General features: G+C 42.7%; 1 pseudogene; it reads right to left on the bottom strand.

Annotated features, from left to right (window-relative positions):
• Positions 1-35,700: 35,700 nt before the first annotated feature.
• On the bottom strand, positions 35,701-116,348 carry LOC127318424 (uncharacterized; annotated as a pseudogene).
• Between the last annotated feature and the right edge of the window lie 27,831 nt (positions 116,349-144,179).

The following is a 144,179-nucleotide window of genomic DNA, read 5'->3' as shown; positions in this document are numbered from 1 at the left end:
AAAGGGGTACCTCTATGCCGCCTGTACAAAGGTCTAAGGAGAAAGCTCGCATTTGGATTTCTCGCTTTTGATTATTCTCAACTTAGACATCCATACCGGGACAACATAGACAACAGATAATGGACTCCTCTTTTAATGCTTTAAGCATTCAACAACAATTAATAATTTTCTCATTTGAGATTTGAGGATTGTTGTCCAAAACTGAAACTTCCACCATGGATCATGGCTTTAGTTAGCGGCCCAATGTTCTTCTCTCACAATATGCATGCTCAAACCATTCAACTCAGTGTAGATCGCCCTTACTTCAGACAAGACGAACATGCATAGCAACTCACATGAAATTCAACCAATGAATAGTTGATGGCGTCCCCAAGAAACATGGTTATCGCACAACAAGCAACTTAATAAGAGATAAAGTGCATACTTACATATTCAATACCACAATAGTTTTTAAGCTATTTGTCCCATGAGCTATATATTGCAAAGGTGAATGATGGAATTTTAAAGGTAGCACTCAAGCAATTTACTTTGGAATGGCGGAAAATACCATGTAGTATAGGTAGGTATGGTGGACACAAATGGCATAGTGGTTGGCTCAAGTATTTTGGATGCATGAGAAGTATTCCCTCTCGATACAAGGTTTAGGCTAGCAAGGCTTATTTGAAACAAACACAAGGATGAACCGGTGCAGCAAAACTCACATAAAAGACATATTGAAAACATTATAAGACTCTACACCGTCTTCCTTGTTGTTCAAACTCAATACTAGAAATTATCTAGACCTTAGAGAACCCAAATATGCAAACCAAATTTTAGCATGCTCTATGTATTTCTTCATTAATGGGTGCAAAGCATATGATGCAAGAGCTTAATCATGAGCACAACAATTGCCAAGTATCACATTACCCAAGACATTTATAGCAATTACTACATGTATCATTTTCCAATTCCAACCATATAACAATTTAACGAAGGAGAAACTTCGCCATGAATACTATGAGTAGAAACCAAGGACATACTTGTCCATATGCTACAGCGGAGCGTGTCTCTCTCCCATAAAGTGAATGCTAGGATCCATTTTATTCAAACAAAACAAAAAACAAAAACAAACCGACGCTCCAAGAAAAAGCACATAAGATGTGATGGAATAAAAATATAGTTTCAGGGGAGGAACCTGATAATGTTGTCGATGAAGAAGGGGATGCCTTGGGCATCCCCAAGCTTAGACGCTTGAGTCTTCTTGATATATGCAGGGGTGAACCACCGGGTGCATCCCCAAGCTTAGAGCTTTCACTCTCCTTGATCATGTTGCATCATACTCCTCTCTTGATCCTTGAAAACTTCCTCCACACCAAACTCGAAACAACTCATTAGAGGGTTAGTGCACATTATAAATTGACATATTCAGAGGTGACACAATCATTCTTAACACTTCTGGACATTGCATAATGCTACTGGACATTAGTGGATCAAAGAAATTCATCCAACATAGCAAAAGAGGCAATGTGAAATAAAAGGCAGAATCTGTCAAAACAGAACAGTTCGTATTGACGAATTTTAAAATGGCACCAGACTTGCTCAAATGAAAATTCTCAAATTGAATGAAAGTTGCGTACATATCTGAGGATCATGCACGTAAATTGGCTTAATTTTCTGAGTTACCTACAGGGAGGTGGACCCAGATTCGTGACAGCAAAGAAATCTGGAACTGTGCAGTAATCCAAATCTAGTACTTACTTTTCTATCAACGGCTTAACTTGGCACAACAAAACACAAAACTAAGATAAGGAGAGGTTGCTACAGTAGTAAACAACTTCCAAGACACAAAATAAAAACAAAGTACTGTAGGTAAAAACATGGGTTGTCTCCCATAAGCGCTTTTCTTTAACGCCTTTCAGCTAGGCGCAGAAAGTGTGTATCAAGTATTATCAAGAGACGAAGTTTCAACATTACCTTGGGCTTTACCCTTACCTTTCTTATTGTTCTTCTTTCCCTTTGGTTTAGGAAATGTATGAGTTTCCCCCGGTATAGAGGTGAATTTCAGAGTGCCTTCTCCAACATCAATGACTGCTCCCAATAGTTTCAGCAGGGATCTTCCGAGTGTGAGTTTTCCTGTTTCAACAACAAGATAATCAATGGACATTGTTCTTCCAAGAATGGTTGTATGCACACCTGCGGCTATTCCTTTAGGAATTATAGTAGAGTTATCAATGAGAGTTATTTCTTCTCCTCCTTCCTCGACTCCCCAAAGTTTCAAATATTTATAAATACTTTCAGGCATAAGGCAAAATTCATACATAATATCACAGTAGGCATGGAGAGTTCGATCACCGATGACAATTTTAACGGCAGGATCCCACATTGAGAGTTTAGAGTTCACTAAAACTTGTTCAAGACGATTACGAACGTGGCAATAATTATCATTCAAGCGAGATGTACTTATCTCGAGATTATTTAATCTACTATAAATGCTAGTGAGGACTGAATCAAAGTTATTAGCTGAATCATGTGATGCAACCAATTTCTTTATGGCATTAAAAGCTTGATCCCCATTGCAATGAAGGAAATCTCCTCCCACTAAAGTATCTAAAGCATATCTATAGCGAACCATAAGACCAAAATAAAAATTACTGAGGAGCAAACTTAGAGTCATTTGAGGTTCAGTTTTACGATATGAAGTAAAAATTCTAGACCAAGCATCCTTAAAACTCTCCTCATCCCCTTGTTTAAAAGTGAAAACTAATTCTTCAGGCGAAGAAGTAACAGGTTCAGAGCTAGACATGGTAACAAAAGTAACTAATTTTTTTTTTGTATTTTAATATAGAGTGCCAGACAATAAAGCAAACTAGATAGAATAAATGCAAGTAAACTAATTTTTTTGTGTTTTTGATATAGCAAACAAGATAACAAGTAAAGTAAAACTAGCAACTAATTTTTTTGTATTTTGATTTAGTGCAGCAAACAAAGTAGTAAATAAAACTAAGCAAGACAAAAACAAAGTAAAGAGATTGAGAAGTGGAGACTCCCCTTGCAGCGTGTCTTGATCTCCCCGGCAACGGCGCCAGAAATTTGTTGCTGGCGCAAAATTGACGTGGGAGTTAGAGATCTCTGTGGTGTAACTTTTCTTCAGTTCCCCGGCAACGGCGCCAGAAATTTGCTTGATGCGTGTGGTTGGCACGTCCGTTGGGAACCCCAAGAGGAAGGTGTGATGCGCACAGCGGCAAGTTTCCTCGCAAGAAACCAAGGTTTAATCGGACCAGTAGGAGTCAAGAAGCACGTTGAAGGTTGATGGCGGCGAGATGTAGTGCGGCGCAACACCAGTGATTCCGGCGCCAACATGGAACCTGCACAACACAACCAAGATACTTTGCCCCAACGAAACAGTGAGGTTGTCAATCTCACCGGCTTGCTGTAACAAAGAGTTAACCGTATTGTGTGGAAGATGATTGTTTGCAGAAAACAGTAGAACAAAGATTGCAAGAGATTGTATTTTAGTAAAGAGAATTGGACCGGGGTCCACAGTTCACTAGAGGTGTCTCTCCCATAAGACGAACAGCATGTTGGGTGAACAAATTACAGTTGGGCAATTGACAAATAAAGAGAGCATGACCATGCACATACATATCATGATGAGTATAGTGAGATTTAATTGGGCATTACGACAAAGTACATAGACCGCCATCCAACTGCATCTATGCCTAAAAAGTCCACCTTCAGGTTATCATCCGAACCCCCTCCAGTATTAAGTTGCAAAGCAACAGACAATTGCATTAAGTATGGTGCGTAATGTAACTAGTGACTACATCCTTGAACATAGCACTAATGTTTTATCCCTAGTGGCAACAGCACAACACAACCTTAGAACTTTCTGTCACTGTCCCAGGTGTTAATGCAGGCATGAACCCACTATCGAGCATAAGTACTCCCTCTTGGAGTTACAAGCATCTACTTGGCCAGAGCATCTACTAGTAACGGAGAGCATGCAAGATCATAAACAACACATAGCATAACTTTGATAATCAACATAACAAGTATTCTCTATTCATCGGATCCCAACAAACGCAACATATAGAATTACAGATAGATGATCTTGATCATGTTAGGCAGCTCACAAGATCCGACAATGATAGCACAATGGGGAGAAGACAACCATCTAGCTACTACTATGGACCCATAGTCCAGGGGTAGACTACTCACACATCACACCGGAGGCGACCATGGCGGCGTAGAGTCCTCCGGGAGATGATTCCCCTCTCCGGCAGGGTGCCGGAGGCGATCTCCTGGATCCCCCGAGATGGGATCGGCGGCGGCGGCGTCTCTGGAAGGTTTTCCGTATCGTGGTTCTCGGTACTGGGGTTTTCGTCACGGAGACTTTTTATAGGCGAAAGGGCAGGTCAAGAGGCGGCACGGGGGCCCCACACCACAGGGCCGCGCGGCCAAGGGGGGGGCCGCGCCGCCCTATAGTGTGGCCCCTCCGTGGCCCCTCTTCGTCTCTCCTTCGGACTTCTGGAAGCTTCGTGAGAAAATAGGCCCCTGGGCTTTGATTTCGTCCAATTCCGAGAATATTTCCTTACTAGGATTTCTGAAACCAAAAACAGCAGAAAACAGCAACTGGCACTTCGGCATCTTGTTAATAGGTTAGTTCCAGAAAATGCACGAATATGACATAAAGTGTGCATAAAACATGTAGATAAAATCAATAATGTGGCATGGAACATAAGAAATTATCGATACGTCGGAGACGTATCATCCATCGAGCCAGTTGCTCTCGCGGAAGGAGAAGAGGATCCTCTCCGAGGTGGGAGGCTCCATCCTGCCCCTTAAGTCGGCAGTGATCACCCACTGCAACTCTCCTCCGGGCGTGTCGTCCAACTGAATCCCGTGGAACTCGGGGTGTGGGCGCCCAAGGAAGTCAGAGACGGCGTTGAGGTCGTGCTCGAAGATCAAGCTCCCTCCGTTCCCAAGCTGGTAAAACTTGGTCTTGATGGGTTCATTCGGCTCCATCTGAAAGAGAATTGGATGAGTAAGTTAGAGAGTGCAAAGTGTGGCAAAATTTTAAGTAGATTCAAATAAGATAGAACATGTTTCTTCAAATTTTTAGAAAAGTCTCAAAGACAAGAGTGTAAGTAAGTTTTCACAAATATGTGCTTCATTTGATTTCCAAGTTAAGTTTTTCAGAATGCCCATTCTAACTAAGGTCTTCTAAGGTCAAACAATGGCTCTGATACAACCTTGTCAACACCTGGATTTTTAAGTCCGAATGCCTATTATGTCATACATCGCAATCCCAGGAATATTGTTGTTGCGAGGCATAATAGTTAAGTATCACAGTCATCATTCATTACAAACCATAATGTCTTACAAAGTGGAATCACATGATCCATATTACACGAATAGTTGATCTATTGATCAACGAACAAACACAAATTCATAGCGGAAGCGTAAGATACAAGGACTCTCTAGTCCACAGGCCAACGCTTGACGTTGGAAGACTCCTAGTTGTCGTAGGCGTCCTGCTGGTCATCTCCTTGTTCATCTTCATACTCTGGCCATTTGAATAGCCAGGAACAAAGCCATGAGTACTTCAAGTACTCGCAAACTAATACTAGTGTAAGTGCTAGACAATTCTAGTAATGTTTGCTAAGCTCTAGTTTATTTGCATAAATCCAGTTTTAGTTCACAAGTATTTGAGAAAAGCTTATTCAAGTGCTAACTAACTCAAGTGGGAACATTAGTGTCATTCCCACCATTCAAGTGGTGATTTAAATTCAATTCACCACTTCACAAGTCATTTCACCTACATTTCAAAATTGACATCGGAAACTGTATGGCCTTTCCAACCGTCCGTAACCGTGGACGCGGCTATTCGAATAGATTGACACTCTGCAGAGGTTGCACACTTGTGCCACAACATTTGATTTCATCCGTCGGGATTACCCCGAATCATCGTAACACAGTACGCGGATCATGAACCATAACCTTTCACTTATAAATCCTAGTATGAGCACCTCTCCCCATGAGCTTGGCCTCCCAGTGAAGACCAACTGTCAACCTGGGAACTGCACAGGGCTTGTCCGTACAATTCACCTCAATTCACATCATTTCTCAACAACGGAGGCAACCTCAAGCATAACCCCTATGACGTGTGTTCAGAGGGAACCCATACTAAAATGCATAAACTTCCAGTTAAGCCCTACCCATAATCAGGTATTGTGGGGGTACTCAATATTGGAAAGGTATCGCATTCAAACCAATATCATGTTTATCAAAAATCACCATATTCTCTTTGCCATATTCACCTTCAAAAATCATTCAATGGAATGCTTCATCATTCCAAGGTTTCAAAATTCAATTCAATTCACATTGTTCCCATCTAGAGTAGTCAAGTTTTAATTCATTAGCACTAGCTCTAAATCATGAGGGGTGCTACCTTGCTTTGCTAGATTGATACTAACTTTACTACTCTAGTAACTTCTTTTCCTTTGACCAAAGTTAACTATAAAAGTAACTCTTGGAAAACAACAAGTAAAACTTGTAATGTAGAAACTTGGGATAGGCTTATGGTAAGAAAAGGTAAGACTATGGTGCCTTGCCCCAAAGGGCTTTGCACTTTGCAAGAATATTAGCTTGCCTTGGTAGTTCTCAAAGTTCTCCTCCTCCTCCTCTTGGTAGCAACCTTCCTCTTCCGGGTATTCTCCGGTGCTAGCGTCTAAATTTAAATACGAGTATAATCACTCAAATAATTCAATGGCTATTCCATACATCACATATAATCACACAAACTACTCTATGCACACAATTAATCTAATTAGGGTGCATGGGTTGTGTTGCTTGAGGAGGTTTAAATTCCTTTTATTTAATATGTAAATGATAGTTTCCATAGGGTTCTTGAGAAATAATTTCCTCTCATTGAAATCTTCTTATGATTTAATTTCTCAAACAATCATACATGAACTTATATTGACCTAAGTCAAAAATTCATCATCATCATTTGAGAAAATGATTTAAATGAGGTAGACCACCTCATACCATTTAATAATGCTACATATGATTTAAATCTCCAAGTAATTCATATAAGTGAGTTTGGCCAGGGGTCCAAACATCGCATGAATTCATTTGAGACAAGGTTTAAATGAAGTATAATACTTCATATGATTTGTATAATAGTTTTGGACAATATCACTTAGATAAACTAGCCATATTGTCCATTAATTAAAATAGGGCATGATCATGCAAAGTGACCACACCATTTTCTTACATAAACAATTAGTGTAAGTCAAATGTGAGCTATTAGAGTTGGAATTAACTTAATATCTATTTTGGTTTATTTTTAATAATTATTTGAATAGGAAAAAATCCCTGCCTTCTTCTTTTTATCAGATTAATTCTACAACTAATCTTGACATGGGGCCAGTGGCATTCTGTAGATCTTTTTACTAGCTTTCCAACAATATAAAATTCATTGAATTTGGTTAAGCCAATTTGAATCTATGGATTTTCAAAGTTGGGGCAGTATTGAAATTGATTTGGATTTGATTAAATAGAATTTGAATTAACAGGGCCGGCGGGAAAACGAAACTGGACCGATTCGAAATAAAACGGCCCACTCCAGCCCACCACGGTCCACAGACGCGTGGGCTTGCTGACAGCGTGGGGTCCACGCGTCAGCGGCTCATAACTACCGAATCGGTATGTTTTAAACTGGGGTGTTGGATTAGAAGCGCATCTAACGGTCGAGGTTCATCGTCTTCTCCGACGAGAACCCGACATGCTGGCGGCGAGGGTAGGGGGTCGGAGAGCTCACCGTGGCTCCAGCTAGGGTGGGCAGTGTGCGTGATGGCGTTGTGGACAACGGCGAAGCGTCTGGTACCGGCGGCAGCTCCTGGAACGGCTCCAATCGACGGCTGCGACCTCCGGGTACTGGCGGCTCCGATCTCCAAATTGGAGCAGCTCCGGCGACAATCGAGTGAGTGGTGAGGTGGTGGAGAGGCAGTGAAGGGTGGAGAGCAAGGTGGTGTACTTGGTTTGGTCCAGGGAGTCCTCTATTTATAGAATCGCGAGGGTGCTGCGGGTCCGTAGCGAGGTCGACACGCTCGCGGCGATTCCCGCGAGCGGTTGGGCTAGGCGAGGGTGCGGTCGTGTTCTCCTCATCCAGGCGAAGCTAGGGGTGGTGATGGCATGGTCGGGCGGCAGCTAGATTGCCCGCATTGCTTCCATGTCTGCCGCGACGTTCACGGGATCGTGTCGTCGTCTCTGGCACCGGCGGTCACGGGTCTGGGCTGCGCGCGTGTCTGGCGGCGTCGTGGTGTCACGCAGGTGCTCGATGTGCTCACAGGGGGTCCAGGGCATGCTCGAGGTGGTGGCATTGCGCGTGGCCAGTGTGCGTCTGTGGCGCGCCACGCGCGACGTCTTCGGCATGGCGTGGCCACCACTGGGCGCGCGTTGTCCGGCGGCTGTCAAGCTCCTCCTCGACCAGGGATTGCTCTAGGAGGTCCAGTAGGGTGCGGTGGCGAGCAATGGCACGGTGGCCAGGTTGGGGAAGGAAGGAGGAGAGGGGGAGGTTGTCGGGTTGGTGACATGGCCGGCATGGCCATGTCCTAGCCTTGCTCCTCCTCTCCCTAGGGTTACTATGCTTCATTGATAGTTAAAGGGGACCAGGGGACCATTTAGGCTAGGTTTGAGGTAGATTAGATGAGGTAGATCACTATTGTCAATAGTGTCAAATAGTTACATAGTTACTATTTGTGAATTTTGTTTAAATTTGATTTAATTCAAAAGGTTGTAGGTTTTGAATTGTGTGTGTTTCATTGAGTTAGAAATGACCAGAGGTGATGAAGTGTGGTGGTGGAATTGTTAAATTCAAAGTTTTGCAAATTTGGCTAAGTGTGAGATTGTTCCACCTATTAAAATGTTGCAACTTTGGATGAGCATAGCTATTGATCTAGAAAGAATTTGGCATGGTGATCTTTACAAAAAGTGTTCACCTTGATGTTGTCTTGGATGAGGTGCAAAGAGTTAGCAAGGTTTAGTTTGAAAATTTTGAATTGCAAGGGCTCAAAGTAGTGATCAGACTATAATTGGCAGATTTGACCATTATCATATGTGAGCCCATTTTGTATTTGAAATTCATTTGATTTGTGATTCTTTGATTCCAAAAGTTGTAATAAGTGTTTATAAACATTATTCAACTAATGGTGAAGACCAAATTGGTCTAGGGTCAAAATTTATAAAAATGGCATAGAGCCATATGTGAGGGTTTTAGGGTTTTTTATTTATTTGATTGATTTCTCTTTTTGATTTATTTGGTTGGTGATCTTCCTATGATCACATTAGGGTTTTAGAGTATAGCATATACACATAATAACAATCATCATGGAATATCAAACAAATGCACAAGTCCTATGCAGGGCACTATATGCAATTTAAAAAGTTTTTGTTGGTTTGAATTTTTGCTCTCTGGAATTCTTCTAACTTTCTTTTTATTGAAATTTGGGATGTTACACACCTCCAGAATGACATATGGTCCTTCCCATTTTGAGAGTAATTTCCCTGCAAAAAATCTGAGACAAGACCGATACAATAGGACTTTATCTCCAACATTAAATTCTCTTTTAATAATTCTTCCATCGTGCCATTTCTTAACTCTCTCCTTAAAAAGTTTAGCATTTTCATAAGATTCACTTCTCCACTCATCTAGAGAACTCAATTGTATCAGCCTTTTCTTACCGGCAAGTTTAAAATCTTTATTAAGTTCAATTACAGCCCAATAAGCTTTGTGCTCTAGTTCTAAAGGTAAATGACAAGCTTTTCCATAAACCATTTTATAAGGAGACATACCCATGAGATTTTTATAAGCAGTTCTATAAGCCCATAGTGCTTCCTTCAACTTACTAGCCCAATTTTTCTAGATTTATTAACAGTCTTTTGCAAGATAGATTTAATTTCTCTATTTGATAATTCTATTTGCCCACTAGTTTGAGGATGATAAGCGGAAGCAATCCTATGATTAATACCATATTTAGCAAGAGTTTTTCTAAAACCACCATGAATAAAATGAGAACCTCCATCAGTCATAAGATATCTAGGTACTCCAAACCTAGGAAAAATAACATCTAAAAGAATTCTTAAAGAGGTCTCACCATCAGCACTTTTTGTGGGTATGGCTTCCACCCATTTAGTAACATAATCAACAACAACAAGTATATGAGTATTACCTTCTGAAGAAGGGAAAGGACCCATGAAGTCAAATCCCCAACAATCAAATGGTTCAATAACAAGAGTATAATTCATAGGCATTTCATTGCGTCTAGAGATATTACCAACTCTTTGACATTCATCACAAGATAAAATAAACTTTCTTGCATCTTTAAAGAGAGTTGGCCAGTAAAAACTTGACTGTAGAACCTTTTGTGCGGTTCTATCTCCGACGTGATGTCCTCCATATACACTACCATGACACTTACTCAATATCTCTTGTTGTTCATACTCGGGGACACATCTTCGCATAACACCATCCACTCCATCTTTATATATGTGTGGGTCATCCCAAAAATATTGCCTCAAGTCATAAAAGAATTTCCTCCTTTGCTGAGCTAAAAAGGTTGGAGGCAAGTACTTGGAAACAATAAAGTTAGCATAATCAGCATACCAAGGACTATCTCGCGAGCTCACCGTTATTGCAGCCAATTTTTCATTTGGAAAACTATCATTAACAGGAACAGGATCATAAGCAATATTTTCCAATCTAGACAAATTATCAGCAACAGGATTATCAGCACCTTTCCTATCTACAGTATGTAAATCAAATTCTTGCAAAAGAAGCACCCATCTAATAAGCCTTGGCTTAGCATCTTTCTTTTCCATAAGGTACCTAATTGCACCATGATCAATATGAATTGTGACTTTTTAATCAACAATATAAGGTCTAAACTTGTCACAAGCAAAAACTACAGCTAATAATTCTTTTTCAGTTGTAGCATAATTTCTTTGAGCAGCGTCAAGAGTTTTGCTAGCATAATGAATAACATTAAATTTTTATCTACTCACTGTCCAAGAACAACACCTACAGCAAAATCACTAGCATCACACATAATTTCAAAAGGTAAATTCCAATCAGGAGGTTCAACTACAGGAGCAGTTGTTAAGGCTTTCTTTAGAGTTTCAAAAGCTTCCTTACATTCATCACCAAAAACAAAAGGTACATCTTTTTGAAGAAGATTAGTAAGAGGCTTTGAAATTTTAGAGAAATCTTTAATAAATCTCCTATAAAAACCAGCATGACCAAGAACACTACGAATACCTTTACAATCCCTAGGATAGGGCATCTTCTCAATTGCTTCAACTTTAGCTCTATCAACTTCAATACCTCTCTCAGAAATTTTATGTCCCAATAGAATTCCTTCATTAACCATAAAGTTACATTTCTCCCAATTAAGAACAAGGTTAGTTTCTTCACATCTCTGCAAAACTTTATCAAGGTTTCGCAAACAATTATCAAAAGAGTTCCTATAGAAATAATAATCATCCATTAATACCTCTACAATCTTTTCACAAAAGCCATGAAAAATAGCAGACATGCATCTTTGAAAAGTAGCAGGAGCATTACATAAACCAAAAGGCATACGCCTATAAGCATAAGTTCCATAGGGACAAGTGAAAGTGGTTTTATCTTGATCTTTAGCTCTAACAGCAATTTGTGAGAACCCAGAATAACCATCAAGTAAGCATAAATGAGTATTTTTAGATAACCTTTCTAGCATTTGATCAATAAAGGTAAAGGGTAATGATCTTTCTTACTAAATTTATTAACTTTTCGAAAATCAATGCACATTCTATATCCTACAACTACTCTTTGAGGGATGCGCTCATCATTATCATTAGGTACAACCGTTATTCCTCCTTTCTTAGGAACACAATGCACAGGACTAACCCATCTACTATCAGCAATAGGATATATAATACCAGCTTCAAGAACTTTTTAATAACTCATTCCTTACCACATCCTTCATCTTAGGAATTAGACGACGCTGATGTTCAACAACAGGCTTTGCATCATCTTCCATGTTGATGGCATGTTGGCAAATAGAGGGAGAAATCCCCTTCAAGTCATCAAGAGTGTAGCCAATAGCCCCTCGGTGTTTCTTCAATATTTTCAATAATCTTTCTTCCTCAAAATCTTAAAGCTTAGCACTAATAATAACAGGATATGTTTTCTTATCATCTATATAAGCATACTTAAGATTATCAGGTAATGGTTTCAAATCAAAAACAAGATCTTCCTTTGGTGGTGGTGCTGTACCTAGATCTTCAACCGGTAAGTCATGTTTAAAAATGGGTTGACGAAGGAAAATTTCATCAAGCTCATTCCTTTCTTCCCTAAAGACTCCACTCTCATGATCCTCCAAATGTTGCTGCAAAGGATTATTAGGAGCAAGAGCAATAGATGCAAGTTGTTCAACTCTAAAATCATCATTAGGCAATTCAGCTTCATAAGGAACTTTGGCAAATTTAGAGAAATTAAACTCATAAGATTCACCGGCAAATTTAGTCACAATTTTCTCTTTCTCGAAATCTATAATAGCTCCACAAGTATTTAGAAAGGTTTACCAAAAATGATAGGACAAGTCTTACTAGCAGCAGAACCAAGTACCAAAAAGTCAGCAGGATATTTAATCTTACCACATAGAACTTTGATGTCTACGCCCCCTCCTTTTCCTGTAGACAGTGTTGGGCCTCTAAGAGCAGAGGTTTGTAGAACAGTAGCAAGTTTCCCTTAAGTGGATCACCCAAGGTTTATCGAACTCAGGGAGGAAGAGGTCAAAGATATCCCTCTCATGCAACCCTGCAACCACAAAGCAAGAAGTCTCTTGTGTCCCCAACACACCTAATAGGTGCACTAGTTCGGCGAAGAGATAGTGAAATACAGGTGGTATGAATAAGCAGTAGCAACGGCATCAGAAAAGTGCTTTGCCCAGGACAGTAAACAAGCAGTAGTAACGCAGCAGTACTAACGCAGTAAAACAGTAAACAAGCAGCAGTAGCAGTATTTAGGGACAAGGCCTAGGGATCAGACTTTCACTAGTGGACACTCTCAACATTGATCACATAACAGAATAGATAAATGCATACTCTACACTCTCTTGTTGGATGATGAACACATTGCGTAGGATTACACGAACCCTCAATGCCGGAGTTAACAAGCTCCACAATTCAATGTTCATATTTAAATAACCTTAGAGTGCATGAAAGATCAATTCGACTAAACCAAGTACTAACATAGTATGCACACTGTCACCTTCACACTATGTAGGAGGAATAGATCATATCAATACTATCATAGCAATAGTTAACTTCATAATCTACAAGAGATCATAATCATAGCATAAACCAAGTACTAACACGGATGCACACACTGTCACCATTACACCGTGTAGGAGGAATAAAACTACTTTAATAACATCACTAGAGTAGCACATAGATAAATTGTGATACAAAATACATTGCAATCATAAAGAGATATAAATAAGCACTTCACTATGCCATTCATAACAGTGAATAAGTATTCTGTGAAATATAGCCTAAGAGACCCACACGGTGCACACACTGTCACCTTTACACACGTGGGACAAGGAGTCTCCGGAGATCACATAAGTAAAATTCACTTGACTAGCATAACGACATCTAGATTACAAGCATCATCATATGAATCTCAATCATGTAAGGCAGCTCATGAGATTATTGTATTGATGTACATGGGAGAGAGATGAACCACATAGCTACCGGTACAGCCCCGAGCCTCGATGGGGAACTACTCCCTCCTCATGGGAGCAGCAGCGGTGACGAAGATGGCGGTGGAGATGGCAGCGGTGTCGATGGAGAAGCCTTCCGGGGGCACTTCCCCGTTCCGGCAGCGTGCCGGAACAGAGACTCCTGTCCCCCAGATCCTGGCTTCGCGATGGCGGCGGCTCTGGAAGGTTTCTGTGGGTTTCGTCGAACGTGATAGGGTTTTCGCGACGGAGGCTTTAAATAGGCGGAAGGGCAGCCTCGGAGGGGGCCTGGGGCCACCACACCATAGGGTGGCGCGGCCCCCCCTCTGGCCGCGCCAGGGTGTAGTGTGGGCCCCCAGGGCTTCCCTCTGGCGGCTCTCGGGTGTTCTGGATGCTTCCGGGCAAAATAGGAACCTGGGCGTTGATTTCGTCCGATTCCGAGAATATTTCGTTACTAGGATTTCTGAAACCAAAAACAGCAGAAAACAGGAACTGGCACTTCGGCATCTTGTTAATAGGTTAGTTCCAGAAAATGCACGAATATGACATAAAGTGTGCATAAAACATGTAGATATCATCAATAATGTGGCATGGAACACAAGAAATTATTGATACGTCGGAGACGTATCAGCATCCCCAAGCTTAGTTCTGCTCGTCCCGAGCAGGTAAAACGATAACAAAGATAATTTCTGGAGTGACATGCCATCATAACCTTGATCATACTATTTGTAAAGCATATGTAGTGAATGCAGCGATCAAAACAATGTATATGACATGAGTAAACAAGTGAATCATAAAGCAAAGACTTTTCATAAATAGTACTTCAAGACAAGCATCAATAAGTCTTGCATAAGAGTTAACTCATAAAGCAATAATTCAAAGTAAAGGCATTGAAGCAACACAAAGGAAGATTAAGTTTCAGCGGTTGCTTTCAACTTGTATCATGTATATCTCATGGATATTGTCAACATAGAGTAATATAGTAAGTGCAATATGCAAGTATGTAGGAATCAATGCACAGTTCACACAAGTGTTTGCTTCTTGAGGTGGAGAGAAATAGGTGAACTGACTCAACAATAAAAGTAAAAGAATGGTCCTCCATAGAGGAAAAGCATCGATTGCTTTATTTGTGCTAGAGCTTTGATTTTGAAAACATAAAACAATTTTGTCAACGGTAGTAATAAAGCATATGTATCATGTAAATTATATCTTACAAGTTGCAAGCCTCATGCATAGTATACTAATAGTGCTCGCACCTTGTCCTAATTAGCTTGGACTACCGGATCATCGCAATGCACATGTTTTAACCAAGTGTCACAAAGGGGTACCTCTATGCCGCCTGTACAAAGGTCTAAGGAGAAAGCTCGCATTGGATTTCTCGCTATTGATTATTCTCAACTTAGACATCCATACCGGGACAACATAGACAACAGATAATGGACTCCTCTTTTATGCATAAGCATGTAACAACAATTAATAATTTTCTCATATGAGATTGAGGATATTGTCCAAAACTGAAACTTCCACCATGGATCATGGCTTTAGTTAGCGGCCCAATGTTCTTCTCTAACAATATGCATGCTTAACCATAAGGTGGTAGATCTCTCTTACTTCAGACAAGACGAACATGCATAGCAACTCACATGAAATTCAACAAAGAGTAGTTGATGGCGTCCCCAGTGAACATGGTTATCGCACAACAAGCAACTTAATAAGAGATAAAGTGCATAAGTACATATTCAATACCACAATAGTTTTTAAGCTATTTGTCCCATGAGCTATATATTTCAAAGGTGAATGATGGAATTTTAAAGGTAGCACTCAAGCAATTTACTTTGGAATGGCGGAGAAATACCATGTAGTAGGTAGGTATGGTGGACACAAATGGCATAGTGGTTGGCTCAAGGATTTTGGATGCATGAGAAGTAATCCCTCTCGATACAAGGTTTAGGCTAGCAAGGCTATTTGAAACAAACACAAGGATGAACCGGTGCAGCAAAACTCACATAAAAGACATATTGTAAACATTATAAGAATCTACACCGTCTTCCTTGTTGTTCAAACTCAATACTAGAAATTATCTACACTTTAGAGAGACCAAATATGCAAACCAAATTTTAGCATGCTCTATGTATTTCTTCATTAATAGGTGCAAAGTATATGATGCAAGAGCTTAAACATGAGCACAACAATTGCCAAGTATCACATTATCCAAGACATTTTAGCAATTACTACATGTATCATTTTCCAATTCCAACCATATAACAAATTAACGAAGAAGAAACTTCGCCATGAATACTAAAAGCTAAGAACACATGTGTTCATATGAACCAGCGGAGCGTGTCTCTCTCCCACACAAGCATTTATTCAAACAAAAACAAAAAACAAAAACACACAGACGCTCCAAGAAAAGCACATAAGATGTGATGGAATAAAAATATAGTTTCAGGGGAGGAACCTGATAATGTTGTCGATGAAGAAGGGGATGCCTTGGGCATCCCCAAGCTTAGTCGCTTGAGTCTTCTTGATATATGCAGGGGTGAACCACCGGGGCATCCCCAAGCTTAGAGCTTTCACTCTTCTTGATCATAGTATATCATCCTCCTCTCTTGACCCTTGAAAACTTCCTTCACACCAAACTTCTCATAAACTTCATTAGAGGGGTTAGTACATAATCAAAAACTCACATGTTCAGAGGTGACACAATCATTCTTAACACTTCTGGACGTTGCTCAAAGCTACTGGAAGGTAATGGAACAAAGAAATCCACCCAACACAGCGAAAGAAGCAATGCGAAATAAAAGGCAGAATCTGTCAAAACAGAACAGTCCGTAAAGACGAATTTTTAATAAGTACTTCCGTTGCTCAGATCAGAAAACTCAAAACTAATGAAAGTTACGTACATATCTGAGGAACACGCACGTAAATTGGCATATTTTTCTGATTTTTCTACAGAGAAAACAGCCCAGATTCGTGACAGATAGAAATCTGTTTCTGCGCAGAAATCCAAATCTAGTATCAACCTTCGATTAGAGACTTTACTTGGCACAACAAAATACAAAACTAAGATAAGGAGAGGTTGCTACAGTAGTAAACAACTTCCAAGACACAAATATAAGACAAAGTACTGTAGCAAAATAACACATGGGTTATCTCCCAAGAAGTTCTTTCTTTATGGCCATTAAGATGGGCTCAGCAGTTTTAATGATGCACTCGCAAGAAATAGTATTTGAAGCAAAAGAGAGCATCAAGAGGCAAATTCAAAACACATTTAAGTCTAACATGCTTCCTATGAAAAGGAATCTTGTAAATAAACAAGTTCATGAAGAGCAAAGTAACTAGCATAGGAAGATAAAACAAGTGTAGCTTCAAAAATTTCAGAACATAGAGAGGTGTTTTAGTAGCATGAAAATTTCTACAACCATATTTTCCTCTCTCATAATAACTTTCAGTAGCATCATGAGCAAACTCAACAATATAACTATCACATAAAGAATTCTTATCATGAGTCTCATGCATAAAATTATTACTCTCCACATAAGCATAATCAATTTTATTAGTTGTAGTGGGAGCAAATTCAACAAAGTAGCTATCATTATTATTCTCATCAAGTGTAGGAGGCATAGTATAATCACAACAAAATTTACTCTCCATAGTAGGCGGCACCAAAAGACCACTATCATTATAATCATCATAAATAGGAGGTAAAGTATCATCAAAGAAAATTTTCTCCTCAATGCTTGGGGGACTAAAAAGATCATGAAAACCAGCTTCCCCAAGCTTAGAACTTTCTATATCATTATCAACAATGGTGTTCAAAGCGTTCATACTAATATTACTACCAGCATGCAAATAAGATTCCATAGGTTTTTTAATTTTCGCATCAAACAATCCATGTTTTAAATCAGGAAATAGCATAAGAAGCTCATTCTTGTCCATTATGCCAAACTAGTGTAAACAAGAAACAAAAAGATGCAATTGCAGGATCTAAAGAAAATAGCTTTGAGTACTTACGGCGCCGGAAAATAGCTTAGTAGCCGAGATCCGGAGTGTGAGTACCTTTTACCTTTCCTCCCCGGCAACGGCGCCAGAAAATAGCTTGATGTCTACGCCCCCTCCTTTTCCTGTAGACAGTGTTGGGCCTCCAAGAGCAGAGGTTTGTAGAACAGCAGCAAGTTTCCCTTAAGTGGATCACCCAAGGTTTATCGAACTCAGGGAGGAAGAGGTCAAAGATATCCCTCTCATGCAACCCTGCAACCACAAAGCAAGAAGTCTCTTGTGTCCCCAACACACCTAATAGGTGCACTAGTTCGGCGAAGAGATAGTGAAATACAGGTGGTATGAATAAGCAGTAGCAACGACACCAGAAAAGTGCTTTGCCCAGGACAGTAAACAAGCAGTAGTAACGCAGTAAAACAGTAAACAAGCAGCAATAGCAGTATTTAGGGACAAGGCCTAGGGATCAGACTTTCACTAGTGGACACTCTCAACATTGATCACATAACAGAATAGATAAATGCATACTCTACACTCTCTTGTTGGATGATGAACACATTGCGTAGGATTACACGAACCCTCAATGCCGGAGTTAACAAGCTCCACAATTCAATGTTCATATTTAAATAACCTTAGAGTGCATGAAAGATCAATTCGACTAAACCAAGTACTAACATAGTATGCACACTGTCACCTTCACACTATGTAGGAGGAATAGATCATATCAATACTATCATAGCAATAGTTAACTTCATAATCTACAAGAGATCATAATCATAGCATAAACCAAGTACTAACACGGATGCACACACTGTCACCATTACACCGTGTAGGAGGAATAAAACTACTTTAATAACATCACTAGAGTAGCACATAGATAAATTGTGATACAAAATACATTGCAATCATAAAGAAATATAAATAAGTACTTCACTATGCCATTCATAACAGTGAATAAGTATTCTGTGAAATATAGCCTAAGAGACCCACACGGTGCACACACTGTCACCTTTACACACGTGGGACAAGGAGTCTCCGGAGATCACATAAGTAAAATTCACTTGACTAGCATAACGACATCTAGATTACAAGCATCATCATATGAATCTCAATCATGTAAGGCAGCTCATGAGATTATTGTATTGAAGTACATGGGAGAGAGATGAACCACATAGCTACCGGTACAGCCCCGAGCCTCGATGGGGAACTACTCCCTCCTCATGGGAGCAGCAGCGGTGATGAAGATGGCGGTGGAGATGGCAGCGGTGTCGATGGAGAAGCCTTCCGGGGGCACTTCCCCGTTCCGGCAGCGTGCCGGAACAGAGACTCCTGTCCCCCAGATCTTGGCTTCGCGATGGCGGCGGCTCTGGAAGGTTTCTGTGGGTTTCGTCGAACGTGATAGGGTTTTCGCGACGGGGGCTTTAAATAGGCGGAAGGGCAGCCTCGGAGGGGGCCTGGGGCCACCACACCATAGGGCGGCGCGGCCCCCCCTCTGGCCGCGCCAGGGTGTAGTGTGGGGCCCCCAGGGCTTCCCTCTGGCGGCTCTCGAGTGTTCTGGATGCTTCCGGGCAAAATAGGAACCTGGGCGTTGATTTCGTCCGATTCCTAGAATATTTCGTTACTAGGATTTCTGAAACCAAAAACAGCAGAAAACAGGAACTAGCACTTCGGCATCTTGTTAATAGGTTAGTTCCAGAAAATGCACGAATATGACATAAAGTGTGCATAAAACATGTAGATATCATCAATAATGTGGCATGGAACACAAGAAATTATTGATACGTCGGAGACGTATCAAACTTCCACATCTCGAACAATACAAATAGGAGAGATAGTTTCTCTATTAGCTAGCCGAATAACCACATCAATATCTTCAAGTTCACAAGAACCAATTTCATGCATGATTTCCCTGTAAAGCTCATAAGGAATGGCACTAGTACTTGCACCAATATCGCATAAACCATAATAACAATGATCACCAATTCTAACAGAGAGCATAGGAACACTGGCTTTCCTAGACTTACTAGGATGTGAAACAATATTAGAAGCATCTTCACAGAAAATGATGTGACCATCTTCTACATTTTCAGTCACAAGGTCTTAAACTATTGCAATAGCAGGTTCAACATTTATTTGTTCCTCAGGTTCTATAGGTTTCTTTGCACTTTTATTAACCACACTAGTTATAACAGAATACTCCTTTATTTTAGCAGGAAAAGGAATTTTTTCAATATAAGCTTCAGGAAGAATGTGATCAACAGTTTTAACTTCAATACATTTACCTATAGGTGAATCAGTTTTATCTTTGTAAGGTTCATGATACTTATTAAAACTCTTCCTAGGCAATTCAAAATGAGAGGCAAAAGCTTTATAAAAATTTGCAACAACTTGAGAGTCAAGACCATAAGTAGCACTCATATTTCAAAATTTATCAGTTGACGAGGCGGTTCCTCGGCAATGCCCACCATGAGGGGCTTGGGTTTTAGAGAAATGCGACGACGGAAGTTCCGGGAGCGAGGCGGTACACGACGTACCCAGGTTCACGTCCCTGCGGTGGAGGATCGCTACGTCCTGCTAGCAATCCAGTATATGAATATATGTGTACAGGGGGCCACCATAGGCGGAGTAGTTGTATCTAGTCTAGTTCTAGTTCGTGGGTTGCGATGTCTAGGCGTGTCGCCTCTATGATCTATGTTTCTGATTATGCATGTCCTAAGGGGTGCCCCTGCCTGGCTTTATATATCAGCCAAACTAGGGTTTATAGGAGTCCTAGTAGGATTCGTATTGGAGTCTTCTTTCCTTGTACTCCAAGTTGAGGCGCGTGCAGGTCCAGCTTGTCGAGTCCTTGTGCTGGTCCAGCTTCATAGTTTGCACCGGGTATGGCAATGTCGAGTACCTGAAGGGTTATGCCCACGTCAGTAGCCCCCGAGTGTCTGGCCGAAGTGAAGCTTCGGGCAGGGACTCAAGTTGTCTTCGTCGAATGTCTTGATCATCTGTTGAATCTTGTGCTTGATGTAGAGTCGAAGTTGCTTTCTGTCGGGTGCGCGAAGCGCTTGATGCTGGCGCACAGTTGACGTGCCCGTTGGGAACCCCAAGAGGAAGGTGTGATGCGTACAGCGGCAAGTTTTCCCTCAGTAAGAAACCAAGGTTTATTGAACCAGTAGGAGCCAAGAAGCACGTTGAAGGTTGATGGCGGCGGAGTGTGGTGCGGCGCAACACCAGGGATTCCGGCGCCAATGTGGAACCTGCACAACACAACCAAGATACTTTGCACCAACTTAACAGTGAGGTTGTCAATCTCACCGGCTTGCTGTAACAAAGGATTAGATGTATAGTGTGGATAATGATGTTTGCAGAAAACAGTAGAACGAGTATTGCAGTAGATTGTATTCGATGTAAAAGAATGGACCGGGGTCCACAGTTCACTAGAGGTGTCTCTCCCATAAGAATAAGCAAGTTGGGTGAACAAATTACAGTTGGGCAATTGACAAATAAAGAGGGCATGACCATGCACATACATGTTATGATGAGTAGTGTGAGATTTAATTGGGCATTACGACAAAGTACATAGACCGCTATCCAGCATGCATCTATGCCTAAAAAGTCCACCTTCAGGTTATCATCCGAACACCCTCCAGTATTAAGTTGCAAACAACAGACAATTGCATTAAGTATGGTGCGTAATGTAATCAAAAAATATGTCCTTAGACATAGCATTGATGTTTTATCCCTAGTGGCAACAGCACATCCACAACCTTAGAACTTTCTGTCATTGTCCCAGATTTAATGGAGGCATGAACCCACTATCGAGCATAAATACTCCCTCTTGGAGTTACAAGCAAAAACTTGGCCAGAGCCTCTACTTGCAACGGAGAGCATGCAAGATCATAAACAACACATAGATGATAGATTGATAATCAACATAACATAGCATTCACTATTCATCGGATCCCAACAAACGCAACATGTAGCATTACAGATAGATGATCTTGATCATGTTAGGCAGCTCACAAGATCCAACAATGATAGCACAATTAGGAGAAGACGACCATCTAGCTACTGCTATGGACCCATAGTCCAGGGGTGAACTACTCACACATCACTCCGGAGGCGACCATGGCGGTGAAGAGTCCTCCGGGAGATGATTCCCCTCTCCGGCAGGGTGCCGGAGGCGATCTCCTGAATCCCCCGAGATGGGATTGGCGGCGGTGGCGTCTCTGGAAGGTTTTCCGTATCGTGGCTCTCGGAACTATTATCGACGAAGGCTTAAGTAGGCGGAAGGGTAGGTCAGGGGGCGACGCGAGGGACCCACATGCTAGGGCCGCGCGGGCCCCTCCTGGGCCGCGCCGCCCTAGTGTGGCGTCGCCTCGTCGCGCCACTTCGTATCTTCCCCGGTGTTCTGGAAGCTTCGTGGAAAAATAAGATCCTGGGCGTTGATTTCGTCCAATTCCGAGAATATTTCCTTACTAGGATTTCTGAAACCAAAAACAGCAAAAACAAAGAATCGGCTCTTCGGCATCTTGTTAATAGGTTAGTGCCGGAAAATGCATAAATATGACATAACGTATGTATAAAACATGTAGGTATCATCAATAAAGTAGCATGGAACATACGAAATTATCGATACGTTGGAGACGTATCAGCATCCCCAAGCTTAGTTCCTACTCGTCCCGAGTAGGTAAACGATAACAAAGATAATTTCTGAAGTGACATGCCATCATAATCTTGATCAATACTATTGTAAGCACATGTAATGAATGCAGCGATCCAAAGCAATGGTAAAGACAATGAGTAAACAACTGAATCATATAGCAAAGACTTTTCATTAATAGTACTTTCAAGACAAGCATCAATAAGTCTTGCATAAGATTTAACTCATAAAGCAATAAATTCATAGTAAAGGTGTTGAAGCAACACAAAGGAAGATTAAGTTTCAGTGGTTGCTTTCAACTTGTAACATATATATCTCATGGATAGTTGTCAACATAAAGTAATATGATGAATGCAAATATGCAAGTATGTAAGAATCAATGCACAGTTAACACAAGTGTTTGCTTCTTGAGATGGGAGGAAATAGGTAAACTGACTCAACATAAAAGTAAAAGAGTGGCCCTTCAAAGAGGGAAGCATCGATTGCTATATTTGTGCTAGAGCTTTTATTTTGAAAACCAGAAACAATTTTGTCAACGGTAGTAATAAAGCATATGTGTTATGTAAATTATATCCTACAAGTTGCAAGCCTGATGCATAGTATACCAATAGTGCCCGCACCTTGTCCTAATTAGCTCGGATTACCTGGATTATCACCGCAATACATATGTTTTAACCAAGTATCACAAAGGGGTACCTCTATGCCGCCTGTACAAAGGTCTAAGGAGAAAGCTCGCATTGGATTTCTCGCTTTTGATTATTCTCAACTTAGACATCCATACCGGGACAACATAGACAACAGATAATGGACTCCTCTTTAATGCTTAAGCATTCAACAACAAATAATATTCTCATAAGAGATTGAGGATTGTTGTCCAAAACTGAAACTTCCACCATGGATCATGGCTTTAGTTAGCGGCCCAATGTTCTTCTCTAACAATATGCATGCTCAAACCATTCAACTCATGGTAAATCGCCCTTACTTCAGACAAGACGAACATGCATAGCAACTCACATGATATTCAACAAAGGGTAGTTGATGGAGTCCCCAGGAACATGGTTATCGCACAACAAGCAACTTAATAAGAAATAAAATACATAAGTACATATTCAATACCACAATAGTTTTTAGGCTATTTGTCCCATGAGCTATATATTGAAAAGATAAAGGATAGAAATTTAAAGGTAGCACTCAAGCAATTTACTTTGGAATGGCGGAGAAATACCATGTAGTAGGCAGGTATGGTGGACACAAATGGCATAGTTATTGGCTCAAGGATTTGGATGCACGAGAAGTAATCCCTCTCAATACAAGGCTTAGGCTAGCAAGGTTATTTGAAGCAAACACAAGTATGAACCGGTACAGAAAAACTCACATAAAAACATATTGCAAGCATTATAAGACTCTACAGTGTCATCCTTGTTGCTCAAACCCTTACTAGAAAATATCTAGACTTTAGAGAGACCAATCATGCAAACCAAATTTCAACAAGCTCTATGTATTTCTTCACTAATAGGTGCAAAGTATATGATGCAAGAGCTTAAACATGATCCTTATGAGCATAACAATTGCCAAGTATCAAATTATTCAAGACATTCTAGCAATTACCACGTGTAGCATTTCCCGTTTCCAACCATATAACAATTAACGAAGCAGTTTCAACCTTCACCATGAACATTATGAGTAAAGCCAAGGACATATTTGTCCATATGCAACAGCGGAGCGTGTCTCTCTCCCACACAATGAATGCTAGGATCCATCTTATTCAAACAAAACAAAACAAAAACATACAGACGCTCCAAGTAAAGCGCATAAGATGTGATGGAATAAAAATATAGTTTCACTAGAGGAACCTGATAATGTTGTCGATGAAGAAGGGGATGCCTTGGGCATCCCAAAGCTTAGATGCTTGAGTCTTCTTGAAATATGCAGGGATGAACCACCGGGGCATCCCCAAGCTTAGAGTTTTCACTCTCCTTGATCATATTGTATCATCCTCCTCTCTTGATCCTTGAAAACTTCCTCCACACCAAACTCAAAACAACTCATTAGAGGGTTAGTGCATAATCAAAATTCACATGTTCAGATGTGACATAATCATTCTTAACACTTCTGGACATTGCACAAAGCTACTGAAAGTTAATGGAACAAAGAAATCCATCAAGCATAGCAAAACAGGCAATGTGAAATAAAAGGCAGAATCTGTCAAAATAGAACAGTCTGTAAAGACGAATTTTTAAGAGGCACCAGACTTGCTCAAATGAAAATGCTCAAATTGAATGGAAGTTGCGTACATATCTGAGGATCACTCACGTAAATTGGCAGAATTTTCTGAGTTATCTACAGAGAATTCAACCCAGATTCGTGACAGCAAGAAATCTGTTTCTGCGCAGTAATCCAAATCTAGTATGAACCTTACTATCAAAGACTTTACTTGGCACAACAATGCAACAAAATTAAGATAAGGATAGGTTGCTACAGTAGTAACAACTTCCAAGACTCAAATATAAAACAAAAGTGCTTTTGTAAAATCATGGGTTGTCTCCCATAAGCGCTTTTCTTTAACGCCTTTCAGCTAGACGCAGAAAGTGTGTATCAAGTATTATCAAGAGACGAAGTATCAACATCATAATTTGTTCTAATGATAGAATCAAAAGGTAACTTCATTCTCTTTCTAGGGAAGTGTTCCATACCTTTCTTGAGAGGAAATTGATATTTAATATTACCTTCCTTCATATCAATAATAGCACCAACAGTTCGAAGAAAAGGTCTTCCCAATATAATGGGACAAGATGCATTGCATTCAATATCCAAGACAACAAAATCAACGGGGACAAGGTTATTGTTAACCGTAATGCGAACATTATCAACCCTTCCCAAAGGTTTCTTTGTAGAATTATCAACAAGATTAACATCCAAATAACAATTTTTCAATGGTGGCAAGTCAAGCATATTATAGATTTTCTTAGGCATAACAGAAATACTTGCACCAAGATCACATAAAGCATTACAATCAAAGTCATTGACCTTCATCTTAATGATGGGCTCCCAACCATCCTCTAACTTCCTAGGAATATAAGTTTCAAGTTTTAGTTTCTCTTCTCTAGCTTTTATGAGAGCATTTGTAATATGTTTCGTAAAGGCCAAATTTATAGCACTAGCATTAGGACTTTTAGCAAGTTTTTGTAAGAACTTTATAACTTCAGAGATGTGACAATCATCAAAATCTAAACCATTATGATCTAAAGCAATGGGATCATTATCCCCAACATTAGAAAAAATTTCAGCAGTTTTATCACAGGCAGTTTCAGCAGTTTTAGCAGTTTCAGGCAGTTTTTCATGCTTTGCATTATAAGTGGAAACATTGACAACACCAATTCTTTTACCATTAATAGTAGGAGGTGCAGCAACATGTGAAGCATTAGCATTACTAGTGGTGGTAATAGTCCAAACTTTAGCTACATTGTTATCTTTAGCATTTTCTTCTTTTTCCCACCTAGCACGCAATTCGGCCATCAATCTTATATTCTCATTAATTCTAAGTTGGATGGCGTTTGCTGTAGTAACTATTTTATTATCAATATCCTCAAGTTTAGCAGCCATTTTATTAATTAAGGAAGATTGCGACGCGGACATATATGAGATTCGGTTTTCAGCATTTGAAATCTTAGTTTGCAAACCCGAAATCTCCAAATTCAAATTTTCAAGTTGATTTCCTATATTTTTCAACAAGGTAGATTGTTCATTCATAGTTTTAGTAAACAATTGATTTTGCTCATATTGTGATTGCATAAAGCTCTTAGTTGATCTTTCAATTTCTAGCATCTTTTCCTCATATCTACCATAAGAATTACCATAATCATTACCGCTAGCAGGATATGGCCTATAGTTGTTACCCAAATTATTCCTATAAGCATTGTTGTTGAAATTATTATTTTTAATGAAGTTTACATCAACATGTTCTTCTTGCGCCCAATGAAGCTAACGGAACATTATTAGGATCAACATTTGTCCTACCATTCACAAGCATAGACATAATAGCATCAATCTTATCACTCAAGGAAGAGGTTTCTTCGACAGAATTTACCTTCTTACCTTGTGGAGCTCTTTCCATGTGACATTCAGAGTAATTAATCATCATATTATCAAGAAGCTTTGTTGCGTCGCCTAGAGTGATGGACATAAAAGTACCTCCCGCAGCTGAATCCAATAGGTTCCGCGAAGAAAAATTCAGTCCTGCATAGAAGGTTTGGATGATCATCCAAGTAGTCAGTCCATGGGTTGGGCAATTTTTAACCAAAGATTTCATTCTTTCCCATGCTTGGGCAACATGCTCATTATCCAATTGTTTAAAATTCATTATGCTACTTCTCAAAGATATAATTTTAGCAGGAGGATAATATCTACCAATAAAAGCATCCTTGCATTTAGTCCATGAATCAATACTATTCTTAGGCAGAGATAGCAACCAATCTTTAGCTCTTCCTCTTAATGAGAAAGGAAACAATTTTAATTTTATAATGTCACCATCTACATCCTTATACTTTTGCATTTCACATAATTCAACAAAATTATTAAGATGGGCAGCAGCATCATCAGAACTAACACCAGAAAATTGCTCTCTCATAACAAGATTCAGCAAAGCAGGTTTAATTTCAAAGAATTCTGCTGTAGTAGCAGGTGGAGCAATAGATGTGCATAAGAAATCATTATTATTCGTGGTTGTGAAGTCACACAACTTAGTATTTTCAGGAGTACCCATTTTAGCAACAGTAAATAAAGCAAACTAGATAAAGTAAATGCAAGTAACTAATTTTTTTGTGTTTTTAATATGGAGATTGCAAACAAGACAGTAAATAAAGTAAAGCTAGCAACTAATTTTTTTGTGTTTTGATATAATGCAGCAAACAAAGTACTAAATAAAATAAAGCAAGACAAAAAAAAAGTAAAGAGATTGGAAGTGGAGACTCCCCTTGCAGCGTGTCTTGATCTCCCCGGCAACGACGCCAGAAAATCTTGATGCTGGCGCACAGTTGACGTGCCCGTTGGGAACCCCAAGAGGAAGGTGTGATGCGTACAGCGGCAAGTTTTCCCTCAGTAAGAAACCAAGGTTTATCGAACCAGTAGGAGCCAAGAAGCACGTTGAAGGTTGATGGCGGCGGAGTGTAGTGCGGCGCAACACCAGGGATTCCGGCGTCAACGTGGAACCTGCACAACACAACCAAGATACTTTGCCCCAACTTAACAGTGAGGTTGTCAATCTCACCGGCTTGCTGTAACAAAGGATTAGATGTATAGTGTGGATGATGATGTTTGCAGAAAACAGTAGAACGAGTATTGCAGTAGATTGTATTCGATGTAAAAGAATGGACCGGGGTCCACAGTTCACTAGAGGTGTCTCTCCCATAAGAATAAGCATGTTGGGTGAACAAATTACAGTTGGGCAATTGACAAATAAAGAGGGCATGACCATGCACATACATGTTATGATGAGTAGTGTGAGATTTAATTGGGCATTACGACAAAGTACATAGACCGCTATCCAGCATGCATCTATGCCTAAAAAGTCCACCTTCAGGTTATCATCCGAACCCCCTCCAGTATTAAGTTGCAAACAACAGACAATTGCATTAAGTATGGTGCGTAATGTAATCAACAAATATATCCTTAGACATAGCATTGATGTTTTATCCCTAGTGGCAACAGCACATCCACAACCTTAGAACTTTTTGTCACTGTCCCAGATTTAATGGAGGCATGAACCCACTATCGAGCATAAATACTCCCTCTTGGAGTTACAAGCAAAAACTTGGCCAGAGCCTCTACTAGCAACGGAGAGCATGCGAGATCATAAACAACACATAGATGATAGATTGATAATCAACATAACATAGCATTCACTATTCATCGGATCCCAACAAACGCAACATGTAGCATTACAGATAGATGATCTTGATCATGTTAGGCAGCTCACAAGATCCAACAATGATAGCACAATTAGGAGAAGACGACCATCTAGCTACTGCTATGGACCCATAGTCCAGGGTGAACTACTCACACATCACTCTGGAGGCGACCATGGCGGTGAAGAGTCCTCCGGGAGATGATTCCCCTCTCCGGCAGGGTGTCGGAGGCGATCTCCTGAATCCCCCGAGATGGGATTGGCGGCGGCGTCGTCTCTGGAAGGTTTTCCGTATCATGGATCTCGGTACTGGAACTATTATCGACGAAGGCTTAAGTAGGCGGAAGGGTAGTTCAGGGGGCGACGCGAGGGACCCACACGCTAGGGCCGCGCGAGCCCCTCCTGGGCCACGTCGCCCTAGTGTGGCGTCGCCTCGTCGCCCCACTTCGTATCTTCCCCGGTGTTCTGAAAGCTTCGTGGAAAAATAAGATCCTGGGCGTTGATTTCGTCCAATTCCGAGAATATTTCCTTACTAGGATTTCTGAAACCAAAAACAGCAGAAAACAGCAACTGGCTCTTCGGCATCTTGTTAATAGGTTAGTGCCGGAAAATGCATAAATATGACATAAAGTATGTATAAAACATGTAGGTATCATCAATAAAGTAGCATGGAACATAAGAAATTATCGATACGTTGGAGACGTATCAGCGCTCCCGATGGGAGTAGCCCCCGAGTCTATGGGCGGGTGCTTGCAGCCACGCATAGACTCAAGTTGTACTACTCGGAGATCTTGATTGTTGATGCCGACGTCTTCAAGTTTATTCTTCTTTGTTGTCGAGGTTGCCATCTTTTTCTCGGGTGCGCGACCAGCGCTCCCGATGGGAGTAGCCCCCGAGCCTGTAAATGAATATGAAACAGTTATGTATAGAGTGTAAAATGCTAAGTCGAATACCATACATGTCTTCGAGTTCCGAGAACATGATGTCGATGACTCTGATGATTTCATAGATAGAGGATTTGACGATTTGGATGATGTCACAGAGGAGCCGATGATTTGGATCTTGTCCCAGAGGAACCAATGATTTGGATGATGGCCCAGAGGAGCCGATGATTTGGATGATGGCCCAGAGGAGCCGATGATTTAGATAATGGCCCAGAGGAGCCGATGATTGGGATGATGGCCCAGAGAAGCCGATGATTTTATCGAGTGCGCGTCCAGCGCTCCCGATGGAGGTAGCCCCCGAGTCTGGGAACTGATGCTTGCAACCGTGAGTAGACTCAAGTCGAGCAACTCGATGTTTATAGTTTTCTTCAGGTGCCGTTGACACATTGTTGTTTATTCTAAGGGGCAATTCTTAATGCACCTTGAGCATCGTTGATGCCATTGTTTGTAAGTTTATCGGCAGCAAATTATTTGAGTGATCAGCTCGTGTTGCAGGTCTTGCTAAACCCGTTGTATGTGCAACTTTGCTTTCAACCGATGCATGTCTTGACCGTGGGTCGTTTTTGTACGTGTTTCATGATCCTTGCTATATGCGGCACTCTTTGAGGCATCTATAGCAAAGGAAAAGAGAAAGGTCCCCGTTGCTTCATGATCCTTGCTATTTGCGGCACTCTTTGAGGCATCTATAGCAAAGGAAAATAGCAAGGTCATCGTTGCTTCATGATCCTTTCTATTTACGGCACTTTTTAAGGCATCTATAGCAAAGGAAAAGAGCAAGGTATTCGTTGTTTCATGATCCTTGCTATTTGCGGCACTCTTTAAGGCATCTATAGCAAAGGAAAAGAGCAAGGTCTTCATTGTTTCATGATCTTTGCTATTTGCGGCACTCTTTGAGGCATCTATAGCAAAGGAAAAGAGCAAGGTCCCCGAAATAATCTTCAGGGGACTGTGAGCCCAGTCGAATCTTCAAGGGACTGTGAGCACAGTCAAATCTTCAAGGGACCGTGAGCCCAGTCGAATCTTCAAGGGACTGTGAGCACAGTCAAATCTTCAAGGGTCCGTGAGCCCAGTCGAATCTTCAAGGGACCGTGAGCCCATTCGAATCTTCAAGTGGCAGGCGCAGCCGAAATAATTACGCCATCCAAGATACTCCATGCGGCGGGCGCAACCGAAATAATTGCGCCGCCAAAGATAGTCCATGCGGCGCCTGGCTGGCGTGACTGATGAAGAGGACCCAGTTGATATGGCCGATCCGCGGCGGGTGATCATCCGAATATATTGAGTCTGTAATGTCGTGCTCACGACAGACGAGCCCAAGTATGACGAGCGCGTGACGGTGGGCGCGGTCAGCCAAGCAGAGCAGTCGACGGGGCGAGCACCCGAATATATCGGGTCCGCGATGTCGGGTTCATGGCCGGTGAACTCCCGAGTAAGACGAGTGCGCCATGACGGGCGCAGTCGACCGAGCAGAGCAGTCAAAGCTGATGTGGTTGAAGGCAATGTCGACCCCTTCAATACCGATGACGTTGTAGGTTCCTTTGGACTCGATGGCGACGAAGTTGTGCCGCGGCGAAGGTAAAGTATTTTCCAAGTTGTCTACGCAATATGACGACTCTCACGTATATAAAACTGACTCGTCGGGTTCGTGACAGCTGAGCCTGAAAGTGTCTTTTCTGTATGCGTGAGCTGATCGCTTTTTTTCCTGTACTTGGATCATATAGGCTTGCTTGCGCTTGCTCTGTTAGGTTGACCATGCACGCGCGTATGTGGTATTCATGATCGCGCAACAGTCAACGAAACAAGCCAGCTGATTGTTTCTCTTGGACGCGCACTGCAGTCGGTAATCCGTGAGCTTATTAGCTGATTGCTTCTCCCGAGCGCTTACGACCGTCGACAATACGGCTAGCTAATTGATGAGCGTGTGTTGTTTCCTCTTTTTCTTCTTGAAACTTGGATTCGGTTAGCTGATTTTTCCCTGCCTTCATCCGATCGATCTTGATAATTGCTTGAGTAGTGCGCCGACTGCATAAATGTTTTTCCTATCGGAGGGAGCGACCATAGCGGTTACGTCGTCGTGCAGATCAGATCTGATATTTTTTCTTCTCCAATTGATGAACTTGTTGGCGTAGATATTCTTCTCGGGTTCCAACGAACCGGCGTTCCCGATGGGTGTAATAGTCTTCATATCTTCTTGGGTTCCAGCGAACCGGCGCTCCCGATGAGAGTAATAGTCTTCATATCTTCTTGGGTTCCAACGAATCGGCGCCCCCGATGAGAGTAATAGTCTTCATATCTTCTTGGGTTCCAGCGAACCGGCGGCATCCAAGATAATCCACGCGGCGGGCGCAGCCGAAATAGTTGCACGGCCAAAGATAGTCCATGCGGCGGGCATAGTCGAAATAATTACGCCATCCGAGATAATCCATGCGGCTGCTAGATGACATGGCCGATGACCGGGACGCAGTTGATATGTCCAATCCACCACGCGAGCACCCGAATATATCGAGTCCGCAATGTCGGGTCCAAGACAGGTAAGCCCGAGTGCAACCAGTGCACAATGGCGGGCGCGGTCAACCGAGCAGAGCAGTCGAAGCTTTGTTTCAATCTGATGTTCTTGTATCGGGTGTTCGTCACTGATGAACTCGAATAATTTGATCCATGTAGAGAAGCAACAGTATACGAGGAGGGGTAAATACCCGATATAGTCGCGCGGCGCCTGACCGAAAGCTTGTTCCGATCTCGCGGGACTGCTTTTCTTCAAGTGCTTCAAATTTCTTTCGATTGTTTTGAGCGCATAAATTTTTCTTGATCAACGTAGGTGACTTGCTCCGGATTTCTCACGAACCGAAGATTTCCCACGATCCGAACAGCTTTAGGCCTGACCGTAAGTCAGACCAATCTAACGATCCACTTTTTCCTTCATGACACTGCATACGCGTGTGGAATTGCTGGACTCAACATTGAATAGAGAAGATTTCTTCCACCCAGGGCAGAATCACGTGGTGACTTCAGGATCCAAGTGATGTACTGCTTTTCCTTTGGAACTTGGTCTAGCTGATCGGCCGACTATTGTTTCTTTGCATCTGTATTTTCGTCCATGCGAAGTCGCTGTTGCTTGTTTGCTTTTCCCAGATCGTTCTCCGCGTTGTTTTTTTGATGGGGCCAAGGGTGTCAATCTTCACCAAATCGGTACCTCTTGCCGTGATGAGGAATATGAAAACACTGGCGCAGCCGAATTTGATAATGACGAGATTGATGATGATGTGAAGGGATCCCGCCTGGATAACGAAATCCAGTCCCCGCTTTTCCCACAGACGGCGCCAATTGACGAGACGATTCCTCGGCAATGCCCACCACAAGGGGCTTGGGTTTTAGAGAAAGGCGATGACGGAAGTTCCGGGAGCGAGGCGGTACACGACGTACCCAGGTTCACGTCCCCGCGGTGGAGGATCGCTACGTCCTGCTAGCAATCCAGTATATGAATATATGTGTACAGGGGGCCGCCATAGGCGGAGTAGTTGTATCTAGTCTAGTTCTAGTTCGCGGGTTGCGATGTCTAGGCGTGTCGCCTCTATGATCTATGTTTCTGATTATGCGTGTCCTAAGGGGTGCCCCTGCCTGGCTTTATATATCAGCCAAACTAGGGTTTACAGGAGTCCTAGTAGGATTCGTATTGGAGTCTTCTTTCCTTGTAGTCGAAGTTGAGGCGCGTGCAGGTCCAGCTTGTCAAGTCCTTGTGCTGGTCCAGCTTCATAGTTTGCACCGGGTATGGCAATGTCGAGTACCCGAAGGGTTATGCCCACGTCATCAGTATCCATATAAGTTTCAATGCATTCATAATCATAATTTATACCTGACTCTCTACCTTTGTCATTCTCCCATCCTTCAGTATTCTCTTGAATCCGATCAAGAAGGTCCGATTTAAACTCTTCTTTATTGCGCGTGAATGATCCAGAACAAGTAGTATCCAGTAAGGTTTTATCTTGAAAGAAAGTCTTGCATAGAAATTATCAATGATGATATTACCAGGAAGCTCATGAATGGGGCATTTGAGCAATAAAGACTTCAATCTCCCCCATGCTTGGGCAATACTCTCTCCATCATGAGGCCAGAAATTATATATGCGGTTTCGGTCTTTGTGAATTTCACTTGGAGGATAGAATTTAGAATAAAATAGAGGAACAATATCCTTCCAATCAAGAGAATTCCCATTCTTCAGCAATTTATACCAATGCGTCGCTTTACCAGACAGCGACACAGAGAATAGTTTCTTCCTAACTTCATCCATAGAAATACCTGCACACTTGAATAACCCGCATAATTCATGTAAAAACAGTAAATGATCTCCAGGATGGACAGTTCCATCCCCTTCATAGCGGTTATCCACAACACGTTCAATAATTTTCATAGGTATTTTATATGGAATCTCTTTCTCACCTAGCGCCTCATCCACTACCTTTGCAGTAGTAGTAGATTTTCCAAATAGGAATTGAAGGGAAGATCTCTCCATAATGAATTATAGCAGCAGGCAGAAATAAAAACAACACGTACAGTAAAAGTTCTCCTTACCAATTCCACTTACCAATAGCACTTCACTCCCCGGCAACGGCACCAGAAAATAGTCTTGATGACCCACAAGTATCGGGGGTGTATCGAAGTACTTTCGATAAATAAGAGTGTCGAACCCAACGAGGAGCAGAAGATGTTGAAAAGCAGTTTCGATGAAGGATTCACTGTAAATGCTCACAGACAAGTTTTTAGGAGGTTTTGATATAGCAGATAAATAAAATACAAGTAAGTAAAATGCGAGAATAATAATTGCAGCAAGTGGCCCAATCATTTTTAGCACAAAGGACAAGCCGGTTTTTACTTATGATGACCAAACGTTCTTGAGGACACACGGGAATTTAGTCTAGTGCTTTCGCTTCATATAGTTGATTAATCTTCATTGTTTTGATAAATGTTGTGTGGGTGAACCTATGCTAATGCACCGCCATTCCTAGGACTAATAAATACTTGTGATTAAACCCCTTGCAAGCATCCGCAAATACAAGAAAGTAATTAAGATAAATCTAACCACAGCATTAAACTCTGAGATTCTGCTATCCCTCATGCATTGATATACCAACCGGGGTTCAGGTTGCTGTCACTCCGGCAACCCCACAATTAGCAAACGAATACAAGATGCATTCCCCTAGGCCCATAAAGGTGAAGTATCATGTAGTCGACGTTCACATAACACCACTAGAAGAATAACACCACAACTTAAATATCAAACCATTAAATATTACTCAACATAGTTCACTACTAACATTTAGACTTCACCCATGTCCTCAAGAACTAAACGAACTACTCACAAGACATCATATGGAACATGATCAGAGGTGATATGATGATGGATAACAATTTGAACATAAACCTTGATTCAATGGTTTCACTCAATAGCATCAATAACAAGGAGTAATTAACACTGGGAGAGTTTCCCCTATGAAATACTCAAGATTCAACCCTAAATGTTACATCGGAGACGAGGTGCAGCGGTGGAGATGATGGTGTCGGTGGTGGAGATGATGATGATGATGATCCCAATGAAGTCCAGCTCGATGACGGTGATGATGGCGACGATTTCCCCCCTCCGGGAGGGAATTTCCCCGGAAGATTTCAGCCTGCCGGAGAGCTCTTTTCTCTCTGGTGTTTTCCGCCCCGTGGAGGCGGCTATGACTATCCTCGATGATCTGTCGCACCTTAGGGTTTTCGGGAGATGAAGTACGCGAAAGGGCAATTGCCGAGGGGGTCGTGGGCCCCCTCCCCACATGGCGGCGCGCCAGCCCTGGTGGCCGCGCCGGCCTATGGGGAGGGCCCATGGTGGCCCTCCTCGGCCTCCCCTTTTGGTTGGCTCCGCCATCTGGAAAAATAGGAGCTTCGGTATATTTTTCGTCAAATGTTGATCTTCAGAAATATTGTATCCTGATGGTGCTTTTTCCAGCAGAATTTTGACTCCGGTGAGTAATTCTCCAATAATCATGAAACATGCAAAATAGGTGAAATAACATAATTATCATCTCTAAATATGAAATATATCAATGAATAACAGTAAATTATGATATAAAATAGTGATGCAAAATGGACGTATCACTCATCCTGCTGCATGCGGCGTTCGAGGGCCTCAGCCAGAGAGGAGGCCGCCTCCGCTGCCGCCTCCTCCGCTTGGGCCGCCTCCGCCTGCAATGCCGCCATCTGGGCATGGTAGTAGGCCCTATCCCTAGCTGCCGCCGTCACCGCTTCGTCCCTGGCGGCGATTGCGTCTGCCAGCTCCCAGTTCTCCTGCTCAACCCGCGCGGGAGAAGGGCCGCTCCGCCCGAGCAAATCCAGGTCGGAGCACATGTACCCCCGAGCCATGGTGACCGCATAGCTGTGGGCTTCCTCCTTCGCCGCCCAAGCCTAACGGCACAGGGCGTCCCCAGCTAGGGTCTCGAAGGACGCGAGCAGAACCGGCTGGTCACCGGCGCACTCGAAGCGGCTGGTTACATCATCGTCCGCGGCGGCGATGTCGTGGATGACTGTGTTTGCGGGTGGGGCCGTCGGAGGGGCCGCCATCGCCGACCGTGCCTCCGCGAGCGCCACCCTGGCCTCGGCGAGCTCGGCCCTGGCATCAGCAATTTCCGCCCTGGCCGCCGAGAGGCGCTGACGCCCTTGCGCGTGATGTCTACGCACGCTTCTATTCCTGTAGACAGTGTTCGGCCTCCAAGAGCAGAGGTTTGTAGAACAGCAGCAAGTTTCCCTTAAGTGAATCACCCAAAGTTTATCGAACTCAGGGAGGTATAGGTCAAAGATATCCCTCTCAAGCAACCCTGAAATTAAGATACACGATGTCTCTTGTGTCCCCAACACACCTAATACACTTGTCAGATGTATAGGTGCACTAGTCGGCGAAGAGATAGTGAAATACAAGTAATATGGATGATTATAAGTAGTAATTGCAATCTGAAATAAAAATGGCAGCAAGCGAGCATGTAGCAGAACTTGTTGGAAACTGTGTTTCAATGCTTAGAAACAAGGCCTAGGGATCATACTTTCACTAGTGGACACTGTCAACAATGATCACATAACTGAATAAAAAAAATGCTACTCTCAAACACTCTCTTGTTGGATAACAAACACCATTAATTGTGTAGGGCTGCAAAAGCACACCTCAAGCCGGAGTAAACAAGCTCCACAACGTCATAAATGAATCACACACGATGCGCACACTGTCACCATCACACCGTGGAGAGTGACTCCGGAGTTCACATTAAAGTAACCTCTAGAGTGCATAATAGACAAGAGCAACATCTACATATTCAACTAGATTACAAAGCTCATGATCACATAAAGATCACACCATGGGAGAGAGAGATGAACCACACAGTGATAACGCGTAAAGCACACGCCCGTTGGGAACCCCAAGTGGAAGGTGTGATGCGTACAGCAGCAAGTTTCCCTCAGTAAGAAACCAAGGTTTATCAAACCAGTAGGAGTCAACGAGCACGTGAAGGTTGTTGGTGGCGGAGTGTAGTGCGGCGCAACACCAGGGATTCCGGCGCCAATGTGGAACCTGCACAACACAATCCAAATACTTTGCCCCAATTTAACAGTGAGGTTGTCAATCTCACCGGCTTGCTATAAACAAAGGATTAAATGTATGGTGTGGAAAATGATGTTTGTATGCGAAGAACAGTAAAGAACAATGTTTGCAGTAGATTGTATTCAGATGTAAAAGAATGGACCGGGGTCCACAGTTCACTAGTGGTGTCTCTCCAATTAGATAAATAGCATGTTGGGTGAACAAATTACAGTTGGGCAATTGACAAATAAAGAGGGCATAACAATGCACATACATATCACGATGACTACTATGAGATTTAATCAGGGCATTACGACAAAGTACATAGACCGCTATCCAGAATGCATCTGTGCCTAAAAAGTCCACCTTCGGGTTAGCATCCGCACCCCTTCCAGTATTAAGTTGCAAACAACAGACAATTGCATTAAGTATGGCGCGTAATGTAATCAACACAAATATCCTTAGACAAATCATTGATGTTTTATCCCTAGTGGCAACAGCACATCCACAACCTTAGAACTTTCACATCATCCTGCATTTAATGGAGGCATGAACCCACTATCGAGCATAAATACTCCCTCTTGGAGTTACAAGTATCAACTTGGCCAGAGCCTCTACTAGCAACGGAGAGCATGCAAGATCATAAACAACACATATATGATAGATTGATAATCAACTTGACATAGTATTCCATATTCATCGGATCCCAACAAACACAACATGTAGCATTATAAATAGATGATCTTGATCATGATAGGCAGCTCACAAGATCTAACATGATAGCACAATGAGGAGAAGACAACCATCTAGCTACTGCTATGGACCCATAGTCCAGGGGTGAACTACTCACACATCAATCCGGAGGCGATCATGGTGATGAAGAGTCCTCCGGGAGATGATTCCCCTCTCCGGCAGGGTGCCGGAGGCGATCTCCTGAATCCCCCGAGATGGGATTGGCGGCGGCTGCGTCTCTGAAAGTATTTCCATATCGTGGCTCTCGGTATAGGGGTTTTCGCGACGAAGGCTTTAAGTAGGCGGAAGGGCAGGGTTGGAGGCGGCGCGAGGGCCCCACACCATAGGGCGGTGCGAGGCCCACCCTGGCCGCACGGCCCTGTGGTGTCGGTGCCTCGTCGCCCCACTTTGTATCCCCTTCAGTCTTCTAGAAGCTTCGTGGAAAAATAAGACCCTGGGCGTTGATTTCGCCCAATTCCAAGAATGTTTCCTTTGTAGGATTTCTGAAACCAAAAACAGCAGAAAACAACAACTGGCTCTTCGGCATCTCGTCAATAGGTTAGTGCCAGAAAATGCATAATAATGACATAAACTGTGTATAAAACATGTGAGTATCATCATAAAAGTAGCATGGAACATAAGAAATTATAAATACGTTTGAGACGTATCAAGCATCCCCAAGCTTAGTTCCTACTCGGCCTCGAGTAGGTAAACGATAACAAAGATAATTTCTGAAATGACATGCTATCATAATCTTGATCAATACTATTGTAAAGCATATGAGATGAATGAAGTGATTCGAAGCAATGGTAAAGACAATGAATAAACAACTGAATCATGTAGCAAAGACTTTTCATGAATAGTACTTTCAAGACAAGCATCAATAAGACTTGCATAGGAGTTAACTCACAAAGCAATAGATTCTTAGTAGAAAGTTTTGAAGCAACACAAAGGAAGATATAAGTTTCAGTGGTTGCTTTCAACTTCAACATGTTTATCTCATGGATAATTGTCAACACAAAGTAATATGATGAATGCAAATAAGCAAATATGTAGGAATTAATGCACACAGTTGACACAAGTGTTTGCTTCTAAGATGGAAAGAAGTAGGTAAACTGACTCAACATAAAAGTAAAAGAAAGACCCTTTCGCAGAGGGAAGCATGGATTACTATTTTTGTGCTAGAGATTTTATTTTGAAAACATAGAAACAATTTTGTCAACGGTAGTAATAAAGCATATGTGTTATGTATAAGACATCCTATAAGTTGCAAGCCTCATGCATAGATTAACAATAGTGCCCGCACCTTGTCCTAATTAGCTTGGATTTACATGGATTATCATTGCATAACATATGTTTCAACCAAGTGTCACAAAGGGGTACCTCTATGCCGCCTGTACAAAGGTCTAAGTAGAAAGCTCGCATTGGATTTCTCGCTTTTGATTATTCTCAACTTAGACATCCATACCGGGACAACATAGACAATAGATAATGGACCCCTCTTTAATTCATAAGCATTCAACAACAGATAATATTCTCATAAGAGATTAAGGATTGATTCTCCAAACTGAAACTTCCACCATGGATCATGGCTTTAGTTAGCGGCCCAATGTTCTTCTCTAACAATATGCATACTCAAACCATTTGATCATGATAAATCACCCTTACTTCAGACAAGACGAACATGCATACCAACTCACATGATATTCAACAAAGGTGAAATAGTTGATGGCGTCCCCAGGAACATGGTTACCGCTCAACAAGCAACTTATAAGAAATAAGATACATAAGTACATATTCAATACCACAATAGTTTTAAGCTATTTTTCCCATGAGCTATATATTGCAAAGACAAAGAATGGAATTTTAAAGGTAGCACTCAAGTAATTTACTTTGGAATGGAAGAGAAATACCATGTAGTAGGTAGGTATGGTGGACACAAATGGCATAGTTTCTGGCTCAAGGATTTGGATGCACGAGAAGTATTCCCTCTCAATACAAGGCTTAGGCTAGCAAGGTTGTTTGAAGCAAACACAAGTATGAACCGGTACAGCAAAACTTATATAAGAACATATTGCAAGCATTATAAGACTCTACATTATCTTTCTTGTTGTTCAAACACCTCACCAGAAAATATCTAGACTCTAGAGAGACCAATCATGCAAACCAAATTTTAACAAGCTCTATGTAGTTCTTCATTAATAGGTGCAAAGTACATGATGCAAGAGCTTAAACATGATCTATTTGAGCACAACAATTGCCAAGTATCAAATTATTCAAGACATTATACCAATTACCACATGAAGCATTTTCTGTTTCCAACCATATGACAATTAACGAAGCAGTTTCAACCTTCGCCATGAACATTAAGAGTAAAGCTAAGAACACATGTGTTCATATGCAACAGCGGAGCGTGTCTCTCTCCCACACAAAGAATGCTAGGATCCGATTTTATTCAAACACAAACAAAAATAAAAACATACAAACGCTCCAAGTAAAGCACATAAGATGTGACGGAATAAAAATATAGTTTCACTAGAGGTGACCTGATAAGTTGTCGATGAAGAAGGGGATGCCTTGGGCATCCCCAAGCTTAGATGCTTGAGTCTTCTTGAAATATGCAGGGATGAACCACGGGGGCATCCCCAAGCTTAGAGTTTTCACTCTTCTTGATCATATTGTATCATCCTCCTCTCTTGATCCTTGAAAACTTCCTCCACACCAAACTCAAAACAAACTCATTAGAGGGTTAGTGCATAATCAAAAATTCACATATTCAGAGGTGACATAATCATTCTTAACACTTCTGGACATTGCACAAAGCTACTGAAAGTTAATGGAACAAAGAAATCCATCAAACATAGCAAAACAGGCAATGCGAAATAAAAGGCAGAATCTGTCAAAACAGAACAGTCCGTAAAGACAAATTTTTCTGGGGCACTTAAGTTGCTCAGATGAAAAAGCTCAAATTGAATGAAAGTTGCGTACATATCTGAGGATCACGCACGTAAATTGGCAGATTTTTCTGAGTTACCTACAGAGAATCCTACTCAAATTCGTGACAGCAAGAAATCTGTTTCTGCGCAGTAATCCAAATCTAGTATCATCTTTACTATCAAAGACTTTACTTGGTACAACAATGCAATAAAATAAAGATAAGGAGAGGTTGCTACAGTAGTAACAACTTCCAAGACTCAAATATAAAACAAAAATGCAGAAGTAAAATAATGGGTTGTCTCCCATAAGCGCTTTCTTTATAGCCATTAAGATGGGCTCAGTAATTTCAATGATGCTCACATAAGGATGAGAGTTGAAGCAAAGAGAGCATCAAAAAGCAAGTATGAAACAAATTTAAGCCTAACCCACTTCCTATGAAAAGGAATCTTGTAAATAAACAAGTCATGTAAGCATAACGCAACAAGCATAGAAAGGCAACACAAGCGCAACTTCAAGATTCTCAACAAAAAGAAGGGAAATTTAATATTATTAAGATGCATATAACCATGTTTCCCTCTCTCATAATAACTTTCAGTAGCATTATGAACAAACTCAACAATATAACTATCACATAAAGCATTCTTATCATGAGTCTCATGCATAAAATAATTACTACTCCCAACATAAGCATAGTCATTTTATTAATTGTAGTGGGAGCAAATTCAATAAAGTAGCTATCATTATTATTCTCATCACCGTAATTATCAAATGTAGGAGGCATATTGTAATCACAATAAAATATATCCTCCATAATAGGTGGCACCAAAATACCACTATCATCATAAATGTGAGGAAAAGTATCATCAAAGTAAATTTTCTCCTCCATGCTTGGGGGACTAAAAATATCATGCTCATCAAAATCAGCTTCCCCAAGCTTAAATTCTTCCATAGTATTAGCAATAATAGTGTTCAAAGAGTTCATGCTAATAACATTGCTACAACTATTTTGCAAACAAAGTTCCATGGGTTTTTTAATTTTCTCTTCAAACACCTCATGTCCTAACTCAAGATAAATACTATAAAGATCTCTAATATTTTTGTTGTTTTCCATTAAGCCTAACTAGTGAAATCACACAACTTAGTGTTCTCAGGAGTATTCATTTTAAAGTAAAACAAGTAACTAATTTTTTGTATTTTTGATATAGAGAGCAAACAAAGCAGTAAATAAAATAAAGTAAAGCAAGACAAAAACAAAGTAAAGAGATTGGATGTGGGAGACTCCCCTTGCAGCGTGTCTTGATCTCCCCGGCAACGACGCCAGAAATTTAGCTTGATGACGCGTAAAGCACACGTCCGTTGAGAACCCCGAGTGGAAGGTGTGATGCGTACAGGAGCAAGTTTCCCTCAGTATGAAACCAAGGTTTATCGAACCAGTAGGAGTCAAGGAGCACGTGAAGGTTGTTGGTGGCGGAGTGTAGTGCGGCGCAACACCAGGGATTCCGGCGCCAACGTGGAACCTGCACAACACAATCCAAATACTTTGCCCCAACTTAACAGTGAGGTTGTCAATCTCACCGGCTTGCTGTAAACAAAGGATTAAATGTATGGTGTGGAAAATGATGTTGGTATGTGAAGAACAGTAAAGAACAATGTTTGCGGTAGATTGTATTCAGATGTAAAAGAATGGACCGGGGTCCACAGTTCACTAGTGGTGTCTCTCCAATAAGATAAATAGCATGTTGGGTGAACAAATTACAGTTGGGCAATTGACAAATAAAGAGGGCATAACAATGCACATACATATCATGATGACTACTATGAGATTTAATCAGGACATTACGACAAAGTACATAGACCGCTATCCAGCATGCATCTATGCCTAAAAAGTCCACCTTCGGGTTAGCATCCGCACCCCTTCCAGTATTAAGTTGCAAACAACAGACAATTGCATTAAGTATGGCGCGTAATGTAATCAACACAAATATCCTTAGACAAAGCATTGATGTTTTATCCCTAGTGGCAACATCACATCCACAACCTTAGAACTTTCTGTCACTGTCCCAGATTTAATGGAGGCATGAACCCACTATCGAGCATAAATACTCCCTCTTGGAGTTACAAGTATCAACTTGGCCAGAGCCTCTACTAGCAACAGAGAGCATGCAAGATCATAAACAACACATATATGATAGATTGATAATCAACTTGACATAGTATTCCATATTCATCGGATCCCAACAAACACAACATGTAGCATTACAAATAGATGATCTTGATCATGATAGGCAGCTCACAAGATCTAACATGATAGTACAATGAGGAGAAGATAACCATCTAGCTACTGCTGTGGACCCATAGTCCAGGGGTGAACTACTCACACATCAATCCGGAGGCGATCATGGTGATGAAGAGTCCTCCGGGAGATGATTCCCCTCTCCGGTAGGGTGCCGGAGGCGATCTCCTGAATCCCCCGAGATGGGATTGGCGGCGGCTGCGTCTCTGGAAGTATTTCCATATCGTGGCTCTCGGTACAGGGGTTTTCGCGACGAAGGATTTAAGTAGGCGGAAGGGCAGGGTTGGAGGCGGTGCGAGGGCCCCACACCATAGGGCGGCGCGGGGCCCACCCTGGCCGCGCGGCCCTGTGGTGTCGGCGCCTCGTCGCCCCACTTCGTATCCCCTTCGGTCTTTTGGAAGCTTCGTGGAAAAATAAGACCCTGGGCGTTGATTTCGTCCAATTCCGAGAATGTTTCCTTTGTAGGATTTCTGAAACCAAAAACAGCAGAAAACAACAACTGGCTCTTCGGCATCTCGTGAATAGGTTAGTGCCGGAAAATGCATAATAATGACATAAAGTGTGTATAAAACATGTGAGTATCATCATAAAAGTAGCATGGAACATAAGAAATTATAGATACGTTTGAGACGCCCGAGGGGCCCACCCCATATGGCGGCGCGGCCAGGGGTGGGGCCGCGCCCCCCTATGGTGTGGCCACCTTGTGGCCCCTCTTCGTCTCCTCTTCGGTGTTCTGGAAGACTCCGTGGAAAATAAGACCGTGGGCTTTTGTTTCGTCCAATTCCGAGAATATTTCCTGTGTAGGATTTCTGAAACCAAAAACAGCAGAAACAGAACCGGCGCTTCGGCATCTTGTTAATAGGTTAGTGCCGGAAAATGCATAAAAATGATATAAAGTGTATATAAAACATGTGAGTATTGTCATAAAACTAGCATGGAACATAAGAAATTATAGATACGTTTGAGACGTATCAAGCATCCCCAAGCTTAGTTCCTACTCGCCCTCGAGTAGGTAAACGATAAAAGGGATAATTTCTAAAGTGACATGCTACTATCATAATCTTGATCAATACTATTGTAAAGCATATGAGATGAATGAAGTGATTCAAAGCAATGGTCTATAGTTTGTTAACAAATAGATAATGACTAAACAACTGAATCATATAGCAAAGACTTTTCATGAATAGTACTTTCAAGACGAGCATCAACAAGTCTTGCATAAGAGTTAACTCATAAAGCAATAGATTCTTAATAGAAGGTTTTGAAGCAACACAAAGGAAGATTTAAGTTTCACCAGTTGCTTTCAACTTTCAACATGCATATCTCATGGATAATTCCCAACACAAAGTAATATGATGAGTGCAAAATAAGCAAGTATGTAAGAATCAATGCACACAGTTGACACAAATGTTTGTTTCTAAGATAGAAAGAAGTAGGTAAACTGACTCAACATAAAGTAAAAGAAAGACCCTTCGCAGAGGGAAGCAGGGATTACTCATGTGCTAGAGCTTTTTATTTTGAAAACATGGAAACAATTTTGCCAACGGTAGTAATAATTTATATGTGTTATGCATAAAACCTCCTATAAGTTGCAAGCCTCATGCATCGAATACTAATAGTGCCCGCTCCTTGTCCTAATTAGCTCGGATTTCCATGGATTATCATTGCATTACATATGTTTCAACCAAGTGTCACAAAGGGGTACCTCTATGCCACATGTACAAAGGTCCAAGGAGATATATCGCATTTGATCTCTCAATTTTGATAGAGCTCAACTTGAGGACATCCATACCGGGACAACATAGAAAATAGATAATGGACTCCTCTTTTATGCTTTAAGCATTCAATAACAGATAATATTCTCATAAGAGAATTGAGGATTAATGTCCAAGCTGAAACTTCCACCATGATACATGGCTTTGGTTGGCGGCCCAAAGTTCTTCTCTAACAATATGCATACTCAGACCATTTAACTCATGGCAAATCTCCCTTACTTCAGACAAGACGAACATGCATAGCAACTCACATGATATTCAATAAAGGTGTGACAGGTTGATGGCGTCCGCAGAAACATGGTTACCGCTCAACGAGCAACTTATAAGAACTAAGATACATAAGCGACATATTCTTTACTACAATAGTTTTTTAGGCTACTTTCCCATGAGCTATGTATTGCAAAGACAAGGAATGAATTTTTTAAATGTAGCACGCGAGCAATTTACTTTGGAATGGCAGAAAAATACCACATAGTAGGTAGTTATGGTGGACACAAATGGCATAGGTTTTGGCTCAAGGTTTTGGATGCACGAGAAGCATTCCCTCTCAGTACAAGGCTTTGGCTAGCAAGGTTGTTTAAAGCAAACACAAGTATGAACCGGTACAGCAAAACTTACATAAGAACATATTGCAAGCGTTATAGACTCTACACTGTCTTCCTTGTTGCTCAAACACTTTTACCATAAAATATCTAGACTTTAGACAGACCAATCATGCAAATCAAATTTCAACAAGCTCTACGGTAGTTCTCCACTAATAGGTTTAAACCACATGATGCAAGAGCTTAAACATGATCTACATGAGAGCTCAAAACAATTGCCAAGTATCAAATTATTCAAGACAACATACCAATTACCACATGAAGCATTTTCTGTTTCCAACCGAATAGCAATAAATGAAGCGACTTTCAACTTTCGCCATGAACATTAAAAGTAAAACTAAGAACACCAGTGTTCAATATGAAAAAGCGGAGTGTGTCTCTCTCCCACACAAGTAATGCTAGGATCCGAATTTATTCAAACACAGACAAAAATAAAAGCACACAGAAGCTCCAAGTAAAGCACATAAGATGTGACGAAATAAAAATATAGTTTCACTAGAGGTGACCTGATAAGTTGGTTGATGAAGAAGGGGATGCCTTGGGCATCCCCAAGCTTAGATGCTTGAGTCTTCTTGAAATATGCAGGGATGAACCACGGGAGCATCCCCAAGCTTAGACTTTTCACTCTTCTTGATCATATTATATCATCCTCCTCTCTTGATCCTTGAAAACTTCCTTCACACCAGACTCAAAACAATCTCATTAGAGGGTTAGTGCATAATCAAAAATTCACATGTTCAGCGAGAACACAATCATTCCCAACACTTCTGGACATTACCCAAGGCTACTGAAATTTAATGGAGCAAAGAAATCCACTCAAACACAGTAAAGGAGGCAATGTGAAATATAAGGCAGAATCTGTCGAAACAGAACAGTCCGTAAAGACGAATTTTTTCGAGGCACTTAACATGCTCAGATGAAGGAGCTCAAATTGAATGAAAGTTGCGTACATATCTGAGGATTACTCATGAATGTTTACAGAAGTTTTAGATTCTCCTACAGACAGAACAGCTCAAATTCGTGACAGCTAAAAATCTGTTTCTGCGAAGAAATCCAAATCTAGTATCAACTCTCTATCAAAGACTTTACTTGGCACAACAATGCAATAAAGTAAAGATACAAAGGTATTGCTACAGTAGTAGCAAGCACCTTGAGTCAAATATAAAACAAAAATTGCAGAAAATAAAATAATGGGTTGTCTCCCATAAGCGCTATTCTTTAACGCCTTTCAGCTAGGCGCAGAAAGTGTAAATCAAGTAACATCAAGAGAAGAAGCATCAGCATCATAATTTGTTCTAATAATAGAATCAAAAGGCAACTTCATTCTCTTTCTAGGCAAGTGTTCCATACCTTTCTTAAGAGGGAATTGATATTTAATATTTCCTTCTTTCATATCAATAATAGCACCAACAGTTCGAAGAAAGGGTCTTCCCAAAATAATAGGACAAGATGCATTGCATTCAATATCCAAAACAACAAAATCAACGGGGACAAGGTTATTGCTAACCGTAATATGAACATTGTCAATTCTCCCCAAAGGTTTCTTTATAGAATTATCAGCAAGATTAACATCCAAATAACAATATTTCAATGGTGGCAAGTCAAGCATATCATAAAGTTTCTTAGGCATAACTTTCAGTTTTAAAAGATCAACATTAGCAGCAAGACTATCAACCTTAGAAGCAAGAAAATCAATTTTACCAAGCTTTTCCTCAACAGATTTGTTGAAAGCAGTTTGTGTACTAATAAATTCTTTAAGCATGACTTCAAGACCAGAGGGTACACTCCTACTATCATTGTAAGAATTACCATAAGAATTACCATAACCGTTACCATTATTAGAAGGATATGGTCTATAGTTGTTACCAAAATTATTCCTATAAGCATTGTTGTTGAAATTACTATTTTTAATGAAGTTCACATCAACATGCTCTTCTTGAGCAACCAATGAAGCTAAAGGAACATTATTAGGATCAACATGAGATCTACCATTAACAAGCATAAACATAATAACATCAATCTTATCACTCAAGGAGGAGGTTTCTTCAACAAAACTAGCAGGTGGACCCACGCATTTGCGCGGCTAGGTATTCGTTTCCTTGGAACTATATATGTTTTGAATTATTCAATAGAATAATTTCAAGATATTGGTGTGCTATTAGATAGAGATTTTGGTTTTATTTGTGAAGAACTATTATGAGATAAAAATGTAGGTTATAAAACATTTTAGTAAGAAAAATGATACGAAAGACGCCTTGTTATTTTCTTCGGTCCTAGTGATTTGTGACATGCAAACTACAATCTATTTAATATTCCTCTAGGCATGCACTGACAGAAGATCGAAGACTCACGCAGACCACATTATAGCTACTCCCAGAAGTATTATGGTCACTTAGGTAGCATTTTATATTTGTATTTTGTTTACTCTTGGTCCTGAGTGTCTACCTAATTATCTATCTTGTAAGAAAATTTTCATCGCAAATGAAATCTGAATATGTTGGAATTGACCGTAAATCATGTGTTCTTTTCCTCCTTTCACCCCATGCAATTTATTCTATGACATGCAAAGGTTTTTGCCGGTTTTCTTCGCGTTGTAGTTTGTACTCCCACTTGCATCTGATTTTCCGAGTCTCTCTTGTTTCTTAATGTGTCAACATTAATTATTCCTAAGACTTTCCGTTGTTGGCGAGACAACATTAATTTGATTCGTTTAAATTCGTGGACATTGGAATGGACTGTGAAGATGTGCCTTGCTTAGGAATCTATACATGTTTATACTATTTCCCTCTTTAGTAGCACTTGTTTTCCTGTTTCAGTTGTGGCACAGTCCATTATAAGCCCCTAGTTCACAAAAGCATTTATTTATGTGTACTTCTCATACGCCGTGATGATTCTCTTATTCGACTAAGGATAAAAATCAATTTGCAAAATTTCAAGTTAATTTTATATTATGTTCCATATTATTGTAACTTCTAATTCTGGTATTAGTTGTATGTAAAATTTTAGTTATTTACGTCCTTCATATGGAGTACATATCCTTTTTAGTGACCTATATTTCCGATTCCCAACTGAATTAGATTCCTAATTTAGTGCAAACCTTTTTTAAATATTTTTTCTTTGCGAAAGTATTTTTTAATCTAGTTGTTCATGCAAATCATATGAAGCACTAAATAATCTAATTGACAATTTTCCCCTATCAGTATTTCAAATTTTGTATATGAAATATTTTTATTCTTATCTCACCTTTTAATCTCATATGGAAGTTAAGTGTTCAAGATTTTATCGGCTTCAATTGGTATTCGTTTGAAAATCAATTTTGTATATCATTTGAAAAATAAATTTGTTAATTTTCCGAAGTTCAAAGATAAAAAAAATTTGAGCGACAAATTTCTTTTGTCTTTACCTCATATATGCAACCATGGTTCGCGTGAATATTTTCGATGCCATCTATAAGATTCATCTATGGCCTCATGTAGTTCTTTATTACCTTCGTACATCTTTTGGACGCATTATCAAGGTTCCAAACAACACACTGTTGAAGAAGAGAACATATCCTATTTGATTCGTCTTGATGAGTTGAGAAGTTTGTGAAAACACTGTCTTGCATATCCGGGTTGCCATGGATCCTATCCCTCTCCAGGTCTGGCGACGCTGACGTTTCTCGCAAGACTGATAAAGCTTGTCGTAGACCTTGCTATCCAGGTGTCTTGTGTACTCGGCAGTCGGCGCGAGTTCCGCAAAATATTGAATTGCGATGTAGACTTCAATACGTGCTTCTGCCATTGTTGGAAAGCCACGGTACGATACACGTAGTGACTGCTTCATTTTTTTTTGCGGGGAGTAGTGACTGCTTCATTGACTGCTTCTCTTGCCGGTGATGCGTCGATGTACATAACCGATCAGGGTTAATTAATCCCATGGAAGCTTCCTATATACCGGTGATAGATTGATCCGCGTACATCAATCCAGACTGCAAATTGGAAACATCACATTTATTTCAAATTGGAAACATTACTTTAATTATTATACTGTAGGTACCTATCAAACATCTTTGCTTATGCAACATCAGAAAACAAACCTGGAGAAATTTCAGTAGCTGACGGTCTCCTCTCCATTGCCTGCCGCGAGCGACGGAAAATTGCTGCTCTCCATCTCATTGGCCTGTTGACAGCCTTTCTGCAATGTGTTCTCCTTCTTTCGATCTCTTGGACGGTTTGACATCCCCGGTCCGTTTTGATTTCAGCAGACCATATTGACTGCACGAACCATTCAGATCATGATTTCGTCTGTTTGAGCTCTCCATAGATGAATCATTGTCGTGCAAGACCTCCAAACATGTTAGCTGTTACCGCTATCAATGGTTTGATCGATCTGAGCCAAGCAACACAAATCACGGCTTATGTGTGTTGGAAGAAGAGGCAGATTGTTAGGAAGAAGAGGCAAATTGTCATTGGGATTTGCTTGTAGACGTGGGGGGAAGAGAAAGGGCTGTCGTTGAGATTTATATGGCCGGACGCAACGTTGAGATTTATATGGCCGCACGCGAGGGATTTAATCTCGATCATACTGCTTGATTAGATTTAAATAGAGCTCTTTGTATATTTTCTGTTCGTATCTGTTGGTTGTAGACGTGGGGAGAAGAAGTTAATCTTGACCGCTCTTTTTGATTTCTTTTAGTCTAGCTAATCTATACCGTTGGTTGTTTGTTGTTTTAATAATATAATAGATAGATTTACCTTCTTACCTTGGGGAGTCCTTTCAGTGTGCCATTCACAGTAGTTGATCATCGTATCATAAAGAAGCTTTGTTGCAGCACCCAAAGTGATGGACATAAAAGTACCTCCAGCAGCTGAATCCAATAGGTTCTTTGAAGAAAACTTTAATCCTGCATAAAAGGTTTGGATGATCATCCAAGTAGTTAGTCCATGGGTAGGACAATTCTTTACCAAAGATTTCATTTTTTTCCCATGCTTGGGCAACATGTTCATTATCCAATTGCTGAAAATTCATAATGCTACTTCTCAAAGATATAATTTTAGCAGGAGGATAATATCTTCCAATGAAAACATCTTTACATTTAGTCCATGAATCAATATTATTCTCAGGCAAAGATAGCAACCAATCTTTAGCTCTTCCTCTTAAGGAGAAAGGAAACAATTTCATTTTTATAATGTCCCCATCTACATCCTTATAATTTTGCATTTCACAAAGCTCAACAAAATTATTAAGATCGGCAGCGGCATCATCAGTATTAACACCCAAAAATTGCTCTCTCATAACAAGATTTAGTAAAGCAGGTTTAATTTCATAAAATTCTGATGTAGCAGCAGGTGGAGCAATATGAGTGCATATGAAATCATTATTATTGGTGCTAGTGAAGTCACACAACTTAGTGTTCTCATGAGTATTCATTTTAACAATAATAAAAATAATTAAAGCAGACCGAATTAAGTAAATTAAAACAAGTAACTAATTTTTTTGTGTTTTTGATATAAAGAAAGCAAATAAGACAGAAAATAAAATAAAGCAAGACAATAAACAAAGTAAAGAGATTGGGTGTGAGAGACTCCCCTTGCAGCGTGTTTTGATCTCCCCGGCAACGGCGCCAGAAAAATAGCTGTTGCCGTGGGAGTTGGCAATCTCTGGGGTGTAACTTCTCTTTAGATCCCCGGCAACGGCGCCAGAAAATAGCTTGATTTCTACGCACGCTTCTATTCCTGTAGACAGTGTTGGGCCTCCAAGAGCAGAGGTTTGTCTCATTGTGAGATCTTTTGTAGAAATAATGTGACAAAAAGAATAAATCAGGGACTTTTGCACATTCAAATAAATCTTAAAAATCAACCAAAAATGATATTAAGTTGTTTCCAACTCTAATAGCTCACATTTCACTTGCACTAATTGTTTCTGCAAAAATATGGTGTGGTCACTTTGGATGATCATGGCCTAGTTTAAATAAAGGACTATATGGCTAGTTTAGTAATGTGATATTGTCCAAAACTATTATGCAAACTTTATTAAGTGTTCTACTTCATTTAAACCTTGTCCCAAGCACTTTCATCTGAGGTTTAGACCCTGGTCAAAATTACTCTCACATGAAATACTTGGTGATATTAAATCATAATTAGCCTTGTTAAATTGTATGAGGTATTCTACCTCATTTAAATCATTTTCTCAAATGATGATGATGAATGGTTGACTTAGGTCAACATGATTTCATGTATGATTGTTTGAGAAGTTAAATCTTAAGAAGATTCAATGAGAGGAAATTAATCCTCAAAAACTAAATGGAAACTATCATTTACATATGTAATGAGAGGAAATTATTTTCCTCAAGCAAGAAAACCAATGCACCCAAATTGTGTTAAGTGTGTGATTAGAATAGTTGTGTGAATTCATGTGGTGCTTAGTATAGCTCTTGAACTTGTTGAGTGATTATACCTCGTATTCGAATTTAGACGCTAGCACCGGAGAATACCAGGAAGAGGAAGGTTGCTACCAAGAGGAGGAAGAGGAGAACTTTGACCACTACCAAGGCAAGCTAATATTCTTGCAAAGTGCAAAGCCCTTTGGGGCAAGGCACCATTAGTCATACCTTGCTTACAACAATCCTATCCCAAGTTTTTACCGTACAAGTTCATACCTGATTTATTAAAGAGTTACTTTTATAGTTAACTTTGGTCTAAGTTAAGAGTAGTAATAGAGTAGCAAAGTTAGTCTCAAAGCTAGCCAAGCAAGATAGCACCCCTCATGATAGTGCTAGTGCTAATAGTAAAATTTGACTACTCTAGATGGGAACATGTGACTTGAAATGAATTTGAAACCTTGGAATGATGAGTCATTCCATTGAATGATTTTTGAAGGTGAATATGACTTGGAGAAGATGGTGATTTTTTTGATTAAAACTGATATTGGTTTGGATGCGATACCTTTCCAATTTTTGAGTACCCCCACAATACCTGATTATGGGTAGGGCTTAACTGGAAATTTATACATCTTAGTATGGGTTTCCTCTGAACACACATCATAGGGGTTATGCCGAGGCTGCCTCCGTTGTTGAGAAATGATGTGAATTGAGGTGAATTGTACGGCCAAGCCCTGTGCAGTTCCCAGGTTGACAGTTGGTCTTCACTGGGAGGCCAAGCTCATGGGGAGAGGTGCCTATACTAGGGTTTGTAAGTGAAAGGTTATGGTTGATGATCCGCGTACTGTGTTACGAGGATTCTGGGTTATCCCGACGGATGAAATCAAATGTTGTGGCACAAGTGTGCAACCTCTGCAGAGTGTAAAACTATTCGAATAGCCGTGTCCAGGCCATACAGTTTCCTGTGTCAGTTTCTTGAAAATATGGGTGAAGTGAATGGTGAATGGTGACTTGTTTTTGAATCACAACTGAGTTGTGGGAATGACATTAATGTTCCCACTTGAGTTAGTTAGCACAGGAATAAGTCTTTTCTCAAATACTTGTGAACTACAACTGGCTTTATGCAAATTAAACTAGAGCTTAGCAACCCCCTTACTAGAATTGTTAGCACATACACTAGTATTAGTTTGCGAGTACTTAAAGTACTCACGGCTTTGTCCCTGGCTATTCAAATGGCCAGAGTATGAAGATGAACAGAACTACCAAGGAGATGACCAGCAGGACGCCTACGACAACTAGGAGTCTTCCGACGTCAAGCGTTGGCCTTTGGACTAGAGAGTCCATTTCTATTTACGCTTCCGCTATGAACTTGTGTTTGTTTGTTGATCAATAGATAACCTATTTGTGTAATATGGTTCATGTGATGTGAAGTTGTAAGACAATATGGTTTGTAATGAATGATGACTATGATATTCGACTATTATGCCTCGCAACAACAATATTCCTGGGATTGCGATGAATGACATAATAGGCATCTGGACTTAAAAACCCGGGTGTTGACAAGTTGGTATCAGAGCCATTGTTTGACCTTAGAAGACCCTAGTTAGAATGGACATTCAGAAAAACTTAACTTTGAAAACAAATGAAGAGAATATTTATGAAAAGTTATTCACACTCTTGCCCTTGAGATCTTTTCAAAAATTGATGAATCATGTTCTTTCTTATTTGAATCTACTTAAAATTTTGCCACACTTGCTCACTCTCTAACTTACTTATCCATTTCGCTTTCAGATGGAGCCGAATGAACCCATCAACACCAAGTTCTACCAGCTTGGAAATGGAGGAAGCTTGATCTTCGAGCACGACCTCAACGCCCTCTCGGACTTCCTTGGACGCCCTCACCCCGAGTTCCACGGAATCGAGGTGGACGACCAGCCCGGAGGAGAGTTGCAGTGGATCATCACCGCTGACTTGAGGGGCAAGATGGAGCCTCCCACCTCGGAGAGGATCCTCTTCTCCTTCCGCGAGAGCAACTGGCTCGACGGACTCGCACGGGGCCTTAAGGAGGCACTTGCGCGTCTATGTGGACAGAAAGTGGTGCGCATCCTTGCTTCCCGCTTCGCGCATCTCGTGAGGCGTGATGCCATGGGAGTGCCCATGGAGCTGCAGCCGCACCCTGAGCCGAGACACCATGCAAAGTACCTCGACTTCATGATGTACCAGACTCAGAAGGATCTGGACGCCCCCCGCGCGTACGCCAACCAGACCCACACTCACATCACCGAGCAGGGTGAGGCGATCAAGCTACTTGCCCGCGACCGCAAGACACTCCGCCAGCAGCGTGCCAAGAAGGACGCTACTATTGTGCGCCTTCGCGCCAAGATAGCAGCTTTGGAGGCCACTGTCAAGGCCCAGGAGGACCAGCTGAGAGAGATGGAGGAAGACGATGGAGGTATCGATCTTCAGGGAGGAGGAGCCTTCCTGAGTGACGATGACGACTTTGAGGAGGAAGAGTTCACCGAGGAGGAGGACTACGAGTTCCTGGAGGCAGGACCCGACGACTTCGTCCCGATCGATGTTGATGATGAGGAGTAGTTGCACTTGATCACTTATGTAGGTGTGAGTTGTATCCCGCCCGTTGTATCGTAGCATGAGTGAATGGTTCTTTAAACCATGGGAAGTGTTAGTGTGTTAGTTTGTAATGTGTGATGTTGAATGAATGAATGAATGTTGTGTTTGTCATCAAAAGAATTTCAAGTTTTAAATTTATGAACTTACTCAAAATAAACCATAGAAAGTTCCCTCTTATCTCATGATCTTCTCTATGTTCAGATGGCCCCTCCCAATTGCAACAACAACGATGCCATGATGCAACTGCTGCAAACCCTGATGGCCGACAGGGAGACTGGCAGAGCTGAATGCCAAGCCAACATCGCAGCACTGCAAAACCTTGCCAACCAAGGCCATGGAAATCATGACCACCCCGGATCAAAGCTCAAGAACTTCCAGAACACCAACCCTCCGGTATTTAGCAAGACTGAAGAACCCCTCGACGCCGACGACTGGCTCCAGACTATGGAGAACAACTTGGAAGTAGCCGGAGTAGAAGCCAACGAGAAGGTCTTGTTCGCAACCCACTACCTTGCCGGACCAGCCCGAGCCTGGTGGACTAGCACCCGTGCCATGAACGCAGGTCAATTCATGAATTGGGCAGACTTCAAGCTCAAGTTTAGCAAGTACCACGTGCCCCCGGGTCTTATCAAGAAAATGAGGGATGAGTTCCGCGAACTCAAGCAAGGACGGATGACGGTGGTAGAATACCGCGACAGGTTCCTTACACTGTCAAGGTACGCCCCCGACGAGACCGACACCACCGAGAAGAGGCAGGAGAGATTCCTGAACGGACTGCATGATGAGATGCAGACTGTCCTAGTCAACATCCCCTTCGCCGACCTTGAAGCCTTAGTGGACTCCACCATCCATATGGAAGGCAAGCTGAACCAAGCCAACGAGAACCGCAAACGCCGCATGATGCACCAGAGTGGGCCCAGCAACGCCCCGAAGTATCGCCCCAGCTCAAGCGGAGGTTTCACTCCGAGGACCAACAGCAAGCCCCAGATGCAGACTTCACGCCCGGGTTATCAGAACCGGAGTGGAGGAAACTCCAGGCCAGGAGGCCACCACAACAACAGCAACTACAACAACAACAACAAGAACAACAACTTCAACCACGCTCCGCCCAGAGCCCCCAACAACAACAACAACAACAACACCGCTCCAAGGACTGGGAGCAACGCCATCCCAGTCGCAACCAAGGACAAGGCCACCATCACTTGTTATGAGTGTGGTGTGGTGGGACACTACTCCAACGAGTGCCCCAAGAGTTTAGCCAAGAATGCCGCCAACACCGCTGCACCTGCTCAGCAGCAACGCCGTGTCTCCACCGGCAAGAAGTTCGCCCCCAACAACCCCAATAACCGCAACGGCCGTCTCTTCCACATGAACGCCGAAGAAGCCCAGGAAGCAACAGATGTTGTACTGGGTATGTTTTCTGTCAACTCCGTACCTGCCAGAGTGTTGATTGATTCAGGAGCAGCGCATTCTTTTGTCACCGAAGACTTTGCATCCACCAGTAAAATCCAACCTATCAGTTTGAAGCATGTTATGATAGTTCAAATTCCCGGATCAACCACCAAAGCCAGAAAATTTTGCAAAAATGTACCCATCAGAATCCATGAAGTAGATTTTTATGCCAATCTGATTATTCTGGGAACCAAAGGTTTGGAAGTCGTACTAGGAATGGACTGGATGTCAAAACACCATGGATTGATTGAGTGTGCCAAGAAAGCCATCACCATGACTAGCAGCACCGGTATCCTAGTAGAACATGTATCTGAAAGATTGCCCAGAAAATTTACATGCAATCAAAGTGTAGCCAAGCCAACTCTGGATCAAATCAGGGTCGTTTGTCGATACCCTGGTGTGTTTCCGGATGATCTACCTGGTATGCCCCCGGATCGGGATATCGAGTTCATCATCGAGTTAATCCCCGGAACTGGACCTATAGTCCAGAGAGCCTATAGTATGAACCCAACAGAGCTTGTGGAGCTGAAGAAGCAGATCGATGACATGTTAGCCAAAGGTTTGATTCGACCTAGTGCATCACCCTGGAGATCACCAGTTTTGTTTGTGGACAAGAAGGATGGTGCTACTCGTTTATGTACGGACTACCGTAAGCTTAACGATGTCACCGTCAAGAACAAGTACCCCCTGCCCAAGATAGAGGACCTATTCGATCAGTTGACCGGTGCCAAAGTGTTCTCAAAGATAGATCTTAGGACTGGTTATCATCAGCTAAAGATCCGTGCTACCGATATCCCCAAGACTGCCTTTACCACCAGATATGGGTTGTATGAGTACAACGTCATGTCATTTGGATTAACTAATTGCAATAACCCAGAACATAGGAACAACGAAGGGTAGATTTAGAAATGGGATGTGCATTTCATCGCAAAACGGGGGGAATTTTCGCGCCTTATTGCAACTAAACCTAAGAGGGATCGAGATTCTCTCTCATTTTGCACTTAGGGTTAGGCAATGTGAGTTAGGGAAATTTCGACATGATCTCTTTTGTATCTTATTGATTTGGGGAATGATTGCATTTGACAAGTGTTAATACATTTAACAATAAGCATTACACAATATAAATATGAATTCACAATTCAAACACAACTTATGAAATCAAATGACTTTGAATTACACATTGAATATTAAGTACAATATTTAATTCACAATATAAACATTACATAAAGCAAAAGCTCATAAACAAAAACTTAAGCTTTATTGATAATCAACACAAAATACAATGTCTTTACAATATTCTTGATACAAGAATTATGAAATAATAAACAGAAATGAAAAAGAAAAAGTACAAGTTTGTCCTAAACTAAAACCTAGACTAAATGTCCTGAAGAATATCTTCTGGTCATATTCAACTTCAAACCTGCAAAATAGAATCACAAGTGCTAGCCAGAATGTTAGTGTTAGAAATTCAGTTTGGACAGAGTAAATAGAATTCAGTTTGGACAGAGTACACTGTCATTGCACACTTGTGCTTGTCCAAAGCCTGGATAGCACAAGATAAGAGCAAGCAGACCAGAACTGAGCAGCACCAGAGGGCTCAAGTTTCAGCATATGAGAGCTTGTGCTGGGCAAGCCACAACAAGGCAATGCAAGAGCTGAGTCACAAAGCAAGCCAGGCCTGTGTGTCATGGCCAGAATAGAAGTAGGAATCATATAAAAGGAACACAAACCCTAGAACCATGACAGTCGACCAGATAGGATAATTCACTAGGTAAGGGTGAAGCTAGAGCAACACAAAGTTCATCCAGTTCTTGCTCAAGAACAGAACCAACATACACAACCACTCATCCACCAGAAATCATGGTGACCTAGAAGATCAACCAGGATCTGGAGGTGAAGGGTGATAACCCACAAGTATAGGGGATCGCGGAGTCTTCGAGGGAAGTAAAACCCAAATTTATTGATTCGACACAAGAGGAGGTAAAGAATACTTATAAGCCTTAACAACTGAGTTGTCAATTCAGCTGCACCTGGAAAAAGCACTAGTAACAAGGGTGATGTGAAAGTAGCAGTAATATGAGAGCAATAGTAACAGTAACACAGCAGCAGTGGTAGTAACACAGAGGCGATGGCACCAGAAAATAGTTGATACTACTTCCAATGACATATAGAACGAGTATATGATGATGAAAGATGGACCGGGGTTCCCAGCTATCTACACTAGTGGTAACTCTCCAATAACAAGTAACAAATGTTGGGTGAACAAATTACAGTTGGGCAATTGATAGGATTCAAAGCATTAAGACAGAACATCAAGATTATTAATCATGTAGGCATGTTTTCCATATATAGTCGTACGTGCTCGCAATGAGAAACTTGCACAACATCTTTTGTCCTACCAGCCGGTGGCAGCCGGGCCTCAAGGGAATCTACTGGATATTAAGGTACTCCTTTTAATAGAGTACCGGAGCAAAGCATTAACACTCCGTGAAAACATGTGATCCTCACATCACCGCCATCCCCTCCGGTTGTCCCGATTTCTGTCACTTCGGGGCCTTTGGTTCCGGACAGTGACATGTGCATACAACTTGTAGATACAATCTAAGTAATAAGTATAGAGCTTAAATCTAAGATCATGCCACTCGGGCCCTAGTGACAAGCATTAAGCATAACAAGATTGCAGCAACAATAACTTCACAAACTTTATAGATAGACTAATCATAATGTATCATCCATCGGATCCCAACAAACACAACACCGATTACATCAGATGGATCTCAATCATGTAAGGCAGCTCATGAGATCATTGTATTGAGTACATGGAGGAGAGAATACCAAATAGCTACTGCTAGAAGCCGTAGTCCATGGGGGAACTACTCACGGAGCATGATGGAGGCGGTGGCGTTGATGGAGATGGCTTCTGGGGGCACATCCCCGTCCCGGCAGGGTGCCGGAACAGAGACTTCTGTCCCCCGAATTGGAGTTTCGCGATGGCGGCGGCGCCCCTGGAGTCTTTCTGGAGTTTCGTCAATTGGTATCGCATTTTTAGGTCGAAAGGGCTTATATAGGCGAAGAGACGGAGTCGGAGGGTGCCTGGGCCCCCCTCACACTAGGCCGGTGCGGCCAGGCCTGGGGCCGCGCCGCCATGTTGTGTGGTGGCCCCCTGGCCCCTCTCCGACTCTCCTTCGGTGTTCTGGATGCTTCCGGGAAAAATAAGATGTTTGGCGTTGATTTCGTCCAATTCCGAGAATATTGCCCGAACAGCCTTTCTGGAACCAAAAACAGCAGAAAACTGGAACTGGCACTGTGGCATCTTGTTAATAGGTTAGTTCCGGAAAATGCATGAAATCATCATAAAGTGCAAGAAAAACATGTAAGTATTGTCATAAAACAAGCATGGAACATCAGAAATTATGGATACGTTGGAGACGTATCAGCATCCCCAAGCTTAGTTCCTACACGTCCTCGAGTAGGTAAACGATAAAAAGAATAATTTCTGTAGTGACATGCTACTTACATAACCTTGATCATACTATTACAAAGCATATGAAATGAATGAAGTGACTCAAGGCAATGATTTATAGTTGCTAACAAATAGATAACATATAGCAAAACTTTTCATGAAGAGTACTTTCAAGACAAGCATCAAAAGCCTTGCATAAGAGTTAACTCATAAAGCAATAGATTCAAAGTAAAGGCATCGAAGCAACACAAAGGAAGATATAAGTTTCAGCGGTTGCTTTCAACTTTCAACATGCATATCTCATGGATAATTGTCAACATAAAGTAATATGATGAATGCAAATAAGAAAGTATGTAAGAATCAATGCACAGTTGACACAAGTGTTTGCTTCTAAGATGGAAGGAAGTAGCTAAACTGACTCAACATAAAGTAAAAGAATGGCCCTTCGCAGAGGGAAGCAGGGATAAAATCATGTGCTAGAGCTTTTCAAGTTTTGAAATCATATAGAGAGCATAAAAGTAAAATTTTGAGAGGTGTTTGTTGTTGTCAACGAATGGTAGTGGGCACTCTAACCCCCTTGCCAGACAGACCTTCAAAGAGCGGCTCCCATGATGTTTTCATTTTTGGGTGACACTCCTTCCAACCTTTGCTTTCACAAACCATGGCTAACCGAATCCTCGGGTGCCTTCCAACAATCACATACCATGAAAGAGTGTCTATTTTATTTTAGTTTTATTTAGTGATGACACTCCTCCCCACCTTTGCTTTCTCAAGCCATGGCTAACCGAATCCTCGGGTGCCTTCCAATCATTCACATACCATGGAGGAGTGTCTATTTGTGATTAATTGGGGCTGGGAACCGCGTTGCCGGCTCTTTTTGCAAAATTATTGGATAAGCGGATGAAGCCACTAGTCCATTGGTGAAAGCTGCCCAACAAGATTGAAAGATAAAACACCACATACTTCCTCATGAGCTATAAAACATTGACACAAATTGAGAAGCATTTTGAATTGTTTAAAGGTAGCACATGAAGTATTTACTTGGAATGGCGGGAAATACCACATAGTAGGTAGGTATGGTGGACACAAATGGCATAGGTTTTGGCTCAAGGTTTTGGATGCACGAGAAGCATTCCCTCTCAGTACAAGGCTTAGGCTAGCAAGGTTATTTGAAGCAAACACAAGTATGAACCGGTACAGCAAAACTTACATAAGAACATATTGCAAGCATTATAATACTCTACACTGTCTTCCTTGTTGCTCAAACACTTTTACCAGAAAATATCTAGAACTTAAGAGAGACCAATCATGCAAAGCAATTTCAACAAGCTCTACAGTAGTTCTCCACTAATAGGTTTAAACTACATGATGCAAGAACTTAATCATGATCTACTTGAGAGCTCAAAACAATTGCCAAGTATCAAATTATCCAAGTCAATATGAGGTATTTTCTGTTTCCAACCAAATAACAATAAGTGTTGTAGCTTCCAACTTTTATCATTGAATATTAAAAGTAAAACGAAGAACAAGTGTTCATATGAAAAAGCGGAGCGTGTCTCTCTCCCACACAAGGATTGCTAGGATCCGATCTTATTCAAACAAAAACAAAAATAAAAGCACACAGACGCTCCAAGTAAAGCACATATGATGTGACCGAATAAAAATATAGTTTCAATAGAAGAAACCTGATAAGTTGATGAAGAAGGGGATGCCTTGGGCATCCCCAAGCTTAGACGCTTGAGTCTTCTTGAAATATGCAGGGATGAACCACGGGGGCATCCCCAAGCTTAGACTTTTCACTCTTCTTGATCATATATCATCCTCCTCTCTTGACCCTTGAAAACTTCCTTCACACCAAACTTCTCATAAACTTCATTAGAGGGGTTAGTACTCAAAAAAATTTGAATCCACCTTGGTCCTGTAGTGACACATTGCAAGAACTCAATAAAACATTAGCTACAGCTCTCCACGTCTAGAAAGCCTTGCTTAAAGTCCACAAGAGACAATGCAAAAAACAGAGACAGAATCTTCCAAAACAGAACAGCCAGTAAAGACGAATTTTAAAGAGGTACTTCCGTTGCTCAAATCAGAAAACTCAAAACTAATGAAAGTTGCGTACATATCTGAGAAACACGCACGTAAATTAGCAGATTTTTCTGTGTTACCTACAGAGAACACAGCCCAGATTCGTGACAGATAGAAATCTGTTTCTGCGCAGAAATCCAAATCTAGTATCAACCTTCGATTAGAGGCTTCACTTGGGACAACATTGCAATAAAATAAAGATAAGGAGAGGTTGCTACAGTAGTAACAACTTCCAAAACATAACAAAACAGTAGCAAAATAAACACATGGGTTATCTCCCAAGAAGTTCTTTCTTTATAGCCATTAAGATGGGCTCAGCAATTTTAATGATGCACTCGCAAGAAATAAGAGTTGAAGCAAAAGAGAGCATCAAGAAGCAAATTCAAAACACATTTAAGTCTAACCCACTTCCTATGCATAGGAATCTTGTACACAAATAAATTCATGAAGAACAAAGTGACAAGCATAAGAAGATAAAACAAGAGTAACTTCAAAATTTTAAGCATATAGACAGGTGTTTTAGTACCATGCAAATTTCTACAACCATATTTTCCTCTCTCATAATAATTTTCAGTAGCTTCATGAACAAACTCAACAATATAACTATCACATAAAGCATGTTTATCATGATCCATAAACACATAATTTTTATCAAGCTCAAAAATAGTGCGATTAAAACTTTCAAACCCACTTTTATCAATAATATAGCAAGATGATTGATCAATCTCAAGAGATATGGGACTCATAGATAAAGTCAAGAACTCAATCCCATTTTCATTAGTAGTACAATTAATATTATCAAGTAACATAGGACCATCATCTAGAGCTTTATCATAAACATTTGCTACGCAAAACTCTTTAGTACCATGCATTTCGACATCAGGTACAAACAAAGCATTATCATAAGATTTATCAAAGTAGCATGGATTATCATAGATAACCGTAGCATAATAATTCTCACAAGTTTTACTTATAGGTAATATTTCAAGAGAATCCACAGGAACGTAACATTCAACCTCTTTCGGTAAGCATGGAGGACAATCAAATAGTGTAAGAGATAAAGAGTTACTCTCATTAGAAGGTTGGCATGGGTAGCTAATCCATTCTTCCTCCTTTTGTTCATCACTCTCCTCTTCTTTTTCATCCAACGAGCTTTCAGGTTCATCAATTTCTTCTTCCACAGGTTCCTGCAAATTGTGAGTGCATTCTTGTGCATTAATGAGTCTCTCTTTATAATCAATGATATAAGGATTATCAGTGTAGCTTTCATTGCAAAAATTAAGGATAGAAGAGACATAATCTTTAAGGTCCTTACAAACAACACAAGTTTCATAATTTTTAGCCATGAAGGATTCTATCTCAGAGGGCTCCCATAAATATGACAAATTGTTCTACTTCTTCGAACCCAAGATGAATATAGTTATTCCAATTATAGTTCTTAATGAAAACTTCTTCACTAAAGCCACATTGAAATTTCAGATGTTTAGTATCCTCTTTAGAGCAACAATTTATATCATGGCGTTTAAGCAAGATTTTAGCAATTGTATTCAATTTTTCTATCACAGCACTCATGACTTTTCCAGTTCTTGATTCTCTATAATTATTATAATATTCTATAAGCTCCAAGTAGGTTATGGGTTCTCCCATAACAGCAGTTTTTAATTTTTAGGTTTTTCAAATTTTTATGGATTTTTGGGTATATGAGAAAAATAAAACAAGACAAAAAGAAACTAAGAAAAATAACACTATAAAGAAATAAACTAAGCACAAATAAACTAGATAAAAGTAAACTAAGCAAAACAAAATAAAAAAATAAAAACAGAGAGAGAGGTAGAGTGTACTCCCCAGGTGAACTTATGAGTGGAGCTATGCCTCCCTGGCAACGGCGCCAGAAAACAGTCTTGATAACCCACAAGTATAGGGGATCGCGGCAGTCTTCGAGGGAAGTAAAACCCAAATTTATTGATTCGACACAAGGGGAGGTAAAGAATACTTATAAGCCTTAACAACTGAGTTGTCAATTCAGCTGCACCTGGAAAAGCACTAGTAACAAGGGTGATGTGAAAGTAGCAGTAATATGAGAGCAATAGTAACAGTAACACAGCAGCAGTGGTAGTAACACATAGGCGATGGCACCAGAAAATAGTTGATACTACTTCCAATGACATATAGAACGAGTATATGATGATGAAAGATGGACCGGGGTTCCCAGCTATCTACACTAGTGGTAACTCTCCAATAACAAGTAACAAGTGTTGGGTGAACAAATTACATTTGGGCAATTGATAGGATTCAAAGCATTAAGACAGAACATCAAGATTATTAATCATGTAGGCATGTTTTCCATATATAGTCGTATGTGCTCGCAATGAGAAACTTGCACAACATCTTTTGTCCTACCAGCTGGTGGCAGCCGGGCCTCAAGGGAATCTACTAGATATTAAGGTACTCCTTTTAATAGAGTACCGGAGCAAAGCATTAACACTCCGTGAAAACATGTGATCCTCACATCACCGCCATCCCCTCCGGTTGTCCCGATTTTTGTCACTTCGGGGGCTTTGGTTCCGGACAGTGACATGTGCATACAACTTGTAGATACAATCTAAGCAATAAGTATAGAGCTTAAATCTAAGATCATGCCACTCGGGCCCTAGTGACAAGCATTAAGCATAACAAGATTGCAGCAACAATAACTTCACAAACTTTATAGATAGACTAATCATAATGTATCATCCATCGGATCCCAACAAACACAACACCGATTACATCAGATGGATCTCAATCATGTAAGGCAGCTCATGAGATCATTGTATTGAAGTACATGGAGGAGAGAATACCAACTAGCTACTGCTAGAACCCGTAGTCCATGGGGGAACTACTCACGGAGCATGATGGAGGCGGTGGCGTTGATGGAGATGGCTTCCGGGGGCACTTCCCCGTCCCGGCAGGGTGCCGGAACAGAGACTTCTGTCCCCCGAATTGGAGTTTCGCGATGGCGGCGGCGCCCCTGGAGTCTTTGTGGAGTTTCGTCAATTGGTATCGCGTTTTTAGGTTGAAAGGGCTTATATAGGCGAAGAGACGGAGTCGGAGGGTGCCTGGGCCCCCCTCACACTAGGCCGGCGCGGCCAGGCCTGGGGCCGCGCCGCCATGTTGTGTGGTGGCCCCTGGCCCCTCTCCGACTCTCCTTCGGTGTTCTGGATGCTTCCGGGAAAAATAAGATGTTTGGCGTTGATTTCGTCCAATTCCGAGAATATTGCCCGAACAGCCTTTCTGGACCAAAAATAGCAGAAAACAGGAACTGGCACTGTGGCATCTTGTTAATAGGTTAGTTCCGGAAAATGCATGAAATCATCATAAAGTGCAAGCAAAACATGTAAGTATTGTCATAAAACAAGCATGGAACATCAGAAATTATGGAGACGTTGGAGACGTATCAAAGGGCTGTACACAAACCACAAGTCTGCAACAACAAAACATTTCATTCTAGGAGCTGGAACAAGGTATACCAAGTTCCTGGACAGATCCAATGGATCTAATCCCTAAAATATGCATGACACAGTCATGGGGTTGAGCAGATGCTCGACAGGGTGAATCATCACTTGGTTTTCACCAAGGATCACTGCTAGTCTAAAAAAACACCAAAATAGAAACCATCCAGATACAGATCTTGTGCACAGAAGCAAGATCTGATGCACATATAGCACCAGTAGAGGTATTGCAATAATTAGTAGCTAGTATAGACTACACAGAAAATCCTAGGCACCTAAGCATCAGTAAACCCTAGATTCCATCACAGGCAAGCATATTGGCATTCATAGTTAGTATGATCCCCAGATATGCAAGCAAAGTTGAGTAGCCACAAGATCCAACCAAATAGGTGAGCAACCAATCAGTAGCAAGGCTACTGAGGTCACATCACACTTAGCACCATTTAAAGTAAAGCCAACTATAGAACATCATCATCCAAAATTGGATTCAGATTCATTTGCTTGTTAAATCATCATGAACAACAAATTCATTTACAAGCAAATAATTTAAATCATCACTGCATAAGCAGTTCATCATGAATCAATTTATTCAAGCATGAATATATCACAGATCCATGATATTTACTCACAGTAGCATACTGTAAGGCAACATAGTACAAACACTGCATCATAGCCACTGGATCAAGTCCAGTGAGCTAGAATAAGCAACAGCACAAGTATGCAGTAGCATAGTGATGCTTGAGCATTAGCATCAACAAGGAAATTGCTTCATTCAGTCACAGAATTAAACAACAACCAAGCACTGACATTTAAGTGATCAACTGGAACAATTGAATCAAGTCAAGCCACACAGATAAGCCAGCCAGCAAGAAATGGTTGATCCAATGGATCAATGGCTTACACAGAAGGCACAGAGCACCTCACACACATCACTGACATTCACAAGTGTCACAAATGCACATCACCTAGACAAGCAAGTGTAGATTGCCGGTAAGCTTAAGCAAGCCATAAGCATGAACAACATGGTATATCAAGCTCATAAGCAAGCACAGCATAGCATAGCAAGATCAGATCATGCTAGGAGCAATAGATAAGCAAAACAGTGCATGTACAGCAAGCAAGGCAGCACTGGCCAGTACCAGAAATTGGTAGATTGGCCATAGCTTGCAGAAAATGGAAGCACAGGCAGCATTAGGCAGCTATGGCAAAGCTCTGTGTGATCACAAGATCACCAGAGAGCAGTAGAATAGGAGGAAGAAGAAGCACAGTAACTTGGGAGGCGCACAGACATGGAGAAGGAAAGGAGGAGGAGAAGAAACTTACATGAGCCTGGTGGCAGAGGCTATGGCATGGCGAGGCAGTGCTCGCGCGGCCATAGCAGCTGCAAGACCCAGGGTAGGCGCCGGCGTTACGCCGACGAGCACGAACACCACCACAACAAGACAAAGACGGAGACGACGGCACCGTGCGCAGCAGCACCGCACCAGGTCGGTCTCAGGGGGCGCGCACGTCGACGGCGAGGACGAGAGTTCACCGGAGACCACCAAATCGCCCGAGGCGATTCTCCAGTGGATCCAGAACAGAGGCAATTCGCCAGGAGAGGAAGAGATTTGAGAAACCACGCGGACAGATCGATAGATCATCTCGCGACGGTCCAGATCAGGTAGGTGGCGACGGTAGGGAGGCCAGGAGGTGGCCGGAGCATGGTGGCGGCCATGGCGGCGACGCCATCGCCACGGGATCGCGAGAGGTTAGGGTTAGGGCAAGTGAGCGAGAGAGACGAGTGAGTGAGCGAGGTGGGCCGCTTCGGCGCCACCGAGCCACTATGGGGCATGCCTTGGTGGGCTGTCCCATGGGCCTTAGTTAGTGGGCTGGCCCAATAGGGGCCAGGGGTATTTTGGACTTTTCACTATTTAGAAAAAGGCTAGAATTTCATCAACTTTTAGTAAATAAAATACAACTCTAAAAATCCATTAAAAATTGGATTAGTGAATGAAAAATAAATCTTAACCAGAATAAAATATGAAATAGAATTTAAGAAACAAATTCAAAATTATGAATTTGAAGAATTTAAGATAATAACTTGGAATTTCAAACTATTATTTCCTTGTATTTAAAATTCAAGGAAAAATCTCAACTAAGTTCAAATACTTATTTTCAAACATTTCAAAAGGAAATTCTATTATTCCAAGTCATTTCTATTAAGAAAGGTATTTTTCAAAGAAAAATACTCTATTCCTTTTTATTCCAAAAACTATAGAGACAACTCTATGATTTCAAATTATTTTTGGAATGAATAAATGAATCACCAAGTAAAGTAGTTTTACTTTGAAGTATTTTACTTTATGTAAGTTAAAGTGGTTTACACATTAAATCAATTGCAAGTTAATGCCAAAGGCATAAATCTTAACTCAACCCTAAATTGTAATAACTCATTGGGGTAAAGGGATTCAACATAAAATAATACATCCATGATTGCATTATTTGGATTTTATAACATTGTCCTTACCGGACAATGATGCTTCTTACAGAACCCGAGGTCCAGGTTCCATCAACTGCATTGAACTGCACTAGCTCGCAGTCCACAGGCAAGTTCACCCTTGCTCATGTCAACTTGATTATTTTCTACTACTTTAATGCAAAGCTATATACTTTTCATTCCTGCATCGCAAATAAATGTTACTTTCCAACTATGAATATAACTATGTGGCGGGCAATGGAACCATGGTATGTGTTGATATGGTGGAGATTCCATTGCATGGGTTATATCACCCTAGGATTAATTACCAATGCCGTCCAGTGATTCTAGCGCCGTACAAACCGCGTTGACCATGAGATCTATAATGGCTCAGGGAAGCCAGCCGTATCTTTTCCCTTCTGCACGCCAATGGATTGGTAGAGCCGCGGGGTGTTGGAGGCACTGCCGTAGGTTGGGATAGCCTTTTAAATCCCCATCCATTAGTGATGATGGCTCTACGATCTATGATGGATTGTCCAAAGTACACCGTGAGTAAATCCGTATTATCGGGAGAAGTCTACTGGGGGTGTGCGGGTGGACAAAAGGGTGGGTTTGCAGTCGCGGAGAAGGCATTGTGGGCTTGGATTTTCATACCTGGCCTCACACCAAAGGAAGTGTGAACGGGGGCAAGTCCCTGCGGATGGCAAAAAGGGTGGGATCTCTTGTGGGAAAAGTAACGCACCTCTGCAGAGTGTATCAAATTGTGGCTGTCACTCCCTGTTCCGGGAAGGGAACTGCGAACGCGGCAGGGAAGGAACTCCACGAAGTTCTAGTCAACCTGTGAAGACTGACGGGCATAGTTTTCATAATAAAAGCAACCTTTTGAAGAAATGATTTCAAAACATGCATTGACCTGCGATTTCCTGATCAATGGTTGTAGCTAGTGCATCAAACACCTTTTTACTCTTTTAGAACTTGCTGAGTACCTCTGTACTCACTTTCTTTCGACACCCTTGCTAGACTGTGATCCGGAAGTGGAGGCCATCAACGATGGAGCACCAGAAGGAAGCTACGAGCTGGTCTACGAGGAACCTGATCTTACTGGTGGAGTGGAAGGAGTAGACTATGGGATAGTCTACGGACCCGATGACACGGAGGTGGAGGAGTAGTGATATATCCTAGCATCATAGAGCCGAGCAACGTAGAACTTACCTAAATAAGTTGTTGAGCTCTCTTTATATTTGGTTATGAGTTGTAATCATACTTAAGTAGTATCTTAGGGTGTTCTCATAGGACCTGTGAGAATACCAACTTGTTAAGACCATGTTTGTAATAATATATGGAGTGTTATGACCTGCAATGTTTCTGTTGTACCACTCTGAGGGATATGGCAAATTGTGAAGAAGTCCCTTCACAAAGATCATATCAACGACTTGTATACTACAACATGCAGTGGTATGCTGGGTCACCGCAGCTGGTATCAGAGCAAATGTTGCGACCTTAGGTTGGAAAAACCTAGTATAGGGAAGAAACCTGTAGGAGTCTAGTAGAAATAGTAAAGGATTCTGTAGAAATATGGTGATTATTCACATGAGAATAGCAAAACCATATATTTTAGTGCGATAATTCTTTATTATAGCTATTATGATGCATTATCACTATTAACATTCTGCTTTTATATACAGCCATAATGGCGAACACTTTTCCTAAGAGGACTTTGAGGAAGGTTGAGGGATGGATCGGTGATTATGATGGACAAATCACAGATCTCCTGCGTGGGATGCTGAAGGAACTCCATTGTGACCCACGGATACCTGTTATCAAGTATACCTACTATGATGGGGAAATCCTAGCCAAGTGCAGAGTATCGGTCCAACTACCGACACAACTGCTGATGAGTCGTATAATGCCATACAGAGAAGCCAAAACCATCACTACAGCCTATCACATGGCCCTATTCAAGGCAATCCTTGAGATAAGGCAGCACAAGTCAGTAGAGCTGATATGTTCAGAGTATTCTCATATACCTCATGCCGAGGAAGATGAGGATCCCACTCTGCATCATCTGGTGTTAGCACACAGAAGTCCTGAAGCTACAGCACATCACATGGATAGCTGTAAGTCTTTATTGACCACGATGTACCTTTTACACATGAAGATGAGGGGTGAGATTGAGCACATGCTAACTGAGTTCACGGACCCTGATAAAGTCCAAACTCGGATGCGTGATCTAAGGGCACAACCACAACATACTACACCTTTCTTTAGTCTAGACAACTATGTAGATTTGAGTGACCAGTTGTCCCATAAAGATCCACTCACACCCAACTTTGTCCCACACTATCCGCATGTGTCAGCATCGTATGAGTCTGGATATGGGGGAGATGATTCCAGAAACCTAAACTGCTCGGAGTCACCAATCGAGAACTCGACTGGTTGGCGTTTCGGGGAACCATATGGGGATGAAGGTGAACCCATCACTTGTGATACAGAGGATGAGGGAGGCGCGGTTAACCAGAATGTTAACCAAAGCTTTGGACAGGAAGAGAAAGACACCAACTCCATTTCTTTAGATCTGGAGATGGGATTACCCAAAATATCCCAGTACGTTGTAGGTGAGAGTTCTGGAACCAAGAAGAAGAAGAAGAAGAAGAAGAAGATGAGAGGTCAAGTTAGTAGGAATCCTCCATGGATGGCAGAAGAAGGTGAGATGTATTCCACTGGGGATACATATGAGTCTTTATCCAGTTATTTTGGCATGACAGATCTCTATCTCGGCACTTCGTACGATTTAGACTACAGACCTACTGGAAGGACCTTCATTCCGGACGGTGTTCGGAAGACAAACCGCTGTACCGGATGGACCCCAGGGATGTACGCGGAGGCGAGTTATGATGACGAGGAGTAGAGCTCCAAGGAAGAATAAAGTAATCTAGGTGGTATTGTAATAGAACGTATTTTAAAATTCCGTTGGCTTGGGCTTTGAGCCAAATAAGTGGTTTATATATACCACATGTAATATAAGTGTGTGTGTGTTATGTAATATACAAAGTATATGCATAATAAATGTTTGTTTTGTATTTGCTTCTTGATTTCATTGTGTGACTAGTTCTGGGCAATGAGTTGAGCTCAGAAAACATTTGCATGGTGTAATTATGAGTAATCGCTCTTTATTACAGGACTAGGGGGAACATGGCGTTAGTAGAAACCGAAGAGGCTCGCAGAGAGCGGGAGGCAAGAGAAAAAGAAGAGGCGGCAGCTAGAGCAGAGAATGCACCACCACCACCACACCCAATGATGCACCCAGACTTCCAACAATATATGAGAGCAATGGAAGAAGATAGGAGGCGATACCAGGAGAATCAAAGCAAGAACATGCAAGACTTCTTTACCCAAGTCATCAACGATAGGGGTAATGAAGGAAAGGGAGTAACCTTATCCGACTTCCAAAATGCAAGACCACTACCTTTTACATCAGCTCCAGAACCAATGGACGCTGAAGATTGGCTCATGGATACGGAACGGAAGCTGAAGACCGTTGGTTGCAACGATGAGGAGAAGATTAGATATACTACTTATCTGTTGTGAGGACCAGCAGCGTCATGGTGGGAGAATCTTGTAGCAGTACACCCTCCAGATAAGGTGTTCACCTGGGAGGAGTTCAAGAAGAAGTTCCGGGATGCCCATGTTCCGGAGAGCGTGGTGGAGCTGAAGAAGAGGGAGTTTGATGAACTACGTCAGAACACTGCACCCATTATGCAGTATGTTCGGGATTTCAACAGGCTATCCAGGTATGCACCTGAGGATGTTGATACAGAGGAGAAGAGAAAGAAGCGGTTCATGAAAGGCATGAATCCATACATGAAGATGCAACTGAGGTTGGCACGGACTGCCGAATTCCAGGAACTGATTGACTCGGCAATCACTTTCGAGGATGATTACCGGCAAGTCCAGGAGGATAGGAGGAAGAGGGCTCGTATCGAGCCAAGAAAGTACCCAATTAGTAAACCAACACCGGATCGGAGTTTCAAACCCCGATTTCGACCTACTACTGGTAGTCAATACAACCGGGGAGGTCAGAGTCAGAACCCAATCAATCAGATCATCTGCAACAATTGTGGCCTGAGGGGTCATTTGCAGAAGGATTGTCAGAAACCCAGAATCATCTATTATGGTTGTGGGAAGGACGGACACATCAAGCCGGAGTGCCCAAACAAGTCATCTTGGAGCGGACAGAGCTCAGGAGGACGAGGTGGAAACAACAACAACAACAACCGCAACAACAACAACAACAACAACAATCGCAACAACAACAACAACAACAAGAGGGGAAAGCCTTATGGAAAGCTGAATTGCACATCTTTGGAACAAGCGGAAGAGTCGGATCAAACAGTCTTAGGTACGCTAAGCATTCTTACTCATCCTGGCAAAGTCTTATTTGATACTGGAGCAACCACATCATTTCTTGCATTGGAGTTTGTGGAAAAATTCGGGCTTAGATGTTCTGAGTTAGAAACCCCTATAACTGTTCTATCCACGGGGGGGGGGGGGGGGGGGACGATCCTAGTAGCCCACGTGAAAGAAGCACAAGTCCTAACCATATGTGACTGTGTGTATTTCGCGGACCTATTCATCATACCCATGAAGGACATATCTGTCATCCTAAGGATGGACTAGTTGACAGAGAATGGAGCGGTGATTAACTGTGGAGACAAAACAGTATCACTTCGCAACTCCATAGGAGGCCGAATAGTTTTCCAAGGAGACAAATACAGTGAGTTGGAGATAGGATTGGAACTCAATAGTCTGAAGGAGGTGAGGATTGAAGATATTCCTGTAGTGAATGAGTTTCAAGATGTATTTCCTAAGGAACTACCGGGTATGCCACCCGATAGGGAGATAGAGTTCACGATCGATCTGATTCCAGGCACAGCACCAATAGCTCAACCACCATATAAGATGGGCCAAAGGAATTAGTGGAACTGAAAGCTCAGATTGATGAGTTATAACAGAAGGGATTCATTCAAGAAAGTGTGTCACCATGGGGTATACCAGTTATTTTTGTGGATAAAAGAGATGGAGGAAAGAGAATGTGTGGAGATTATAGAAATCTGAACAATGTAACTATCAAGAACAAGTATCCTTTACCTAGAATACAAGACCTTTTTGATCAAGTTCAAGGAGCTGGAGTCTTCTCGGAGATAGATTTAAGGTCAGGATACCATCAAATCAAGATCAAGAAGGAGGATGTGCCAAAAACAGCGTTCGTATCAAGGTATGGACACCATGAATACTTGGTTGTACCATTTGGACTAACAAATGCACCAGCAATTTTCATGAATTTGATGAACAAGATATTCATGAAGTACTTGGACAAGTTTGTGATAGTGTTCATAGATGATATTCTAATCTATTCAAAAGATAAAGAAGAACATGCCAAGAATTTGAAGATAGTTCTGCAAATTTTGAGAGAACATCAGCTATATGCAAAGTTCAGCAAGTGCAAATTTTGGTTAGATAGTGTTGAGTTTCTTGGACATGTCATAACCAAAGAAGGCATAGCGGTGAATCCGAGCAAGGTTCAGTCAGTATTGGAATGGAAGTCACCCAAAAGTGCTAAGGAAATACGAGGATTTCTTGGTATGGCAGGCTATTATCGGAGATTCATAGAAGGATTCTCGAAGATTGCAGGACTAATGACCCAGTTACTCAAGAAAAATACTCCATTCGTGTGGACTGATGAGTGTGAAGCCAGCTTCCAAACACTCAAAGATAAGTTAACCACAACACCGGTGTTAGCAGTTCCTGAACCTGGAAAGGATTACACGGTGTATTGTGATGCTTCCAAGAATGGACTTGGATGTGTTCTTATGCAAGATCGGAAGGTAATAGCTTATGGATCAAGACAGTTGAAACCACATGAACACAACTACCCAGTACATGATCTAGAATTAGCGGCAGTTGTGTATGCTTTGAAGAGTTGGAGACAATTTTTATATGGATCCAAGTGTGAGTTATACACCGGTCATAAAAGTTTGAAATATTTCTTCACTCAGAAGGAATTAAACATGAGACAGAAGAGATGGTTAGAGTTGATTAAGGATTATGACCTTACAATCAACTATACACCAGGCAAGGCTAATGTAGTAGCAGATGCCTTAAGTAGGAAGAGTACGGAAAATCAACCTACGGAATGGGAGACTCCAAAGGAACTTCGGAAAGAGCTAGAGGATGCTCAGATTTTGTTTATTCAAGGTGATGTTAAGGGAAGTGTAGCAACCATGAGGATTATGGATGAGATGTACTCGGACTTGAAGTATGAGATTATTCGGAAACAAGCGGATGATTTGTTTATCCAAGAAGAAATCAAAAGGATTGGAGAGGGAAGACCATCGGAATTCAATCTAGGGGAGTTTGATTCATTATACTTCCAGAAAAGGATATGTGTACCGGATGATTGATGTCTACGTTCCCCCTCCTTTCCTGTAGACAGTGTTGGGCCTCCAAGAGCAGAGGTTTGTAGAACAGCAGCAAGTTTTCCCTTAAGTGGATCACCCAAGGTTTATCGAACTCAGGGAGGAAGAGGTCAAAGATATCCCTCTCATGCAACCCTGCAACCACAAAGCAAGAAGTCTCTTGTGTCCCCAACACACCTAATAGGTGCACTAGTTCGGCGAAGAGATAGTGAAATACAGGTGGTATGAATATATATGAGCAGTAGCAACGGTGCCAGAAAATAGCTTGCTGGCGTGTAGTTGATGGTGGTAGTATTGCAGCAGTAGTAACGCAGTAAAACAGTAAACAAGCAGTAGTAACGCAACAGTATTTAGGAACAAGGCCTAGGGATTACACTTTCACTAGTGGACACTCTCAACATTGATCACATAACAGAATAGATAAATGCATACTCTACACTTTTGTTGGATGATGAACACATTGCGTAGGATTACACGAACCCTCAATGCCGGAGTTAACAAGCTCCACAATAATGCTCATATTTAAGTAACCTTATAGTGTAAGATAGATCAACAGACTAAACCAAGTACTAACATAGCATGCACACTGTCACCTTCATGCATATGTAGGAGGAATAGATCACATCAATATTATCATAGCAATAGTTAACTTCGCAATCTACAAGAGATCATGATCATAGCATAAACCAAGTACTAACACGGTGCACACACTGTCACCTTTACACACGTGCAGGAGGAATAGAACTACTTTAATAACTTTGCTAGAGTAGCACATAGATAAATTGTGATACAAACTCATATGAATCTCAATCATGTAAAGCAGCTCATGAGATTATTGTATTGAGGTACATGGGAGAGAGATGAACCACATAGCTACAGCGGAGCCCTCAGCCTCGGAGGTGGATTACTCCCTCCTCATCATGGAAGCAGCGATGGCGGTGAAGATGGCGGTGAAGACGGCGGTGGAGATGGCTCCGGGGGCAATTCCCCGTCCGGCAGGGTGCGGAACAGAGAGTTCTGTCCCCCGAATTGGAGTTTCGCGACGGTGGCGGCGCCCTGGAGTCTTTCTGGAGTTTCGTCAATTGGTACTGCGTTTTTAGGTCGAAAGGGCTTTTATAGGCGAAGAGGCGGCGCAGGGGGCACTGGGGCGCCACACCCTAGGCCGGCGCGGCCTAGGCCTGGCCCGCGCCGCCATGTGGTGTGGTGGCCCCCTGGCCCCTCTCCAACTCTTCTTCGGTGTTCTGGACGCTTCCGGGAAAAATAGGAGGTTTGGCGTTGATTTCATCCAATTCCGAGAATATTGCCTGAACAGCCTTTCTGGAACCAAAAACAGCAGAAACAGAACCGGCACCGTGGCATCTTGTTAATAGGTTAGTTCCGGAAAATGCATGAAAATGATATAAAGTGTGAACAAAACATGTTGGTATTGTCATAAAACAAGCATGGAACATCGGAAATTATAGATACGTTGGAGACGTATCAGCATCCCCAAGCTTAGTTCCTACTCGTCCTCGAGTAGGTAAACGATAAAAGATAATTTCTGAGGTGACATGCTACCAACATAATCTTAATCATACCATTGTAAAGCATATGAGATGAATGCAGCGATTCGAAACAATGTAAATGCAATGAGTAAACAAGTGAATCATATAGCAAAGACTTTTCATGAATAGTACTTTCGAGACAAGCATCAATAAGTCTTGCATAAGAGTTACTCATAAAGCAATAAATTCATAGTAGAGACATTGAAGCAACACAATGGAAGATTAAGTTTCAGCGGTTGCTTTCAACTTGTAACATGTATATCTCATGGATAGTTGTCAATGCAAAGCAATATAACAAATGCAATAAGCAAGTATATAAGAATCAATGCACAGTTCACACAAATGTTTGCTTCTTGAGGTGGAGAAAGATAGGTGAACTGACTCAACAATAAAAGTAAAAGAATGGTCCTTCAAAGAGGAAAGCATCGATTGCTATATTTGTGCTAGAGCTTTTATTTTGAAAACATGAAACAATTTTGTCAACGGTAGTAATAAAGCATATGTATCATGTAAATTATATCTTACAAGTTGCAAGCCTCATGCATAGTATACTAATAGTGCCCGCACCTTGTCCTAATTAGCTTGGACTACCGGATCATCACAATGCACATGTTTTAACCAAGTGTCACAAAGGGGTACCTCTATGCCGCCCGTACAAAGGTCTAAGGAGAAAGCTCGCATTGGATTTCTCGCTATTGATTATTCTCAACTTAGACATCCATACCGGGACAACATAGACAACAGATAATGGACTCCTCTTTTATGCATAAGCATGTAACAACAATTAATAATTTTCTCATATGAGATTGAGGATATATGTCCAAAACTGAAACTTCCACCATGGATCATGGCTTTAGTTAGCGGCCCAATGTTCTTCTCTAACAATATGCATGCTTAACCATAGGGTGGTAGATCTCTCTTACTTCAGACAAGACGGACATGCATAGCAACTCACATGAAATTCAACAATGAATAGTTGATGGCGTCCCCAGTGAACATGGTTATCGCACAACAAGCAACTTAATAAGAGATAAAGTGCATAATTACATATTCAATACCACAATAGTTTTTAAGCTATTTGTCCCATGAGCTATATATTGCAAAGGTGAATGATGGAATTTTAAAGGTAGCACTCAAGCAATTTACTTTGGAATGGCGGAAAATACCATGTAGTAGGTAGGTATGGTGGACACAAATGGCATAGTGTTGTTTGGCTCAAGGATTTGGATGCATGAGAAGTATTCCCTCTCGATACAAGGTTTAGGCTAGCAAGGTTGTTTGAAGCAAACACAAGCACGAACTAGTACAGCAAAACTCACATAAAAGACATATTACAAGCATTATAAAACTGTACATCGTCTTCCTTGTTGTTCAAACATCTTACTAGAAAATATCTAGACTCTAGAGAAACCACTCATGCAAACCCAAATTTTAACAAGCTCTATGTATTTCCTCACTAATGGGTGCAAGGTATATGATGCAAGAGCTTAAACAAGAGCACAACAATTGCCAAGTATCACATTATTCAAGACATCACACCAATTTCTACATGTAGCATTTTCCAATTCCAACCATATAATAATTTAACGAAGCAGTTTCAACCTTCGCCATGAATATTATGAGCTAAGAACACATGTGTTCATACGAACCAGCGGAGCGTGTCTCTCTCCCACACAAGCATTTATTCAAACACAAACAAAAACAAAAGCGTACAGACGCTCCAAGTAAAGCACATAAGATGTGACCGAATAAAAATATAGTTTCAAGAGAAGGAACCTGATAATTTGTCGATGAAGAAGGGGATGCCTTGGGCATCCCCAAGCTTAGACGCTTGAGTCTTCTTGAAATATGCAGGGATGAACCACCGGGGCATCCCCAAGCTTAGAGCTTTCACTCTTCTTGATCATAGTATATCATCCTCCTTTCTTGACCCTTGAAAACTTCCTCCACACCAAACTCGAAACAACTCATTAGAGGGTTAGTGCACAATAAAAATTAACATATTCAGAGGTGACACAATCATTCTTAACACTTCTGGACATTGCATAATGCTACTGGACATTAGTGGATCAAAGAAATTCATCCAACATAACAAAAGAGGCAATGCGAAATAAAAGGCAGAATCTGTCAAAACAGAACAGTTCGTATTGACGAATTTTAAAATGGCACCAGACTTGCTCACATGAAAATCCTCAAATTGAATGAAAGTTGCGTACATATCTGAGGATCATGCACGTAAATTGGCTTAATTTTCTGAGCTACCTACAGGGAGGTGGACCCAGATTCGTGACAGCAAGAAAACAGTTTCTGCGCAGTAATCCAAATCTAGTATTGACTTTACTATCAAAGACTTTACTTGGCACAACAAAACACAAAACTAAGATAAGGAGATGTTGCTACAGTAGTAAACAACTTCCAAGACACAAATATAAAACAAAGTACTGTAGTAAAATAACACATGGGTTATCTCCCAAGAAGTTCTTTTCTTTATAGCCATTAAGATGGGCTCAGCAGTTTTAATGATGCACTCGCAAGAAATAGTATTTGGAGCAAAAGAGAGCATCAAGAGGCAAATTCAAAACACATTTAAGTCTAACATGCTTCCTATGAAAAGGAACCTTGTACACAAATAAATTCATGAAGAGCAAAATGACAAGATCAGGAAGATAAAACAAGTGTAGCTTCAAAAATTTCAGCACATAGAGAGGCATTTTAGTAACATGAAAATTTCTACAACCATATTTTCCTCTCTCATAATAACTTTCAGTAGTATCATGAGCAAACTCAACAATATAACTATCACATAAAGCATTCTTATCATGAGTCTCATGCATAAAATTATTACTCTCCACATAAGCATAATCAATTTTATTAGATGTAGTGGGAGCAAATTCAACAAAGTAGCTATCATTATTATTCTCATCAAGTGTTGGAGGCATAGTATAATCACAACAAAATTTACTCTCCATAGTAGGTGGCAACAAAAGACCACTATCATTATAATCATCATATATGGGAGGCAAAGTATCATCAAAGAAAATTTCCTCCTCAATGCTTGGGGGACTAAAAAGATCATGCTCATCAAAACCAGCTTCCCCAAGCTTAGAATTTTCCATAGCATTAGCAACAATAGTGTTCAAAGCATTCATATTAATAACATTCCCATTAGCATGCATATAAAGTTCCATGGGTTTTTTAATTCTATCTTCAAACACATCATGTCCTAATTCAAGATAAAGCTCATAAAGATCTCTCATATTTTTGTTGTTTTCCATTATGCCTAACTAGTGTAAACAAGAAACAAAAGTTGCAATTGCAGGATCTAAAGGAAATAGCTTCGAGTACTTACAACGCCGGAGAATAGCTTAGTAGCCGAGATCCGGAGTGTGAGTACCTTTTACCTTTCCTCTCCGGCAACGGCGCCAGAAAATAGCTTGATGTCTACGTTCCCCCTCCTTTCCTGTAGACAGTGTTGGGCCTCCAAGAGCAGAGGTTTGTAGAACAGCAGCAAGTTTTCCCTTAAGTGGATCACCCAAGGTTTATCGAACTCAGGGAGGAAGAGGTCCAAGATATCCCTCTCATGCAACCCTGCAACCACAAAGCAAGAAGTCTCTTGTGTCCCCAACACACCTAATAGGTGCACTAGTTCGGCGAAGAGATAGTGAAATACAGGTGGTATGAATATATATGAGCAGTAGCAACGGTGCCAGAAAATAGCTTGCTGGCGTGTAGTTGATGGTGGTTGTATTGCAGCAGTAGTAACGCAGTAAAACAGTAAACAAGCAGTAGTAACGCAGCAGTATTTAGGAACAAGGCCTAGGGATTACACTTTCACTAGTGGACACTCTCAACATTGATCACATAACAGAATAGATAAATGCATACTCTACACTTTTGTTGGATGATGAACACATTGCGTAGGATTACACGAACCCTCAATGCCGGAGTTAACAAGCTCCACAATAATGCTCATATTTAAGTAACCTTATAGTGTAAGATAGATCAACAGACTAAACCAAGTACTAACATAGCATGCACACTGTCACCTTCATGCATATGTAGGAGGAATAGATCACATCAATATTATCATAGCAATAGTTAACTTCGCAATCTACAAGAGATCATGATCATAGCATAAACCAAGTACTAACACGGTGCACACACTGTCACCTTTACACACGTGCAGGAGGAATAGAACTACTTTAATAACTTTGCTAGAGTAGCACATAGATAAATTGTGATACAAACTCATATGAATCTCAATCATGTAAAGCAGCTCATGAGATTATTGTATTGAGGTACATGGGAGAGAGATGAACCACATAGCTACAGCGGAGCCCTCAGCCTCGGAGGTGGATTACTCCCTCCTCATCATGGAAGCAGCGATGGCGGTGAAGATGGCGGTGAAGACGGCGGTGGAGATGGCTCCGGGGGCAATTCCCCGTCCGGCAGGGTGCCGGAACAGAGAGTTCTGTCCCCCGAATTGGAGTTTCGCGACGGTGGCGGCGCCCCTGGAGTCTTTCTGGAGTTTCGTCAATTGGTACTGCGTTTTTAGGTCGAAAGGGCTTTTATAGGCGAAGAGGCGGCGCAGGGGGGCACCTGGGGGCGCCACACCCTAGGCCGGCGCGGCCTAGGCCTGGCCCGCGCCGCCATGTGGTGTGGTGGCCCCCTGGCCCCTCTCCGACTCTTCTTCGGTGTTCTGGACGCTTCCGGGAAAAATAGGAGGTTTGGCGTTGATTTCGTCCAATTCCGAGAATATTGCCCGAACAGCCTTTCTGGAACCAAAAACAGCAGAAAACAGGAACTGGCACTGTGGCATCTTGTTAATAGGTTAGTTCCGGAAAATGCATGAAAATGATATAAAGTGTGAACAAAACATGTTGGTATTGTCATAAAACAAGCATGGAACATCGGAAATTATAGATACGTTGGAGACGTATCAATGATCCTGAAGTGAAGTCAATAATATTAAAAGAAGCACATGAAACCCCCTATTCAATACATCTGGGAAGTACTAAGATGTATATGGATTTGAAGGAGATGTTCTGGTGGAATAACATGAAAAGAGAGATATCACAATATGTCTCTGAATGCCATACATGTCAGCGAGTGAAGGCAGAACATCAAGGTCCTGCGGGATTACTCAAACCACTAGAGATACCAGAGTGGAAATGGGATGAAATCGGAATGGATTTTGTTACTGGTTTACCAATAACTAGTAAGAAGAAGGATATGATATGGGTAATAGTGGATAGACTTACCAAGAGTGCTCATTTCATAGAAGTAAATACAAAGGATACTGCGGAGAAGCTTGTGGATATATATGTGAAGGAGATTGTTAGCAAGCATGGAGTACCCAAGAAAATAGTCTCAGATAGAGGTTCAATTTTCACATCAGTGTTTTGGAAACAACTCCAAGAAGCTTTGGGATCCAAGTTGGATTTCAGTACGGCATATCATCCACAAACCGGAGGACAAACCGAAAGAACCAATCAGATACTTGAGGACATGCTTAGAGCTTGTGCTCTGAACTTTGGAGGCTCATGGGAGGACCATTGTGGTGACCCTGCATACCACTGCATGTTGTAGTATGCCAGTCGTTGATATAACATTCACGAAGTACCATTCCGCAAATATTACATCCCTCAGAGTAGTACAACAGAACATCGCAGGTCCATAACTCATTCATTTATTATTACAAGCATAATACACATATCGTCTCGGAGCTCCTCTTGGGTCCTAAGAGGGATACTCCTGGGTTCGAGGCGAACCCAACTTAGCTTACAATATAGAAGTCTCATTAAGTTATACATTTATTCTCTCGAGCAGCTTAGTATTAAGAGTTCGGGCTACTCGGCTACTACTACTACTCGATGCTTCTAGGCTTGATCTCCACCGGAAGCCTCCCCGGTTCCGTAGACTATGAGGTAGTCTACGCCTTCAATACCTCCAGAGAGGTCTGGTTCTTCATAGCCGATGATCTCGGCTCCTTCAGGGTTGTCGTAGTCCTCCTCCAGACGATTCAGACAATCTAAGCAAGGGATTTAAGAGTGGGATGAGTACGAGCGTACTCAACAAGTTCATTATAGATAAGAAGTGTTTAATGCACTAGCTACGATATTAGACCAGAAAGTCTAATACCAATGCAAGTTTTGATAAACATTTCTTCAAGAGGTTGCTTTTATTTTAAAGAGCTATGTCCGTTAGCCTTCACCGATTTACTAGAACTTCATGGAGCTCCTTTCCGGCCGCGTTCGCAGTTCCATATCCCGGAACAGGGAGTGACAGGTCACGGTTCTTTACACTCTGCAGAGGTGTGTTGCTTTACCCATAAGAGATCTTAACCTTGGTGCCAACCGGGCAGCTTTCCCGTCCACACTTCCTTCGGTGTGAGGCCCGGTATAAGGTCTAGCCAATCATGTTCCTCCGCTACCTCGAACACCCACCCTTTATTGCATGCCCCGACCTTGGGTCCTCGCCGGTCCCATTATTCCCACTCACGGGTGGACCCCGACCACGACGACAGTCTGGGATCAAACCAAACTCCTTCGCCGGTAGCTGCAACCCATCATAGACCGCAATACCGTGGGGACTTAAAGCTTCCCCAGCCAACCGCTTGTTCTTCGAGCGACAAGTGTCTACGGACTATGCCGTGGGGACTTAAGGCTTCCCCAGCCAACCGCTTGCCCTGACAGATACAAGTGTCTACGGTAAAGCGTATCCGTTGATGAACGAGAGGTGGAAACACTTTTGACTACTCCGTCCCACTCCGGATCTTATGGTTAACACGGGTATTACGGCACAAGAATCACTAGACGACATTTGTTGTTTAATCCTAGATGGATATAAACCCTTGCAATGGAACCTCCACCATATCCACACAATCCATGGTTCCATTGCCCACCACATAGTCATATTTATAATTATGAAAGTAGTGGTTTTAGTTTTTATGCAATAGTGATAATCATAGTACTTTGCAAATAATTTGATAAAGATACTCAAATGGTATGAGCAAGCGATGAACTTGCCTGAACACTGCAAAGTTTTGCAGTTGGATGGTGTGGACTGACCCTTGTCCTCTGTTTCTGAAAAATAGCATCATTGTCCGATAAGGGCAATGGTTAAAGAAGCAATTATGCATGATTCCAGTTTTAGGGTTTGTTCCCCCCTTCCGATGACATTATTATTTCATGTAAGAGGTTAATACTAAGATTGATTTGGAGATACTCTATTTAGGGTAATATACAACCTTGAAATATTGTCAAGGTGTTTTTAAAATCCAAAGACATTTATGGACTCATTTTCATTATTGAAAATAATATGTGTGATTTAAATGATTATTTAAATCATCAAATTAAGATTTATTTTTAGTTGTCTTCAAAAATTCTCTTTGATATTTTATTTAGATAGAGAATTTTATGCTGATCAATTTTCATATTTTTAATTATTTTTTATAGCTTTTAAACATTTCTTATGTAATTTCAAAGTTTCTGTTTTTAACTCATTTTGTGAAATGACTATAATGCCCTTGGGCCCCACCTGTCAGGGTGGCCCAACGGGTTAGGTCGAACCCGAGCCACTTCGTTGGCTCGGTCGGCCCACTCGCTCTCTCCTCTCTCCTCGCACCGAAACCCTAATCCCCTCCGTTCTCTGGCGATTTCCTCGTCGCCGCCCCCTTCTCGGAATTTCTCCGGCCAACTCAGGCCGTCGCCGACGGCGAGATCAGGTGGATCTGATCCGCCTTTCGACGGCGGACACGATGGTCCGCGTCGATCTGGGATTCGTCCTCGCCACCGCGCGGCCCCAACTCGCCTGCGACCCTGGCCGCAAGGATCCATGGCGATGCGCCGCCCGCAGACGTCCCTGATGCTGCGGTGTTGCCGCGCCTGGCCGTGGTGTTGCTGGGTGCTGCGGGCGCTGCCATGTCCAGGCCTGGCCTGGTGCTGCCATGCCTCCGGTGTGTGCCGCCGTGGCCATGGTCGCGTTTCTTCGCCCGCGCCACCAGTAAGTGCTCCTTGCCTCCCCTTCTCTGCTATATGCACTACCTCCTGCTCCTATTCGCCTAGCTCCGCCGCTGGCTTGCTCTCCCTGTGGAGAATCTAGCCCTGTAGATGTACTGCTGCGGCGATGCTCCTGTGGCCTTCCTCGATTGCTGATGTGCTTGTACTGCAGCCTCCCTGTGCTTCTGTTCTTGATGCTATCCTTGCCATTTACTCCAGTATATTTATATATGTTGCCCTGGCTTGATTGCAGTGTGCAATTCTTGCAAATTTGCAAGAGCCAATGTACTTAGGTGCTCTTCAGTGTGCTATAATTCATAGATATGCTCCTTTGAGCATGCTTGTGGGCTAGGCAACACCATCCCTTGATGATGTGCTACTGCATACAATTATATATCATGTATTTGATTGTCTGATATGCCATTGTTCCTGTTCTGTGGCCAGTTAATTTATATGGTTGATGTGTTGGTGCTAGGCTTGGCTCTAGCATGCTCTGTCAAGCCCTGATGATCCCATGATCATCAGTTGCTTGGTGAATGGCTGCTGTTTCATTCTTGTGTCTAGCTGGTGCTCTCCTGGTGTCAGTGTAACACACTGGCTTGTGTTAGTATTCTTTGATGTTTGCTCAAGCCTCTGCTACTATTTGCAATGATCCATTGGATCATCTGCAAGGCCTGGTGCATAGCTTACTTCTCTGTTTCATTTATCTGTGTAGCTTTGATTCATTAAGTAGATAAATGAGGTGAACTGCTCTGCAGTGATGATCGCTCTGCAGTGATGATCATATGAGTGGATTTGGTAAAGCTAGAGGGATGCCAATAAGATATTGGGAACCCTAGCTTCATTTGAACCCTTCTGGGTAATGATATATGTGCGTAGCTTCTCTGTGGGATTTGGGTAAAGTGGTTGAGGTGGCCCTGACAGTAAATCCTTGCTGTTAGGGTAGCTCCCACCTATATTGGCTTTCTGTGGTGAATAGATGCTCACTGGCTAATCCCTTGATGGATTCCCAGTGGACTTTGATGTTGACAACATGAATATACATAGAGTGTCTATCAGTCTGATGTCATCAGTAGCTATAGGTGCTAAGTATGTGGCTAGGCTAGCTGTGTCTTCATCTCTTGCTGGATTTCTTCAGTTATGCATTAATTTCCATAGCTGTTGTTCCCATAGGATGATTTCCTAATGGCCTTACTACATTTGCTTGCACCATATGGCTTAGTAGCCAGATGATGACATAAACAGGGTATCTACCCACTTTTGCTTGTGTGTGATTGGTGCATATGCTTATTTATGAGCAGAACTTGGTTTTGCTCAGGTTGATTTGATGTATACCTCACTCCAGCTCCTAAAAATGTTGTTGGTGTAGAGGGTTTGCTTCTGTGATGATCTTATGCTTGCCCTGCTCCTCCTAGCAAGCCTGTGGTGCTGGATTCAGTTCTGTGGTTGTGAAGATTTGTTGAACAGCAGTGGCTGTTCAACCTGTTCTTGTGTTCTTGTGTTCTTGTGACTTACCCAGCTGCTGTCTGTCGATGAACTGTTGATTCTGGCGGTGGAAAAGGTTTTATATGAGCCTGGTGTTGATCTCCTGGTCGACAGCAAGGCCTGGCCTCTCTTGGTGACACACAGAGCGGTGTGTGTGTTGTGCTGCATGCACACTGCTTTGTGAGCAGCCTAGCTGTGTGTGTGTGCACATGCTTGGTATCTGTCTTGTGTCTTGGCTGAGAGTGGATCAGCTCGGCAGCTTTGGTCATATCCTCTCCAATTCTATTTGATTTTTAACCTGCCAAGTGGCTATGCCACTTGACATAACTTGATTTTGCTTTGATTTATGCAGGGATCAATCTGATGATCCAGATGGATATGAAGATCATCCAAACCAAGTTCAAGTGAAGATTTATTTGTAGTATTTAGGATAGAATCATTCTCTTGTAATTTTCCTTTATTTTCTTTCTTCCATTTTGTCAATTTATGTAATGTGTTGTAATATTTCATATTACTATTCTGGATATTGTAAATGACATTGTATTTTGTGTGATTATCAATAAAGCTCAAGTTTTCCTTAATGAGCTTTATTTAAGTATTTTACTATTCGTATTCTTGATTACTTATAATTGTGGAATGAATTATCTCAAGTTTGAATTATGTGATATCAAGTTGATGTTTGAATTTGAAATTCAAATTCAAATTTGGTTTGAATTCAATCATACAACTTAATTTTTAATTCAATCATGCAACTTAAGATTGTGATGCATCTTCTCTTCTCTCTTCTCAAAACCCTAATCTAGTTAAGTAAGAACAAGTTCATCGCACTCTCGAAACCCTAACCCTGTAGGATGTCGAGAGAGAAACCTGTCCCCCTTCGATGTAGTTTTGTTTTAAAAGCGCGAAATTTCCCCGTAATTTACAATGCAATGCACATCCCTTTCTAAAATCTACCCCTCGATCGTCTCTAAACCTGGGACATTACAGCCTTTCCCCCTTAAAGAAAACTTCGTCCCGAAGTTGTGGTTGTAATACCTGAAGAGTTCGGGGTATGTTTTCCTCAGGTCTTCCTCCTTTTCCCAGGTGGCTTCCCTCTCGGGATGATGCTTCCATTGTATCTTGCAGTATTTTATAGCTCGATTCCTGAGTTGTTTCCAGTTCTCCTCAAGAATCTTCGCTGGCTTCTCGATGTAGGTCAAGTCTGGTTGTAACTCGAGCTCTTCATGTGATACTGGTTCATCTGGGGTCTTTAAACACTTTCTGAGTTGCGACACATGGAATACGTTGTGAACCTGAGATAACCTTCCAGGTAGTTCCAATTCAAAGGCTAACCCTCGGTTTTGACTCAGAATCTTGAAAGGTCCGATGTATCTTGGGATTAACTTTCCCTTTACTCCAAATCTCTCAAGTCCTTTCATCGGGCTCACCTTGAGATATACCATGTCTCCAACTTGTGGCTCCCATGTTCTTCTCTTTTGATCGGCATAACTCTTCTGTCGGCTTTGGGCTATCTTGAGCCTATCTCTTATAATGTCAATAATTTGTTGCTTTTCCCTGACATAATCAGGATTAAACTCCTTGCTTGCTCCAGCTTCATACCAGCAGATGGGTGATCTACACTTCCTTCCATACAAAGCTTCGAACGGTGCCATCTTGATGCTACTTTGATAGCTGTTGTTGTATGAAAACTCTGCTAGTGGCAAATGCTCCTCCCATGATCCTCCGAAGTCTAGGGCACAAGCCCTAAGCATATCCTCTAGAATCTGGTTAGTTCTTTCCGTTTGTCCACCTGTCTGAGGATGATAGGCGGTGCTATAGTCCAACTTGGATCCTAAAGCTTCGTGTAGTTGCTTCCAAAATGCTGACGTGAACACGGATCCTCGATCCGACATGATCTTTTTGGGCACTCCATGTTTACTCACGATCTCTTTGATGTAAAGATCGATGCGTTTCTCTCCTTTATCTTGCTGATTTACTGCTAAGAAGTGTGCACTTTTCATCAACCGGTCCACGATTACCCATATCATGTCCTTCTTTTTATTGGTCATGGGAAGTCCGGTGATGAAATCCATTCCTATCTCCTCCCATTTCCATTCTGGAATGGGTAAAGGTTGTAACTTTCCAGCCGGACTCTGGTGTTCAGCCTTCACCCTTTGGCAGGTATGGCATTCCGCCACATATTGTGCTATCTCTCTCTTCATGTTATTCCACCAGAATAGCTCCTTTAGATCCATGTACATCTTTGTACTTCCCGGATGAATGGAATATGGTGTTTGATGGGCTTCCCGGAGTATTACTTCCTTGATTTCAGCAATATCCGGAACGCAAATCCTCTGTTGAAACCATAGTGATCCTGATTCTCCTCGATGAAATTCTGATGGTCTACCTTCATCTATCCTTCTCATCTCCTCCACGATGAATGGATCGTCCAACCGACCCATCATTATCTCATTCTTCAGGTTAACATTTAGCTCATCAGCTACTTGTAAAGCCGATAGTCCTTCATGAGCTTCTTTCTCCCAAAGTTGTATCTGGGCTTGACTTATTTCCTTCCTCAACTCCGGTGATAACTCTTGTTCCACTCCGCCGGTGCTCTTCCTACTCAAGGCATCTGCTACAACATTGGCCTTTCCTGGAGTATAATTGATGGTCAAATCATAATCCTTGATCAGTTCAAGCCATCTTTTCTGCCTCATATTGAGTTCCTTTTGAGTGAAGAAGTACTTGAGACTCTTATGATCCGTATAGAGCTCACACTTGGCTCCATAGAGAAAATTTCTCCATGTTTTAAGTGCAAATACAACTGCTGCTAATTCCAAGTCATGTGTTGGATAGTTCACTTCATGAGGTCTGAGTTGCCTCGATCCATAAGATATTACTTTCCGATCTTGCATAAGTACGCAACCCAATCCATGCTTGGATGCGTCACAGTACACGGTGTAATCTTTGCCAACTTCAGGAACTGCTAACACCGGTGCCGTGGTGAGTTTCTCTTTCAGAGTTTGAAAACTCTTCTCACACTCCTCTGACCACACGAATGGTGTGTTCTTTCTTAACAGCTTTGTCATTGGTCCTGCTATCTTGGAGAATCCTTCAATGAATCTCCGATAATATCCTGCCATTCCTAGGAATCCTCGGATTTCCTTGACAGTCTTGGGTGCTTCCCATTCTAGAACTGCTGCTACCTTGCTCGGGTTAACAGCTATTCCATCTTTGCTAATGACATGACCCAGAAATTCCACTTGATCTAGCCAAAATTCACACTTGCTAAACTTGGCATAGAGTTGATGTTCTCTTAGTGTTTGCAACACTAACCTCAGATGTTCAACATGTTCTGCTTTGTCTTTGGAATAGATCAAGATATCATCAATGAATATGATGACAAACTTGTCTAGATATGGCATGAAAATCTTATTCATTAGATTCGTGAAAATTGCTGGGGCATTGGTTAATCCAAAAGGCACTACAAGGTATTCATGATGTCCATACCTTGAGACAAAGGCTGTTTTCGGAACGGCTTCCTTCTTGATCTTTATCTGGTGATAACCGGATCTTAGATCAATTTTGGAAAAGACTCCCGCGCCTCTAACTTGATCGAATAGATCTTGTATTCTTGGAAGTGGATACTTGTTCTTGATTGTGACATTGTTCAAATTCCTGTAGTCTCCGCACATCCTTCTACCACCATCTCTTTTATCCACGAAGATCACAGGTGATCCCCATGGTGAAACACTCTCTTGTATGAATCCTTTCTGTTCCAAGTCATCCAATTGCTCCTTAAGTTCTTTCAACTCCTTAGGCCCCATTTTATATGGTGCTTTTGCAATCGGAGCTGTTCCTGGAATTAGGTCGATAGTGAATTCTATCTCCCTATCTGGTGGCATTCCAGGTAATTCCTTAGGAAACACATCCTGGAATTCATTCACTACAGGTATATCCTCTAACTTCACCTCCTTCATACTGTTCAGTTGAAGCTCGACTTCGATCTGTGTATGCTTGTCTCCTTGATAGATCATTCTACTTCCATCGGGGCTTTTCAACGATACAGTCTTGTTCACACAGTCGATCAATGCTCCGTTAGCTTCTAACCAGTTCATACCAAGAATGACATCAATGTCCTTCATCGGTAAAATGAACAGGTATGCGTCGAATGCGCACTTATTGATCATAATGACTTGTTTTTGTTTGGTATGGGTTACTACTATCGTTCCCCCCCCCCCCCCCCGCAGAAAGTATGGTTATGGGTGTATCTAACTTAGTGCAACTAATCCCATGTTTGATGATGAATTGCTGAGAAATGAATGATGTAGTTGCACCAGTATCAAAAAGTACTTTGCCAGGATGAGTGAGTATCTGGAGCGTACCTATCACTGCTTGATCGGAGTTAACCACCTCCTCCAGGCTAGTGCAGTTCAGCTTGCCGAAGGGTTTCTTGTTCTTCCAGTTCCCTCCAGGGTTACCTCCTCGGCTTCCTCCTCCTCCTGACTGTCCTCCTCCAGTATTTCTCTTGGGGTAGTCCTTCAGCATATGCCCCTCCTGGCGACATCCAAAGCATATTATCCTTGGCTTTCTACAATCCTTGGCAAAATGCCCTGGAAGTCCACAGCTTCGACAAACCATGGGATTGGCAGTCTGGAACGCTTGGTTCCTCCTGCTATTGTAGTAGTTGCTGTTGTTGTTGTTGTTGTTGTTGTACCTTGGCTTGAAACTCAAGCTGGTATTGGGCTTGTTACTAACAAACCTCTTAGGCTCAAACTTGGCCTTCTTCCTCTTCTCTTCTTGCAGTTGCTTGAAATCATCTTCAAGAGTGATGGCTGCATCCACCAACTCTTGGAATTCTGTCGCTCTCATCATTCGGAGCTGTACCTTGAACTGGGGACTTAATCCCCGCAAGAACCTCTTCTTTTTCTTGTCCTCGGTGTTGACTTCTTCAACAGCGTACCGGGACAGCTTTGAGAATTCCCTGACATAAGTCAGGATGGCCTTATCCTTCTGCTCGAGACTTTCAAATTCTCGACGCTTCAGTTCCACAATGCTTTCAGGGACATTAGATTCCCTGAACTTCCTTGCAAACTCCTCCCAGGTGAATACTTTTCCAGCCGGATAAACGGCTACGATGTTGTCCCACCATGATGCGGCGGGTCCACACAACAAGTGTGTAGCATAACGAACCTTCTCCTGGTCGTTGCAACCAACAGTATTGAGCTTTCGCTCGGTGTCCATAAGCCAGTCTTCCGCGTCCATTGGCTCGGGCGCGTATGCGAAAGATATAGGCTTGGTGTTCTGGAAGTCTAACAAGGCGACTCCCTGATTCTCGGGTCTCTCCACCCTGTTCTGTTGCAGCAGCTCCTGGAAGAATTTATTCTGCTGCTCCAACGTTACATGTTGTCTCTCTTCCACCATCTGCATGTACTGAACGAAATTCTGTTGCGTCATGGGTGGTGGTGGTGGTGGAAACTGATTCCTGGCTGCTTCGTCAGCCTCTTCCTTTTGCTTCGCCTCGCGCTCCATGCGCTGCGCTTCCGTCTCCTCACCTACCGGTCCCGACATAACCCCCTAGTTCTGCAACACAAGATGATACTCATAATTACTCCATGCGCAAGTTTTCTGAGCTCAACTTTGTGCACAGAACTAGTCACGCAATGGAAATCAAGAAGCAAATCCAAATCATACAAAACATATACTATGTATATACATACTTAAGTGGTCTTATTACAATAATCAAGTCGATGTGAGTATGCAAACTCACTTATTGAAGTATATGTACAAATTTCTACAAATATTACACACTACAATACACGTGGTACTTGTGTATTGTAGTCTTGCTTACCTTGGTGGTCTCTAGTCGATCTTCACTCCCGATACATCCCAGGCTTCCATCCGGTCGAACGTGTTGTCCTCCTGACAGAACCTGGAACATAAGGTCTCCCCGTCGGCTGGTAGTCGGAATCAGATGATGATCCTAGGGAGAAATCAGTGTTCACAAACTGGTCATTCAGTGCATCATAGTCCACCCATCGGGTGTACTCCCCTGTAGCTCCACCATAGGTGTTTCCAACATTCGTATCCGACTCAACCTATGTAGGATACCCTCCATTTTCTTCCCCATTCCACGGATAACTCTAGTGCTGGGTCGTGGCGTCCTCATTCATCTCTCCGTCATAATACACTGAAGTACTATGAGTTCCAGTATCAGACCCCCAACACCAACCCATGGAGTTCTCTATAGGAGTCTCGGAACGCTGATTGTTTCCGGATTCCTCTCCACCCTCATATCCTCTATAGGAACTACTAAAATAGTTCCCAGGTGTAACAGGTGTAGTTTCTCGGTCAGGGTGGTCAATACTAATGTAGTCACCAGCTGAGTAAACTGGTGTGTGCACCACATTCTCCATAGGTTCTTTCCCCCTAGCCTCCTCCTTGGGTTCAGTAAACTCCTCTAGCATTGTATCAATTGCTCCCGTCAAATGACGGTTCAACTGAAAGAACAATGATAGTAAGTTGCGGCTATTGTCCATGTATTTTGCAGCTTGTGCTGGTTTGCGTTTTGCATATTTGAAATGGTTGAGCATGGGATCATCTTCCTCCTCCATATGAGGAATGTGGGTGAATTCGGAACCCATAAGCTCTTTCGTCTTATGCTCCTGAATATCGGTTATGGCTCTCATAATGGCTATATGGTAGGCTGTGTTGATAGTTCTGGCTTCACCTGCTGGCATTACTACGCTCATTCCCAAAGATTCGGGAAGTCGCAGCCCTACCCTACACTTTGCCAATACAGTACCATTATAGTACATGTATTTCTTTACTTGGATCTGGAGATCACACCCAAATTCAAGTAACATGGCACGTAGAATATCTGCAAGTCCTCCTTCATATTCACTTAGTGTTGAATCCATCACTTTCACGTTTCGTCCCGGACGTGAACTTGCCATTGTTGGTTGTAGAAATAGAAAGAATATAAGATTAGTAATAATGCATCATAATAGAGATAATAAAGAATTATCGCACTAAAAGATATGATTGTTGTATTCTCAATTGAATATACACCATATTTTTAGAGAATTCTTTACTAGTCCTATTTGACTCCTAACGTTCGGTCCCATTTACTAGGTTCCAACCTAAGGTCAAAGCTTTTGCTCTGATACCAACTGTGGTGACCCTGCATACCACTGCATGTTGTAGTATGCCAGTCGTTGATATAACATTCACGAAGTTCCATTCCGCAAATATTACATCCCTCAGAGTAGTACAACAGAACATCGCAGGTCCATAACTCATTCATTTATTATTACAAGCATAATACACATATCGTCTCGGAGCTCCTCTTGGGTCCTAAGAGGGATACTCCTGGGTTCGAGGCGAACCCAACTTAGCTTACAATATAGAAGTCTCATTAAGTTATACATTTATTCTCTCAAGCAGATTAGTATTAAGAGTTCGGGCTGCTCGGCTACTACTACTACTCGATGCTTCTAGGCTTGATCTCCTCCGGAAGCCTCCCCGGTTCCGTAGACTATGAGGTAGTCTACGCCTTCAATACCTCCAGAGAGGTATGGTTCTTCATAGCCGATGATCTCGGCTCCTTCAGGGTTGTCGTAGTCCTCCTCCGCATTTATCGGACAATCTAAGCAAGGGATTTAAGAGTGGGATGAGTACGAGCGTACTCAACAAGTTCATTATAGATAAGAAGTGTTTAATGCACTAGCTACGATATTAGACCAGAAAGTCTAATACCAATGCAGGTTTTGATAAACATTTCTTCAGGAGGTTGCTTTTATTTTAAAGAGCTATGTCCGTCAGCCTTTGATACGTCTCCAACGTATCGATAATTTCTTATGTTCCATGCCACATTATTGATGTTATCTACATGTTTTATGCACACTTTATGTCATATTCGTGCATTTTCTGGAACTAACCTATTAACAAGATGCCGAAGTGCCAGTTGCTGTTTTCTGCTGTTTTTGGTTTCAAAAATCCTAGTAACGAAATATTCTCGGAATTGGACGAAATCAACGCCCAGGGGCCTATTTTGCCACGAAGCTTCCAGAAGTCCGAAGAGGAGACGAAGTGGGGCCACGAGGCACCCAAACCATAGGGCGGCGCGGCCCCCCCCTTGGCCGCGCGGCCCTGTGGTGTGGGGCCCACGTGCCGCCTCCTGACCTGCCCTTCCGCCTACTTAAAGCCTCCGTCGCGAAACCCCCAGTACCGAGAGCCACGATACGGAAAACCTTCCAGAGACGACGCCGCCGCCGATCCCATCTCGGGGGATCCAGGAGATCGCCTCCGGCACCCTGCCGGAGAGGGGAGTCATCTCCCGGAGGACTCTACGCCGCCATGGTCGCCTCCGGAGTGATGTGTGAGTAGTCTACCCCTGGACTATGGGTCCATAGCAGTAGCTAGATGGTTGTCTTCTCCCCATTGTGCTTCATTGTCGGATCTTGTGAGCTGCCTAACATGATCAAGATCATCTATCTGTAATTCTATATGTTGCGTTTGTTGGGATCCGATGAATAGAGAATACTTGTTATGTTGATTATCAAAGTTATATCTATGTGTTGTTTATGATCTTGCATGCTCTCCGTTACTAGTAGATGCTCTGGCCAAGTAGATGCTTGTAACTCCAAGAGGGAGTATTTATGCTCGATAGTGGGTTCATGCCTGCATTGACACCTAGGACAGTGACAGAAAGTTCTAAGGTTGTGTTGTGCTGTTGCCACTAGGGATAAAACATTGATGCTATGTCTAAGGATGTAGTTGTTGATTACATTACGCACCATACTTAATGCAATTGTCTGTTGCTTTGCAACTTAATACTGGAGGGGGTTCGGATGATAACCTGAAGGTGGACTTTTTAGGCATAGATGCAGTTGGATGGCGGTCTATGTACTTTGTCGTAATGCCCAATTAAATCTCACTATACTCATCATGATATGTATGTGCATGGTCATGCCCTCTTTATTTGTCAATTGCCCAACTGTAATTTGTTCACCCAACATGTTGTTTATCTTATGGGAGAGACACCTCTAGTGAACTGTGGACCCCGGTCCAATTCTCTATACTGAAATACAATCTACTGCAATATTGTTCTACTGTTTTCTGCAAACAATCATCTTCCACACAATACGGTTAATCCTTTGTTACAGCAAGCCGGTGAGATTGACAACCTCACTGTTTCGTTGGGGCAAAGTACTTTGGTTGTGTTGTGCAGGTTCCACGTTGGCGCCGGAATCCCTGGTGTTGCACCGCACTACATCCCGCCGCCATCAACCTTCAACGTGCTTCTTGGCTCCTCCTGGTTCGATAAACCTTGGTTTCTTTCTGAGGGAAAACTTGCTGCTGTGCGCATCATACCTTCCTCTTGGGGTTCCCAACGAACGTGTGAGTTACACGCCATCAAGCTCTTTTTCTGGCGCCGTTGCCGGGGAGATCAAGACACGCTGCAAGGGGAGTCTCCACTTCTCAATCTCTTTACTTTGTTTTTGTCTTGCTTAGTTTTATTTACTACTTTGTTTGCTGCACTAAATCAAAATACAAAAAAAATTAGTTGCTAGTCTTACTTTATTTGCTATCTTGTTTGCTATATCAAAAACACAAAAAAATTAGTTACGTGCATTTACTTTATCCAGTTTGCTTTATTTACTGTTGCTAAAATGGCCAACCCTGAAAATACTAAGTTGTGTGACTTCACAACCACAAATAATAATGATTTCTTATGCACACTTATTGCTCCACCTGCTACTACAGCAGAATTCTTTGAAATTAAACCTGCTTTACTGAATCTTATTATGCGAGAGCAATTTTCTGGTGTTAGTTCTGATGATGCTGCTGCCCATCTTAATAATTTTGTTGAACTATGTGAAATGCAAAAATATAAAGATGTAGATGGTGACACTATAAAATTAAAATTGTTCCCTTTCTCATTAAGAGGAAGAGCTAAAGATTGGTTGCTATCTCTGCCTAAGAATAGTATTGATTCATGGACTAAATGCAAGGATGCTTTTATTGGTAGATATTATCCCCCTGCTAAAATTATATCTTTGAGGAGTAGCATAATGAATTTTAAACAATTGGATACTGAACATGTTGCTCAAGCTTGGGAAAGAATGAAATCTCTGGTTAAAAATTGCCCAACCCATGGACTGACTACTTGGATGATCATCCAAACCTTCTATGCAGGACTAAATTTTTCTTTGCGGAATTTATTGGATTCAGCTGCTGGAGGTACCTTTATGTCCATCACTCTTGGTGAAGTAACAAAGCTTCTTGATAATATGATGATCAATTACTCTGAATGGCACACGGAAAGAGCTCCACAAGGTAAGAAGGTAAATTCTGTCGAAGAAACCTCTTCCTTGAGTGATAAGATTGATGCTATTATGTCTATGCTTGTGAATGATAGGACTAATATTGATCCGAATAATGTTCCGTTAGCTTCATTGGTTGCACAAGAAGAACATGTTGATGTAAACTTCATTAAAAATAATAATTTCAACAACAATGCTTACCGGAACAATTCTAGTAACAACTATAGGCCATATCCTTATAATAATGGCAACGGCTATGGTAATTCTTATGGGAATCCTTACAACAATAATAGGAGTTCACCCCCTGGACTTGAAGCCATGCTTAAAGAATTTATTAGTACACAAACTGCTTTTAACAAATCTGTTGAAGAAAAGCTTGGGAAAATTGATATACTTGCTTCTAAAGTCGATAGTCTTGCCTCTGATGTTGATCTCTTGAAATCGAAAGTTATGCCTAATAGGGATATTGAAAATAAAATTGTTACTACAGCAAATTCCATCCAAGTTAGAATTAATGAGAATATAAGATTAATGGCTGAACTGCGTGCTAGGTGGGATAGAGAAGAAAATGAAAAACTAGCTAAAGAGAAGAATGTAGCTAAAGTTTGGACTATTACCACCACTTGTAATGCTAATGCTACACATGTTGCTGCACCTCCTACTAATAATAATAAAAGAATTGGTGTTAGCAATGTTTCCACTTCTAATGCAAAGCGAGAAACCGCTCGAAACCGCTAAAATCATTGAAATCGCTCGTGATAAAACTGCTGAATTTTTTTCCAACATTGGGGATGATGATCCCATTGCTTTAGATTATAATGGTTTGAATTTTGATGATTGCCACATCTCTGAAGTTATAAAGTTCTTGCAAAAACTTGCTAAAAGTCCTAATGCTAGTGCTATAAATTTGGCTTTCACGCAACATATTACAAATGCTCTCATAAAAGCTAGAGAAGAGAAACTAGAGTGCGAAGCCTCTATTCCTAAAAAGCTAGAGGATGGTTGGGAGCCCATCATTAAGATGAAGGTTAAAGATTTTGATTGTAATGCTTTATGTGATCTTGGTGCAAGTATTTCCGTTATGCCTAAGAAAATTTATAATATGCTTGACTTGCCACCGCTGAAAAATTGTTATTTGGATGTTAATCTTGCTGATCATTCTACAAAGAAACCTTTGCGGAAAGTTGATAATGTTCACATTACCGTTAACAATAACCTTGTCCCCGTTGATTTTGTTGTCTTGGATATTGAATGCAATGCATCTTGTCCCATTATATTGGGAAGACCTTTTCTTCGAACTGTTGGTGCTATCATTGATATGAAGGAAGGTAATATAAAATATCAATTTCCTCTCAAGAAAGGTATGGAACACTTCCCTAGAAAGAGAATGAAGTTACCTTTTGACTCTATTATTAGAACAAATTATGATGTTGACACTTCGTCTCTTGATAATACTTGATACACACTTTCTGCGCCTAGCTGAAAAGCGTTAAAGAAAAGCGCTTATGGGAGACAACCCATGTTTTTACCTACAGTACTTTGTTTTTATTTTGTGTCTTGGAAGTTGTTTACTACTGTAGCAACCTCTCCTTATCTTAGTTTAGTGTTTTGTTGTGCCAAGTAAAGCCGTTGATAGAAAAGTAAGTACTAGATTTGGATTACTGCGCAGTTCCAGATTTCTTTGCTGTCACGAATCTGGGTCTACCTCCCTGTAGGTAGCTCAGAAAATTAAGCCAATTTACGTGCATGATCCTCAGATATGTACGCAACTTTCATTCAATTTGAGAATTTTCATTTGAGCAAGTCTGGTGGCCTAATAAAATTCGTCAATACGAACTGTTCTGTTTTGACAGATTCTGCCTTTTATTTCGCATTGCCTCTTTTGCTATGTTGGATGAATTTCTTTGATCCACTAATGTCCAGTAGCTTTATGCAATGTCCAGAAGTGTTAAGAATGATTGTGTCACCTCTGAATATGTTAATTTTTATTGTCACTAACCCTCTAATGAGTTGTTCTAAGTTTGGTGTGGAGGAAGTTTTCAAGGATCAAGAGAGGAGTATGATGCAACATGATCAAGGAGAGTGAAAGCTCTAAGCTTGGGGATGCCCCGGTGGTTCACCCCTGCATATATCAAGAAGACTCAAGTGTCTAAGCTTGGGGATGCCCAAGGCATCCCCTTCTTCATCGACAACATTATCAGGTTCCTCCCCTGAAACTATATTTTTATTCCATCACATCTTATGTGCTTTGCTTGGAGCGTCGGTTTGTTTTTGTTTTTTGTTTTGTTTGAATAAAATGGATCCTAGCATTCACTTTATGGGAGAGAGACACGCTCCGCTGTAGCATATGGACAAGTATGTCCTTAGTTTCTACTCATAGTATTCATGGCGAAGTTTCTTCTTCGTTAAATTGTTATATGGTTGGAATTGGAAAATGATACATGTAGTAATTGCTATAAATGTCTTGGGTAATGTGATACTTGGCAATTGTTGTGCTCATGTTTAAGCTCTTGCATCATATGCTTTGCACCCATTAATGAAGAAATACATAGAGCATGCTAAAATTTGGTTTGCATATTTGGTTTCTCTAAGGTCTAGATAATTTCTAGTATTGAGTTTGAACAACAAGGAAGACGGTGTAGAGTCTTATAATGTTTTCAATATGTCTTTTATGTGAGTTTTGCTGCACCGGTTCATCCTTGTGTTTGTTTCAAATAAGCCTTGCTAGCCTAAACCTTGTATCGAGAGGGAATACTTCTCATGCATCCAAATACTTGAGCCAACCACTATGCCATTTGTGTCCACCATACCTACCTACTACATGGTATTTCTCCGCCATTCCAAAGTAAATTGCTTGAGTGCTACCTTTAAACAATTCAAAATTTATCACCTCTGATTTGTGTTAATGTTTTATAGCTCATGAGGAAGTATGTGGTGTTTATCTTTCAATCCTGTTGGGCAACTTTCACCAATGGACTAGTGGCTTCATCCGCTTATCCAATAATTTTGCAAAAAGAGCTGGCAATGGGATTCCCAGTCCCAAATTAATCAAACTAAATAGACACTCCTCCATGGTATGTGATTGTTGGACGGCACCCGAAGGATTCGATTAGCCATGGCTTGAGAAAGCAAAGGTGGGGAGGAGTGTCATCATAATAAAACTAAAATAAAAAGGCACTCCTTCATGGTATGAGATTGTTGGCAGGCACCCGAGGATTCGGTTAGCCATGGTTTGTGAAAGAAAGGTTGGAAGGAGTGCCATCCAAAAATAAAATAAAATGGGAGCCGCTCTTTGAAGGTTTGTCTGGCAAGGGGGTTAGAGTGCCCACTACCATTCGTTGACAACAACAAACACCTCTCAAAATTTTACTTTTATACTCTCTATATGTTTTCAAAATCAAAGCTCTAGCACAAATATAGCAATCGATGCTTTTCCTCTATGAAGGACAATTCTTTTACTTTCATTGTTGAGTCAGTTCACCTATTTCTCTCCACCTCAAGAAGCAAACACTTGTGTGAACTGTGCATTGATTCCTACATATTTGCTTATTGCACTTATTATATTACTCTATGTTGACAATATTCATGAGACATACATGTTACAAGTTGAAAGCAACCGCTGAAACTTAATCTTCCTTTGTGTTGCTTCAATGCTTTTACTATGAATTATTGCTTTATGAGTTAACTCTTATGCGAGACTTATTGATGCTTGTCTTGAAGTGCTATTCATGAAAAGTCTTTGCTATATGATTCACTTGTTTACTCATGTCATATACATTGTTTTGATCGCTGCATTCACTACATATGCTTTACAAATAGTATGATCAAGGTTATGATGGCATGTCACTCCAGAAATTATCTGTGTTATCGTTTTACCTGCTCGGGACGAGCAGAACTAAGCTTGGGGATACTGATACGTCTCCAACGTATCGATAATTTCTTATGTTCCATGCCACATTATTGATGTTATCTACATGTTTTATGCACACTTTATGTCATATTCGTGCATTTTCTGGAACTAACCTATTAACAAGATGCCGAAGTGCCGATTCTTTGTTTTCTGCTGTTTTTGGTTTCAGAAATCCTAGTAACGAAATATTCTCGGAATTGGACGAAATCAACGCCCAGGGGCCTATTTTGCCACGAAGCTTCCAGAAGTCCGAAGAGGAGACGAAGTGGGGCCACGAGGCGCCCAAACCATAGGGCGGCGCGGCCCCCCCCTTGGCCGCGCGGCCCTATAGTGTGGGGCCCTCGTGCCGCCTCCTGACCTGCCCTTCCGCCTACTTAAAGCCTCCGTCGCGAAACCCCCAGTACCGAGAGCCACGATACGGAAAACCTTCCAGAGACGCCGCCGCCGCCGATCCCATCTCGGGGGATCCAGGAGATCGCCTCCGGCACCCTGCCGGAGAGGGGAGTCATCTCCCGGAGGACTCTACGCCGCCATGGTCGCCTCCGGAGTGATGTGTGAGTAGTCTACCCCTGGACTATGGGTCCATAGCAGTAGCTAGATGGTTGTCTTCTCCCCATTGTGCTTCATTGTCGGATCTTGTGAGCTGCCTAACATGATCAAGATCATCTATCTGTAATTCTATATGTTGCGTTTGTTGGGATCCGATGAATAGAGAATACTTGTTATGTTGATTATCAAAGTTATATCTATGTGTTGTTTATGATCTTGCATGCTCTCCGTTACTAGTAGATGCTCTGGCCAAGTAGATGCTTGTAACTCCAAGAGGGAGTATTTATGCTCGATAGTGGGTTCATGCCTGCATTGACACCGGGACAATGTGATGAAAGTTCTAAGGTTGTGTTGTGCTGTTGCCACTAGGGATAAAACATTGATGCTATGTCTAAGGATGTAGTTGTTGATTACATTACGCACCATACTTAATGCAATTGTCTCGTTGCTTTGCAACTTAATACCGGAGGGGGTTCGGATGATAACCCGAAGGTGGACTTTTTAGGCATAGATGCGCTTGGATGGCGGTCTATGTACTTTGTCGTAATGCCCAATTAAATCTCACTATACTCATCATGATATGTATGTGCATGGTCATGCCCTCTTTATTTGTCAATTGCCCAACTGTAATTTGTTCACCCAACATGTTGTTTATCTTATGGGAGAGACACCTCTAGTGAACTGTGGACCCCGGTCCAATTCTCTATACCGAAATACAATCTACGCAATACTGTTCTACCGTTTTTCGCAAACAATCATCTTCCACACAATACGGTTAATCCTTTGTTACAGCAAGCCGGTGAGATTGACAACCTCACTGCTTCGTTGGGGCAAAGTACTTTGGTTGTGTTGTGCAGTTCCACGTTGGCGCCGGAATCCCTGGTGTTGCACCGCACTACATCCCGCCGCCATCAACCTTCAACGTGCTTCTTGGCTCCTCCTGGTTCGATAAACCTTGGTTTCTTTCTGAGGGAAAACTTGCTGCTGTGCGCATCATACCTTCCTCTTGGGGTTCCCAACGAACGTGTGAGTTACACGCCATCAAGCTCTTTTCTCGGCGCCGTTGCCGGGGAGATCAAGACACGCTGCAAGGGGAGTCTCCACTTCTCAATCTCTTTACTTTGTTTTTGTCTTGCTTAGTTTTATTTACTACTTTGTTTGCTGCACTAAATCAAAATACAAAAAAAATTAGTTGCTAGTCTTACTTTATTTGCTATCTTGTTTGCTATATCAAAAACACAAAAAAATTAGTTACGTGCATTTACTTTATCCAGTTTGCTTTATTTACTGTTGCTAAAATGGCCAACCCTGAAAATACTAAGTTGTGTGACTTCACAACCACAAATAATAATGATTTCTTATGCACACTTATTGCTCCACCTGCTACTACAGCAGAATTCTTTGAAATTAAACCTGCTTTACTGAATCTTATTATGCGAGAGCAATTTTCTGGTGTTAGTTCTGATGATGCTGCTGCCCATCTTAATAATTTTGTTGAACTATGTGAAATGCAAAAATATAAAGATGTAGATGGTGACACTATAAAATTAAAATTGTTCCCTTTCTCATTAAGAGGAAGAGCTAAAGATTGGTTGCTATCTCTGCCTAAGAATAGTATTGATTCATGGACTAAATGCAAGGATGCTTTTATTGGTAGATATTATCCCCCTGCTAAAATTATATCTTTGAGGAGTAGCATAATGAATTTTAAACAATTGGATACTGAACATGTTGCTCAAGCTTGGGAAAGAATGAAATCTCTGGTTAAAAATTTCCCAACCCATGGACTGACTACTTGGATGATCATCCAAACCTTCTATGCAGGACTAAATTTTTCTTCGCGGAATTTATTGGATTCAGCTGCTGGAGGTACCTTTATGTCCATCACTCTTGGTGAAGCAACAAAGCTTCTTGATAATATGATGATCAATTACTCTGAATGGCACACGGAAAGAGCTCCACAAGGTAAGAAGGTAAATTCTGTCGAAGAAACCTCTTCCTTGAGTGATAAGATTGATGCTATTATGTCTATGCTTGTGAATGATAGGACTAATATTGATCCGAATAATGTTCCGTTAGCTTCATTGGTTGCACAAGAAGAACATGTTGATGTAAACTTCATTAAAAATAATAATTTCAACAACAATGCTTACCGGAACAATTCTAGTAACAACTATAGGCCATATCCTTATAATAATGGCAACGGCTATGGTAATTCTTATGGGAATCCTTACAACAATAATAGGAGTTCACCCCCTGGACTTGAAGCCATGCTTAAAGAATTTATTAGTACACAAACTGCTTTTAACAAATCTGTTGAAGAAAAGCTTGGGAAAATTGATATACTTGCTTCTAAAGTCGATAGTCTTGCCTCTGATGTTGATCTCTTGAAATCGAAAGTTATGCCTAATAGGGATATTGAAAATAAAATTGTTACTACAGCAAATGCCATCCAAGTTAGAATTAATGAGAATATAAGATTAATGGCTGAACTGCGTGCTAGGTGGGATAGAGAAGAAAATGAAAAACTAGCTAAAGAGAAGAATGTAGCTAAAGTTTGGACTATTACCACCACTTGTAATGCTAATGCTACACATGTTGCTGCACCTCCTACTAATAATAATAGAAGAATGTAGCTAAAGTTTGGACTATTACCACCATTTGTTCACCCAACATGCTGTTTATCTTATGGGAGAGACACCTCTAGTGAACTGTGGACCCCGGTCCAATTCTCTATACTGAAATACAATCTACTGCAATACTGTTCTACTATTTTCTGCAAACAATCATCTTCCACACAATACGGTTAATCCTTTGTTACAGCAAGCCGGTGAGATTGACAACCTCACTGTTTCGTTGGGGCAAAGTACTTTGGTTGTGTTGTGCAGGTTCAACGTTGGCGCCGGAATCCCTGGTGTTGCGCCGCACTACATCCCGCCGCCATCAACCTTCAACGTGCTTCTTGGCTCCTCCTGGTTCGATAAACCTTGGTTTCTTTCTGAGGGAAAACTTGCTGCTGTGCGCATCATACCTTCCTCTTGGGGTTCCCAACGAACGTGTGAGTTACACGCCATCAGCCTTCACCGGTTTACTAGAACTTCATGGAGCTCCTTTCCGGCCGCGTTAGCAGTTCCATATCCCGGAACAGGGAGTGACAGGTCACGGTTCTTTACACTCTGCAGAGGTGTGTTGCTTTACCCATAAGAGATCTTAACCTTGGTGCCAACGGGGCAGCTTTCCCGTCCACACTTCCTTCGGTGTGAGGCCCGGTATAAGGTCTAGCCAATCATGTTCCTCCGCTACCTCGAACACCCACCCTTTGTTGCATGCCCCGACCCTGGGTCCTCACCGGTCCCATTATTCCCACTCACGGGTGGACCCCGACCACGACGACAGTCTGGGATCGAACCAAACTCCTTCGCCGGTAGCTGCAACCCATCATAGACCGCAATACCGTGGGGACTTAAGGCTTCCCCAGCCAACCGCTTGTTCTTCGAGCGACAAGTGTCTACGGACTATGTCGTGGGGACTTAAGGCTTCCCCAGCCAACCACTTGCCCTGACAGATACAAGTGTCTACGGTAAAGCGCATCCGTTGATGATGAGAGGTGGAAACACTTTTGACTACTCCGTCCCACTCCGGATCTTATGGTTAACACGGGTATTACGGCACAAGAATCACTGGACGACATTTGTTGTTTAATCCTAGATGGATATAACCCCTTGCAATGGAACCTCCACCATATCCACACAATCCATGGTTCCATTTCCCACCACATAGTCATATTCATAATTATCAAAGTAGTGGTTTTAGTTTTTATGCAATAGTGATAATCATAGTACTTTGCAAGTAATTTGATAAAGATACTCAAATGGTATGAGCAAGCGATGAACTTGCCTGAACACTGCAAAGTTTTGCAGTTGGATGGTGTGGACTAACCCTTGTCCTCTGTTTCTGAAAAATAGCATCATTGTCCGATAAGGGCAATGGTTAAAGAAGGAATTATGCATGATTCCAGTTTTAGGGTTTGTTCCCCCCTTCCGATGACATTATTATTTCATGTAAGAGGTTAATACTAAGATTGATTTGGATATACTCTATTTAGGGTAATATACAACCTTGAAATATTGTCAAGGTGTTTTTAAAATCCAAAGACATTTATGGACTAATTTTCATTATTGAAAATAATATGTGTGATTTAAATGATTATTTAAATCATCAAATTAAGATTTATTTTTAGTTGTCTTCAAAAATTCTCTTTGATATTTTATTTAGATAGAGAATTTTATGCTGATCAATTTTCATATTTTTAATTATTTTGTTAGAGCTTTTAAACATTTCTTATGTAATTTCAAAGTTTCTGTTTTTAACTCATTTTGTGAAATGACTATAATGCCCTTGGGCCCCACCTATCAGGGTGGCCCAACGGGTTAGGTCGAACCCGAGCCACTTTGTTGGCTCGGTCGGCCCACTCGCTCTCTCCTCTCTCCTCGCACTGAAACCCTAATCCCCTCCGCTCTCTGGCGATTTCCTCGTCGCCGCCCCCTTCTTGGAATTTCTCCGGCCAACTCAGGCCATCGCCGCCGGCGAGATCAGGTGGATCTGATCCGCCTTTCGACGGCGGACACGGTGGTCCGCGTCGATCTGGGATTCGTCCTCGCCACCGCGCGGCCCCAACTCGCCTGCGACCCTGGCCGCAAGGATCCATGGCGATGCGCCGCCCGCCGACGCCCCTGATGCTGCGGTGTTGCCGCGCCTGGCCGTGGTGTTGCTGGGTGCTGCGGCGCTGCCATGTCCAGGCCTGGCCTGGCACTTCCATGCCTCCGGTGTGTGCCGCTGTGGCCGCCATGGTCGCGTTTCTTCGCCCGCGCCACCAGTAAGTGCTCCTCGCCTCCCCTTCTCTGCTATCTGCACTACCTCCTGCTCCTATTCGCCTAGCTCCGCCGCTGGCTTGCTCTCCCTATAGAGAATCTAGCCCTGTAGATGTTCTGCTGCGGCGATGCAACTGTGGCCTTCCTCGATTGCTGCTGTGTGTGTGCTGCAGCCTCCCTGTGCTTCTGTTCTTGAAGCTATCCTTGCCATTTACTCCAGTATATTTATATATGTTGCCCTGGCTTGATTGCAGTGTGCAATTCTTGCAAATTTGCAAGAGCCAATGCACTTAGGTGCTCTTCAGTGTGCTATAATTCATAGATATGCTCCTTTGAGCATGCTTGTGGGCTAGGCAACACCATCCCTTGATGATGTGCTACTGCATACAATTATATATCATGTATTTGATTGTCTGCTATGCCATTGTTCCTGTTCTGTGGCCAGTTAATTTATATGGTTGATGTGTTGGTGCTAGGCTTGGCTCTAGCATGCTCTGTCAAGCCCTGATGATCCCATGATCATCAGTTGCTTGGTGAATGGCTGCTGTTTCATTCTTGTGTCTAGCTGGTGCTCTCCTGGTGTCAGTGTAACACACTGGCTTGTGTTAGTATTCTTTGATGTTTGCTCAAGCCTCTGCTACTGTTTGCAATGATCCATTGGATCATCTGCAAGGCCTGGTGCATAGCTTACTTCTCTGTTTCATTTATCTGTGTAGCTTTGATTCATTAAGTAGATAAATGAGGTGAACTGCTCTGCAGTGATGATCATATGAGTGGATTTGGTAAAGCTAGAGGGATGCCAATAAGATATTGGGAACCCTAGCTTCATTTGAACCCCTCTGGGTAATGATATATGTTCTTAGCTTCTCTGTGGGATTTGGGTAAAGTGCTTGAGGTGGCCCTGACAGTAAATCCTTGCTGTTAGGGTAGCTCCCACCTATATTGGCTTTCTGTGGTGAATAGATGCTCACTGGCTAATCCCTTGATGGATTCCCAGTGGACTTTGATGTTGACAACATGAATAGACATAGAGTGTCTATCAGTCTGATGGCATCAGTAGCTATAGGTGCTAAGTATGTGGCTAGGCTAGCTGTGTCTTCATCTCTTGCTGGATTTCTTCAGTTATGCATTAATTTCCATAGCTGTTGTTCCCATAGGATGATTTCCTTATGGCCTTACTACATTTGCTTGCACCATATGGCTTAGTAGCCAGATGATGACATAAACAGGGTATCTACCCACTTTTGCTTGTGTGATTGGTGCATATGCTTATTTATGAGCAGAACTTGGTTTTGCTCAGGTTGATTTGATGTATACCTCACTCCAGCTCCTAAAAATGTTGTTGGTGTAGAGGGTTTGCTTCTGTGATGATCTTATGCTTGCCCTGCTCCTCCTAGCAAGCCTGTGGTGCTGGATTCAGTTCTGTGGTTGTGAAGATTTGTTGAACAGCAGTGGCTGTTCAACCTGTTCTTGTGTTCTTGTGTTCTTGTGACTTACCCAGTCCGTCTCTGTCGATGAACTGTTGATTCTGGCGGTGGAAAAGGTTTTATATGAGCCTGGTGTTGATCTCCTGGTCGACAGCAAGGCCTGGCCTCTCTTGGTGACACACAGAGCGGTGTGTGTGTTGTGCTGCATGCACACTGCTTTGTGAGCAGCCTAGCTGTGTGTGTGTGCACATGCTTGGTATCTGGCTTGTGTCTTGGCTGAGAGTGGATCAGCTCGGCAGCTTTGGTCATATCCTCTCCAATTCTATTTGATTTTTAACCTGCCAAGTGGCTATGCCACTTGGCATAACTTGATTTTGCTTTGCTTTATGCAGGGATCAATCTGATGATCCAGATGGATATGAAGATCATCCAAACCAAGTTCAAGTGAAGATTTATTTGTAGTATTTAGGATAGAATCATTCTCTTGTAATTTTCCTTTATTTTCTTTCTTCCATTTTGTCAATTTATGTAATGTGTTGTAATATTTCATATTACTATTCTGGATATTGTAAATGACATTGTATTTTGTGTGATTATCAATAAAGCTCAAGTTTTCCTTAATGAGCTTTATTTAAGTATTTTACTATTCATATTCTTGATTACTTATAATTGTGGAATGAATTATCTCAAGTTTGTATTATGTGATATCAAGTTGATGTTTGAATTTGAAATTCAAATTCAAATTTGGTTTGAATTCAATCATACAACTTAATTTTTAATTCAATCATGCAACTTAAGATTGTGATGCATCTTCTCTTCTCTCTTCTCAAAACCCTAATCTAGTTAAGTAAGAACAAGTTCATCGCACTCTCGAAACCCTAACCCTGTAGGATGTCGAGAGAGAAACCTGTCCCCCTTCGATGCAGTTTTGTTTTAAAAGCGCGAAATTTCCCCGTAATTTACAATACAATGCACATCCCTTTCTAAAATCTACCCCTCGATCGTCTCTAAACCTGGGACATTACAACCATTTACCTTTGGCGGAATTCTCATATAACAATAGTTATCAGAGTAGCATCCAGATGGCACCGTACGAGGCATTGTACGGAAGAAAGTGTAGATCACCAATTTGTTGGTTTGAAACCGGAGAGAACAAGGAGTTTACACCGGACTACATCAAGGAAAGACAAGGAGTCATCGAGGTGATCCGGGATAGACTCAAAATAGCTCAGAGTCGTCAGAAGAGTTACGCCGACCTAAGAAGAAGAGATTGGGAACCAAAAGTAGGTGACATGGTATATTTAAAGGTTAGCCCAATGAAAGGACTTAAGAGGTTCGGAGTGAAAGGAAAGTTAAGTCCTCGATATATAGGACCATTTAAGAATCGAGGAACAGCTTTTGAGTTGGAATTACCGGCGCAACTAAGTCAAGTTCACAATGTATTTCATGTATCCCAACTCAGAAAGTGTTTGAAGGCACCAGATGATCCTATCACATATGAAGAAATAGAATTGCAATCTGACCTAACTTATGTGGAAAGACCTGAAAAGATCTTAGAAGTACAATGGAAGAAGTTAAGGAACAGAGCAATCAAATACTGCAAAGTGCAATGGCAACATCATCCTGAGCGAGAAGCAACTTGGGAGATGGAAGAAGAACTCAGGAAGTCTTACCCCGAGATGTTCAGGTACAAATCTTAACTTCGGGATGAAGTTTCTGTTAAGGGGGAGAGGCTGTAATAACCCAGAACATAGGAACAACGAAGGGTAGATTTAGAAATGGGATGTGCATTTCATCGCAAAACGGGGGAAATTTTCGCGCCTTATTGCAACTAAACCTAAGAGGGATCGAGATTCTCTCTCATTTTGCACTTAGGGTTAGGCAATGTGAGTTAGGGAAATTTCGACATGATCTCTTTTGTATCTTATTGATTTGGGGAATGATTGCATTTTACAAGTGTTAATACATTTAACAATAAGCATTACACAATATAAATATGAATTCACAATTCAAACACAACTTATGAAATCAAATGACTTTGAATTACACATTGAATATTAAGTACAATATTTAATTCACAATATAAACATTACATAAAGCAAAAGCTCATAAACAAAAACTTGAGCTTTATTGATGATCAACAGAAAATACAATGTCTTTACAATATTCTTGATACAAGAATTATGAAATAATAAACAGAAATGAAAAAGAAAAAGTACAAGTTTGTCCTAAACTAAAACCTAGACTAAATGTCCTGAAGAATATCTTCTGGTCATATTCAACTTCAAACCCGCAAAATAGAATCACAAGTGCTAGCCAGAATGTTAGTGTTAGAAATTCAGTTTGGACAGAGTAAATAGAATTCAGTTTGGACAGAGTACACTGTCATTGCACACTTGTGCTTGTCCAAAGCCTGGACAGCACAAGATAAGAGCAAGCAGACCAGAACTGAGCAGCACCAGAGGGCTCAAGTTTCAGCATATGAGAGCTTGTGCTGGGCAAGCCACAGCAAGGCAATGCAAGAGCTGAGTCACAAAGCAAGCCAGACCTATGTGTCATGGCCAGAATAGAAGTAGGAATCATATAAAAGGAACACAAACCCTAGAACCATGACAGTCGACCAGATAGGATAACTCACCAGGTAAGGGTGAAGCTAGAGCAACACAAAGTTCATCCAGTTCTTGCTCAAGAACAGAACCAACATACACAACCACTCATCCACCAGAAATCATGGTGACCTAGAAGATCAACCAGGATCTGGAGGTGAAGGGCTGTACACAAACCACAAGTCTGCAACAACAAAACATTTCATTCTAGGAGCTGGAACAAGGTATACTAAGTTCCTGGACAGATCCAATGGATCTAATCCACAAAATATGCATGACACAGTCATGGGGTTGAGCAGATGCTCAACAGGGTGAATCATCACTTGGTTTTCACCAAGGATCACTGCTAGTCTAAAAAACCACCAAAATAGAAACCGTCCAGATACAGATCTTGTGCACAGAAGCAAGATCTGATGCACAGATAGCACCAGTAGAGGTATTGCAATAATTAGTAGCTAGTATAGACTACACAGAAAATCCTAGGCACCTAACCATCAGTAAACCCTAGATTTCATCACAGGCAAGCATATTGGCATTCATAGTTAGTATGATCCCCAGATATGCAAGCAAAGTTGAGTAGCCACAAGATCCAACCAAATAGGTGAGCAACCAATCAGTAGCAAGGCTACTGAGGTCACATCACACTTAGCACCATTTAAAGTAAAGCCAACTATAGAACATCATCATCCAAAATTGGATTCAGATTCATTTGCTTGTTAAATCATCATGAACAACAAATTAATTTACAAGCAAATAATTTAAATCATCACTGCATAAGCAGTTCATCATGAATCAATTTATTCAAGCATGAATATATCACAGATCCATGCTATTTACTGACAGTAGCATACTGTAAGGCAACATAGTACAAACACTGCATCATAGCCACTGGATCAAGTCCAGTGAGCTAGAATAAGCAACAGCACAAGTATGCAGTAGCATAGTGATGCTTGAGCATCAGCATCAACAAGGAAATTGCTTCACTTAGTCACAGAATTAAACAGCAACCAAGCACTAACATTTAATTGATCAACTGGAACAATTGAATCAAGTCAAGCCACACAGATAAGCCAGCCAGCAAGAAATGGTTGATCCAATGGATCAATGGCTTACAAAGAAGGCACAAAGAACCTCACACATCACTGACATTCACAAGTGTCACAAATGCACAGCAGTACACCTAGACAAGCAAGTGTAGATTGCCAGTAAGCTTAAGCAAGCCATAAGCATGAACAGCATGGTATATCAAGCTCATAAGCAAGCACAGCATAGCATAGCAAGATCAGATCATGCTAGGAGTAATAGATAAGCAAAACAGAGCATGTACAGCAAGCGAGGCAGCACTGGCCAGTACCAGAAATTGGTAGATTGGCCATAGCTTGCACAAAATGGAAGCACAGGCAGCATTAGGCAGCTATGGCAAAGCTCTGTGTGATCACAAGATCACCAGAGAGCAGTAGAATAGGAGGAAGAAGAAGCACAGTAACTTGGGAGGCGCACAGACATGGAGAAGGAAAGGAGGAGGAGAAGAAACTTACATGCGCCTGGTGGCAGAGGCTATGGCATGGCGACGAGGCAGTGCTCGCGCGGCCATAGCAGCTGCAAGACCCAGGGTAGGCGCCGGCGTTACGCCGACGAGCACGAACACCACCACAACAGCACGGCACGGAGACGACAGCACTGGTACTGCAAGCAGCACCGCACCAGGTCGGTCTCAGGGGGCGCGCACGTCGACGGCGAGGACGAGAGTTCGCCGGAGACCACCAAATCGCCCGTGGCGATTCTCCAGTGGATCCAGAACAAAGGCGATTCTCCAGGAGAGGAAGAGATTGGAGAAACCACGTGGATAGATCGATAGATCGTCTCGCGATGGTCCAGATCAGGTAGGTGGCGACGGTAGGGAGGCCAGGAGGTGGCCGGAGCACGGCGGCGGCCATGGCGGCGACGCCATCGCCACGGGATCGCGAGAGGTTAGGGTTAGGCCAAGTGAGCGAGAGAGACGAGTGAGTGAGCGAGGTGGGCCACTTCGGCGCCACCGAGCTACTATGGGGCATGCCTTAGTGGGCTGTTAGTTAGTGGGCTGGCCCAATAGGGGCCAGGGGTATTTTGGACTTTTCACTATTTAGAAAAAGGCCAGAATTTCATCAACTTTTAGTAAATAAAATACAACTCTAAGAATCCATTAAAAATTGGATTAGTGAATGAAAAATAAATCTTAACCAGAATAAAATATGAAATAGAATTTAAGAAACAAATTCAAAATTATGAATTTGAAGAATTTAAGATAATAACTTGGAATTTCAAACTATTATTTCCTTGTATTTAAAATTCAAGGAAAAATCTCAACTAAGTTCAAATACTTATTTTCAAACATTTCAAAAGGAAATTCTATTATTCCAAGTCATTTCTATTAAGAAAGGTATTTTTCAAAGAAAAATACTCTATTCCTTTTTATTCCAAAAACTATAGAGACAACTCTATAATTTCAAATTATTTTTGGAATGAATAAATGAATCACCAAGTAAAGTAGTTTTACTTTGAAGTATTTTACTTTATGTAAGTTAAAGTGGTTTACACATTAAATCAATTGCAAGTTAATGCCAAAGGCATAAATCTTAACTCAACCCTAAATTGTAATAACTCATTGGGGTAAAGGGATTCAACATAAAATAATACATCCATGATTGCATTATTTGGATTTTATAACATTGTCCTTACCGGACAATGATGCTTCTTACAGAACCCGAGGTCCAGGTTCCATCAACTGCATTGAACTGCACTAGCTCGCAGTCCACAGGCAAGTTCACCCTTGCTCATGTCAACTTGATTATTTTCTACTACTTTAATGCAAAGCTATATACTTTTCATTCCTGCATCGCAAATAAATGTTACTTTCCAACTATGAATATGACTATGTGGCGGGCAATGGAACCATGGTATGTGTTGATATGGTGGAGGTTCCATTGCATGGGTTATATCACCCTAGGATTAATTACCAATGCCGTCCAGTGATTCTAGCGCCGTACAAACCGCGTTGACCATGAGATCTATAATGGCTCTGGGGAAGCCAGCCGTATCTTTTCCCTTCTGCACGCCAACGGATTGGTAGAGCCGCGGGGTGTTGGAGGCACTGCCGTAGGTTGGGATAGCCTTTTAAATCCCCATCCATTAGTGATGATGGCTCTATGATCTATGATGGATTGTCCAAAGTACACCATGAGTAAAGCCGTATTATCGGGAGAAGTCTACTGGGGGTGTGCGGGTGGACAAAAGGGTGGGTTTGCAGTCGCGGAGAAGGCGGTGTGGGCTTGGATTTTCATACCTGGCCTCACACCAAGGGAAGTGTGAACGGGGGCAAGTCCCTGCGGATGGCAAAAAGGGTGGGATCTCTTGTGGGAAAAGTAACGCACCTCTGTAGAGTGTATCAAATTGTGGCTGCCACTCCCTGTTCGGGGAAGGGAACTGCGAACACGGCAGGAAAGGAACTCCACGAAGTTCTAGTCAACCTGTGAAGACTGACGGGCATAGTTTTCATAATAAAAGCAACCTTTTGAAGAAATGATTTCAAAACATGCATTGACCTGCGATTTCCTGATCAATGGTCGTAGCTAGTGCATCAAACACCTTTTTACTCTTTTAGAACTTGATGAGTACCTCTGTACTCACTTTCTTTCGACACCCTTGCTAGACTGTGATCCGGAAGTGGAGGCCATCAACGATGGAGCACCAGAAGGAAGCTACGAGCTGGTCTACGAGGAACCTGATCTTACCGGCGGAGTGGAAGGAGTAGACTATGGGATAGTCTACGGACCCGATGACACGGACACTACTAGAAAATAGCTATTCAGTGGCGCACCACTATTCCCCATCAGTGGCGCACCAGCAGTGCGCCACTACTATCACGCCACTGCTAACTTTTAGTAGTGGCGAACTACTGGTGCGCCACAACTACCCTAAGTAACAGTGGCGCACTACGCCGTGCGCCATTGAAATGTCTAGTAGTGCGCCACTATTACTCCAAAGGGGTGCGCCACTGTTGTTGAGAAGTAGTGCGCCACTACTGTCTGTTTCTGGTGCGCCACTACTGCCTCCTGGGGTGCGCCACTGTTACCTCGAGCTGGTGCGCTATTGTTGGTTGTCGCGGTGCGCCACTGTTGTATCACAGACGTGCGCCATTGCTAGCAGCTTTGGTGCGCCACTGCTACTTTCGAAGGGGATCACCGAGTAGTGCGCCACAGGTTCCAGACTAGTGCGCCACTGCTACTTAGTGGTCGTGCGCCACTCATGGTCTACCAGTGCGCCACTGCTAGCATATATTTCGTTTTTATTTTTTGCATTTCTGGCTGGTATTTGAACAGGTTGTATAGAACAGTATAACAGCGCAAATACAGGATATATAACACATATAAACAACAACACAGTATATCAATACATAGTTCTTCACATTAGCCTCCATGATTCACAAGATTTCAAATATTAGACGAGTTACGGAGTTACAAATTCACAAATGAGCTAGTGGTTACACAAGATCGATCATCGTTCTAAACTACCATCACATAGAATAGAGCTAGAGTCAGTACTAGCACCATCCCGATGATAGTGGTCTTCATCAGGTTCCTCCTCCGCTCCGTCCTCTCTCCCGCCAGATAGCGTGCGTATCTGTCTTCGGCCTCCGCTCTAGTGGTGTACCCTTTGTAGCTGTTACCGCTAAAACGGTGAACCTGTATCCGACACTCCTCCCAGTCGTTGTAGCCTCCGGGAACCTTGCCCTTGTACACGACATACCACGTCATATCTGCACATATATGAACAAGCCAAAGAAACATTAGTGCACACTCATAGATGTTTGCAACGAATAAGAGCAAACTCAAAAACGATCCAAGTAGTATGAACTAAATGGAATGCCTCATACATTGTTGGTCGAAACAAATATGAACATCATGGGATGGCGTCAGCGAGGCCAGGTAGGATGCACAAGAGATTGATATTTGTGCCATCACACCAGGCTCACTGGCGTCACCCCGGAGTGTACAGTTGACCAAACATTCTAATCATCGGCATTTTGAGATACCAAAGCAAATGGAATGACAAGGGCCTCATACATTGTTGGTCCAAACAAATATTAACATTTAGGGAAGGCGTTAGTGAGACCAAGTAGGATGCACAAGAGATTGATACTTGTGTCATCGCACCAGGCTCACTAGCGCCTCCCCCAAGTGTAGTGACCATAAAATTTAATCATCGGCCAATGCAATTAAGAAGTGCCAACTCAAATAAGAGACAAGTAGCTAGTATGAACTAAATGGAATGCCTCATACATTGTTGGTCGAAACAAATATGAACATCCCGGGATGGCGTCAGCGAGGCCAGGTAGGATGCACAAGAGATTGATATTTGTGCCATCACACCAGGCTCACTGGCGTCACCCCGGAGTGTACAGTTGACCGAACATTCTAATCATCGGCACTAAAATGGAAGAAAGGCCAATGCAATTAAGAAGTGCCAACTCAAATAAGAGACAAGTAGCTATTATGAACTAAATGGAATGCCTCATATTTTGCTGGTCGGAACAAATATTAACATTTAGAGAAGGGGTAAGCGAAACCAAATAGGATGCACAAGAGATTGATATTTGTGTCATCGCACCAGGTTCACTGGCCTCTCCTCCAACTGTATAGGTGACCAAACATTCTAATCATCGGCATTCTGAAAAACCAAAGCAAATGGAAAGACGATGGCCTCATACATTGTTGGTCGAAAAAATATGAACATCCCGGGATGGCGTAAGTGAGGCCAGGTAGGATGCACAAGAGATTGATACTTGTGCCATCACACCAGGCTCACTTGCGTCACCCTGGGGTGTACAGTTGACCGAACATTCTAATCATCGGCGCTAAAATGGAAGAAAGGCCAATGCAATTAAGAAGTGCCAACTCAAATAAGAGACAAGTAGCTATTATGAACTAAATGGAATGCCTCATATTTTGTTGGTCGGAACAAATATGAACATTTAGAGAAGGCGTCAGTGAAACCAAGTAGGATGCACAAGAGATTGATATTTGTGTCATCGCACCAGGTTCACTGGCCCCTCCTCCAAGTGTATAGGTGACCAAACATTCTAATCATCGGCATTCTGAAAAACCAAAGCAAATGGAATGACGATGGCCTCATACATTGTTGGTCGAAACAAATATGAACATCCTGGGATGGCGTAAGTGAGGCCAGGTAGGATGCACAAGAGATTGATACTTGTGCCATCACACCAGGCTCACTTGCGTCACCCCGGGGTGTACAGTTGACCGAACATTCTAATCATCGGCGCTAAAATGGAAGAAAGAGCCAAGTGGTATCAACTAAATTGCATATACAAACAAAATGAAACAAACATAGCCGAACTAGTAATTAATAGCATCGATTACATATAAGTTCAACAACCATCGAAACTAATTAAACAGACATGCAAGTAAAGTGTTGGATAAAGTTTATTACAACACAAGCTCGTCTTTAGTTCACAACTACATAACTAGGCTCGCACATCAAAACTTGGCTAAACGGACGACGAAGCGTGGATAAAACCGCCGCCTTTCTTCAAGCACATCCATGCGCGGTAGTCATCACCCTGCATTTGGAGCATTGTGTCTATGTCACTGTTTGACGGCTGATAGCCGGCATAGAACTCCCCCGCGCTTCTAATGACATCTTGAAAGATGATTTCACAAAACTCTACTTGGATGCGAAAGAACTCTTGCTTGATGCCGTCGTCCCGGATCCGCGACAAGCCGTTGCCCCATTCTCTGAGATGCTCAGGCAGCGTAAGCTGCTGCTGGTCCCGTATGAACACCTCCATGTGGTGGAGGGCGTAGTAGGCATCCTTCTTACTAGAAGACGGCTTCTTGACGTAGGGGAAATTTGTTATGTGCTTATACACGTGCTTCCCGTACCTACGATTTGGCCTCTCCATGATGCCTTTAGCTTTGACGTAGCCATTGAGAGCTTCATCAAGTACAGCCTTGACATTCGTGTAGTCCGTGCTTGACTCACTATCCGCATCAAAGTATGTGGCCATGGAATATTTCGGGGTTATGGAGATGAGTGTGCAGGTATTGTCTCTGCGTATAGAATACATAATGTTTAAGAACAGGACGATAGAAATCTAAAACAAACACGTGTTAAGACCGGTGAGGGGATGACTTACTCGGGAAATACAGGCAGGAGGAGGTTGTACTTCTTCTGGTTCGCTAGAAAGAAGCCTTTGAGGTACTCGGCCGCCACTTTCCGGTCACCGGCGCTGGCCAAGTGGACGGCACGCTAGAAGGGGTCGGCTATCGCGATGCCTGGGGTCTTGTCTCTAATGATCCGCTTCGCCTTACTGATCGAGTATAGGCGAACGAAGGTGTAGTGCAGCGGATAACTGTTCAACATGTCGAAGATGTCATCATACCGCAAGAAGATCTTCTGGGCGAAGCCGCTATTGACAAAGCCATGTCCCGAGGGCACCTTGGCCACATACACCGGGTATCCATTATCTTTCTCCTTGAGACGCCGCTCCTCCATATGCCAAACACCGTCCACCAGAGATCGCATAGGACCGGGTGCAGCATCATACAATCTTTTAATTAGCATCGGCTCACCCGACACATGCACCCTCGACTCCATATCCTTGGGCACTGGTGGCCCGTCCTGAGCACGGATCGGTGCCGGCTGGCTGGCAGACTTGTCGTCCTTCTTCTTTCTTTTCCGCCCCTTCGGCTTCGTATGTATTGGGACTGCATTCTCCTCTTCGCAAGCCTTCTTCAGTGTGTTAGGACTGATAACACTTCTCACCTCGGCTATCGGCTGAGTCTCGGTGAAGTCGGCAGCTGGAGGCGTCTCCTGAGAACAGAATAGGCGCCTCTTGTTGCAATAGGTTTTCCCCTCCGCGGCAGCTTGAGAGGGTTGGCCAAGGAGATCATAGTCCATCGCAAAATTGAAGTTGCAGTCAAGGTTGGCAAACGTACTGTCCTCGTTCGGACCATCGTGAGGATCCTGTGCCATATGCATGTGCTCGTCGGCTGATGGCGGCACCGTTGTGGTGGTCTTGCCATGGCTTGGCGCCGGCACGGCTTGGGGTGTTGTCTGTGGGGTGGTGTCACTCGCCCCCAAACGAATCTGGCTCTTTGGCCAAACCATGGACCAATCGAAGCATTGGTGGAGGGTAAGGACCTCATCTTCGTCGGCACCATGGGGTTGAAAGGGAGGTACCACATCGTCGTAGCCACTAAGCACCCGAACCAGTTGAATCCTATACACGTCGGGTGCCATGGGTACACCGTGTAACTGGCGGTTGCTCGGTTGAACGATTTAGGCCTTGGCAACATCGATCAACTTGCCGTTCACAAAATGCAGGAGAGTGCATGGGACGTCGGCGGCGGCACCCTGCGGAAAACATGTAGGGCGTTAGGGATGGCTAGCTAGTCAAAGGCAAGGATATTGAAGTCATCGGAGACGAGGGTTGGTTACCGTGATGGCGTCCAGCTCGGCTAAGGTCGAGGCACCGCCGGCGGTGGGCGTGCCACTGATGGAGTGGCCGCTTGTTGGCGTGGTGCCGGGCGGCGTATTATCCGCAGCGACGGGTGCATTGAGCTGAAGTAATGGCGCCACGGGAGACACCATGGTTGGCGCCGCCGGAGCCACCAATGTTGGCGCCGCTGGAGCTACCAAGGTTTGCGCCGCCGGAGACACCATTGTTGCCACCTGCGGACTCACCGATGGCTCCACGTTGTGTGAGTTGCTGCTCGTGAAACTGGGAACCGGAGGAGGCCCCTTTTTTCCTCCCCTATACCACGCATCAAGACCGGCAACCAAGGTAGGGATGATAGAGCTAAGCGTGTTTCCCACTTGGTCCTCCACTTGCTGCCGTTGCGTCCTCTGTTGGGTCTCCACGATATGTTTCACTTGTTGTCGCACTTGCTCCTCGACCAATGTCTCGACCAATGTCGGGATCTGCGCAACTTGTGCCTTGAGATGTGCGACCTCCTTCTCATCGATGGTGGCTTTTTTCTCCTTTTTCCCCGACTTGTAGTAATCCGACCATTTCATAGAGCATCCTTCGCCGACCACACGACCAGCCGACATCGGCTTACTCAATGGATCCCTCTTCTTGTGGGCATTCAACGCCCTATTTAAAGGGTTGTCCCAAGGGGCACACTGCAAGGAGCTCGTCGACCCCGCGCCGCTACTGATTTCAGCTTCCTCCTTATCCTACGGGAGGAACATGCATGAACCACTTAGTAATTTGGATTCATCAATTCGAATGCAACCATAAAGGAGCTAATTAAGCGGGTGCACTCCTTACCAGAAGAGCCTCAAACTACTTCACGTCCGGATTGGTGGTGAGCTCCTTTGTTTTCGGGTCAACACGGTACCGGGCCAGGAGGAACTGCCTGGTTTGCTTGTTTTTGTATTGTGAGAAGAGGGGTTGGAGGCCGTTCTTCACACGCTCCTTATCCTGGGCGTCCCATTTCGGTTGCGCCGCCCTAAACCCGCCAGGACCAAGTTTGTGGGTGCCTAAGTTCAGACTCCGCATGTCCTTCCCCCACTGACTAGAATCCGACGTTGAGTCGCTCTCGCACTTGATTTTGAAATCATCGTAGTCTTTCTCGGTGATAGAAGGATTTGACTCCTTGATCTTCTCGTAACTCTCGCCCTTCTTAATCATTTTCTTCACTCGGTTCCGCCAACTAGCGAGGGCGGTGCTCATCTTCGTGAGGGTGGCATTGTGCACTTTGTTCCGTCCAAGACGTTTTTTTGAGCAGTCCACCGGGAACTCGTACCGTTCGTGCAGCTTCGTGAAGAGGAGGGAGCGCAAATTCGCTCGGTCGGGATGCCTGAGGTTCTCGGTGTTGATCGAGACCGTGCTCCGGAGGATGCACCCGAGTTGGGCCGAGTACCCTTTGACCAGTTCAGGGGGCGCCGTTGGATGCCCACTGGCGTCCACTTTGGTGAATGCCCGCTTCACGGTGCGAAGCACATTCAGGCGACGCTCCCTCCGTTGCTTCCTCGGCTCGCCGCCGTCCGTGTGTTCACCGCCGTCCATGTGTTCGCCGGCATCCGTGGTGTCATCCTCGGCGGCACCATCTTCAGTGGAGGCATCCTCGGCGGCATCATCCACTAGGTAGTCTGGATCGGTGCCATCATCCTCGCCGTCGTCACGGCGAGGTTGTGACTCCATCATCTCCACTTCATCGGTTATCATCCATAACAGCTTGCTGCTGCTGCCGCCGGCCTCATCGTTGTTGGCCATGTTAGAACTAAGTAGGAAAAATGCATAAAGTTAGCGCAAATTTCCACGGAAAAATTGGGCATGACCTATGCTAATTTATGTACATATGAGTGCCCCATTTTCACCGAAATGGAAATGAATCAACATTTCGGCGATAATGGGCAACTCAGTCGATCCCTGCACAATAATATGACAATATATAATGTTGATACCACCACATTCACACCAGCAAGCAGTACCAGCTAGCAGCACCAGCTAGCAGCAGCAAGGTAGCAGCAGCAAGCTAGCAGCAACAGCATTAGCTAGCAGTAGAAACAGCTTGCAGTAGCATCATCATCCATCCATGAAGAAATTATTCATCAACAATACATAATCAACAACAAAATGCACTAAGTGCTTCTCCAGGTGTTGCTCCATGGGCATACATCAAGCAGCAACAAGCAGCAAGCAGCAACAAGCAGCAGCAGTAGCAAGCAACATCTACCTTTCTGCAAGTGTGGCGGCGGTCCTCTGCGGCAGCGTCAGCGGTCGAGGGCGGCGCGGCGTGCTTCTCCAGCTGCTGCTCCAAGGTACGCGTGGCGGTAAGGGCGGCGCGGCGTGCAACAACTAGTGTTGTAAATATCAAAATGAACACTGTGAGCAACCAGACTATTTATAAAAACAAAATACCAGTACTGTAAACTATTAAATGAATGGAAAGCAGCTAGCAAGCAAGCAACAGCAGTTAGCAGCTACAGCTAGCAGCTAGCAGCAACAGCAAGCAGCTAGCAAGCAACATCAGCTAGCAAGCAACAGCAGTTAGCAGCTAGCAGTAGCAAGCAGTAGCAAGCAGCAGCAGCAAGCACCAGCAGCAAGCTCACCGTGCGTCGCGTGGAGTCGCCGAGAGGTGAGCTGTTGCTCCGGGTCGAGGAAGATGCGGCAGCGATGGTCAGGTGCTATTGTTCCAGGGTTGTGAAAGAATGACCATATGGTAGTAAAGTGAGGTTGTATGATCACTATAACAGAAAATAAAATGCTGATACGTTAGCTGCAGTGTAAGAAACACCACTCAAAACATTAGTGAAATCAGTTGCTTTAAACAAACATCAACTAAGCTAATTCTCATTTCTTGTACAGAATATCAACTAAGCCATTTCAGTTATAGGTGTTAGTTTCAGTTAACACTTAGCCTTTTTTTTCTTCAGTCAAGGGTTTACCCTGATCTGTTAGGGTCTAGCAACTAGCAAGCACCTAGTAGCAGCAGCACCTAGCAATGTTTGCAGCAGCAACACCTAGCAAGCACCAGGAAGCACCTAGCAAGCAACCAACAAGCAGCCTTTCAAGCAGCAGCACTGGCATTTGGTGTGATTTTTCATCTATTTTGATTTAATTAACAGTATTGGCACTTGGCTCCAACATTTGGCTCAAGCTATCATCCAAGGCAACATCTTATAAAAGGAAATTAGTAACTATTAGCTACTAAGCAACCTAGCAACTAGAAGCAACCTAGCTAACATCAAGTACCAAGCAACTAACAACCTAGAAACTAGCAAGTAGCAAGCACATAGCAACTAGCAGTAGCAAGCTAGCAAACACATATGCAGCAAGAACATCAAGCTTTCATCCAAAGAAGCTAAAAAACTAACTCGCTACTACAGAAAGAGAGATCCAAGGGAAACAAACAAAATGTTCATGGTACTGTGGAGTTCAAACAGAGACGCTTTCTTTTTTTCACCTTTAGGGAAACAGAGATATGAAAAATAATAGCACATGTAAGTTGTTTAACTTAAATATCAATTGGTTTTACTGAAAATAGGCCAAAACAGAACATGGTGGTTTTACTGAATTTTTTTTACACTTGTTACAATAACTCTCTCTCACTCTCTACATACATCATACCCAATGTGACATCTAAACCATACTACATGATACATTCATCATGATCACAAACCACTTGGCATTTTGAAGGTTTGCCAATGGGCTCTATAACAAAATGAATGATTTTTCAATGCATTTGTTCTAAAAAAATAGAGGATATGTAACCTAACAGCAGCAGCACCTAGTGATGCATACAGAGCATCATTTCATAGTGCATACAGAGCATCGAAAATCAAACTTCCACTGTTACACCTCAACACAAGCTACAAATTAATATCCCTGTAGGTTACAACAAGTAGCGTTTGTGTTCTTTTTCCCCTTAAATTGAACAAAAATGGAACAATGTATGTGCACCAGTTAGGTTAGAGAGGGAGGGAGGGGAGAGGGGCCTCACCTGCGTTGGTGGCCGATGAAGAACTGGTGGCCGTTGACGAACTGGGGCCGTTGACGTGGTTAGTAGAGGGAGGGACGCCGCTAGGTCAGAGAGGGAGGGAGGGGAGGGAACCTGGAGAGGACGACGACGGCGAGGTCGATGTGCTTGACGGCGAGGCTGAGGAGGGTGCACGCATGGTTGAGGTAGGCTGACGAGGGTGCTCCTCCGCGGTGAGGTCGAGGACGAGGTCGCAGGCAGTGTCAGAGGTCGAGGGCGTGCGGCTCCTCGGCGGTGTGGTAGAGGATGAGGTCGCAGGCGGCGTGCGCTTCTCCATGGGGCGTAGCCTGGGGAGCGACGAGGCAGAGGATGGGGCACCAGTGGTGGGAGAGGTGGTCGCCGACGGGGATCCGAGGGGGAGTGGCAGTCGCCGGCGGGGAGTGGCAGTCGCTAGGTCAGAGAGGGAGTGGCAGTCGCCGGCGGGGAGTGGGGAAATCTCGATCTGGCCACAGTGGGAAATGGACGGGGGATTTTGGCTAAGTCCCAGACACCCTTAGCAATAGCGCACCTCCAGTGGTGCGCCACTATGAGGCTTAACAATGGCGCACCTCTAGGGGTGCGCCACTACCACTTTATGTCTGGGTCAAAAGAAAAACGCGGGGGCTATTGACATATTTCGATTAGTACCACACTGGCTCTGTCCCTGGTTGGTTTGTGCCAAACCCAGCCGGCCAGGTTCGAACCCTGGCGGCCCCAATTTTTTCCTTTTCTTTTTAAATTGATTTAACACTATAATAAACATCCTAAATAGCATAATACACCAACATAAAAGGCATAAATAATTATAATTATGTAGAATATTTAAAATACTATAGAATCTAGAAAATATCAAAATATAAATTATATGTCTATTTTGATCGGTACAATGTGTAGATTAACAATATGACATCCATTATTCATACAAGAAAATGATACATAATTATCTTTTCACAATCTTCTTGCCCTTCTTTCTCGCGGTTGAATAATTTAGCCCCGGAACTCCTAGACTTCTTCTCTTGAATGGACGGCCTTTAGGTAGGGTGGTCCTGCTTCTTCTTGTTGTGTATGGTTCTTCATCATCGTCGTCGTCATCTTCCATCTTCGGATCACCATACTGGTCAAAGTCTAGCTCGTTGGTGGCTCCATCCATTCCGATGATGCTCCTTTTGCCTCTTCTCACGACAACACGGCTGGGCTTTTGCGGGTCGGTAATGAAGAAGCATTGGTCCACTTGGGAAGCTAGTACCCATGGCTCATATTTCGCGGTGACCTTTGCGCCCGCTGTCTTGGATTTGGCTTCGGGTATAACCATGGTGGTGAAATGTCGGTCTTCTTTTACGACGTTCTTGGCCCACCTAACACGGAACATCAGCACATTCTCTCCGGCGTAGCTCAGCTCCCAGATCTCCTCGATCTTTCCGTAGTATCTCTGCTTGATGTCACCAGTGTAGGACTCCATCGTTACCCCGGAGTTCTGATAATCACTCTTCATGTCCTTTTCCTCGGTGTAGAATGTGTAGCCGTTGATATCGTACGCCTGAAATGTCATCAGGTTGTGTTCGGCGCCCTGTGACAAGGCGAATATGAGTTTTTCTTCGGCAGAAGAATCCTCGTCTATAGGGTACGTCAGCATCTTGTACTTGAACCACCGCGTAAAGGTTGAGTTGTGCTCTTTGATTATATCTCTGTCCGTCCTCTGTTGGCCCTGATCATTGTACGTCGCGGCGATGAAGGTTTTGTGCTCTACCACCCAAGGATCGACCACGTCTATGTGTTGTAGCGCGACTAGGTTTGCTCTTTCAAAGTCGGCGATTTGACCCTTGAAGTCGACATGCATTTCGCGGCTACCCTCGCGGTGACCCCATCCAGCGAGCTTCCCGAGGTGCCTGTTTACGGGCAGACCGACGGGATTCTCGATTTCTAGATAACTCGTGCAGAAGGAGATGCACTCTTCGGTCAGAAAGCCCTTGGCTATGCTTCCGTCTGGACGTGCCCTGTTGCGAACATACCCTTTGATGACACCATTCATCCTTTCGAACGGCATCATGCTGTGCAGGAACGTCGGCCCCAGTTGGATGATATCCTCCACAATATGTACCAGCAGATGCACCATAACGTCGAAGAATGCGGGCGGGAAGTACATCTCAAGCTCGCACAGTATCACCACGATCTCTTCATGTAGCCTTCTAAGTTGCCTCACGCCAACAGACTTCCGAGAGATGACGTCGAAAAAGTTGCATAGGCCAAAAAGCGTTTCACGGACGTGCGCGTCCATGATCCCACGGATTGCAACCGGAAGTATCTGCGTCATCAGCACGTGATAGTCGTGAGACTTCATCCCGCTGAACCTCTGCTTCGCTTTGTCTAGGTACCTGCTTATCTTCCCCGCGTAACCGTAAGGAAGTTTTACTCCTAGGAGACAGTCGAAAAACTGCTCGATATCCTTCTGACTTAGAGTGAAGCACGTGGGGGGCAGTAATATTCGATCTTTTTGGCCTTTTTGTCCTTGCGACGACTTTGCGTGTCCTCCGCCTCATCATCATCATCGTCATCATCATCATCATCATCATCATCATTAGGGCGTCCCGCGTGAAGCTCCTCCCTGATCCCAATTGATTGCAAGTCGTACCTTGCTTCCGGCCCATCTTTGGTCTTCTCTGGCATGTTGAGGAGGGTACCAAGCAGACTCTCGCACACGTTCTTCGTGATGTGCATGACATCAAGGCTGTGAGGCACACGGAGGATCTTCCAGCACGACAAGTCCCAAAAAACAGACCTCGTCTTCCATACCTTAAGCAGCGGCTCCGGCGCCTTTCGCTTCTTTCCCGGCAGTGGGCACTCTTTCCAATTTTTCAATAGCTCGTCTATTTGCTCGCCGCTTCTCGTACGTGGCCGTCTTCGTGGTTCGTCTTGACCATCGAACAGATCCTTGCGTTTCCTCCATGGGCCGTCCTCGTGAAGCCACCTTCGATGTCCCATGAACACCGTTTTCGAGGACCCAGGATCTCTATCTAGCTGGCGGTACGTTGTGTCGTCCATGCACCTGACGCATGCATTGAATCCGTGGACCACCTGCCCCGCGACATATCCGTAACCGAGAAAGTCGTGCACCGTCATGAGCAACGCGGCTCTCATAGGGAAATATTCTTCCGCGGCGGCGTCCCATGTGTTGGCAGGCGCGTCCCATAGCGTGGCTAGCTCCTCTTTCAGAAGCCCCATATAAAGATTGATGTCGTTCCCTGGTTGTTTCGGCCCTTCAATTAGCATACTCATTTGAATGTACTTCCTCTTCATGCACAACCAGGGGGGAGGTTGTACATCCACACAAACACGGGCCAGGTGCTATGCGTGCTGCTCTGGCTGCCAAACAGATTGACTCCATCGGTGCTCGCGCCCAGCCTTATGTTCCTAGGATCGTCCCCAAATTCTGGGTACTCGAGGTTCAACGCATTCCACTGGCTAGCATCCGAAGGGTGTCTCAACATCCTGTCCTTTTTCTTTTTCTTCGGATCGTCTGCGTCATCTTCTCCCTTCCTCATCTCCGCGTGCCAGCGCATTAGCTTTGCTTGCTTAGGATCCGCGAAATACCGCTGCAGACGACGAGTGATCGGAAAGTACCACACCACCTTCCGAGGAGCTTTCTTCCCCTTCTTGTACCGACTGACGCCGCACTCCGGACATATGGTACACTCCGCGTGCTTGTTCCGATAAATGATGCAATCGTTCAAGCACACATGGTATTTTACATGCGGTAAATCCAGAGGACACACGATTTTCTTGGCCTCCTCGATACTAGTCGGACACGTGTTACCTTTGGGAAGACGTTCCTGGCAGAATGACTTGTTGTCGTTGAAGGATGTGTCGGTCATATTATGCTTTACCTTCATCTCCAGAGCCATGAGCGTTACTTTCAGGCGGGTATCCTCCGGCCTGCATCCTTCATACAATGGAGTAACCGCGTCTACCTCCAGTTGATCCATCTTGGCTTTCTCTCGGGCGGCAGCTCTTGCGTTACTCATCTGCTTGAGAAGCAGCTCTTGAAGATAAGGGTCCTGCACCCAGTCCATCGACGATGGTCCATCGTCTTCATCTTCATGATCGTCATGATGACCTCCATCTTGATCTTCCTCATCATCAGGTCCAGGATCTCCTACATTGTGATCATGATCATCTCCGGGATCTTCTAGTACATCCTGATCATGTCCGACATCTTCTACATCCTGATCACCTCCTTCCTTATTTCTTGTTGAAATCCCATGGAAAAATTCATAATCATCTTCGTTGCCTTCCCACCGATAGCCATCCATGAAACCACGCATGAGAAGGTGGTCCCGCGCCATATCGGCTTTAGGGTCCATAAGGCTCGTCAGCTTGCATCTTCGACACGGACATCTTATCTCCTTTTGGTTATTTCTTATCATCTCGGCTGTCGCGGCTTTCAAAAACCTAGCCACAACGCCTTCGCTCATCATGCGGACCATGGTCGCCTGCGGGTATAGAGAAAATGGATATCTTAGCATACCAAAAGAAAATTTTGGCATGACCTTCCCTAAAAATAGGACATATGTATATGCGTAGTATGCCCAACATTCGCAGAAACAGAAATGAATCAATGTTTCGGCAAAATATTGGCAACTCCATCGCATTTCAAATCCCTGCAAACAAAAACATGCAACACATGTGTGGAGGCTTTGCATATACAACACATGTGGATCCGGAGCCTTCGCATACAACACACATGCACGTGACGCTTTTCGCGCATGCGCACAACACATGATCATCGAGCTTCGCACATAACATATGTGCACACACACATGTACGTGACATGTGTGCAATACGATCGGAACCGGTCACACACAAAGCATAAAACCAACAAAGTTACCGATACGGCGAGACCTAGAGTGTTGGATGAGGTAAAAAGTTGAGATTGAGTAGGGTATTGAGCTAAGAAAGCTTCACCATTACTTACCTATGAAGAAAATTAAGTTTACCAACTTAATTTTGGTGAATGAAGAGGTGAAAATGAGGTGGGAAGGAGGGGCAACACGACCAGATCCAGATTTGGTGGGAGGTGGTGGTGGAAGAGTGTTTGGGGAAAGTGGGTGGCACATGTGAGTGGAGGGGTTAAAAGCAGGAAATGGTCCCAGGTTAGCAGTGGCGCACCACCTAGCCGTGCGCCACTGCTAGGGTGACATAGCAATGGCGCACTGCTAGGTGGTGTGTGATACGTCTCCGACATATCGATAATTTCTTATGTTCCATGCCACATTATTAATGATATCTACATGTTTTATGCACACTTTATGTCATAATTATGCGTTTTCCGGAACTAACCTATTGATGAGATGCCGAAAGGCCAGTTGCTGTTTTCTGCTGTTTTTGGTTCCAGAAAGGCTGTTCGGGCAATATTCTCGGAATTGGACAAAATCAACGCCAAACCTCCTATTTTTCCCGGAAGGCTCCAGAACACCGAAGAAGAGTCGGAGGAGAGCTAGGGGGCCCACACCATAGGGCCGCGCGGGCCAGACCCTGGCCGTGCCGGCCTACGGTGAGGCCACCCTGTCAGCCCTCCTGCGCCGCCTCTTCACCTATATAACCCCTTTTGACCTAAAAACGCAGTACCAATTGACGAAACTCCAGAAAGACTCCAGGGGCGCCGCCACCGTCGCGAAACTCCAATTTGGGGGACAGAACTCTCTGTTCTGGCACCCTGCCGGGATGGGGAATTGCCCCCGGAGCCATCTCCACCGCCGTCTCCACCGCCGTCTTCACCGCCATCGCTGCCTCCATGATGAGGAGATAGTAATTCACCCCCGGGGCTGAGGGCTCCGCTGTAGCTATGTGGTTCATCTCTCTCTTTGTGATCAAGTAGAATATCATCTATGTGCTACTCTAGTGATGTTGATAAAGTAGTCTATTCCTCCTCCATGATGTAATGTTGGCAGTGTGTGCGTCATGAAGTACTTGGTTTATGCTATGATTGTGATCTCTTGTAGATTATGAAGTTAATTATTACTATGATGGTATTGATGCGATCTATTCCTCCTTTCATAGTGTGATGGTAGAAGTGTGCATGCTATGTTAGTACTTGGTTTGGTTGTATTGATCTATCTTACACTCTAAGGTTATTTAAATATGAACATTGAATATTGTGGAGCTTGTTAACTCCGGCATTGAGGGTTCGTGTAATCCTACACAATGGTGTTCATCATCCAACAAGAGGGTGTAGAGTAGTCCTATTATGTGATCATTGTTGAGAGTGTCCACTAGTGAAAGCAGGATCCCTGGGCCTTGCTTCCAAGCATCGAATCACCGTTTGTTTACTGTTTTGTTGAATGTTTACTCGCTGCCATATTTCATTCCAATTGCTATTACCACTCACACTCATCCATATTACTTGTATCTCACTATCTCTTCGCCGAACTAGTGCACCTATTGTATTAGGTGTGTTGGGGACACAAGAGACTTCTTGCTTTGTGGTTGCAGGGTTGCTTGAGAGGGATATCTTTGACCTCTTCCTCCCTGAGATCGATAAACCTTGGGTGATCCACTTAAGGGAAACTTGCTGCTATTCTACAAACCTCTGCTCTTGGAGGCCCAACACCGTCTACAAGAATAGAAGCTCCCGTAGACATCAAGCACTTTTCTGGCGCCGTTGCCGGGGAGGAAAGGTAAAAGGCACTCATACTCCGGTTCCTGTAATGCATTTCTGGCGCTGTTGTGTTTGTGCTCGAAGCTATTTCCTTTAGATCCTGCAATTGCATCTTTTTGTTTCTTGTTCACACTAGTTAGGCATAATGGAATATAACTATGAGCTTCTTAATTTATTTCCTAAGCTAAGACATGAATTGTGTGATGCGAAAATTAAAGAACCTATGGAACCTCATTTGCATGCTAGTAGCAATATTATTGGTATGAACGCGATCACTGCTAATGCTATGAATAAGTCTAAGCTTGGGGAAGCTAGTTTATATAAAAATAATCTTTTTTGCTCCTCATCTTTGGAAGAAATATTTTGCTGTGATAATGCTTTATCTCCCATATGCGATAACTCTAATGATGCTTGTGATATTTTAAATCCACCTACTGCAAGTACTGCTTTCAAGATACCCATGAAAATTATTGAACGTGTTATTGATAACCGCTATGAAGGGGATGGAACTGTCCATCCTAAAGATCATTTACTGTTTTTGCATGAATTATGCGGGTTATTCAAGTGTGCAGGTATCTCTATGGATGAAGTGAGGAAGAAGCTATTCTCTGTTTCGCTGTCTGGTAAAGCGGCGCATTGGTATAAATTGTTGGAGAATAGCCATTCTCTTGGTTGGAAGGAAATTGCATCTCTCTTTTATTCTAAATTTTATCCTCCTCATGAAGTGCATATTGATAGGAATCATAATTATAACTTTTATCCTCGTGATGGAGAGAGTATTTCTCAAGCGTGGGGGAGATTCAAATCACTAATGCTCAAATGTCCCATTCATGAGCTCCCCCGTAATGTTATTGTTAACAATTTTTATGCGAGGCTTTCAGGACAACACAAGGATTATCTGGATGCCTGTTCGGAGGGATCTTTCAGAAGCAAAGAGGTTGAAGCTAGGTGGGATCTTCTTAATCGGATTGAGGAGAACGCTAAAGGATGGGAGAACAACGAAGGTAAAGAGTCAGGTATAAATTATGATTATGAATGCATTGAAGCTTTTATGGATACCGATAAATTTCGAAATATGAGTGCTACTTATGGTCTTGACTCTCAAGTTGCTGCAAATCTTTATAAAGCCTTTGCTTCTCATTTTGAATTGCCTAAAAAGAATTTTGATAAGTATCATGAACCTTTTAAAGAGACTTGCATGAAGAATGAAATTGTTGTTAATTATTGCAATAAGCATGCTCAAACTCCTAAGAATGCTATTTCCTATAAGCATGTTAATTTTTGTGGAATGCATAGACCTTGTGGAATTAATCAAGTCAAAGATGAATATTGCATCCATCATATTAATGAAAAAACTAGAAAGTGGTCTAGGGCTCTAGATGATCTTGGTAAAAAAGTTTGTGCCCTCTATCCTTTTATTTGTGAAGTTTGCCATGAAGTGGGTCATTTTAATTTTCAATGCTCCTCCAATGATAATTTGAACCCAATGAGTGCTGCAAATTTGTATTGTGATGATGAAATTACTCCTAATCAGCATGATGAGCTTACTTTATTTTTGGGGTGTGAAGAACTGTCGAGAAAAATCTCTTTGTTACATATGAGTGATCTTGATATTGATGATGTCCTGCATGGGTGTTTTTCTTATTGCATTGATAATAGCCATACAAATACTTACATACAAAATATTTTAGAAGATGACACCTTGCCAAAATATGATAGGACCGCTATGTGTTTTGAACTAATTAATGGAAAGGAGGAATCCTCCCAAGTTTCTTCTATTGTTTCTAAAAGTAAATCAGGTTATGCGGACAAGCCACCCTTCAAGCCTCTTCCTCCTAAAGAAGGGAACGAGGAGAAGGAAGAGAAGAAGAAGAAGAAGAAGAAGGGAACGAAGAAGAAGAAGAAGAAGAAGAAGAAGGAGAATAAAAAGAAAGAGGTAACGGCGTATCCCCGCGTGAATGAGATAACGCTAGGTAACCGTAAGTATGTTGCTCCTAATAATTATTGTGATAATGAATCTGAATACGATGATCTTCCTATTCCCTTTACATACATTAGCGATCATGATTTGAATGGGCACATTACTTTTGATATTGCAAATCTCTGGGAAACTAATTCTGAAAATGATAATGATAATAATTGCCATAGTGTCAGTGCTATCCATGCTTCCTCCCATAATGATATAGAAAGCTCTAAGCTTGGGGAAGAGGTGTTTGAAAATCCTTTTGATACTGATCATTATGTGTTTGATACATCTCCTTCTAATAACAATAATGGTATGGACACAGATAAACCGATTGTGAAAGATAACTATTCTATTTCTTATGATGACACTGTGCCTCCGATCTTTGATGATTATTATAAAGAATGCTATGATATAGGTTATAACTATCCTTATGAAACTTGTCATAGTCATGATTGGATTACCAAAAACAATCCTTTTAATACGCAACTTGTTTACCATGTTCAAATTCTTGATAATAATCTTGCTCCAATTACTATTAATGAGAATAACTCTTCTTATGCCAGAATTAATGATACTTCTATGCATATGAACCATGATAAGAATGTTTTAAGTGATGGGTATATTGTGGATTTCATCAATGATGCTACTAAAAGTTATTATGAGAGAGGGAAATATGGTTATACGCATCTTAATAATATTAAGTTTCCCCTCTTTATGTTGAGAATCTTGAAGTTACTCGTATTTTATCCTCTTATGCTTGTCACTTTGTTCTTCATGAATTCATTTGTGTACAAGATTCCTCTGCATAGGAAGCATGTTAGGCTTAAATGTGTTTTGCATTTGCCTCTTGAAGCTCTCTTTTGCTTCAAATACCATTTCTTGCGAGTGCATCATTAAAACTGCTGAGCCCATCTTAATGGCTATAAAGAAAAGAACTTCTTGGGAGATAACCCATGTGTTTATTTTGCTACAGTATTTTGTTTTATATTTGAGTCTTGCGAGTTGTTTACTACTGTAGAAACCTCTCCTTATCTTAGTTTTGTGTTTTTTGTGCCAAGTAAAGTCGTTGATAGTAAGGTTCATACTAGATTTGGATTACTGCGCAGAAACAGATTTCTTTGCTGTCACGAATCTGGGCAAAATTCTCTGTAGGTAACTCAGAAAATTATGCCAATTTACATGAGTGATCCTCAGATATATACGCAACTTTCATTCAATTTGAGCATTTTCATTTGAGCAAGTCTGGTGCCTCAATAAAATTCGTCTTTACGGACTGTTCTATTTTGACAGATTCTGCCTTTTTTTTCGCATTGCTTCTTTTGCTATGTGGGATGGATTTCTTTGTTCCATTAACTTCCAGTAGCTTTGGGCAATGTCCAGAAGTGTTAAGAATGATTGTGTCACCTCTGAACATGTGAGTTTTTGATTATGCACTAACCCTCTAATGAGTTTGTTTCGAGTTTGGTGTGAAGGAAGTTTTCAAGGGTCAAGAGAGGAGGATGATACAATACGATCAAGAAGAGTGAAAAGTCTAAGCTTGGGGATGCCCCGGTGGTTCACCCCTGCATATTTCAAGAAGACTCAAGCGTCTAAGCTTGGGGATGCCCAAGGCATCCCCTTCTTCATCGACAAATTATCAGGTTCCTCCCCTGAAACTATATTTTTATTCGGTCACATCTTATGTACTTTACTTGGAGCGTCTGTGTGCTTTTGTTTTTGTTTTTGTTTGAATAAATGCTTGTGTGGGAGAGAGACACGCTCCGCTGGTTCATATGAACACATGTGTTCTTAGTTTTAAATTTTCATGGCGAAGGTTGAAACTGCTTCGTTAATTTGTTATATGGTTGGAATCGGGAAATGCTACATGTAGTAATTGGTAAAATGTTCTGGATAATGTGATACTTGGCAATTGTTGTGCTCATGTTTAAGCTCTTGCATCATATACTTTGCACCTATTAATGAAGAAATACATAGAGCATGCTAAAATTTGGTTTGCATAATTGGTCTCTCTAAGGTCTAGATAATATCTAGTATTGAGTTTGAACAACAGGGAAGACGGTGTAGAGTCTTATAATGTTTACAATATGTCTTTTATGTGAGTTTTGCTGCACCGGTTCATCCTTGTGTTTGTTTCAAATAGCCTTGCTAGCCTAAACCTTGTATCAAGAGGGAATACTTCTCATGCATCCAAATCCTTGAGCCAACCACTATGCCATTTGTGTCCACCATACCTACCTACTACATGGTATTTCTCCGCCATCCCAAAGTAAATTGCTTGAGTGCTACCTTTAAACAATTCAAAATTTATCACCTCTGATTTGTGTCAATGTTTTATAGCTCATGAGGAAGTATGTGGTGTTTATCTTTCAATCTTGTTGGGTAACTTTCACCAATGGACTAGTGGCTTCATCCGCTTATCCAATAATTTTGCAAAAAGAGCTGGCAATGGGATTCCCAGTCCCAAATTAATTAACAAAAATAGACACTCCTCCATGGTATGTGATTGTTGGAAGGCACCCGAAGGATTCGGTTAGCCATGGCTTGAGAAAGCAAAGGTGGGGAGGAGTGTCATCATAATAAAACTAAAATAAAAAAAGGCACTCCTTCATGGTATGAGATTGTTGGCAGGCACCTGAGGATTCGGTTAGCCATGGTTTGTGAAAGAAAGGTTGGAAGGAGTGCCACCCAAAAAATAAAATAAAATGAGAGCCGCTCTTTGAAGGTTTGTCTGGCAAGGGGGTTAGAGTGCCCACTACCATTCGTTGACAACAACAAACACCTCTCAAAATTTTAATTTTATTGCTCTCTATATGTTTTCAAAATCAAAGCTCTAGCACAAATATAGCAATCGATGATTTCCTCTTTGAAGGACCATTCTTTTACTTTTATTGTTGAGTCAGTTCACCTATTTCTCTCCACCTCAAGAAGCAAACACTTGTGTGAACTGTGCATTGATTCCTACATACTTGCATATTGCACTTGTTATATTACTTTACATTGACAATATCCATGAGATATCCATGTTACAAGTTGAAAGCAACCGCTGAAACTTAATCTTCCTTTGTGTTGCTTCAATGCCTTTACTTTGAAATTATTGCTTTATGAGTTAACTCTTATGCAAGACTTATTGATGCTTGTCTTGAAAGTACTATTCATGAAAAGTCTTTGCAATATGATTCATTTGTTTACTCATGTCATTTACATTGTTTGGATCGCTGCATTCATTACATATGCTTACAATAGTATGATCAAGGTTATGATGGCATGTCACTCCAGAAATTATCTTTGTTATCGTTTACCTGCTCGGGACGAGCAGAAACTAAGCTTGGGGATGCTGATACGTCTCCGATGTATCGATAATTTCTTATGTTCCATGCCACATTATTAATGATATCTACATGTTTTATGCACACTTTATGTCATAATTATGCGTTTTCCGGAAGTAACCTATTGACGAGATGCCGAAAGGCCAGTTGCTGTTTTCTGCTGTTTTTGGTTCCAGAAAGGCTGTTCGGGCAATATTCTCGGAATTGGACGAAATCAACGCCAAACCTCCTATTTTTCCCGGAAGGCTCCAGAACACCGAAGAAGAGTCGGAGGAGAGCCAGGGGGGCCCACACCATAGGGCCGCGCGGGCCAGACCCTGGCCGCGCCGGCCTAGGGTGAGGCCACCCTGTCAGCCCTCATGCGCCGCCTCTTCGCCTATATACCCCCTTTCGACCTAAAAACACAGTACCAATTGACAAAACTCCAGAAAGACTCCAGGGGCGCCGCCACCATCGCGAAACTCCAATTTGGGGGACAGAACTCTCTGTTCCGGCACCCTGCCGGGACGGGGAATTGCCCCTAGAGCCATCTCCACCGCCGTCTCCACCGCCGTCTTCACCGCCATCGCTGCCTCCATGATGAGGAGGGAGTAATTCACCCCCGGGGCTGAGGGCTCCGCTGTAGCTATGTGGTTCATCTCTCTCTCTTTGTGATCAAGTAGAATATCATCTATGTGCTACTCTAGTGATGTTATTAAAGTAGTATATTCCTCCTCCATGATGTAATGTTGGCAGTGTGTGCGTCATGAAGTACTTGGTTTATGCTATGATTGTGATCTCTTGTCGATTATGAAGTTGGCACGCCCGGTGGGACAGTCTTCGACATCAACTGCATCGCCATCTACATCTGAGATGGCGGAAGGTACTCCAGTCACGTACGAGGATCTGCCAGAGGAGCTCAAGAAGAAGTATGATGATGTCAAAGCTCTCCTCGAGGCCGACCTCATCGGCTCTTTCCACAGGACCCGCTCACACGGCATCAGGTGGAGAGGGTTCTCACCTGAAGGCGCGCTCGATGGAGTGGACCTGTCCACCCCTTCAGAAGAACGCACCACGTCCTTGCGTCAGGAGATCAATTTCATGGTAGCTCATTCGCTACACCGCCACTCTGAGAGCCTGGTGAACACTTTGGAGCGGGTCGCTCTTCGAGTGCTCCATGAAATCTTGAATCATCGGTACTCTCCGTCAGGACCAGCTCTAGGAACTCATCAAGGGGAGCTACCACTCTAGAGCCGACCACCGCTGCCGTTCGCGCTGGCAGCACCAGAGGTGCCGAATACACCGGCATTCGTCGTCTACAAGATCGGGGGCGATCCTAGTGATTACCAGTTCTTGTACGAGGCGCCCAAGGAGATCCCTCACGGATACACGTGCACATACGTGCGAGGACAACGTGAATCGGGCACTCATGAACCGCATCGCAACAAAGCAGGGACTTCTGGAACAGCAGGAGGAGTTTACGGATCAGATCTTGAGAAGCGTACGTGGCTGGCTAAGTATGCCGCTCCGACGAACCTCCGTAGCTCAACTCCCGTGGCTAGCTCAGAGCTCGAGAAGCAAGCGTGGCTAGCTAAGTACGCCACCCCAGCAAATCTTCAGAGTTCAACTCCTGCAGCTAGCACGGCGGATCAGATCAGCACGATCTTAAGAGACCAGTTCGGCATGGTGCCGAAAAGGAGGGCAATCGGCTATTCCAAGCCGTATCCCAACGACTACGATTTGATCCCACTACCACCCAAATATCGGCTCCCTGAATTCTCCAAGTTTAGTGGGGCAGATGGCTCCAGCTCAATCGAGCATGTAAGCCGATATTTGGCGCAGCTGGGCACGATCTCAGCTGCAGATCCACTACGCGTGAGGTTCTTCGCACAGTCCCTCACAGGATCGGCTTTCGGGTGGTACACCTCGTTGCCACCAGACTCGATCCGGACTTGGAAGCTGTTGGAAGAACAGTTCCACATGCAGTATCACTCAGAGGCTTCCGAGTCTGGCATTGCCGATCTAGCACAAGTACGTCAGAAGCGTGGAGAAACTGTGGCAGAATACGTCCAGCGCTTCAGAACTGTTAGGAACCGATGTTATTCGGCTCGTGTGACTGAAAAAGAAGCAGTCGAGTTGGCAGTGGTGGGCCTTGCATCACCAATCAAGGATATGGCCTCCCAAGCAGACTACCCTTCACTGGCGCACATGGTTCAGAAACTGTCGTTATATGAACAGCGCCACCCAGACTTGTACCAGGACAAATTCAAGCGTGCGGTAGTCTTGGTTGAAGCAGATGAAGATGAAGGGTCCGCGGGAGATCAAGAGGTAGCAGTGGCTGAATGGACTCGGGGGGCAACCCCCGTGTCCTGCAAATGGGTGAAGCCACAAGGTCCTCCTAGAGGGTTTGACTTCGACGTGACCAAAGCCGAGCAAATTTTTGATCTCTTACTCAAGGAAAAGCAGCTGAAGTTACCCGACGGTCTCAAACTCCCCACAGCACAGGAGCTGAATGGAAAGCCATATTGCAAATGGCATAACACGTTCAGCCATAACACTAACGACTGCAGGGTGTGGCGTCAGCAGATCCAAATGGCGATAGAGCAAGGGCGTCTAATCTTCAACCAGTACGCCATGAAAGTCGACACACACCCCTTCCCCGCCGTTAACACGGTGGAGTACGCTTACCCCGAGGGGTGCCAGCCAGGTTTTTCGTTAAGCATCAACATGGTCGAGCCTGGGCACCACTCTGGAAAGGACAAAGGCGAGGGCAGCCGCTCTCGTAGCAAGGACAAAGAGGAAGCCGCTCCACGCGATCGGCTCCGACACGATGGCAAGCACTACATCATAGAGGGAGAAGTAAAGAATGTGCGATATCAACGACCTCTCTCTGATCATCTCCTCAACAAATATGTAAGTCAGTACGACCAGCGCCGGCGGTACAATAGCGACGATGAAAGGGATCGTCTAGCTAGCAGGAACGCCAGGAGACATCGTCGGCATGATCGCGACGAGGAGGGATATGAGCGCTACGCCAAGGAGAAGTCGAGAGAACAGGACGACGTGGACAAGCACCTTTGGGGACCTGCCCTTTCTTCAAACACTGCTGGGATTCAGGAATGAGCCGATTGCCTACAATCGGCAACTGCCCAGAATGTAGACAGAAGAAGAAGGGTGCAACAGACGTGTCAGTGTTCAAACGTCTTGGGCCTCTCCCATCTAGGAACAATCCAAATGAGTCCTCTCGGGGAGAAGACCTCGAGGGGTTGGAAGATGACTATGAAGAAGAAGAGGACAAGTACCACCGGCCAAGGTGGTGCCCTGATGGACTCAGCCGTTCCCAAAAGCGTAGGGTTCAGCGACTGCGCGGTTTGGAGGAAGCCGAAAGGTTATACCTGCACACGCTAAGGAAGGCGCGGCCCGATCTGGCCGCGAAAATTCAACGAACCCTAGACGAAGAGGGTCGACCACAAAAGATGGAGTGGCGCCCCAAGCAAAGGAAAGCCGATGATGAGACATCGGCTAGTACAAACATGGTGTTCATCCTTCCAGCGGAGTTTTGCGCTCCAGGATTAGACGAAGCACTTGTGGCACAACTTGACTGCGGCCCACGGCCAGTTATCTTTGAGAAGCCACGTGAAAGAAGTTACAGACACCTGAAGGCCCTGTACTTACGAGGTTATATCAATGGGCAGCCTGTCAATAGGATGCTGGTGGACACCGGAGCGGCAGTCAACATCATGCCATACTCCATGCTACGTCGGTTGGGACGCTCTAGCTCGGATCTGATCAAGACCAACGTGACACTGAGTGATTTCAACGGCCAAGCATCTGATGCACAAGGTGTTCTGAACGTGGATCTGACCGTAGGAAGGAAAACCATCCCTACGACGTTCTTCATTGTCGACAGCAAGAGCACTTACGCTGTCCTGCTAGGGAGAGATTGGATCCACGCCAACTGTTGCATTCCATCTACGATGCACCAATGCTTAATACAGTGGGATGGAGATGAAGTAGAAGTCGTCCATGCAGACGATACAGCCGAGGTTTCAACGGCTGGCATGAACGTTTGGGAGACGGAAGGCCAAGAGCCACTCTCAGGCATCACTTTGGACGACTGCGAGTACATCGACGTGTCAAAAAACGGGGTGAGGCTGGTCTTATCCACTGGCCTGACCGTGTAACAGGAGCAAAGTGTATGAAGGTACATGGGCAGGCCGATCCTTGTGATCGGCCCCCAAAAAATGAAAAGTAATGATCTTGTCTCAAGCATGTCACGTAGTCATAATGAAGCACGAACATTGCAAAACCTTCATTGAGCGATTTAATCAACATGGAGGTCGATTCCAGCAATCGGCCAAAATTATCCTCACCATACGTTCTGCATGTGTTCAACATCGATCGAACGGGCAACGGATTTACGTCGGCTGATGAGCTGGAAGAAGTCAACATTGGTCCTAACAGAGCCGACGTTCAAATAGAGTGCCTTGGATAACTGCAGAGCCGATATCTGCAGTAACCTGACAGATTCGGCTCGGGGGGCACATAATCAGAGGAACATGTGAGATACATGGTCAGTGAAATTTGAGTGGCCGATAGAAAAATCGGCCAGTAAAAAAAAAATTCTCATGATGAACAGCCGATGCACAGCCATCGACTCTAGTACAAATTACACAGGATCTACCAGCCGCGTGTTCAAGACGCGTTTTTTCGACCAAGTCGGTCTTCAGTTCAGCCCCAAGGCCTTCTGCTTCCTCGAGGGAGTGGACGATGAGAGCTTCCTCAGCTTCAATGAGCTGTTGCCCGAACCTTCTCTTCGAGGACCTCCAACCCTTTGTGCAAGGTCGCCAGTTCAGCAGTGCTGTTAGAGGTGTCATCAGTTGCAGAGGAAGAGGTTAGCCGATAAGAATGACAAGGGGTCAGCATGCAACATGAGCCGAGGAGAGGATAGAGCTGCCCTGCCCTTTTTTGGTGGGAGTTTGGGAAACGGCAGGTTCAGGGGCTGACCTTTTCTTGAAGCCGACGGTGGCAAGTCTGGCTGGCTCTGCGTGGTGACTGTCTCAGAATTGCCTGAGTTCGAGGCCCTTCGACTGAACTGTGCATCCTCGCCGCTGTGCTCGCCTTAACTGAGGCTCGGGGGGCAGCTGATCTGGTAGACCCTCTGTTTTTAGAGCCGATTGGAGTGTTGTCGGCTGGCTCTGCATCATAACCTTCTTCAGAAGCGGTGAATTGTTGCAGGAGAAGACCACCAGAGCTGTTGAAAGGAATATGAAAGGGGATCCATCATCATTGACAGGCTCTGGGCCATCTTGTTGCTGCAAAGAAATAGAGCAGGGTTATAAAGCATCACTGGAAACTATCGCGGGGAGATTTGTGAGCAGGTGGCACCTGTTCTGCAGAGTATCAGCTTCAGCGTCAAGTTGTTTCAGCAACGGTCCTAGGGCTCTCCTGAAGGCGTGGGTCTCCCACATTTATACACCAGCTCTCAGAGTCGACAGTCGAAGAGTTGAAGGATAGATTGCGAGGGACCGATGCGTTACCATCGGCTCATTGGGCATTGATTAAGTTGACAATCGGCAAAGGCAGTATGAGGGGAAATCGGCTAAATTAGCATAAAGGAAATCGACAAAATCAAATTAAAGGAGATTCTTCATTGATAACGGGATTCCTTACATAAAAAGCTGAGCGCTCTCAAAAGGAAGTACCAGGGGATACATTGCCCCGTTTACTACTGCTAATCCTATACTAAGGGTTCTATCTATGGGCCGTCGCTGCCCTCGTCGTCGCCGTCGTCGCCGCTGTCGGCGCTACTCCCGGCTGACTCGTCGTCGCTGCTGCCGCGGCCGCCAGCAGGGCCCTCGTTGTTCTCGTCCTCCTCGTCAGCATCGTCGTCGCTGTCGAAGTCACTGAGGTTCCCCGGCCAGGGGCAGAAGCGCTTGGCCGGCGGTTCATCGGAGGAGGTGTCGTCCTCCTCCTCTTCCTCCTCCTCCTCCTCGAAGGAGGAGAAGTCGTCCCAGGAGAAGCGATTGTCGTCGCTCTCCTCTTCCGTTTCCCCGTCAGCAAGGAAGCGGAGGTCACTGATACGCCTCCGACGTATCGATAATTTCTTATGTTCCATGCCACATTATTGATGTTATCTACATGTTTTATGCACACTTTATGTCATATTCGTGCATTTTCTGGAACTAACCTATTAACAAGATGCCGAAGTGCCAGTTGCTGTTTTCTGCTGTTTTTGGTTTCAGAAATCCTAGTAAGGAAATATTCTCGGAATTGGACGAAATCAACGCCCAGGGGCCTATTTTTCCACGAAGCTTCCAGAAGTCCGAAGACGAAACGAAGTGGGGCCACAGGGAGCCCAAACCCTAGGGCGGCACGGCCCCCCCCCTTGGCCGCGCCGCCCTGTCATCTGGGGCCCCTGTGCCCCCTCCTGACTTGCCCTTCCGCCTACTTAAAGCCTCCGTGACGAAACCCCCAGTACCGAGAGCCACGATACGGAAAACCTTCCAGAGACGCCGCCAACGCCGATCCCATCTCGGGGGATCCAGGAGATCGCCTCCGGCACCCTGCCGGAGAGGGGAATCATCTCCCGGAGGACTCTACGCCGCCATGGTCGCCTCCGGTGTGATGTGTGAGTAGTCTACCCCTGGACTATGGGTCCATAGCAGTAGCTAGATGGTTGTCTTCTCCCCATTGTGCTATCATTGTCGGATCTTGTGAGCTGCCTAACATGATCAAGATCATCTATCTGTAATTCTATATGTTGCGTTTGTTGGGATCCGATGAATAGAGAATACTTGTTATGTTGATTATCAAAGTTATATCTACGTGTTGTTTATGATCTTGCATGCTTTCCGTTACTAGTAGATGCTCTGGCCAAGTAGATGCTTGTAACTCCAAGAGGGAGTACTTACGCTCGATAGTGGGTTCATGCCTGCATTGACACCGGGACGATGTAAGTTCTAAGGTTGTGTTGTGCTGTTGCCACTAGGGATAAAACATTGATGCTATGTCTAAGGATGTAGTTGTTGATTACATTACGCACCATACTTAATGCAATTGTCTGTTGCTTTGCAACTTAATACTGGAGGGGGTTCGGATGATAACCTGAAGGTGGACTTTTTAGGCATAGATGCAGTTGGATGGCGGTTTATGTACTTTGTCGTAATGCCCAATTAAATCTCACTATACTCATCATGATATGTATGTGCATGGTCATGCTCTCTTTATTTGTCAATTGCCCAACTGTAATTTGTTCACCCAACATGCTGTTTGTCTTATGGGAGAGACACCTCTAGTGAACTGTGGACCCCGGTCCAATTCTCTTTACTGAAATACAATCTACTGCAATACTTGTTCTACTGTTTTCTGCAAACAATCATCTTCCACACAATACGGTTAATCCTTTGTTACAGCAAGCCGGTGAGATTGACAACCTCACTGTTTCGTTGGGGCAAAGTACTTTGGTTGTGTTGTGCAGGTTCCACGTTGGCGCCGGAATCCCTGGTGTTGCGCCGCACTACATCCCGCCGCCATCAACCTTCAACGTGCTTCTTGGCTCCTCCTGGTTCGATAAACCTTGGTTTCTTTCTGAGGGAAAACTTGCTGCTGTGCGCATCATACCTTCCTCTTGGGGTTCCCAACGAACGTGTGAGTTACACGCCATCAAGCATATTTTCTGGCACCGTTGCCGGGGAGATCAAGACACGCTGCAAGGGGAGTCTCCACTTCTCAATCTCTTTACTTTGTTTTTGTCTTGCTTAGTTTTATTTACTACTTTGTTTGCTGCACTAAATCAAAATACAAAAAAATTAGTTGCTAGTTTTACTTTATTTGCTATCTTGTTTGCTATATCAAAAACACACAAAAAATTAGTTACTTGCATTTACTTTACTTGATTCATCATGTTTCCTTTTAATTTTACCACAAAAGACATACCGGTAGGACGTGGGTCTATAATTGGGAGAAATAATATAGAAGAATTCTTCAACCATGTTAGTACCGTTGACGATTTTGAGGATAGACACTTGGTAGACCTTGCGCCTACTTATGAAATTGCTGCTGCGCATTTAGTTCGCCTGTTGGAAACTAAATTTGTTAATCTTAATCCTATAATCCAACACATGTTTTTCACACTTGGTGATATGGAAGAAGGGGAAAAGAAAGATTTTGTTTTAGAAACCCTTCTTAGAGAATTTGGTGGTCTAGCGAGAGAGGCTAGAAAGGTTTTTGCTAAATTTAATATGCTTGGTTCTTACACCAATTTTGTTAGTCTCCTTGAAAAGATGGACATGGATAGAATAAGATACACTAATAATATTGATGATGGTGGGAAGATCAAAGCACCAATACCATGTAAACTCTTAGCTATGAATGATGCACTGGAAAATAACTATGCTTGGCTTGTTCCTGAAAATTTGTTTGATGAGAGTAGCACACCTAAGACTAATGAAAAGGGAGATGCTAAAACTTATGTATCTAATATACTATGCCTGGTTGAGAAAACTCCATACCCCGCTGAGAATGCACCGTCTCTTGATAATACTTGATGCACACTTTCTGCGCCTAGCTGAAAGGCGTTAAAGAAAAGCGCTTATGGGAGACAACCCATGTTTTTACCTACAGTACTTTGTTTTTATTTTGTGTCTTGGAAGTTGTTTACTACTGTAGCAACCTCTCCTTATCTTAGTTTTGTGTTTTGTTGTGCCAAGTTAAGCCTTTGATAGTAAAGTAAGTACTAGATTTGGATTACTGCGCAGTTCCAGATTTCTTTGCTGTCACGAATCTGGGTCCACCTCCCTGTAGGTAGCTCAGAAAATTAAGCCAATTTATGTGCATGATCCTCAGATATGTACGCAACTTTCATTCAATTTGAGCATTTTCATTTGAGCAAGTCTGGTGCCATTTTAAAATTCGTCAATACGAACTGTTCTGTTTTGACAGATTCTGCCTTTTATTTCGCATTGCCTCTTTTGCTATGTTGGATGAATTTCTTTGATCCACTAATGTCCAGTAGCATTATGCAATGTCCAGAAGTGTTAAGAATGATTGTGTCACCTCTGAATATGTTAATTTTTATTGTGCACTAACCTTCTAATGAGTTGTTTCGAGTTTGGTGTGGAGAAAGTTTTCAAGGATCAAGAGAGGAGTATGATGCAACATGATCAAGGAGAGTGAAAGCTCTAAGCTTGGGGATGCCCCGGTGGTTCACCCCTGCATATATCAAGAAGACTCAAGCGTCTAAGCTTGGGGATGCCCAAGGCATCCCCTTCTTCATCGACAATATTATTAGGTTCCTCCCCTGAAACTATATTTTTATTCCATCACATCTTATGTGCTTTGCTTGGAGCGTCGGTTTGTTTTTGTTTTTTGTTTTGTTTGAATAAAATGGATCCTAGCATTCACTTTATGGGAGAGAGACACGCTCCGCTGTAGCATATGGACAAGTATGTCCTTGGTTTCTACTCATAGTATTCATGGCGAAGTTTCTCCTTCGTTAAATTGTTATATGGTTGGAATTGGAAAATGATACATGTAGTAATTGCTATTAATGTCTTGGGTAATGTGATACTTGGCAATTGTTGTGCTCATGTTTAAGCTCTTGCATCATATGCTTTGCACCCATTAATGAAGAAATACATAGAGCATGCTAAAATTTGGTTTGCATATTTGGTTTCTCTAAGGTCTAGATAATTTCTAATATTGAGTTTGAACAACAAGGAAGACGGTGTAGAGTCTTATAATGTTTTCAATATGTCTTTTATGTGAGTTTTGCTGCACCGGTTCATCCTTGTGTTTGTTTCAAATAAACCTTGCTAGCCTAAACCTTGTATCGAGAGGGAATACTTCTCGTGCATCCAAAATACTTGAGCCAACCACTATGCCATTTGTGTCCACCATACCTACCTACTACATGGTATTTTCCGCCATTCCAAAGTAAATTTCTTGAGTGCTACCTTTAAAATTCCATCATTCACCTTTGCAATATATAGCTCATGGGACAAATAGCTTAAAAACTATTGTGGTATTGAATATGTAATTATGCACTTTATCTCTTATTAAGTTGCTTGTTGTGCGATAACCATGTTCACTGGGGACGCCATCAACTATTCATTGTTGAATTTCATGTGAGTTGCTATGCATGTCCGTCTTGTCTGAAGTAAGAGAGATCTACCACCTTATGGTTAAGCATGCATATGTTAGAGAAGAACATTGGGCCGCTAACTAAAGCCATGATCCATGGTGGAAGTTTCAGTTTTGGACATATATCCTCAATCTCAAATGAGAAAATTATTAATTGTTGTTACATGCTTATGCATAAAAGAGGAGTCCATTATCTCGTTGTCTATGTTGTCCCGGTATGGATGTCTAAGTTGAAGAATAATCAATAGAGAGAAATCCAATGCGAGCTTTCTCCTTAGACCTTTGTACAAAGTGCATAGAGGTACCCCTTTGTGACACTTGGTTAAAACAGTGCATTGTGATGATCCGGTAGTCCAAGCTAATTAGGACAAGGTGCGGGCACTATTAGTACACTATGCATGAGGCTTGCAACTTGTAAGATATAATTTACATGATACATATGCTTTATTACTACCGTTGACAAAATTGTTTCATGTTTTCAAAATCAAAGCTCTAGCACAAATATAGCAATCGATGCTTTTCCTCTATGGAGGACCATTCTTTTACTTTCAATGTTGAGTCAGTTCACCTATTTCTCTCCACCTCAAGAAGCAAACACTTGTGTGAACTGTGCATTGATTCCTACATACTTGCTTATTGCACTTATTATACTACTCTATGTTGACAATATCCATGAGATATACATGTTACAAGTTGAAAGCAACCGCTGAAACTTAATCTTCTTTTGTGTTGCTTCAATGCCTTCACTTTGAATTATTGCTTTATGAGTTAACTCTTATGCAAGACTTATTGATGCTTGTCTTGAAGTGCTATTCATGAAAAGTCTTTGCTTTATGATTCACTTGTTTACTCATGTCATATACATTGTTTTGATCGCTGCATTCACTACATATGCTTTACAAATAGTATGATCAAGATTATGATGGCATGTCACTCCAGAAATTATCTGTGTTATCGTTTTACCTGCTCGGGACGAGCAGAACTAAGCTTGGGGATGCTGATACGCCTCCGACGTATCGATAATTTCTTATGTTCCATGCCACATTATTGATGTTATCTACATGTTTTATGCACACTTTATGTCATATTCGTGCATTTTCTGGAACTAACCTATTAACAAGATGCCGAAGTGCCAGTTGCTGTTTTCTGCTGTTTTTGGTTTCAGAAATCCTAGTAAGGAAATATTCTCGGAATTGGACGAAATCAACGCCCAGGGGCCTATTTTTCCACGAAGCTTCCAGAAGTCCGAAGACGAAATGAAGTGGGGCCACA

The sequence above is a fragment of the Lolium perenne genome, chromosome 7 (assembly GCF_019359855.2).
Source record: "Lolium perenne isolate Kyuss_39 chromosome 7, Kyuss_2.0, whole genome shotgun sequence".
Taxonomy (NCBI): domain Eukaryota; kingdom Viridiplantae; phylum Streptophyta; class Magnoliopsida; order Poales; family Poaceae; genus Lolium; species Lolium perenne.
Note: the sequence above shows the minus strand (reverse complement) of the source record. Positions and strands in the feature narration are given on the sequence as shown.